At 36.6% G+C, this 144,179-nt stretch overlaps 3 protein-coding genes across 7 annotated transcripts in view; 2 read left to right on the top strand and 1 right to left on the bottom strand.

The window, feature by feature from the left end:
* Positions 1-5,617, top strand: part of SLC35F1 (solute carrier family 35 member F1) — a 222,983-nt gene extending 217,366 nt beyond the window's left edge. Inside the window, exon 8 of the mRNA XM_070952931.1 lies at positions 5,393-5,617. Coding sequence (XP_070809032.1) covers positions 5,393-5,617 — 225 coding nt within the window. The remainder of the gene's footprint in view (positions 1-5,392) is intronic.
* Positions 5,618-31,397: 25,780 nt separating this feature from the next.
* On the bottom strand, positions 31,398-143,279 carry CEP85L (centrosomal protein 85 like). 3 transcript variants are annotated; one of them, XM_070932772.1, is made up of 14 exons: positions 143,085-143,279; positions 122,796-122,925; positions 117,122-117,283; positions 93,111-93,901; positions 59,924-60,045; positions 51,094-51,211; positions 49,385-49,558; positions 46,943-47,095; positions 45,312-45,466; positions 43,381-43,498; positions 42,423-42,473; positions 35,353-35,460; positions 34,627-34,840; positions 31,398-33,504 (listed from the first exon to the last, which is right to left on the bottom strand). In XM_070932772.1, the coding sequence occupies exons 2-14, from the start codon at positions 122,911-122,913 to the stop codon at positions 33,344-33,346; spliced, it is 2,445 nt and encodes an 814-aa protein (XP_070788873.1). In that variant the 5' UTR covers positions 122,914-122,925; positions 143,085-143,279; the 3' UTR covers positions 31,398-33,343. The 3 variants fall into 3 exon arrangements, with proteins under 3 accessions (XP_070788873.1, XP_070788874.1, XP_070788875.1); XM_070932773.1 differs by lacking the exon at positions 122,796-122,925; XM_070932774.1 differs by lacking the exons at positions 122,796-122,925; positions 143,085-143,279 and adding an exon at positions 135,058-135,175.
* On the top strand, positions 80,007-92,028 carry PLN (phospholamban). 3 transcript variants are annotated; one of them, XR_011599763.1, is made up of 3 exons: positions 80,023-80,102; positions 88,065-88,245; positions 89,232-91,271. XR_011599763.1 is itself a non-coding variant. In XM_070932771.1 (2 exons), exon 2 carries the CDS (start codon positions 83,834-83,836, stop codon positions 83,990-83,992), a length of 159 nt encoding a protein of 52 aa, XP_070788872.1. In that variant the 5' UTR covers positions 80,007-80,102; positions 83,724-83,833; the 3' UTR covers positions 83,993-85,592. The 3 variants fall into 3 exon arrangements, 1 of the variants encoding a protein (XP_070788872.1); XM_070932771.1 differs by lacking the exons at positions 88,065-88,245; positions 89,232-91,271 and adding an exon at positions 83,724-85,592 and having other exon boundaries at positions 80,007-80,102; XR_011599762.1 differs by having other exon boundaries at positions 88,065-92,028.
* Positions 143,280-144,179: the final 900 nt, after the last annotated feature.

Below are 144,179 nucleotides of genomic sequence, written 5' to 3'. Positions count from 1 at the left end.
GAGGGAACGTGACTGCAGTATTGTTCTGCTGGAGGCCAAGTTTGAAAAGCTATGCAGTGCTTCAGTTCTGAAGGGGAAAAAATATTTCAGGAATGGCCATTTAGCTCCTGTCTGGAACTCCTTAAAGCAGCTGCAGCACTTCCTGGATTTATAGCATCAGTGGTGGGATTCAAAAATTTTTTTACTACTGGTTCTGTGGGCATAGCTTGGTGGGTGTGGCTTGGTGGGCATGGCAGGGGAAGGATACTGTAAAATCTCCATTCCCTCCCCACTCCAGGAGAAGGATACTGCAAAATCCCCATTTCCTCCCTATCAGCTGGGACTCGGGAGGCAGAGAACAGATGGGGGTGGGGCCAGTCAGAGGTGGTATTTACTGGTTCTCTGAACTACTCAAAATTTCCACTACCGGTTCTCCAGAACTGGTCAGAATTTGCTGAATACCACCTCTGTACAGCACGACCCCAGAAAAAGATATTGGGTTCAAAGGGTTATCAAGAGGCATTGTGTGCCTGCTCTCTTGCATGTCCTTCAGAGCATTTTTACCATCAGTTTCAACATGCTACAGGCAACCTCCCTTTAGCAACTGCCTCATTTAGTAACTGTTTGCAGTTACAATGGAGATTTAAAAAGTAACTTTGTGATCAATCCTCACATTCATGCCCTTCGCAGGTCTGTAAAGTAAAGGAAATCTGAAGTAGGATGTAAGCACAGTTGTTTCACTTAGCAACCACTTTGCTTAATGACCAAATTGCTGGTCCCAATTGTAGTTTGCTAAATGAGGATTACCTGTAGTGGTTTAAATACAATCCCAGATCCTTTTGGATGTGGATACTATTAATTAACAATAACTCCTAACAAAGAAGAGAAAAAAAGTGTCCTTACATTAATCCTTAGCCCCCAAGTGCTTATTGGTTGCACCCCTGTGCCTTATATATAAGTAAATTGAACCCATACACACCCTGGATCTTAAAAGGTTGATCTGTGGGTGCTTAAAGAAAATCTCATCATGCAAAAGTGTGCAAAGTTTTGGAAACAGCAGTTTTCTTATGGTAAATCTAAAACATGGTCAAAATATAAATCCATGAAATTAGCTCAATGTATTTTTAAAAAAAAAAATGATTTAGATGACTGCCCCTCACAATAGTGACTGCCCAGCTTACAAACTTTTAAAAACAATACAAAAAATTCCAGACACTCTACAAGGGAAGTAGCTTCCTTTTTAGTCAAGTCCCAATGTGTCATATTTCAGACCTGCATCCATCTGGCTTGGAATGTGCATTGAAGTATCATCCCTGAATAAACCTGTCAAATGAACTCACAAGCCCTTGCCAACTGAGGTATTCTGAAACTAAAATTTATAAACATTAGGAGAGCCATCTGTTATGTTTAAATTCAGTGGTTTCTAAGGTGAACTACAGATTTTACATCAAAACCATTGTATAAAGCCATTGTTTTCACCCAAGCCTCAAAGGAAAACTTTATGTGTTGAGTTTCCAGAAGCCTGGCAGCAAGAGGGATTTGGATTCTCTGAGGAACAAAATGTCAGAATTCTCATAGAAACTGGCAGTAAACTCCAGTGTTGTGTGAAAGTTTGGCAGCCCTTCTGAATTGTCAATTTTTCTACAGAAATATAACCTAAAAAGTTATCTCCACACAAGTCCTAGAACTAGAAAATGAGAACCCAATTTAAAAAATGAGTCTTAATTCTTATTCACTTTTTTTTTTTTTTGAGGAGAATAATCCAAAGCTACATATTTGTATGTGGCAAAAGTATGTGAATCTCTCAAATTATCAGTTCATTTAAGGAGAAATTGGAGTCAAGGGTTTCAATCAATGGGATGATAATCAAGTGTGAGTGTGGGAGGTTCTCCCTTATTTAAAGAACAGAATTCTGGGTATTCACTATCAAAGTCTGGTCTTCACAATACAAGTATGTGGAACTGTGTCATGAATTGAGGGAGATTTCTGAGAATTTCCAAAAAAACAATTATTGATCCTTACCAGACTGGAAAAGGTTACAAAACTATTTCCAAAGAGTTGGACTCCACCAATCCATTGTCAGGCAGATTGTGTACAAATGAGGCAATTCAGCACCACTGTTAGCCTCTTGGCTAACCAAGAATATACCAAGAGCAAGACATATTTTGGGAAGTATCAAAGGACCCCAAGGTAACATCTAAGGCAGTGGTTCTCAACCTGTGGTCTGCAAACTCCGGGGGGTGGGTGGGTGGCGCGATGTCATCACAGGGGGTCTGTGAAGGCTTGAAGAAATGTTATGATTTAAATCTTGAGTTAAGTTCTGGGGGCCCATGGCCATGGTCTGTGGCCACAAAAGCTATTTAAAGGGGCTCCATGATGAAGAAAAACTTCAGAACCACTGGTCTAAGGAACTAAATGACTCTCTTGCATTGGTGAATATCAGTAATCATGAAATCACAATCAGGAGAACATAGAAAAACAACAACAGTATGCTTGGCAGGGTTGCAAGGAGAAAGCTACTAAAAAGAGCATTGCTTCCTATCTACAGTTTGTGAAAGACCATGTAGATAAGCCAGAATACTATTGGAATAATGTTTTGTGGACGGATGGATCCAAAGTAGAACTTTTTGGCCTGGCTGAAAAATGTTATTTAGTGAAATTGAAGTGCAGGTTTTAACCTATAAAGTTCTTTATGACTCGGCACGGGCTTACTGCTAGCAGATGACTATCCCAAAATAATTGCCTTGAGAATCCATGCGACCCACATTATGTTGGGAAGCCACAGGAGCTTCTTCTGTACAAACACAGCTTTGAGTTGACTGGGAAGTACATCAGGAAACATATTTGTAGCATACCTTTCCCCAATGTACTAAAGATTCTGGCTTGGGAATTTTAATAGTCCTCACACCCAGGGAGGTCACCAGCCTAGAGAAGACAGTTGTAAGAGAGCTGAAGGTATATGCTTCCTTCCAGTTTTTGTCAAGTAACTCCCTGCTTCCCCATTTAGATTCCCAGCAACATTTCCAGCAGTGGTAGCAGAAGTAGTAACATGTGCTTTATCATTTAAAACCCATTATCAGGATTAATAATCATGGGGCCTTGTTTGTCCCAGATCTCTCTTATAGCTCATTACCATTACTAGATCTTTATTGGGCAAAACCAGAGCAACAAACAGCAACCACTGGTTGTTCATTCACCCAATAACACGGTTCATCATGAAAATCTCCAGTGTATAAGTGAATGCCGGTGGATAGTTACTGCTATGAATGAGTATCTGGCCTCTCTGTATTTGAAGGCAGGAAGCCAAGCTCAACACAACAGAAATGTGGTATCTGTAGAGAGATGATGGTCAGTCCATTATGCAAGTGAAGTCAGGGATAACAAGCAGGGAGTCAAGAACAAAAAACCCAGATGATCCCATAAGGTGAAGTCATGGTTGCTAGCAAATTGAATTCCAAATTATGTATTTATGTACTAATTAGGCAGTTACTCCCAGCCTTAGAATATCCTTGACCTTTACCAGACATAGTTCTTCAAGCTCAGGTACTGGCAGTGCTGAGGTTCCCTTGCCATTCCCATTATTTGCAAAGTCTATTCAGTGGAAATTCACAATGAGGAGAGAAAAGACTATCTGGAGTTCTGGTGACTTGGAAGTTCTTAAACACAGGGTTGGGATCGCTATTGTTAGAGATCACAATACTGGGCTTGCTTTCCATTTTGCAGAATTTCAGTTGTGATCAGGATGCCCAGAATTATTCAAATCACTTGGTATGATGCATAACAGAAGAAAGCTGCACAAAACAGATCTTATCTGCATGAATTCAGTGCCAGGTGAAAGCTGTCCTTCAGCACTGTTGATGTTTGACATTATATTTTTAGCTGCCAAAGCAATAGGGTGGCTGTACTAAATTACCTGGTGCGATGTGACAAGAAGGGAAAATGAGATATTGCAAGAGAAAAACAATTAATTGGCCTGCCCACTAGACAGCCTTTCTCTGTCATGCTTTGAACTTTCCTCGGTAGGGTTTCTTCTCTTCTGAAGTGAGCCAATTACAGTCTTAACTGTGGAAAACTCCAGCAGGTGGAGATGTCATCAGAGCTTACAGCCGGTGTATCGTGTTGCATCTGTGCATGTGTACATTTTAAGATAATTTAACCATCTGTCAACCTATCAGATGTATGTGTGTGCATATTCATACATACATATACCCAGACATGGTTTATACAAAGACAAGTCCTGTGGCCGTATCAAACAATGAAAGGTAAATGCCAGGTAGCTGTATTTGAATTAATATGCAATGACTATAGGAAATATTCTGAATGTTGTAATTTGCTGGAAATCATTTCTCGAAAACCAAGTCTGCATTTTTTCTCAAAATGTCTTCTTTCTGAACAGGTTTTCCATTCTTCTTCAAATATGCTACTGAATCAGTACATAATATATTGATTTTCAAAGTGAAGACTAGGTTTGTGGTGGGCTATTGTCCCTTTCCAATGGACAAATTGACTCAAATGACCTTTTGCGGGCAATTTTGTATGTTCTCAAGAAAAATTGCATATTGAGAATCATTCACTTAGTCATTTCTTAATTATTCAGAGGCGCTAAGGATCTTTTCTATTTAATTTGGAACAGCTTAGTTTCTTCTGAGAGGATCTTTCAACTGACACTTCAATAATACTTTTTAGCCTGAGGCTGTTGATTTTGTTTTCATCTTGACATTTATTATATTTAATTAGTTGTTCTTGGAGGTAGCAAGATAACAAGCACACCCACAACATATATGCATACAGAGACTTGTGTTGTAGAGCTTTTATACTGCCTCATTAAAATTAATGGATGGATGGATGGATGGATGGATGGATGGATGGAAGGAAGGAAGGAAGGAAGGAAGGAAGGAAGGAAGGAAGGAAGGGAGATTTCTGACACTTCCTTCCAGCTTCTCACAAGCAAAGTCAATGAGGAAGCCAGCAGGAAGTTAGAAAGAGGCCCACCCATGGTCATTCTGTTTTTCTATTTAGGTAAGAACATTTCTGAAACAATGATCCAACTGGGCATGATTTATCTAGTCTTTCCACAAAATTATTATGATTCTTTTGTGTTTTAGTTACCTTTGAGTCCTTTGTGTTTTAGTCGCTGGATTTTTACTTCTGCAATTGAAGTTCTGAAGATTTTATCTGAAGGCATAACATTTCTTTCTTAGAAAATGGTAGTGATCATTGACTGAAAGCAGTAAAAGCCAAATTAATTTACTGCTGATTTAGGTAATTTATTTTTGGCACTGAATTTTAATTCAATTTGATACAGAACAACTTTATACAGGAAAAAAAATTCTTGCATGCAACTCTTGAGTACAACGCATTTACTGCATTCTTTTTTTTTTTTTTTTTTACTAATTTTATTCTTTCCATTTAGTTTTCAGGACTTTATCTGCTGTCATTCTTCACAATCCTTGTTGGCCTTTTGCTGTACTCCTCTACATCCACATACATTGCCCAAGACCCACGGGTGTACAAGCAGTTCCGAAATCCTTCAGGACCTGTTGTAGACTTGCCAGCCACTGGGCAGCTAGAACCTTCAGTAACATACACCAGCCTCGGCCAAGAAACGGAAGAAGAATCTCATGTCCGTGTTGCCTAAACTCAGGCCTTGCCACCCTTGGTGGAGTTTGTATCACCATTATCTCTGTATCATTCATAGAGAAAGGTATTTTCCGGATGCAGTGACTCTAGTCAGCTGCAAGGTAGCAAATCGGGAAGGTTTATTAAAAACCATCATCACCATTAAAATCTTTCCAAGAATGCTTGACTAGGAGCTGTAAATTCACAATCCTTCACTTGCAGCAGTGCTTTTCAGTCTAGAAATCTTAACTAAGGTTTTCTTAAGGAGACGTTATGAAATGGCAGGGGAACTTTCCGGAAGGACAGTTTGCCTACCTCAAAGCCTCCATTTGAAATGGAACCCATCTGTAGTTATAGAGGGCACTTTTTAGTTTACATGAGGCAAACAGACTTGGCCATAGCCTTATCTGAACCGAAAATCCATTCTACAATATGCCGTGAGACCCTTCACAATGTGCTGGAGAAATACAAAAGTAGATTCTGAAGGGAGGGGGGGAGGAGAAAGGGAAAAATCACAAGGAAACTGGTAGGCAGGTATCTCCCAGTGTCACTTTGCTAACCTGTATACGTGTAATTTAGAATACTGAACCACAGTACAATATTAAGGCTTCTGAAGAGAATCAATATGATTTAAAATTGCTCTGATTCTTGGCAGAAATGCCATTCAAGTCAAAAGATGCTATGCATTCTTAAATGTATTTTGCCCAAAGATAGAGGTGAAATCCAATTTTTTTCCCTACCGGTTCTGTGGGTGTGGCTTGGTGGGCGTGGCAGGGGAAGGATACTGCAAAATCTCCATTCCCTCCCCTCCTGGGTGAAGGATATTGCAAAATCTCCATTCCCACCCCACTCTGGGGCCAGCCAGAGGTGGTATTTGCCGGTTCTCTGAACACTCAAAATTTCCACGACCGGTTCTCCAGAACCTGCTGGATTTTACCCCTGCCCAAAGACTGATTTCTTGGGAACACCATATCTAACAAATAGGATGAACTTTGTAAGATAATTCTTCATTAAGCTATATTTTTCCTGACCAAACGGTGATCAAAATGACACTGGTAGAGTATTTTCCACTGTTATTTTTTTTTTTTCCATTCAGAAAATAAATGAAGTCCTGAGAAATATTTTTGCAGTTTTGTCTAGATGGGCTTTAAAAAGAACTTCAGTGCAGGTGATGTTGATAGGGAAAAGGGATGAAGTGGGAATTGAATACCACATGAGAATTGGACCAGTTGACTGGATGGGTGAGCTTCAGTTTTTTACAACCTCTAGAACTCCCACCAGTCCTTTTGCTGTGCTCTTTCCAAAACAAAAAACAACCCTCACCACCCCCCACCTTTACCTGAAGAAAAGGATTCGGAACAATGTCAAATGCTCCAATCAAGGGGTAAATTCCAGTTGGGGATCTGGGAATTGACTACAAGTCCCCAAATCCTTGTCAGGAAAATTTACTCTGCATACCAGTTTCCACCAACAATGGATACTCTTCCTCAGTGACAGTGATAATTTCTGGAACATGGATGCCAAATTTGCATTCAGGTTCCAGGTAGCCAGCAAAAAAAAAAGAGAGAGAGAGAGAGAGAGTGCTGTCCATCTTTAAAAAAAAGCTTGGCTCTGCTGCTCCTTATTTCCTCTTTTTGAAGAGAAAGAGGCAGGCTTTCAATAGGACCTGTTTAGCGTAAGTTTGAGTGAAGACTTGAAAACTTGAATATTTTCAGGATGAATGTGGATTTGTTCACCAGTTGCTAATGGAAAGGGATTAGAAACATGGGAAGCAAGAAAAGCTGGTAAATAACACTTAATGCAACAAGGGAAATGTCTAGCAGAGCCAAATATACATAGATACTACCAATTTTTGTCCAGTTGATGTACACAGAATCTATACCCTAGTGCCATTGTGTTCATTCAGCTACCTTAGCTACCTGGTTGCCCATTCTCTGAAGCCTTTCTCAGCCTGGGCCCTCCTGATGTGATGGGCAGAATTCTCTCACCTCTAGCCATGCTGCCTAGGAATTTCACTCCAATGCCTCTTGAAGGGCTGAGGTTGGTGAAGATGGCTCGGAAAAAGTTCTGGGAAGCCATGGATGGACAGCTACCAGTATCCATCTCTATTCTAAGAATAGGTTGAAAAGAAACTTTTTAACCTTTTTTTAAAATATGTGCATAATAGTATAGTAGTCAAACACTGACTTTTGAAATATTTTTTACAGTAACACTGTGGGCAGCTGAGATTTGCTGATAACATAATTACATTTCCACTTTCAGTGTCTTAACCTTACAGATACCAATAAGTTCCTTTCTCTTCGCAAATTTAGTTGCTGTTAAGAAAAAGAAATTGAATATTTTTGTAGACATTCTGTCCAAGAGAGGAACACAGGAATAGCTGACCTATGCTGCTCTCATTCACAATCTGATGCTGGCTAGGTGTGAATTGTTTAGAACTCAGTATATTCAAAGTCTTTATGCTTATTCCATATTTTTTGGGAGGGGGAGATCTACATGACTGATGTTTCTTCTGAATCTTGGTCCATTGTTTTTACTTTGAATCAATAATCCATTCCTGGTTCCAGATTCAATAACTGCTTAGATCCTTAGTCTTCTAGTACAGATTTGCACATTCCTTTCCTTAACAAAAGTCTTATGATTGTCACTGCTCAGAGACACATGCATTATGCTTCAAACTGGTTAATTAAAATATAGCTTCATTTCCTGGTTAGGAAAAGCATGCAACTGGTTTTTCCTCTGTCTGCAAAATTAATTTATCAACTCGGTAGTAGCTTTGTTTCCCTCAAGAATATTGGCCAAAGTCATTCTTTTATCATTACGTATTCAGAAATGTAATCATCTGAATGAAGTTGGTGACTCAACAGTTCTCAAGGTGCCACTACTTCCCAACTACCGTGTTTTCCCAAAAATAAGACCCTGTCTTATATTTTTTTGAACCCTGAAATAAGCGCTTGGCCTTATTGCCATGCACTCAAAAGCCCGATTGGGCTTATTATCAGGGGATGTCTTATTTGGGGGGAAACAGGGTACCATAGAACCGACCTCACTTGGGCAGGATTCAGTTTACATAACGGGCCTTGGCTTAAGAACTATGGCTACAGTTCTTATAAAGAAAAAGAGGCATAATACTATATTATAGTGCTATAAGCAATACTAGAACCATCTCCTGTCTTTTAACATCAGAACAAAGATACTCCCGTGATTTATGAGTCTTGAAGCTGAACCAGAAACAAAATGCAGATTTCTTTAGAGCCTCTAGTAGTCCTTGAAAGAAAATCGGGATAGCTGTTTGTTTCAATGATAGGAAAGCCTTTTGAAATAGGTTGTTAGAATGGAAGAATCAAATAACTTCTTTTAAAGCTTACTCTTTCTGCACAGTTGATCACAGTAATCTACTAGGGCTGCGCACTTTTGAAAAATGAATCAGAACAAGTATTTTGGTTCTCCTATGGCCGTGATGGCGAACCTATCGCACGCGTGCCACAGGTGGCACGCGGAGCCATATCGGTGGGCATGCGAGCGTTACAACAGTTGAGCTCCAGCATGCGCAAGCTGATTTTCAGGCCTTTCGGGCCCACCGGAAGTCAGGAAACTGGCTGTTTCCTGCCTCCAAAGGGCCTCCAGGGAGTTGGGGAAGGCCCGTTTTTCACTCTCACCAGGCTCCTAGAAAGGCTCTGGAGCCTGGGGAGGGCGAAAAACGGGCCTACTGGGCCCATCATGCCATTGCATGCCAAAAGCGGTGGGAGCATGGGGGGGGCTTGCGCGTGCATGCACGGGGATTACACACACATGCGTGGGGGGCAGGGTGCATTGAATTATGAGTGTGGGCATATGTGCGCACAGCCCTCCCCCCGCTCCCATTTTCGGCACATGACAGCAAAAAGGTTTGCCATCACTGTCCTATGGTATGAATACAGCCTCTCGATGCTCTTCATTAGAGCAAACCTGATTGGCTGGTTTCAGGTTTCTGAATTATCTTGGGAAAAAGATACATCTGCTTCTTTTTAGATGCACTAATTTAATTATTTGATTCATTAAAATCAGCAGGATCTTTTTTTTAGACTAACTCAGAAGCCTGAGAAAACATGTTTGTTTTAATAAGTGGCAAAGAGCTGTTGTGTTTGCAAGAAGTCCGAAGCATTTTTTCCTAATAATATTTGAAGCACTCTCAGTTTTATAAAAAATATTATTTTACCTACCTCAGAAGAAAAAAGAACAAACAGATGAGACTACAGAGGTACTGAATATTTCCTCAGTGAGCTGAATTTGCCAAGGAACCTCTTTCTTACATTCTTAGTACCGAAAGCTTGCAGTATACAGTACAGTAGTTCAAAGTAAGCTACTGCATTTTTATGTGTGAAAATTACATTCACGAAGTCCATTCTTTTAAAAATTTATCTTCATAATTCCTGTGAGAGCTGTATGTTATGGCACCACCATCATGCATTGTTCCATTCTAGAATTCCAATATGCATACTTACAGTATCTTCGGCAGTACAAAACTAGGGATTTGCACAACTTGAAAATATGTTTTCTTTCAAACTCAAAACAAATCGTTGTCTTCAGGTAGTTCTACTGAACCATTTTGCATTAGCACTGAACAAGAAGGAAAAAAAATCTGAAACATATGGTTCTTCTGACTTTCAGCCCAAATAAAATCCAAACAAATCCCATAGTGATTTTTTTTACAGGGCAAAGAGAATCAGAGAGGTATACATTGCGTTCCGTCTTCCATTATCCTCCATGTAGCCAATGGGCTACACAGCACTCTCTTTCTCCTTCCTATCTCTCTTCAGCCCACAGCTAATATCTTGCCCTCCTCCCAATATTCCCAGTATTTTTCCTTCCCCCTCCAGCTACCTCCAACGTTTGCATACGCTACTGCCAGAGAAATCCCTCAGTCTTGACTTTTTCCTATTAAATTCTCCAATCAATTCTGTCCAGAGGAACCATGTTCAGTCCATACCCAGAATAAAACTGTCCCATTTTTTTCTCTATGTTGACCAAAATACATGATATTTTGAAATACATGATATGATCCCAGCATAAACCATGTGAAATAAAGTACTTCATGTGCAAAACAGTATGCACAGGGAGCATTTTATACACTCCTCTTTGCAATCAAATGCCTTCAGTTATACTCTAGCATCAACTCCCCAATAACATGACCAATGGTGAGAGATTATGGGAACTGTTCAACACATCTAAAGGTAAGTTTGCTCACACTGATTCACTTATTTTATCGTTCACGTGGCCCCCATTGGTTTTCTGTGCAACGAAGAATCCAATTGTGAACTGTCTTGGCAGCTTTTCTCAACCCAGCTGCTCTCCAAATATAAAACTAGAAATTCCATGATCTGACCAATTTGGTTGGGAATCCTGGGAGCTACATTCTCAGTATATCTGGGAGATGCCAGGTTGGGTCATTCTGAGGTAACTGGGTGGAAGCAATAGCCGTTTGCTTAACCAATGCTACCAAGTGGCCTTTTTCCCCCTGTTTCGTTTGGCATACAAATCAAATTATTAAGACTATTTTGTAAATTATTCGGTGACAAAGATTCTGTACTACTTTTTACAACTGTCTTTCACAAGTTGGGTGACATATACTGCTGTGCAGAGGAGAGAGGTGAAATTAGAAATCTCAGCTATAAAATAGTTGTGCAAAATTGCCATTTCTTTTAGAATCAGAATGTTACTGCCAGGTGATCGTTTATATATTGTATTTAGAGCACATGTTATTCCTGACGGGGTACATGAGTTCCAGGCACTGCTTAAATATCACCAATATAATAACTTCATTGTGGCTTAAATATTGGCTTGACTCATTATATCAAGGCTCTCTTGATAAATGTAGGCTTTAATTCTGAATATGCTTGGATGTATCTAAAGAACAGGGTTTAAGTGTGTTCAGGGGCCTTAACTGTTTTCTCAGGTTTCAAAAATCAGAAGTCATCTGATGAGCATTGCCATCTCCCAGTCCTTTTTGCTACCTTTTATACCAATTAAATACCTTTCTCTGAGTCTGTGGTCCCATCCTTGATCTTAATGACTTTTTGAAGAATTTATGCCTTTATTTTCTTGCTTAAGCATTTGTCTTTCATAACTTTTGAGGACTTTTATTTATAGTATTTATTTTGTAAGCCAAATGTTGTCGTAGGTTCTCTTTTAAAAAAATAGCTCATTCTTATGACACTAATTTGTAGATTACTTTCTGTAGAAGCAACCTGGATGAGAGGCATCACTCAGTTCCCTCAAAAGTGTTCTTACTGAAATAGAGCATTGCAAGGTGCAATCTTTCAAAGGTTGGATAACCACCATTGACAGCTTCATCTCCCCCCCCAAAAAAAACCATTTAAAATTATTCTTTTGCATGGGACAAGGAGAATAGACAAGGGAGGTGGAAGACTGGAATGTTTAAGAATGGAAGCTGCCTTATATTAAATCATTATTGCTCCATTGAACCCAAACAATGTTTTTTTTCTGGTTGGCAGCAAATCTCGGGCAGAGGTCTGCCAGTCCACTGAGCTCCTCTATCTGCAGACAATGGAGTTTGACCTCCCTGCCTTCTGCTTAGAAGTCACACAATCTGCTCTTGGGCAGTAGGCTTTTCTAATTCTTCTACAATTGAACAATGTTGTTAAACATATTTATTGCCTAAAATGAAATGCCAAGATAAATTGATTGATGCATAATGAAAAGCAAGGTGCATCTGAGTGAGTTATTGTCTGAACAGCTGATGTCTTGCCATTTTAAGAATTTTGGGGAGGGGGCATCAGCAAAGCTCTTTTGGTTCAGCAAGTAGCTACCCTATCAGTGTAGCCATTGACTTCTTTGGAAAGTGGATGGACCAGTTCCTGGAGGTGAAAAGGTATTCAGCTATCCTGACTGTGCTGATATAGTTCAGTAATTGAATGGAAACTGTAGCAACAGTTTGGTTTGTCTTCGACTTGAGAACTCAAGAATACAATCAGCAACCAAGACAGACCAATCAATTGATGTTTTACATCACTGTGTCAAATGAAGATGCTTCCGTACATAGTTTTAGATATTGCTAACTTGTGCCATTAACATTTCAACCAGTGTGTCGTATTTTCTCTTTTTTAAAATGACATTAGTATTCTCAAGCTAGCTATAAATATCAATTTTACCCCATGGGTAGGATTTTAATTGTTAAATGCCATAATAAAAGCACACTAATTTTGACACTTACAAATGGAAGTAAGAACCAAAAACAAGGAATGTCCACAATATTCACTAAGAACGAATTATCTTCTGTTTTGATATTTGCATGCTCCAACATGGACTGGCTGTGGCAATGTAATGCCTGTATAATGTTTTCAAATAAAAGAAAAGATAATCCTTTATATAAGCCAAGATTGTTTTTGTTCAGAATTAAAATCAAGTGAACATTCTCCATCCCAAGCTCATTTGCTTCTGGGGTTTATAATGTATAAGGTATGTTTATAATGTATAAGGTCACAGTTTTTCTTTAGGTGGCCTAGACATTTGTCACACTGTTAGACTTTCCTAGGACCAAGATTCCATATTAACCCAGAAGCAATGTACATTCATGTCGATGTTGGACATTTAATTATTATGTGTTATTTAATTCTTTCTGAACTTTCCTTACACTTAAAAAAAAATCTTTGCAACAACGTTAATATTTTCCTTTCGCTTTACTGGAATGTCTTCAGAGATTAAATATAGAGATACCCAACCTGTAATCAATTAATATATCCATGTTTTATCTTTTTGCCTGACCTTTGCAAATACATTTTTTTTTCAATTCTAATCCCCTATAAAATTATGGAAATTGAAACTGAAAAACAGTTGTCATTTAAAAAACAAGCAAACATTGGGTTGTATCCAATGGTGGCAGGGTAATTAATGGAAAGTCTTAAAAAAAGTCATCACCCTGTTTTTACAGCCATCTCCATCTATTACAACCTTTCCCAGTTTCTGGGAACCTTCACTGAATGCTTTGGGAAAGGTTCAGGGACGTTGTGGGGAAAGGCATTGTCAGACATTGGATAGTTCAACATGGACAAAAACACTTTCCAGTGATAGTGTGTCAGGATGAGAGAAGACAAAGTAAGAATCGATCTCATTTAAAAAAAAAAATATTTGAGAAGAAAGCAAAGACAACATCCAGTTAGCTGAATTACATTTACAATCTGTGTAAAATTTTATTCACCTGTACGTATATTATGCTTCTTTTCTTACCTATTACAATTTATTAAAGAGCTGTTACTCTCTTTATTTTCTGTCATGTAAGACCAAAAAAAAAACAAAAAAAACCCACAGTCACCGGAGTCTAGTATGACTTGAAAGAGTCGTCACAAGAGATGGATGGGCAGATGGATAGGATATTTAAAGTGCCAATGAAGTCACATCTAGATTTAATCTTGCATAGAGCAGACACATTCAAAGCAGTGGAACTTACATTAATCAACACAAACCAGGCAATGGGTACTTGTTTTCATCCCTCCTATCTTTTAACAGCATATGAAACAATTGTTTTTTGTGCAAGGTCAAAGCAGAGCTTGCAAAAACATCTCCCTCTTGAAAATGCAATGAGTGTTCCCAAAATCTGAAAACAGTGTAGAAAAAAAAATATCTTGCATTATTATACTGCGTTAGCATCACACCCTCAAATTTCACTAACAATGTTAGTTTGTAGCAGTTTGTGATACGATGCCTCAGAGTTGTTCTATCATAGTTGGTACTTGCCTATCATTGAAAAGAGAACATATGAAAATTTTGAACTACAAAAAGTCCCCTTAATTTTAGTAGCATTTCTAATTCATGGGAAGTCTGACAGGAATAATTTAAACCTTGGAGTATATGATTCAGTGATTTGAAAATCTTTGTGTTCAGGACTTACTAAGCCTCATCATTAGCAATTTCCATTGAATTGGAAAGGAGAGATGGACTACTGAATAATGTAATAATGATACTAATTCCTTTTCTGTCACTAAACTGGTATGGTTCTACTCATGGCAGTCAGCTAGCTGGAGTATACTTTACAAAGAATGAAACCTAAGTAGAATACTTTCAGTCAAGCTATTTCATATTTACAACTATTTTTATCACTATTGTATTTCATATATATCCATTGCTATGGCTGAGTGAATTTATTACAGATGAAATTTATTTTTCTTTTCACATAGAGTTCTATAAATAAAGGTGTTTTATTGAACACTGCCAAATGGATTTGAAACTCTTGATATAACATTGCTGAAAAACCATAGCTCTTCACTCCCTCCAATTATCACTTTCTTGGACATGCCTCTATCCCATATTGGTTGTCCCACGGTAGCTAGTGCTAAGATGGAGAAATTTTCTTACAAGAAACTCCCACTCAGTCCCTGTCAGGTTTTTTTTTTATTCCCCCTTCTATTTATAGCTCTTCAACTAATCCTGCTGCTAATTCTCTAACCAACAGACGCTCTAAAGGACATTCCCTTGTCCCTAGATAAAGTAAGACTCAACAGCAACTGCTTGTTATGAATAGTTAATTTTATTATTTACAAGGAACCCAGTTCTACTTTATGTCTTGCATTAAAACAATAACTACCCAGGTTTATAAGTAGATTTACACAGACACAAGTTTAACAGTAACCTTTGAACTCATTAGACTGCAATTATCTGTTTCACCCATCCCAACAGATTACTTACAGGAACAGGACATTGTCCCTACCTATACACTGCCCTTCTCACTGTCATGCCTATCTTAGGAAGCATGTAAGAATTCTAGCTTGTAAATAGGGGTGCAAAGATACACTTTTTCATCCAAGACATGGTGACATCTTGCCTTTGACTGGGACAACCAAGTTGGCTTTTGCATTGCTCTTTTAGCATGCCTTGTGTCTAACCAAACTTGAAAGGTCTGTGAATTGACTAAATTTAATATCTATGCTGACATCCACATCCAAAAGATCATGAGAGTTATTATTGACTGCCACAGACCCACCTAGTGTTTCCAGACAGTTGACTGGCCACTCTCAACTTATTCAGCTGGATAGTTTAGCTTCATCGGGCCTTTTCAAGGACACATCAATATCCATAACCAGTCAAGTTAGTCCACCTTGACCCAACCATATTCTCAGAAAAGACAAAGTCAACCAAGTAATGAGGAGAGTAATGAGGAGATAAAAGAACAAGACAAGACTGGAAATGAGAAACAAGCCTGACATCCATCTACCAGGACTAAAAGCCATGGTAAGTGATTGCACCTAAATCCTTGCTTGAGCTTGGCTTGGGAGCTTGATATTCGGTAACCACTTCGCTTAGAGTTCAACTTTGGCAGCCACTCTACCCTGCAGCTTGATGGAGGATCATCCAAGCAGAGGCTGCACAAGTAACTCCACAGAGAGGAAAGGACTCCATGCCACTTGAACCAGGAGAGTTTAAAGAGGCAGAGAAAGGTAGAGTAAACCAAAAGTCTGGTTACTGGTTAAGTCCCGCGGTGGCGGTTGACACCCCCAGGCTTATGGTCATGGGGGATTTTAACCTGCCATCCGTCGGTGAGGCGTCTGAGGTGGCTCGGGAGTTCATGGCTTCCATGACGGCCATGGACCTGACCCAGTTAGTTCATGGCCCTACTCACACGGGGGGAAACACGCTAGACCTGGTTTTTGTCTCTGGTCAGTGGTTGAGTGATCTTGAGATAGGGGATATAGTGATCAAGCCCTTGTCATGGTCAGATCACTCCCTCCTTCGCTTTGACCTTCGAACTGCCGCACCCCGCCGCAGGGAGGTGGAACCATTGAGGTGGTACCGCCCCAGGCGCCTGATGGATCCTGATAGGTTCCAGACGGAGCTTGGGCCATTTCCTGAGGCTCTGGCACACGGCTCGACTGAGGAGCTGGTGGCCGCCTGGGATAGGGCGGCCGCTGGAGCTTTGGATCGGGTCGTGCCTTTGCGGCCTCTGACCCGGCGTCGATCTCGCCTGGCTCCTTGGTTCACCGAGGAGCTGAGGGAGATGAAGCGCCAGAAAAGACGCCTGGAGAGTGGTTGGAGGGCCAGCCATTCTGAATCTGACCAAACACTGGTAAGGTCTCATATTAAGACCTACCTGGTGGCGATAAAAGTGGCGACGTATAACTATTTTGCCACTCTTATTGCATCATCAGATAATCGCCCGGCCACCCTGTTTAGGGTGACCCGCTCCCTGCTCCACCAGGAAGCGCGGGCGGACCCCTTGGAGAGTAGAGCCGAGGATTTTGTACAGTATCTGTATGACAAAATCGCTCAGATTCGGGAACATCTGGACTTGACTGGGTAGATTCAGCGGGGAGGACAGAGGCAGGTCTTGTGAGTATTATCTGGGAAGAGTTTGATTCTGTGACGCCCGAAGACGTGGACAGGATACTGGGCAGACTGAGCACAGCCACATGTTTACTGGATCCGTGTCCCTCTTGGTTGGTGCTGGCCTCTCGGGAGGTTACACGAGGCTGGCTCCAGGGGATTATAAATGCTTCCTTGAGTGAGGGTGTCTTCCCTGCCACCTTGAAAGAGGCAGTGGTGAGGCCTCTCCTCAAGAAACCTTCCCTGGACCCGGCAGTGTTGGCAAATTATCGTCCAGTCTCCAACCTTCGCTTCGTTGCGAAGGTTGTTGAGAGTGTGGTAGCGCGACAGCTCCCCCAGTACCTGGATGAATCGTCGTATCTGGATCCGTTCCAGTCGGGCTTCAGGCCTGGGTACAGCACGGAAACGGCATTGGTCGCGTTGGTTGATGATCTCTGGAGGGCTCGGGACAGGGGCTGTTCCTCTGTCCTGGTCCTATTAGACCTCTCAGCGGCTTTTGATACCATCGACCATGGTATCATGCTGCACCGGCTAGAGGAGTTAGGGGTGGGGGGCACCGTCCTATGGTGGTTCTCCTCCTTTCTCTCTGACCGGTCGCAGTCTGTGTTGACAGGGGGGCAGAGGTCGACCCCGAGGCCCCTTGTATGTGGGGTGCCACAAGGGTCGGTCCTCTTGCCCCTTCTGTTCAACATTTATGTGAAGCCACTGGGTGAGATCATCCATGGTTTCGGGGTGAAGTACCACCAGTACGCTGATGATACTCAGCTGTACATCTCCACCCCGGACCACCCCAATGATGCCCTTGAAGTGATGTCCCGGTGCCTGGAGACCGTGCGGATCTGGATGGGGAGAAACAGACTCAGGCTCAACCCATCCAAGACCGAGTGGCTGTGGTTTCCGACATCCCGATATAGTCAGTTGGTGCCATCACTGACTATTGGGGGCGAGTCACTGGCCCCCACGGAGAGGGTTTGCAACTTGGGTGTCCTCCTGGACTCACGGCTGTCTTTAGAAGAGCACATGACGGCCGTGGCCAGGGGGACTTTTTATCAGGTTCGCCTGATTCGCCAGTTGCGTCCCTTTCTGGATCGGGACTCGTTAAATACGGTCACTCATGCTCTCGTTACTTCCCACTTGGACTACTGCAATGCTCTCTACATGGGGCTCCCCTTGAGGAGCACCCGGAGGCTCCAGCTGGTCCAGAATGCGGCCGCGCGGGTGGTTATGGGAGCGACGTGGCGCTCCCATGTGACCCCCCTCCTGCGCGAGCTGCACTGGCTCCCGGTGGTCTTCCGGGTGCGCTTCAAGGTTTTGGTTACCACCTTTAGAGTGCTCCATGGCATCGGACCGGGGTATCTACGAGACCGCCTTCTGCTACCAATAGCCTCTCACCGACCAGTACGCTCCCATAGACAGGGCTCCTCAGGGTGCCGTCGGCCAAACAGTGTCAACTGGCGGCCCCCAGGGGGAGAGCCTTCTCTGTGGGGGCACCTACCGTCTGGAACGAGCTCCCCCCAGAGATACGGAAGATCCCGGACCTGCGCACGTTTCGCCGTGCTCTCAAAACTTTTCTATTTCAGCAAGCTGGCCTGGCCTAACTCCCATCTTTTAAATTTTTTAAATTTTTTAATTTGTGATTTTATAAATTGGGTGTTTTAATCTGTGTTTCGGCCGAAATATTTAATAATTTTAAGGGATTTTTTAATATTTGTATTATCTGTATTTTATCTTGGCTGTTCACCGCCCTGAGTCCTATAGAAATTTGATTAATAAATAAATAAATAAATAAGTCAGTTCATTATAATTGGGAATATAAGGTTAACTTTCTACAGCCAAGACACGTCTTATATTGGGGAAAGTATGAGATGCAATCATAAAAAAATGGGTAAAGTTTTCACCCAATGTCTTGTACAAAAGAACCCCACACTAACTAGGAATCAAATGAATGGACTCATAAAATTGTTACTTTTGTGCATGAAATTATTAAGAGAAGGGTTGGTGATCCAAAACACCTTCTAGGTGTTTGACTAGCACAGTCAATAGTTGTTTTAATTCACTCATGTAACTTTTGGCATTAAATAAATTGTTAGGAGCTGAAATGGGTCATAGATAACCTGATGGACTCAATATCTGTTTTATGTCTCAGAGGTTGCTGAAGTTTGTCTATATTCATTAAAAACAGAGAGAAGGAAAGACAACTTGCAAAATAGGGTGACAACAATTCTGATGAATTGCCCTTTCCCCAATGTTCAATATTCAATTAAGTATATACAGAAAATCTTTCAAGGAAGAAAAATGTTTTTTCTTCTACACCCAGAAGCATTTCCACTTTGTTCAGAACAGAGTAAGTGCACAATGTATAGTTTGAACCTCCTAGTAGGAGGAATATCACTATATAAACGTGCACCCAGTCCAACTATTGCCAAAATAGTAGAGTTATGAGAATGCCTGAAAATATGAAAGTTTACCTTGCATTACTTAATTCACTCTGAGGAAATAGTTTTGGCTTTTGACTGCAATTCAGACATGATAACTCTACTAAATATTGCAAAGAAATGGCAGCATTTTTAATTGGGGCTTATGGTCAATGAAATAGAAAAGACTCAAGGTGGATTGATTTTGTATATGGTTAACTGCAACAAGACTATTGTGTGCTCAACAAAGGAAGAAGAATGAAATTCCCACAGGGGAAGAATGGATTGTGAAAATGTCAGAACTAGCCAAGGTGGAAACGCTGTAGTAAACTCAGCATGACTAAAACGATTTATCCTTTTTGTTAGCTATATACTTCTATAATATAGCTGTCTTCTTTTCTAAAAATATTTTTCTCCTTAGGAAAATAATTTATACATATTTCATACTGAGAAAACATTTTATTTCTGTCAATTCTTTGCAGGAAGTTATAATTGCACTCGTAGAACTAACAAAAGAACATTTAATTGTTTAAGGAAATCGATTTGCATCAGAAACGGTCTCTGTTCCCTCTGGATTACATATCTGTCTAAGACTGCATTGTGCTCCATTTTCTTAAAATTGAGCTTATTAGCATAGGGCAGGCCCATCAATAGAAATGAAAATACCATGCAATGTGGGGGGGGGGCTTTTTTGTTTTTAATTTGAGATTATTCAAGCACAACATTTATCTCTTAAGAAACTTGTCAATAGAATTAAGGGTTGTCCCATAGCCATTACTACTTTTAGTAGATATTCAGACAAATATTATACAGACCTTTCCTTGATCAAAGGAATAACAACACCACTCTAAATGACAGTTAAATTATTGCCCTGAAAACTCTTAAATGCAATGCTGAATTTTTAAATTTGATTTATTACAATTGATTAAGAATAATTAATTCCATTATGAGGCAGTTTATTTATTTTTATTTGAAAAAAGAAATATTGCCACAGCAGCTGATGGAAGTACATGTCACGAAATCAATTCTTGATTGCTATTCAAATATAGCAACATTGATGTAATGATAACTAAAAGCTGGCTTGTCTGACTTTTACAAATCTTCCTGTGAAAGAGAAATTTACATTCTGGAAACTAGCTGTCAAACTACAATAGCATTACAATAACTGGAATTCATATTCAGATAGTCCTTGCTTAGTAACCACAATTAGGGTCAGCAATTCTGTCACTAAGTGCCAGGGTTCCTAAGCAGAAAAAGCATGTGATCATGATGGTCACATCTCTTTCATCACATTTGGTCATTAAGTGAATCAATGGCAACTTTAAGATGTGTGGACTTCAACTCTCAAAAGTCAGTATCCACACATCTTAAAGTTGCCAAGGTAGAGAGTGGTTGAGGAAGGAAGACATGTCAGGGCACAGTAGTTGTTCCTATAATTAGAGCTTCATTCTACATAGCTGTTAATTAGTGAGGGATTTTGTGCAGGGAGAACAGACCAGCCTTGGAGTTTTGCTCAACAAAATGAAGTGATTACACAGGCATAGGAATCTAGAAACAGCTGACAAAGCAGCCTCCTGATCCCATTTCTAAAAAAAAGATGCATCTGCTTTTCTAAGGGAAAGAAAAGGGCTCCACAAACATGTTGCAAAGTACCTGTTTGGGAGGAGCTGCGCAGCCCTGATAATGCGTGTGCTGAAGAAGGAGTTCCGATTTTTCTAGTACCAACTTGACAAGTTATACGGGTGAGAATTTGCATATTGGTGCTTTCAGTTCATTCTTATTTGGCAGAATTTGCTTGGTAAAGTGATCAACTAGAGAAAGATTCTGTACAACATATCTAATCCAACTAGAATTCACGCCAAGGATATAAAGTCTGCATGGACTAGTTGTTTTAAGCAAGATTTTCAAAAATGGTTTTATTTTGCCTTCTTCCTAGGGTTGATTGGCCCAAAGTCACCCAATTGGCTTTATACCTAAGGCAGGACTAGCATTCAAGAGTTTCCCTGTTTCTAACCTGACAACTTAAACTTCTATATGAACCTGGCTCTTCTGTAACGTATACAGGTAGTCCTCAATTTATGACAACAATTGAGTCCAAAATTTCTTTGGCTAAATGAGACATTTGTTAAGTGAATTTTGCCCCATTTTATGACCTTTCTTGCCACAGTTATTAAGTGAATCACTGTAGTTATTAGTAACATAGTCAAGTAAATCTAGCTTCCTCGTTGACTTTGCTTGTCAGAAGGTTATAAAAAGTGATCGCGTGACCTCAGGACATTTCAACCATCATAAATATGAGTCAGTTGCCAAGCATTTGAATTTTGAGCATGTGCAACACCTGTAAAAGTGAAAAAAGGTCATAAGTCACTTTTTTCAAGGCCATTGTAACTTTGAACGTCACTAAATAAACTGTTTTACGTCAAGGACTACCTGTATACCCAACAAATAAAGGACTTCTAGGAGAAAGCTTTATTGAAACACCCACTGAAGATACCCACTGATCTTTGTGATATCTGAAAGATAAAGTTGTAACAAAAACATGTGCAAATGAAAAGCTGTGACGTCATTGCTTATAAGACAAAGACAGTAGAAGTAGCAGAGTTTCATATTTATAGAGCTTTCCTCATCTTAGGAAAAGATTCAGAGAGCTGTTGTGATCACAGGTGGTGGTAAATGGAATTCATAGTTGGGGTTCTGTTGTTTAAGACGCCTTACATAATTCATATCATATAAAGGCATGTCACTATTTGCCTTATCCTTATGTAAATGGAAATCCATTTTTTTTCCTGAGAATCCATTAGATAAGCCACCGTGATGAGCCGTGTTGCACATGTTGCTCAAAAGGTGTTTTTAATCCCTGCACTTTCATCTGAAGCTAAAATCTGAAGGTGTTTCTCTCTTCTTTTAATCTCTATTAAACTGTTCAGATACTAATTATCAATAATGTACCTAAGGGTTGTGCAGCAGTAAAAGGCTTGGAAAAGGTAGTGAGGAAAAAAAAAATCTATTAAATCTGCAGAGGACATGCAATTATCTAACAGTTTAAGAAGATGAAAATAAAATTCAGAAAGGTTGTAGAAGGTTAATAAATTTGTCACCGCATAATAAAGCAATATGGAACAGAGATAAATATCAATATTGTTAATTTAGCTAATCAAAGGCAAAGGCATAACAAGACAGACAGTGCATCTGAGGAATATTTTAAGGTTGTGGTTGATCTTAAATTGAATGTAAATCAGCAGTGCAAAAGAAACTGCAAAAAAGGGAGATATGATTTTTAGCACAGTTCTAGGCTCTCACATCACAGGAAATAATTGGAATATTATTCCAGTGCATGTCTGTACTGCTCAGCTCAGAGCTTGAATATTGTGACTATGTACCCAGTCAGCAGGCTTTAAGGATTCGGATCGTTGGAACAAGTTCAAGGGAAGGAACCAACAGTGATCAGAAGACCGAAAATCAGGTCCTACAAGAAGTGTGGGAATTGAGCATGTACAGCCATGACAAGACAAGATTAAAGACTGATAAAATCCACACTTCAACAATAATAATAATAATAAAAACTACAGAAAACTTTGGCTTCTTCTTTGTCATTCCAAAGAATTGGATTCAGCATCAGTAAAATGATAGCACATTTTATGAATAAGAGAAATAGGAGCATATGTTGTGTAGAGTCCCTTAGTGAAATAGTAATGATGCCTTGAGGACTATTTCACATAATATTGATCTTTCATTAATTGCTTATATGTGGTGAAAATTAATGAACATGATTGTTTCCACTAATGGTCAATATTTATTAATTGGACTATTAGTGTCCCAAAGGTGCTTTTTCAACAGGCAAGTGGATTTTGTTTTTCCTTGTAGACCTTTTGCTTCTCATCCAAGAAGCTTCTTCAGAACTTCAGCAAAATGTCTTCAAGGGAAAACAAAGAAAGTCCAGCTGTCTTTTTAAAAAAAATCAACCATGATCTGGATGATCAAGAATTTCCATAGACATTGGACTACTGTATTAGTGATTTTTCTGTGACCACAACACTGCCACCATTATAGATCAAAGTGTATCATTTTTAATCCACTGTATTTAAGTAATATGAACACAAATATAACATTTTATATGAATTCACCGTTATTTTTATATTTTCAGAGAACATTTATGACTGGTTAAAAAGTGCTAAGGATGAAATGAACATGCATCCAGAGGAGCTGCATTCTCAATTTAAGCTTGTAGTGCAATAAAACAAGAAAGTCAGTAAGTGAGTTAATATGGCTCAGAAATTAAGGTATACTAAATAAATGAGGTGTGACTAGCACAGAACAGGTGTGAAGAATTAATATTTCTTCTATCAGACACATTTCTATAAAAGATGTAGATTTGTGACTGGAGGCTTTTAGGACTGGAGTGATAACACGATAAAATCTAGCCCTTCTCATATTTTAAATGGCAGCATGTTTTGTGGAATAGAGCATTTTTTAAAATGAGGTACAGATCGGAAATATTCAAAACTTCATCCACACAATTGTTCCTGTTATTCAAACAGCCTCCTATGCATTATACTGTGTACTGCAGAGTGTCTCAACCTTGGCAACTTTAAGATGTATGGACTTCAACAGTTGACTGGGGAATTTTGGGAGTTGAAGTCTACACTCTTAAAGTTGCCAAGGTTGAGAAACACTGACACAGAAGAATTTAAAGAGGAGGAATATGCAAAAATGAGCTTTTTTTCTGTGTGCACAGCAATCCATTGAGGGAGAAGGAATAATTGGATTCTGACAATTATTTCGAAGATATACTCTACCTCTCAGACTAGTTTTTAAACTTTTTTTAAAAAAACTATCCCTTGGCTATTGATTTCAGTGGGAATATAATTTTGTATCCTCAATCTTTCAGACTGTCAATTGCTTCTGTCCGAAATGTTTAATTATCTCCAACTATGGAGAGCAGGCAGTGTTTCCCTACCTACACAATTTAATTAATAATATACTACAATTCTGCTGGACTAACTCTAATAGGTTTTTACATAAATATTGTAACATATTTCACATTCTCACTTATATACACCCACTCTCTAAAAATCCTTTCAAACAAATTTCACTGCAGCAGTATCAATTAGTGTATGTTTTAGTGACATCTTCTGGATGAAATTATTGTTGAACAGAACTGCTGGAGGGTTTTTCTTAGTCTCCTACAGTTTTAGTTTCTTTGGCCCTCATATAAAAGCTTGGGTGTAAATGGACTGAGCTGCCTTGGAAAGTTTTACTAGTATGCTAGTAAATTTGGATTAGTAAACTAATCAAGTAAAAGCCTTAGTCAAACATTCAATTTTATAATTTGGTAAATGCAAACAGTCCGTTACAATTTGGTCAGTAAAAGCCTAATTTGTTCTGACCCCTGGACAGATTCCTTGTCCCAAAAAACTTCTCTTTATTATCTCCTGTGAATTTAATAGCATTCACACACTTAATCAGTGATTGCTTGCTATCTTTGAAAAGCTAGAAAGCAGATTGCAAACCTGTATTTAATATCCTGTCTAGTTTCATTGTCAGAAGTTGAGGATTTCTCATTAACACTGACAGTAAGTTTAGCATAGTACCAAAATATATATTGCCCTATCAAAACCCCTTGCTTAAATGTTTAAATATCACACTCAAAGGACGTTTAAATGTGACACTCAAAACCAACTTTTTAAAGTTATGACTGACAGAAGTAGAGATTTAATTTATTCTATTCTCACATATTATTTTCCATTCTGGAAAAAAAAAATAGCTGAAAGCAAGAAATATTTTCAGAATTGCATGGAAGGTAACAGTATAGTTTTCACCATGGTGCTATATATTTGGAAACTAGTGTTTCAAAATTCAAATCATTTTTATTTTTTCAGTGGCTATTTTCAAAAAATCCCTTGGACTACAAGGCGATCAAACAGCTCAGTCCTAGAGGAGATCAACCCTGACTGCTCTTTAGAAGGCCTGATCCTGAAGATGAAACTCAAATACTTTGGCCACCTAATGAGAAGGAAGGACTCACTGGAAAAGAGCCTAATACTGGGAAAGATTGAGGGCAAAAGAAAAGGGGACGGCAGAGAATGAAGTGGCTGGATGGAGTCACTGAAGCAGTAGGCATGAGCTTAAATGGCCTCCAGAGGATGGTAGAGGACAGGAAGGCCTGGAGGAACATTGTCCATGGAGTCGCAATGGGTTGGACACACAACATTTTTTTAAAAAATGGACAGTGTTATTGTTTCAGGGGATATGTTTCCTTCTCCAGTCATGCAATTTGTTTTATAGTTTTAACTTAATTCTTGATTTTGTTACCATTAATCATTCAGAACTGTAAATTTCTTTGAGCAATTTTAATAGAGAAGCAAGTAAGATATTTTTAAAATATGCAAGGGCTACAGTCAAAAGTCTACTAAACTGTTTAAATTGTTTAAAATTGGCCAATGAGACAGAGAGATTGCATACAAAAAAACCCCTACATTTGGAAGTGTCAAAAGTCAAGGCATTTTAGAGCTCTGAGTAATAGATTTAATTTAACTCTCAGTTTTATTCTTTTACTCTTTCATTGTGAAGATAGATTCTTGCTCTATTTGCCAATAATACCTTTGATTGGTTTATTTTTCATAGACTAGAAATTCAACTCTATGAGATGTACTCTAACAATCTGGTCCAAAGTAGCTAAAGTAAATTACTAAAGTAAATCAATATTGAATAAAGATGCATACTACTGTGCATTTTTTCTTTAGAAGCATCTTTTTTGGCCTCTAGAAACAGTGAAACTGAGCTCTGTATAAAGCTATTGTTGTAGGCTTTTTACATTGTTTTTATGTTTGTTTTGTGTGTGGTTTTTTTAATGTAATTTTAATTGCTGTGACCTGTTGAGAGTATATTTGAAATGAGCAGTGTAGCACTGATGATACATGAGCATAACAACATGGTATCTGTTACTGCCTCTGCTGCTGCATTTTGGAAAAGTTGTAGCTTTCTGATGGTCTTCAAGGACAGCCCCACAGAGTTCACCGAATAGTTTAGTCACAAGGTGACTATGGCACATTAGCCATCTGAAGGGCCTCCTGGTTGAGGAACAGTGCAGTCGGTGTGCAAGGTTGTCGTACAGCAACAGCTGCAAGTGAAGCAGAGCCCACAGATGCCAATTTAAAGGGGAAGTGCAATTCCATTCAAAACATTGAAAATGTCTCTAACCTGGGGGAGGGGGGAGGGAGGAAAAGCCATAGCCAATGAGGATTGAGCCAAAGCCTGTTCTTCCTCATCCAGACCGAAACCGCCTCCAACCCAACACCAACTGGAAACTACCATTGAGGAAGGGGGCAAATTACTACAACAGCCCCCACCTCTAAACCCTTCAGACAGTCCATAAAGAGGGAATGGGACAACTTGCCATAGCCAGCTTGCTACGGAAAACTCACTGCGGTCAACTTGCCACAGGCAACTCACTATGGACAACTCACCATAGCCAAGACACTGCAAGACAACTCATTGTGGAACAATTTAACAATTCTATTTAATTATTTAAAATAAGTAAAAATTATTTTAGTTTTTGCCATTCACATTTCATTTTGCCCCTCCTTTTGCATCCTTTATTTTATGATTCTATTCCACCCTTTCTTTGATATTGGTGTAACTCTTGTCCTTCAGTGAGTTGCCCTGTGGTGAGATGGCCGTGGTGAGTTGTCCTGCAGCGAGTTGGCCATGGTGAATTATCAGACCCCCATGTAGATATTGTGCTGAATAGTATGAAAAGCTGCTAAGAGATTAAGGAGTACTAGGATAGGATGCAACAACCCCGTAGTGATTCCATCAAAGATTGTAGACATGTGTGACCCCAGCACTGTCTCCATACTAAGTTCCAAAGGTTAGATTACAGATTAACAGAGTTGGGAGGGACCTTGTAGGTCATCTTGTCCAATCCCCTGCCCAAGCAGGAGACCCTACACCATTTCTGACAAACGGCAGTCCAATCTCTTCTTGAAAGCCTCCGGTGATGAAGCTCCCACAACTTCCGAAGGCAAGCTGTTCCATTGGTTGATTGTTCTCACTGTCAGAAAATTTCTTCTTATTTCTAGGTTGAATCTCTCCTTGATCAGTTTCCATCCATTATTCCTGGTCTGGCCTTCAGGTGCCTTGGAAAATAGCTTGACCCCTTCCTCTCTGTGGCTGCCCCTCAAATATTGAAGCACTGCTATCATGTCTCTCCTGGTCCTTCTCTTCACTAGACTAGCTACACCCATTTCCTGTAACCGTTCTTCATATGTTTTAGTCTCCAGTACCCTAATCATCCTGGCTGCTCTTCTCTGCACTTTTTCTAGAGTCTCAACATCTTTTTTATAATGTGGTGACCAAAACTGGATGCAGTATTCTAGGTGTGATCTTACTAAGGCTTTATAGAGTGGTATTAGTACCAGTGAAAGGGAATTTATGTCTTTCTTAGCTAGTTATATCACAGTATTCTCTAATGAGGCAACCCCAACATGAATTTATTTTGATCCATGGTCCAATTCACAGAGGACCCAGTATTTCTTGCTGGATAACTTCTAGTGAGCAGTTCTATTTAATAATAATAATGGCAAAAGAACATACTGCTTGGATATGCACATATACTATGCTGATACATTACGACATCCTACGTACTTGGGGAAAAATGAATATGAAGGCCAACACCAGCTAAAGAACTGACAACTGTGACTTCACATTGTGGTGAACAGATAAAAATAATTACATTTGTACGCCACCTGACTGTATTTCATTTTAGTTTTCATGTCCATTGACAATATTGTTTTGTGCTATCAGCAAAGATGATATACAACATTTACCCCAATGATACCATATTATTTAAAACTAGAAACAAACAAAATGTCCAGCTTTTGTAACAAAATTTATTTTTCTTCCTCAGATACAAATTCAAACATCAAACAAACAGATTGAGTGGAAAAATACTAGTATAATCAACAATGAAAATTTTATCATTTAATAAATAGAACTTTGGCATTCAAAATTCTAGCTGTAAATGCTACTTTAAAAAAAGTTACAAAAAGAGGGTAGGCAAGAATGACAGGCCTAGAGATGAGCCAGCCAGTGGCTCTTTAAAAATAAAAACAGCAACAACACTGAATGCATTTCGATTTAAGTCATGACAACTCTATGTACACATGAGGTATTCTGAGCGGCTCAAAAACTGAACCCAACATTGAAGAACTATCAGCATTAGAAAACTGATCCAGTTTAAGTCTGCTGTGCTTTGAAGGAGAGCCCTCTTTTCCCTTGCCTTGCCACTGCCTTAACAACGATATACCTAATATATACAAAAGGACACTGACTGAATTGCCTGCATATTCTTCACCATATACAGAATAGCTGGTAAAAACAGACCAGATTAAGTTACAAAGGTAAAAAATATTTCTATTTACGAAAGGTTTCTCACACTTTTACAAGCTAAGAAGTCTCAAAAATCAGAGGAAACAAAGTGCAAATTTTGATACTTTCATAGCTATTAAAATGTTACTTTTAAGCCATGAACAAAAATAAGAGGCACAGAGTTACGAAGAGATGGAAATAATACTCCAGTGACTGTTGGTTTATTGACTGATTCACCTAATTTTTAATATCCATTGTCTTTTTACAGAATAGTAGCTTTGCCTTCAATTTTGTTTGAAATCCAAATCTAGAATATGATGTCAAATCTCTTTTATGTTTAGAGTTATTTTTAAATATACATAGATTTACAGAAGCATTGTTGAATAATAAATTTGGGGGTTAGGTGAATTTAGCCCCAGTTTAAGTTTTAGGCAGAGTAAAACTGATGCACACCTCATCTTGCATTTATCTTTTATCCTTTTATTCTCGAATTCTGGAATCTAACAAGATATTATTTTTCACAATTTTTCCAAAAGGGGGTGGGATGGGAATAAATAACTAAAAAACTAATTTGTAGAGTAATAAAAAAGTTAAAAAATAATTTTGGATCATTTATATTACTTTTTAAAAAAATATTTATATCCAGGGTGACTGATTATGGCAAACCTACTAAAAATGATCTACTGTGCTCATAACTTACATTCCAAAAACTTAAACATTTAACACCTAACTCTACCCTTATATAATGATGAAGTATTACTGATCTGGGCATTACTGTCAGAGCTAAGTCAATTTTCCAAATAGGATCACTGACCCTGCTTTACAAAAAATCAAATCAAATTAAGTTTATACTACAGTACTAAATTTGAATACTGTACATACAAATGACATATAAATAACTGCATTAGTCATGTATGAAAGTAACTTTCTGAATTCCTTTTTAGGATACATTCTTAAATTATACTAATTACTATAGAATGCCATCTACACATCTGTAAAAATGCAACCTTAACATATGAAATATGTAATTTTTGCCTTCATCTTTGCTGACAAACCTATCTACATTTTATTTATTAGTAATACTTTTTCAACTCTTTGAATGATCTCCTATATCTGGGGGGGAAAGGTTGTCATGACTAAATCAACTTAGTAATACCATTGAGAACCATTTTTTTCTAAAAAGCTATTGTTAGTTAACCATTTTAATAACATGTGTTGAATGAGGCCACACACATATTCAATGAAAAAACTCATGCATGCAGAACTCAAGCTACTAAATAGCCATTGTAAACGGGTAAATTCTTCAGATTCCAAAACTGCTAAATTATTACTAATAAAATAATAGTGTATTTATGGCTCATTTGATTTTGTCCTTCTGTCTTTGGTTACCATCTTTGATTGTTTTCATTTCACTAAGACACATTAAACTAATTACCAGGACATATGGAGCCTTTATTGGAAAAACAAATCTCTTTCTATATACTACGTAACCTACAGACAAGCAGTTGCAGATGCCTTCTCCCTGTTATTTAGCATCTGAGGATAAATCTAGGTCCCTCCCTGTTTAAAGCAGGAACAAATACCTGAGTGCTTTTCACTCAGCAATCTCTATCAAATGCTTGAATAGGTTTGTGATTCACAGCATACTCTTTTTTTTACTGGCCAGTTTGATAGGCCAAATGTCAGAACTTCATTTTAGTTGTTCCAATGAACGGGTAAGAAGAAAAGAGGGTCGTACTAATAGCCCTAATTCCCAACACTCGTGTGTTTGCTGGTAGTGTAAAGGCCACACAGATATACAGCCTCAGGTCTTCTCTAAAACACTAGAGATCCTTATCAACACACATCCATTAGGAGTCTCCTCTATTTGACCAATGAATTGCAGTCACTGAAAGTTGTTGACAACAGAAATGTAGTTGAAATGCATGCTACACCTTCGTATTTTCACTGGATATGAGTGGAAGGATGGTGTGAACACCAAAGCAAGTCCCCCAAAGTGCGGTAGAGCAGTGGCTTTATTTTTAACAAATTGCCTAATCAAGTTTTAGCTATGTATTTATGAGAATACATATATGAACGTTACACTAAAATAATTATATTATTATTGTTAAAACAAATTACTCATTTATTTTCACCAACGTCTTAATTACAAGTGTTTTTTTTTAAACTTGGCAGCTTTAAGATATGTGGACAGCATGCTGGCTGGACAATTCTAGGAATTGAAGTCCAGGTTAAAGTTGCCAGGATTGAAAAACACTGCTCTACAGCATAATAGGAGGCATTTCTTGCAACACAATTCTTATTTCAAGAGCAAAGATAACAACTTTTTAAAAATACAAATTGTAAAATAATTTGTCAAACCTTTTTTTTAAAATAGGTTCATAAACATGCATAGAGTATGATGTTAAACTACATTAGTTAAACAAATATCTGGGCAAGGATCAAAAGTATCAGGTATCTGGGATAATCTCTCAAAAATTAGTTCTTCCTTGAGTGCTATATGATTGTCTATTCAAAGTAAAAGTGGTGGTATGACCTCATGATGTTATAAAGCAGACAAATAGGATGGTTGTTAAAGGAAAGAAGTTAAACAATCCAAGCTAACTAATTAATTAAAATCTGTTATTTGCAGCCCATGCAAATATGAAATTTCTTGACAATTTTTGTCAAAAATCTACTTCCACAAACAGCTCTTATCTTTTTTGTGAAATATTATTATTTCTTAATAATAATATAATGCTGCAGTTCAAAATTGTTTGCAAGATACAGAGTCAAGTAGAATATAAAATGAGAACATTTAGAATCACAAAATGACATTTGTGCTTCTTAATAGCACAGTGTAGTAAGAAAGTCAGGCTTGCACTCATTGTTCATTGGTGAGAAAGTGAATCAGGTTCTGATCATTCACCCCTTCATCTGCATAGATATGAATTTAAAGTTACAATTATGAATACTGCTCAATTTTATTTCTAGTAATACTCTTGGGATTGTGATCTTAATATTTTAAATTCAGGCCTCAATCAGCAGGATTAAGGATCTTTATCCTTTACTAGCTGCTTCTATGTAATATGTACAGATTTGTATTAAAACAACTGAGCATCAGTTAAATTCAATATTAACATAAATTTCCACAGATAGTATAGTCATCAGAGTAGGAATAAGCTCCTATTAAAATAAATATAACTTTAAAAAGGCCAATTTTTTAAACTGCATCATATACAAATAAAATGTAAATTTGAATGACACAAAATGTGAAAATATCAATCTAAAATCATGGTTTAAAAACTGTTTAAGGAAAAATATTAATATAAGAAATTGAGAATAGTAATCCATTCCTTGCTCTTTAAGCATCAACTTTTGGCAAGACAGAAGTTATGAGCCTCATGGCATCTATGAGCATCGTGCGCTGTATTTAGTTAGTTTTAGCCTTCTTTTTTCAAAGATGTTTTTTGTAGATTGTAGAATAGATTGTCAGAATAAAGTAGTATCAAGCTTGTCTTGACAAACGGCATATAAATTTTAACACAGCAAAATATATAAACCTGGATTACAAAGTGGCATACCTTTAATTCAGGCATTTTAACACTGCATCTATGAAGGTTGGCACTGCTGATTTCATCTAAGTCCTCTTCTGGCAATAGGAGCAACTTAAGCATATTTGCCTGAATAGTCAAGAACTCTGTTTTCACATAAGGTTTTTATGCCAGTTGTGATATAATTTTGGAGCAATTATATTAATTATTCATCAAGATCTGCTGTTTTAGATTGCCAGAAGAAATCAGGTTTCTTTAAGGCTTTTTATTTTTCTGTGTGCTGGAATTCAAACATTCACATTCAACGGACACTACTTTGCCTAAATTTCAAACGAAGAGTAAATATATATTGTTATAAAGATATTACACTTAAATGATTTTGATTTTTTTTAAAAAATCTTTTATCAAAACCATTTTTGCCCAACCTGATTAACGCAAAAGAGCTTAATAGTTGGTGACAAAATTCTAAGTCTGAATCCCTTCCTTCTCTGAAATGTGAATGTTTTTTCATCTTTTTTTCCCCTTTGCATTACACAAGAACTGCAGAATAAAACAATAATCAAACTGGGAATGCAACCTTTAAAGAGCTTATAATTTTTACCTATAATTTTTTGTGTGGCTCAAACCATTGGTACTCCCTGCATTCAAAAAAATCTTTGTTATGACTCTGTATCTTCGTCCACAGTTCTAATACCTGATATTCAAATAACCAAGCATGTCCAACTGCTTTTGTCATGAAAATTCTCGGGCCTGATCTTCTACCCTAAAGTCTGCTGAACCACTATCATAGTGCCCTCTTCTGGCAATTCCATTTTTACTCCAGAAAACATTGTATTTTCTTTTATCAGCGTATCAAAAGAAATAAAAACCATTTTCAAAAGAACAACATTATTCACAGCTTTGACCTACATTCAGTAGTTTTAAAGAAATTAGATTTTTTTTCTTGCAGCACAAAATCTCTTCGAAAGAAGAGCGTGTTATCTGCATGAACTATGCATGAAACCTTTTCACCTGGCACAGCATTTGCTTTCCAGTATTGTTTGTAACAGAAACATGAGGAACTAAAACCAGAGCAGCATTTAATAACTTAGTTGCTAGTGTGAGGCCAAGATGTCATCACTGTGTAATGCAATTTTCTCCCATGTCCTGAGCATAGCAGTCTGAAATTATAGTCCTCAGTTCATCAATATCTTTCCGTAACTGACAAACCTCTGAGAGCTTCTTTGAGAGACTTTCTGTGCTATGGTGCTTCTCATCTTCAGAGGAAGAGTTCATAGCTGTTAAAGAAGAACGAGGGCTAGAAGTTAAACAAGTCACCAGTTCAAAACATACAATTATAAATGACCTAATTCTGCTGGGCTACAGAAAGAATATGTGAATGTTTTACTTTCTTGACAAAATGTGTATTGCTATGATCACTTTAAAATTAGAGATATTATAGAGAAGAAAGTCAGCTTCTTGGTTTTATATTTTCTGCCTACTAAAAATTGAAGGTGGACAGAAGGATGAGTTCTTAGGGAAGCAATTTTGATCAAACTGTATTCTCTGGTGGAGGATTTATTTGTTTTTATTTTCTGCCAGAATTAGAAGTTAACTTGAGAAAAATTGATAATAATACCCAATTCAGGCAGTCACCAGAACAGATGAAATCCAAGCCAGTAAAAAGAAATGAGGCCCTAATAAAGTTTATTTTGGGGGGAATTGGAGTGTTCTACTTACTCAACTGAAATTACTAGAACTTCTTGCTCCTTAGGCTTTTTAAAGGGAATTAAAATGAGAGCATGATACTCTGAGGTAAAAATCTAGCAGTGGCACCACAGGCTGTCTGTTTCAAAGAACCAATTTTCAGCATGACTTCATGCTGAAATGTGTTATTTAAAAAAAAAAAAAAAACCCCAGATACAAATGGAACTTATTGCATGGCTGCTTGGAGACCACAAAGATCATACAAACTATGCTGTGGAAAAGCTGCAGGGAGCCCAATATTATAAGAAGATTAAATTTAATTCTCAAAGTTAACTGAACATTTTTGAATTACAATCGTGGAAAATAAGCCTGTCATACAGTATATATGTATATAGATATACAGTAATCTGTTTTTCCAATTCTAGGTGACTTGTATTTATTACCATGTTTCCCTGAAAATAAGACCCTGTCTTATATTTTTTTGAACCCTGAAATAAGCGCTTGGACTTATTGCCATGTGCTCAAACGTCCAATTGGGCTTATTATGAGGGGATGTCTTATTTTGGGGGAAACAGGGTAGTATTTTACCTAAGTGAGAAATGTACATCAATCTGGAGCCTCCTACTCCTCTCTTACTAACATTCCTAGATTTTCCTTTCCCAGGTCTACTCATGCCAAAAGGAACAGTAGGCATCTCTATCCGCATTACTTACATTGGATTCCAAGCAGCAATGACAGGTTAGGTTCTTTGCCCTGAGCTCTGTGAGTAAGAATACTGCAAAGTGCTTTCAAGTCAAACAGACAGTGAGACATCTCTATGAACAACTGATCTGCCACAGGTAATTTTTCGGCTACCGGTTGTCTGGACTGCTCCATCTGATGAATCTGTTCTCTTAAACTTGCATTTTCTTCCATAAATCTTTGGTTCTTCATTAAAACAAGATGAAAATAAAAATACAAAAAATATTTCATTCACTTGGCTTATTTCAGAAAAAAATCTAATTGAATATAGGCATTAAGTAAATGAATTTGCTTATATTTTTTTTTGAAAAAAAAAAATCTGCATTCAGGGGCATGAATCAGATGCTTGGCATCTGATAAGAAAACTGTGGGGAAATGGAAAGCCAGAGTGGTGGACATCAAATGTTGACATGTTTTGATAGAACAAATATCCACATTGTTAAATATTAGGCGTAACATTTTGTTTGCTTCAAATAGCAAATCAATCTGTCACCACTAGCTATTGGTCCATCAGAGACCTTCCCAATTACAGTAAGATGTTTATCAGTGTATCTGGTTCCTGTCTAGTACTTATGTTTTCAAAAAAGCTCTCATACTTAACTGCAAGTTGGGAAATTTTATTTTACAATTCACTCACAATATATGAAAAAGAAGGCAGATAGGTAAATTTGATTCAGAGGATAATCTGAGAAACTTACTTCAAGAAGTACCTCCTTTAACTGCTGTACACTCTTATCCTTTTCTTCAAGTTCATTTTTTTGTTTCTGAATTGTCAGATTTCCTTCCAAAAGCTTTTCTTGCATAGACTAGGGGGTAAATGGAAAAATTATCTTTACTTATGTTGTATGAATAAATCAATAAATCAATAATTCAAATTTTTCAGCACTGTGTTTTCCTTGTTGATTAGTAATTGATAGTGAAAGTACTCAGAGTTCCGGTTTACTGGCATAAATGAAAAAGCCGCTTATGATTCTCTCTTCCATGAAACAATTCTATTGCAGGAATGGGGACTTTTCAGATTTAGCCTTTGCTCAACAATGAACTTTACTATCAAGGAGGAGGACAATATCCCTTCTTAGGTTCTCCTTCTTAAAGGAAAAACAAACAGAACTCAGCAACTGCACCATGATGCATTTCAGAGTTTCTCTGCTAACTAACATGGCACTTCTTTTGTGTCTACCGATGTTTTCTTTTGCCCACCAAAATCTAACATTTGATTACATTATAGCTATAAAAACATTCTGAGAAAAAAAAAACACAAAAAGTAATCTAAGATCCTCAAAGAGGATCACTCTTTGAATTTGCTATTGCTAAGTAATTATGAGTCAGTCTAATGAAATGGTTGACCTGATGGGGAAGCCTTAAGGTACTGGGCAAATCAGAAAATTGGCACCTTGGTGATTTTGATATAATCCTTTGATGTAACCTTCAATGCAAAAGGTAAAAATAAAAGTATCCAATAATCCAGTATTTCAATGCCTGACTGAGCTGCAGGCTGTATGTTTTTCTGAAGTCTTTCTGAAGAGCAACATTTTCAGAATCTTTTAAAAGCAAATTTAGGACTCTTATAAGACTTATCTTGATCTCTGGGCAGGTGTTACTAAATGATGGACTGAGCTACGCCCGTAACATCTGACTTTTATATATATATGTATGTATATATATATGTATGTATCTCTGCAGCCATCTCAAGATTACCAGATCCCCTAAAACGGGCATTTTAATCTATCACTTTCAGGTTATAAAGGACTGGAGGGAGAAGAGAGACATTCCTTGGACAGCAGTTTGATGATTATACTATAAGAATAGATTAAGAAAGTATTTCTCCACTGGATCAGTGTATGTTATCTACTTGCCGGTTCTGGTGAATTAAAAGGCCCTTCTTAGTCTGATCTTGACAGGAAGAGATTTAGAGGAATTCAGCATTAAGCTTGCCAAAGAATCCATCTCCCCTTATAGGGAAAGACAAAAGTGTTTAGAGAAGATATTTATCCCCTGGTGCTTCAGAGGCTGTTAGCTAACAAAACTGCCAATTCCACTGATTTCATGTTTACTCATCATTTGTCTGCTCTCTAGTTTCTGAGACCACTCATTGCTTAGGATAGGAAAATATATCTGCTGATAGACCAAAAGGAGCACTTTACTGTGCTGAACTGTTTCACATATCCAAAAAGTGCTGAATCCTAAGGAATGCAATGATACAACAGTTGATTTTCTTTAGATCACATCCTTATTTTGAAGTGGAGGTGGACCTTGCTCAAAGTGCAGCTTTATAATCCCCATCTGTACTTCAACTATATATAGCTTACACTTCACTATTCCAACATATAACCATCAGGCAACAAGACATGGAGCCTATGAGAATAAGCATATAGCTTCTATAGCCCCCGGAATATGATGCCAAATCATCAGAAATAAAAGAAATTAAAGAAATAAAGATACCATATCTTGACCATCTTCAAGCTTCTACTCCCCCAGTCTTTATTTTAAATAAAGAACAATAAATAAAGATAATATTTAAAAAATGAACTGTATTTTATTCAAAATAAATATAAAGCAGCAGTGGAATTCCTTCACTCTAATGTTGGAGTTAGCAGAACTATAACCTCCTTTGGTCTCTGGCAAAAAATCAAAATAAAAAATCATTCATCAGTTACCTCCTCTTAAAAGCTATGTGAACATTTTGGTGTTGCTGTCTCCTAACTCTTTGTTGCAATGGGAATAATTATGTTTGCAATGCTGGTGCTTTCTTTGGTTAATAGCTTGATGGTTCAACATGCTAACTTTACCTTCATGCTCAACAGCAATATTTTGTATCAACAATTACTACGTCTCAGCAGAACCGTCATTTTCAATGTGGAAAAGGCAACATGCAGGAAGAAGATGACCATATAAGGTCAGAACCCTGCAGGTCACTGGCAAATTAATTTGGGGGCAGGAGAGAGAGCTTAATGCTTACTTCTGCATTGTACAAAACAGCAAACGGATCAGAGCCATGCACAAAACAACTGTAGATATACAAAGTTGTTCATCACAAATAATAAATTCTGGATGAGTAACTGATTTTATTTATTTGTATATATAAGTTTGCCCAACTCAACACTGGGAACTGTACAGATTAAAAATAGAGATAATGTTTCAAAACACGTGCTAACATTTAAGATTCTGTTACCCCTTACAACAATAAAGTAGCATAGCTGGAATCTTTTGGAAACTGGTACCTTTTTCTAACCTGGCCTACCTGAATCTTATAAGCTTTTCCAGCCTTTTTTAAAATCACACCTTATCCTAAAGAAGCTCAAGAAAAGGTTACGTTTCTTCCTCACCCTTATTTCAATCTCTAGATGTTACAACTGCTTGTTCATGTCCATCTTTGAGAGGTCTTGAATAGTTTCATCTCTAAATTCTTTTATAGAAATTGACATAGTTAAAACTGAAACAGACATTGCATCTCAGATGGCTAGATCTATCCCAGAGCTTCAGGACAAAAATCAGGTTTTCAGACATTGTTTAAAGACTTGCAGGTTAAGGACAGTCCAATCCTCTGGTAGGATGCTATTCCAGGCACCATAACAGAGAAAGTATACTTCCTATGTCCTATCAAATGACATTGTTTAATATATGAGACTCAAAGTGTGCCAACTCGATAGAATAGATTGGACAGTCATTACAAGAGCCAGAATGTCTCTCAGATAAGACATCCCCTATATCATGAAGGGCTTTGTAAGTGATAAGCAGCGCCCTCAAGTTGCATGTGAAAACTCACTAGAAGTCATTTAGGCTCATATAACAGAGTTGTTACATAGGCATACTCATAACTGCTCCTGTTGTTATATGCAGTGGTGGGTTCCAACCAATGTTACTACGGGTTCTCTTCATGCACGCACTTTGTGCACGATTGCCGCAAGCACGTTGGGTTTCTGGCCAGCTGAGGTGCAGCAATCTACTCTGCCGCACCTATCAGCTGGGCTAAAAACCAAGAAATAAAGGTAGGAATAAAGCGGGGGCGGGCGGGACGGCCCAGCTCCCAGTCACAGAGAACCGGTTCGGTGACGTCACATCATCACCTCTACCGGTTCGGCCGAACTGGGCCAAACAGGGAGCAACTCACCATTGATGCGAACCTAGCTTTAGCTTCTAAGCGAGTTTCAAAGGCAGTCCCATATGAAGTGCTTTGAATAATCAACACATGAGCGACCTTGAGAAGGGACTCCCAGTCCAGGAAAGAGTGGAATTGGTACAAAAAATGGATCTGTATAATGTTCTGATCATAGATGCCACCTGCTTTTTCAGCAGGAGTACTGGATAAAGGAGGATTCCCAAATTGTGCACCAGTTTTGTTAAGGGAACTAGTCCATTCAGAGCCAAATATGGAGAATCACCAGCAGTGGAAAAATCAGTACCCATATCTAGTCAGTCTTGTCACTTTTAAGCCTGATCCTATGTATCCGGACCTGAAACCCTTCCAATCATTGGGACAAGACTTTAACGGCATCACTTGGTTGACCAGGGGTCAAAATATACACTGCATGTCATCAACATACTGATGATACCTGATGCCATGTTGACGGATGACCTCAGCTAGCAATTCCATGTAGATGTTAAAACTGCAGAGGCAAGAACATAGAGGAGCTTTGGACTGGACCTCTACCCACCTGTCAGCAGTTGAAACTGGCCATGGAGAAACAAGATTTATCCGTTTTATTTATCAACTGTAGATACATAGAATTGTAGATAAGAAAGTCCAGCTGTACTGTGAATGAAAGAAGGCTAAACTCCTTTCCACCTGGCATATTGTCTTAATACAAATTTGCAACAGCCTTGTCGAACAGAGCTAACCCTTTTCCCTGTATGTTTAGTGCATTATTATCATCTCTGAAAAATATGATTATTGGATTTGGGGGAAAGATCCTCATCTGTCCAGACTGTACATCTGACAAAAGATAAAATTAGTTGCAAAATATAATGACTAGGAATTTAAAACAGAATTCTACTGCACTGCAACTAAAATTGCTGATCAACAAACTCTGTTCCAAACATTCTATTTTTTAACAATAACCAGTATGAATTTCATATAAATATAACCATTAAGTAGAATTTTTTAATGTTTTGTCTTCCTTTAGTAAAGATTTGATAAAGCTTCACACTACTGAATACTTCGGAACAGAAGCCCAACTGCCAGGTCCATAGCTATTTCATATCATAGATCTTTTCTGGCTTTGAAAGCATCAAATTTTTGGCATCCATCCTTGTTCCTCTCCCCTTTACTATGTATGAATTGCTTATCATTCCCTCATAGCTGAACAACAAATAGCCTGGATTGCACAAGGATTGTCAAGTACAGCCAACATTTTTTCTCATCCCTGCATAGTGCCCTGCAACAAGGCAGAGTCTGAACTGGTGGGAATCTCAACAGCCCAGCTTTCAATACTCTTCAAAAAGAGAAAGAAAAATGAAATATATCTACCTCCTAAAAGGAGTTAGATATAAAATCGTTCCTAATTTATTTATTTATCAAAGTTATATGGCTACCCATCTCACAAGAAGTGATTCTGGGAGGACTACAGAAAAAAAGGAAAGTTATAAAAATAAATAGTATATCAAACACAGTTATATTCAAAACAGAAACAAACATCTATGAGTTGATCAGCAAGACAGCTACATCAAGATCTCAATGTTACTAGTACTTTTGCTGGTATTCCAGGACCACATTTTACATTTGTTTAAAACCTCTGCTTACTTTATTTGCTCTAAGTCACCCTTTCCCAACTTGGCAGTCTCTAGATGCCAAGTTCCTGTGAACATCAACCCCATTTTTTTTAATTTTGTGGGCCAAATTTTTATATATTCAGTTTTAAATTGTTTTTAAATTTTGTAAATTTATATGTGTTTTAATATGGCTGTAAACAGCCCTGAGTCCTTTGGGAGAAGGGCGGTATAGAAATCTAATAAATCTAAATCTAAATCTAACTCCAGAATGATAAAAAAAAAAATATCATGCTGGCTGGGAATTCTGTTGAGTACACACATCTCAATAATAACAAATCTGAAAAATGCTCTAAACTTATTTATATTCGGCTGACCCTATTCTTCATAAATACTTATCCTCCGGTGAAGAATAGGCACTGGATTCATAAGTTTCTGCTGTGAGAGAATTTCAACACTATGTTGTAGATTTTTTAACTACAGTTTCCAGTTAAATAAAGCTAACTGGAGTTTAAAATTAACTTCAGTTAAACTTATATCCAAGTTATCAAACTGAAATCCATTCACAATTCTGTTAAAACATAATATGGAACTAAAATTGAAAGAAATGACAATGGAAGTATACAAGAAGTTAGATGAAGTAAGACCTATTAGCTCAGGTAAGGCTAATTCTCTGCTTAATATTATGACATACAGCTAGAAATCATAGTCAAACCGTATAAAATCTTAGTAAAATAAAAAAAAAATCTCAAAGTCTCTAATATTATTATTATCAACATGTCAATCAATACTCAGGTTTTAGTGGCAGAGGAGCGTCTTCAATTTGCATTCGAGTCATCAGTTTCAACCATTTTAATACTATTGTCATAAATTCATGACGCTCCTACATGACAATTCTATACATGTAACAGTTGATCAGTTAAAAAAATTCACTGGTGCTAGATAAGTTGTGGTCATTTTTCATTTTATAGAATGTATGACCACTGCTAATAAGCTAAGTAGTCCAATTTTTGACAGCAAGTAAACAATGTCCCATATTCAAAAATGATCAATTCTCATAAACCTCTTTTGCCAGATAAAACCTCTTTATGATCAGAGTTATTTTTCCTATTTGTGAATATACCCAAGGATGTCTGCTAAAGTAATTTTTTTCTTTTTAAAAAATTTATAAATTTTATTAAAACACAAATTTGACATTTACACAACATACGACATATAAATAGCTTATCCTTTTTAAGCATTGTTTCATAGTGGTCTCCCATCTGTTACTTTATTCTTCTTCCCCTATTTCTTAGTCTATTACTCCTTCTTTTTCCCCTCCTTCTCCTTTTCTTCTCTTTTATTTGTGAATATACCCAAGGATGTCTGCTAAAGTAATTTTTTTTTCAAAAAAACAAACTACTTGGTTTTATGTTCTTGTTTCTTTTTAAAGAACAAACTAACATATATTTTTGTACAAGGCAAGCTAAAGGCATGAAAATGCAGAGAAAACTGTGGGGAAACTAATGTGGAAATACCAGTAAAGATATACTGTTAAGGTATTAGTTATAACTGTATTTCTTTTGCCATTATGTGGGAGGTTTTTACTACTGAAAATGAACAGAGTAAAACTGGCAACTATCTCCCTGCCCTCTTCCAGCAAAAACTCTATCCCCAGTATCATAAGGCATTCTAGGCAAGTCAGCTTGTCATAAATCAGCAGCCAGGTGCATACCAACTTAGTCGATAAATTCCAGCCTCACTTCACTGACACAACAGAAGTCCTGCTGATGGGGGAAATAACTGGTCTGTAAGGATAAGGTTTCCCTTTTCTATTTAAGCTGCCCAGGTTATAGCATTTATTTCTTTGTATGATTTATTTTTAGACTTTCGGTTATAGATATTTCAAAGCAGCTTATGAATAAATAGAAAGCTAAATGACTGAAGCAATATAAATGATTAAATATTAGTAACTAAAGTAATGCAAGTTTATGAAGTGCATTCACAGCTTCCTTTTATGATGATAATGATTTTTTTTGATGCAGACGGTAAACATGAAACTGTGAAAATCACATTGCTTTACCTGTATCTCTAAAGATATCTCGGTGATCCGATTTTGTTGATTGTCTATGACCTGTTGAGGAAAAGAAGATAATAACATTCTTATTTATGTTTCTGGTTTCCTTTATCTTTTTTGAAGGACATACACTTCTAAAAGATATTGCAACATCAGGTTTGGAATTAACAACAGAGAGAGATTGATGGGGAGCTTAGAAGTGCTAATATTCTGAAGGGCATTTACAGGAGGATGGGATGAAAGTGATACTAGCCTTTAAAAAGGGACCCAGGGGAGTTCCAGTAATATATGCAACCGGAAAATTGGTAGAAATGACAACCAGAAAAGAACAACTAAAGAACGTAGTTGAATAAAATCAGCATGGATTTCACGAGGTAACCAACCATTTGGAGTTTTTGAGAATACTAATAGTCATGTTGTTACTTTGCTGCCATTCCTGACCTTTAAGAAATCTTCTACAAAATTCCTATTCAACAGCTTTTCAGGAAACTTTTCCGGTGGTCATGGGAGAAAAAGGACCTATCCATTATGAATTGCTATGAATTGCTAAAGCCAGAAGGCAAAGAGTAAGAATCCGTGGGCAATTTTATTCATGGACGGAATGCTGGATGAAGATGGGGCCTGGCTTGATCCCAGTGAGATATTTTTAAGTTCTTAGGAAACTATATCTATAAATATTTAGATAGTAATGTTGGAATAAAATATCTTCCATTCAATATTATATAAATACATAAATGCTAACAGCAGTCAGTTACTGCTCCAGTCAGTAACTGGAGGCTTGCATTGATTTGCCTCCACTCTCAATCTCTGTCTCTCTATCTGGGCGTACAGTAATCCTGAATAAAAGCACTTGCTGGTACTTCTTTTCTTGTTAATGGTAACAGAGAGGAAAAGCTAATATGAGAGCAATATGGGTTCAAAACTGAATCCACTTGATATTTAGACAACCATTTAATGTACTGACCTTATTAGCCTTCTCATTTTTTTCTGTGAGGCTTTCATTTTCACTCTGAAGCTGTTTTGCATCCAACATAGGAAGACGGACACCATCTTCCAGGCATTTTTCTACTTTCTGTTGCAAGCTGTGGTTTACATTAGTAAGCAAAACAAACAGGTAGACAAGTCAGGGCAAAAATTTCAAAGACAAGAAAAATTACATGGATAACTCACAGTTTCCCATATCGGTTAAATATTATAACCCCGCAAAAGCCTTGTCCATGTAATACCCCTATGGCATGCAAATGTTCCAGAGCAGGTGAGCATCTAACTTTTACCTATTATCATGTTTCAAAGATAAAAATATTATCACAATGAAAATTGTGGTTTAAAATAGAAACAAGACTCTGCTTCAAATATGTATAGACTTTCAGGAGAACACAAAGCCAGCACGGTGGATTATACTCTCACAAACACAAGAGGTACCAAATGTAAGATGGAAACAATGCACTCAGAGATTTGGCTAACTATCCTTAAATATCTAACCTTTCATCATCTGAACAAGATGTTTGTTTGTTGTTCCTATATTTTAGGAACACAGGGTCATGAACTCAAGTGGCCCATACTTTAGGATATTCAAATTGAAATACTAAGATAACTTTTTGTTACTATCTGCATTGGAGAATTTTTTCTTTTAATTTCTGTAACAGTTTTTCAAAAAATCTTATAAAACAAGGGATTCCAATTGCCTAATTTTAAAATCCACTTGCAACTGTTTCCAAATGGCATTGAAATGATACCACCAAATCTGGCAGTTCACAAAAGTTCTTCCAGCCTTTAAAGATGTCACATATTGTTAGTTTTGTTGCCAGAAGCTAAAATTGCTAATCTTTTAGATCCTGTGAGTTTCTTTCAGGAAACAGCAACACAAACATATAACTTTCCAGGCTGACTTTATCTTCTATAGAGATTATGTACAGAAGTGAAATTAGAAGAAATTCTTGATCGGTTCAGTGGCATTTTTCAGACTCTTCCTAATATTTTCTGCTAATTTTTAAAATGTTAGACAGAGATAAATATTTTCATGCTGCCAAGAGCCAAACTGTCCCTCCAACATCATCAGCATACTAGGTAAAACAAGGGGGAGGGGGACTTCACAAAGGAGAAACAAATCCCATGAAGCCCTTGCTCATTAGGGAAAAAAATCTTCATTTTTTTACAATTTTTCTCTAGGAAGCTTATCACTTTTAGTTTTTTTCTCTATAGAGAAAATGGCCCCACTTCACTGCACAATTTTTTTCTTGTCCAGAGAGAAGTATGTTCCCTTTTTTTTTTGCACAAAGAGAAGCTGAGTCTTTATGCTGAAATAAAGAACTGCTTTGCTTCATTGAAAATAGGGAACAAACTTTCAGTCATCTCTATAGAGAAAAGCAGCCCTTACTTCCTAGAGAAGAAATCTGGGAACAGTTCTCTTCCTGGGTTTGATCCTTTCATCTATTGGGTGAAAGTTTCCATTTTCTGCAGGACAGATCTTTTTATGATTGCTACACCACTATGTGTGAACACTGAAGTTTTGCCAGCTATACTAAGCTGGAAAATTAGCATAAGATAGCCACACCTCCTGTCATTGATGGAGGATGTCTTATAAAACATTAAAAAGTTAGAAAATCAACTTTAAACCATGAGCCAGTCATGAACAATCATTTAACTAATGAATTAAATAATTCATTTGACGGAGCTTTTCCACCCCTTCCTCCCTAAAATCACAAAGATTCATATGCACTGAGTATCTTTTGCAAATGTGGCTTCCCTACCTTCTGTGTGACATAGCAAAGCAATTCATACTAAAGCAAAGTTTATTTCTACCAACTGCACTACAATTGAGTCAGCATGCCACTAGACGGAAATACCTTATATGCAGCAACACACTCAGAAGATAATCAACTATGTTGCCCATACCTTTGCACTGCAACTATCAATTCTTTTTCTTTCTTCTTCTGGCACACAAGCTGCAATTCTTTTTCTTTACATTGTGTCTCAGATGCTTCCAATTCCTTTTCAAGCTTAACCATACCAGCTTTCAGTTGTTTATATTTTTCTTCAAGACCCAGTAGCTGTAAAACAGGAAGGTTGTTTTTTTAAAAAAAACTATGCAGAGCTAAGCTTGCCACAAGAGTCAATTTGGCATAGTGCTTAAGGGCACCAGACAAAAATCAAAGAGACTGTGAGTTCTAATCCTTCCTTAGACATGTCTTGGTCATTTGTGGACTGTAGCTCTCTCTCAGCCCTAGGAAGAAGCCAAGAGCCAATCACTTCCCCAAAAAGGTTGCCAAAAAAATCTGGAGGACTTGGAGGAGGGAAGGTGGGGAGGGAGGGAGGGAGGGAGAGAAGGAAGATTTTCCCATAGACTTGCAAGAATAGAATCTGTTCTCTTGGGACTATTCAAAAGAGAAATGCAAAGCAAAAGAAAATAGTTTGCAGAGGCTATCAAAGTAAAGGAACACAGCCATACACTGACTTTTAATATTGTCCAGAAATTGTCATTTTTACAAATAACAAAGATCTCAAGGGATAATGTAGAATTGCTGAAGCTTCATGAATGAGAAGCAAAATGTGTTAAAGAAATATATAGAAATAAAATTATTATTATTATTATTATTATTATTATTATTATTATTATTATTATTATTATTATTAAAAATCAGAAAGTCCAGTTGCATCTTTCGGACAAGGAATAATATATACAACTACCAATATTTCAGAATCTTTTTGAAGTTTCCAAAATTCAACATAATTCTTTTTCATTTCTTCTTTTATGAGGCATTTATAGATCCAACCAAAAGTTTGTCTGGGCTCTATACTATTATTAAATAACAAAAATAAAATGTTTCAGGTTTGCTGTTTTTTCTAATATAATCCTTAAAGCACTGTATTCCAATTTAAAAGTTTTTTCCATTATAAGGATAGGGGCAAGCCTAATTTTTAACAATTTTTATAATGTAAATTTATAATGTACAAAAATAATTCTTATTTTGTATTACATTGATAGATTATGTTGTGCTTTTCTGGAAAATTAATTCTGTAATTATGATAACCTCATACCAAATTGACGATTATCATCGTTTTTCAAAATTATTTTTTCCTTAAACACAGATGCATATGCATGTGTGCACACATACCCATTCCCCCCCCCCACACACACACTCACACATACAAACTGATGTACCTCTCAATTTAAAATCTTAAGGGCTAAACAAAAATTTAAGACAAGCTATTTTTATTTGTGCATTAAGATTTTCTCTTCTCTTTCTTCCTTCTGCAGAAACTCTCACATAACTTCTGGAAAGCAGAACCGGGAGGCTGCAGGGGAGACTAGGAACTGATGCTGCAACATCAGTTGGGCTGTTGCACTGTTGGATTTATTGTCTGTGTATTCAATAATTCTGAACACAGTCGATAGTTAAAGGGATTTCTGTTAGAAGTGTGGAAACCGTATAGAGTACACTGTGGGCAGGTAGGAACCACTAAAATGTATATTTGGCAAAACCTCTGAAAGGGCTGCTTTTAAAGCAAAACAACGCATCGATTACCTCTTTACTTTGCTTCTCAATATCATCCAGTGTTGGCAAATCAGCTAGGTATTTTTCAAGTGTTTCGATTCGCCTCTGTTTCTCTTTATTTTGTTCCAATTCTTTCTGGCATTTCTTTTTCAGGCTACTTATGTACCTGTCTCGGGTTTTGAGCTAGAAAAAAAGGTAAGATTAGATGTTATCTAATGTGAAGTAAGAAACCAATAAAAAAAGAATAGGTTTCAAGCTCAATCACCTTTTTTCAGCATTATCTATTTATATTTATATATTACTATACATGTAACCTTTAACTAGTCAAAACAGTGCATCATAGGACAACAATATTTGAACCAAGGTACTTCAAATGGGCTATCTTACAGAATATGTCCAAAATCTGGAGGCTAGGTCTTCCATGGGATTGAAATTTGGCAAATTTATATACTATAAAACATTTTATGACATAAAAATTATCATAAAACAGTTTATGACATAGTACTTAATGTCATAAAAGATTTCATGTGCTGATATTTGACTGTTCAATGTGGGCTATTTTCAAGGCAGATACATTTCTGAATCTACCTCAACATTTTCCCGTAAAGGCAGTGTACTATAAGTTCTGACATTGTTGAAGGCATTAAAGAATCTGGCAAGGAAATATTTCTGAAACGGTAAATCCAATGGGTCAAGGATTCTTTAGTATTTTAATAAAAATATCAGTGAAAATATAAACAGGACATAATATAATGTTGATATTTTTTTCAAAGACTGCATATTTTTGCTTAGTGTAATATTTTCATAATTAAACATGTCTACAAGATTTACCTGCATGTCTATTCGAACTATGTCTTGTATTATTAATACCAGCACTCTAGAGACCAATTAAATTCTGCTTCCTGAAATTACCTGCCTTAACAGGAAAAAAAGCCCCTTCAAAGTAGCGTAATTTTTATTCCTGCTGGTACACTATGTCTAAAATGTAAAGAATCTGCATAAAATAGCTTTAATGCTTAATTTTTTTCTGAATGATGTATTCATTTCAAGTAAGTACAAAAATTTTTACAAACATAAAATATACTTATATTTAATATCTACTGCCACCCATTACATACCTTGTTTTATTATTTGTTAAGTTCACTAATCACATTAAAAATGAACAATTACATACCACTTGTATTAGTTTTGATGATCATAAAAACTAGTAGAGATTACTAGTTAAAAAAAGCATTAAAAGAGCAAAGATAAACTAGAAAAAGAATACCCAAATGTCATGCTAACAGGAGTGATCGGCAAGCCAGTGGGAAAATATGATGGGTTTTATCAAAGGTCATTTTACAATTTTATTTATGTATTCAATTTGTGGAACTGCTCACATCACCAATGTGACTGTGTGGCTCACAACAGTATCAAAAGTGAAACAAAACTTTTTTTTTTTACTTTATATCCTTTTATACTTTATAACCTTGGATTATTTTTATCTACTGTATATTGAAAAAAAAAATCATATATATTAAACAGTTTTGTGTTTTAATGTTTTTATTGATAGCTTTATATGTTTCTATGTTTGTACTGATTTCTTTCAGGATAGAAACATATAAAGCTATCAATAAAACATTAAAATACAAAACTGTTTAATGCTAAAGGCCATAGGCTGCACAATTTGATTCATAAGGTTAGACAATACTATTTTTCATATTTTTATCAATTTTCATAATTAGCTGAAGCTTAGCAAATATCGTCTTCATTTTCACACTGTGCAAAGCTGTACAGAATTTTGCCTAAATATATGATTTTATTGGGACTAATATAACTTCTCTTTAAGTATTTCTTTCTCTTGTGGCTATAATCTGAAACAAAACAAAATCTGAGTGCAACTTTAATAAAAAACATAAAAAACAACGGTGAAACTGAACTAACTATGCACACTAGGACAGGAGTCCCTAACCTCCCAGGCTGTGGACTGGCACCAGTCTGCGGCATGCCAGAAATAGGGCTACACATATGAGCAAAGCCCCATCAGCATAAGCATGGGATGCAGCCAGCATGCAAAACCACACACCCCTCTGGTCCACAGAAAAGCCTCTCTCCATGGTCCCTGGTGGCCAAAAGGGGCGCTGCACTAGGGTATAACATGAAGTAAAATTTTATCCTACAAGAGAATGAATTGGATATAGTCATTTCAACTTAACTGGCACTTACATCAATGAAACCTTGTCACAAGCAATTAGTCCAGATGATTTCAATGAAACTAATATTCAATTATCTTTATCTGAAAATATAGGGGCACTATAAAGCAATCTAAAAGAAATGTTTCTCTCAATTATATGAAACTGGAAAATTATCCTAGTGAATGATCTAAAGATTCAGCAAATAAATTTGCAGCCTGTAATGCAGCATATACCACTAAGCAATGTATGTTTGTATTGTAGTGATCAAATGATTCAATAAAATCAATATGAGGCTCACCTTCTCTTCCATTTTCTTTTTATCTTCATTGGATTTGTTTACTATTTCTTTCAAAAACTCACTGAGTTGCACCTCCTTATTTTGTACTGATGCAAGTTTAACTTGCTCCCTTTCACATTGGGTTAAAGATCTGTCTGCAAATTGAGCTGCCATTGATGGTTTCTCATATTGAGGCTGGTTTAAGAAAAGAACAAGAAAAAGATTAGAAAAAAGGATTCCTTGAAGAAACTCTTATTAACTACCACACAGCTGAAGGAAGGCTCTTCGAAAAGGTTCTCTTATTGAAATTTTTGACTCAGATGCCTGCTGGCAAGATAGGGATGGTTGTAAGGTTCCAGGAGTTGACAGATGAGTCTTCTTTCTTCCTGAATTGGATCTTGGGGGTACTCTGGAGTCGGGAGCAGGGATACTGGTTTCCTTGCAGCCCATAGCTTCCTTTGTGCCTCTTTACTCAGCAAAGTGGCAGACAGTTCTGCAGGTCAGCCAAGGAGGAGGGAAGGAGTGATTTCTAACCCTCCCTGCCTGAGCAAAATCACTGAGAAAGCCAGCAGGAATTTGGAAATTATTCCTGTTCCTTTGCCTGTCTATGGTCCGTTTCTTTGTTTAGGTAAGGAAATATCTATGAAAGGATGACCGAATGAGTCATAGGCTTTCTAGTGTACAAAAGCATGTGGGAAAAATCACCTTTATGATCCAAAGTCTGTATTTTAAAGTCATACTACTACTCAAACCTCTAACAATACAATAATAAATAATATTTTTTATATATATATATATATATATATATATATATTTGTTTTCTGTAGGTCTTTGGTTATTCGGGTTTTCTCCCGCGTAAAATTGGAAGTGTCTTGGTGACGTTTCGACGAAGTCTCATTCGTCATCTTCAGGCTGGTGTTTTCAGCTTCGTGCTTCTAGGAGCAATGTGTGATCGCAGCTGTTTCTTCCCTTTAACTGCCAGTGGGGGTGTGAACTGAAGATGTGGCACAACCACGAACGTGAAGCCAAACAACAGCAATGCAGTTCACCAGCTCAAATCCCCCTGCAACTCAGACTAACCTGAGCACAAGCAAGCCCCCACCTAAACAGAACACACCCCCATCCAATCAGAGCACAGCCAAACCCCCATCCAATCAGAGCACAGCCAAACCCCCACCCAATCAGAACACACCTCCACCCAATCAGAACACAGCCAAGCTCCCACCCAATCAGTTCACACCCCCACATCTAATATATATATTAGCCCACAAATATATATATTAGCCTATATATATTAGCCCACAAAAAGCCCAGAAACTTGTGAATGAGATTTCACAGAACTAGGGCTGTGGAACAACCTAGCTTACGTAGGTGGAACCTGGCTAGAAACAATATGCATATATACATACATACATACATACATACATACATACATACATACATATATATATATATATGATGTTTAAATGTCAAAGCATTTAAATGTAATATGTGCCAATTTGAAACCAGTGTAAGGAAATAATAACACATATAATGAACTGATTTCAAACAATGTTCAAATGCAAAAGTGCTCCTTTACACTATGCATCAAATTTCTTTCATACTTCAAAATGTGGAAAGTGGGATGTTTCATTATAATGTTAATATAAACTTGTCCTTAAGGATGTTGAATTATTTAGGATTTTCATTAGACTAATAGTAACAAATACAGTTCAAGAACCTCATCTTACCTGGAAATTATTCATGTATGATTCTTCACAATGTACAATGTGCCCTAATCTTGCTTGTTGAGCTCGTAGTTCATTCTCTCTTATTTTCTGATACAGAAGGTTAATTTGCTGGTTTTGCCTGGAAATTATAAGAAAGGAAAAAGTCAAGTCACTTGAGTCTTATTTTCAACTTCAATTTTCATCCTCTCCTACATTTGAGATGGAATTAGCATTTTATTATCTCAAACATAATTTTGGAATTTGTACTGACTGTCTATATTAATATTAATGAGGTGATCAACATTTTATTCCTGTCCCTGTGATTTTCGTTGAGCATATAAAACTCTGATGTCTAGGAAAACCTTCTGATTCATTTCAGTGGATTCACAGCTCTTTCTGCACTTAAAAAATAAAAAAGGATTCTTCTTCTTTTGTTGATCTGAATGGGGGAAAGGTCCCTTATGTAAATGGCGTTCTTAATGGGAAATGCAGAATGTACGTTATCTCAGAACAGAAAATGTTTCTCCAACATACATCAATGAATAATGAATATTTATTTTCCATCTCCAGAAATCTGCAAGTGGTATGTAAAATTTAACTTCTACATATTTTACTTGTGCTATAACAATGTATTTTCATTACACTTACATATTTGGAATCATGAGTACATTCTAATTTCCATGGATTTTCATACCAAGATAACAACCTTTTGATTATTTCATACTGTAGCTTGTAATTCACCTGACTTAATGTGTACCCTTCAAAGTGCAATTGAAAGAACTCAGTTCTTGTACTTCTATGGCTTGTATGGTTGGGAATTCCGTTCCCAGTTGTTGCTTCCCCCAGGAAAATCTTGGCTTCTTATTTTCCTTTCTTCATATTACATAATTTATGTCTCCCACCCCAAGCTAACTATCTTTCTCAAACTGTTTCTTTTTGGCAGCATACATCTACTAAATGCATCTTAACTACAGATATTCAGACAGTTACTAGACGACAGGCAAGATTAAAAAAAAAAAACTAACTTTTTATTGCCACCAAGTGATCATTAAAGAGTTGACTTATTTATTTTTATTTTTATTTTCTTTAACTTCAATCAGTTGTTGATACAATGTGAAAGGAAAAAAAGATATTGCAAGAAGTAGCCAAATTGTTCTGCATAACAACTGGAGGAAGCTTTACTTATACTAAAAAGTCTCCTCCAACCAGTATGCCCGGTATTCCTGGAGCTGGAATTTTAGCAAAGAAAGCAACACAATGACCACCTTAGAATGTTGTGCATTCAAGCTCTTTGGACAGCAGACCAGCACAGACCTAATCCAAGTTACAAAACATTGTGGTGGCAGCAAGATTTAGGGTGGCACAATTTCCTGCTGGCTGTGGGCAAAAGCAGCTGAATGTCTTACTAGGGATGACTTGTTATACTCAAGTAATTTTAAAAAAACATGGAACAATGTTAATATTTTCTTAGTTTTAAGCAATTAGCTAGGACAACTTTAATTTTCATGACTTGAACCTTAAAAAGAGAATGCAAAAGATGATGGCTATTCAAAAAGTGTATCAAAACAAACTCTACAGGAATATCTTCAATTCTGTACATAATCCTCTAAGTCTCTGGAGTTGTCTGACAATAAAAGTCTCATGACTTGTGCATTTCATTGTTGATAATGTTATATGATGGCTATAATCCTTTGGTACCTCAACAGCTGTTACTAGTAATCCACTATGTAACTCCATGTTGATAAGGCTTTACTAAAAGAAAAAAAAAATGTAGCATGCACTTCGCACTATGATCCCAGAAATCTACTCAGCCTTTGACAACTGAAATAATAGGACAACAGTGCTGGTCTAGAAATAATACTAGCAGTGTTTTAGAGTGTTTAAATTTAACTTGTTAAATGTTCTCAAGTTTCTGTTATGGAGAAATCCAAATTCACATACCAAAATGAAATGGTTTGCTCTCAAAATCAATCATGGCTTCTTTTTAAAAAGTTAGTTTACTTTAGTTAAGATGTTTAAATCCTTTTTTTTTTTTTTTTTTAAAAAAAGATCACTTAATTCCATTATTTCCTTCAAAGGTACTTCTAATTTCCTTGCTGAAAGCCCCTATTCATTTGATCACATTTTGCAAAGTAAGTTGCATCTATCACACAGTAAAATATCAATCATTTTGATATTTGATAAATTGCACTTATCAGAGAATAAAATATCAATCACAATCATTTGTTCCCAGTGATAAAGTAAGCTGCACATACAAGTCAAACTCCTGTAAACGTTGATTAATTGTGATTCATTAATTAGACAGGCTACAGGTGTCCGTCTTCTTTCTTTAGTGGATAGAAACAGAAGCAACAACTCTGTAACTACCAAAGAGAAGCAGAAAGATCCAAACAATTGGTATCCTTTCCACTGAATCCAGTAAAAAGACATTAACATGGATAGTTGCAGAGGTGATGATTGCATGCCGTTCCAGGAGGATATGTCTGGGGAGTGCTATCCTAGAATCTGAAGATCCTTCTTTACAAAGCATCCAGAATCATATAATCATAAAGTTGTACCTGGGCATTTAAGCTAGTGAGCCCACCTCCCATCTTGGAGCAAGAATTCAAATTAAAGCATCCATGACAGATGGCTATCCAGCTTCTGCTTGATCATACCATATTTAGTGAACAAAGAACCTGTTAGTCCCATTGCCAAATTGTTCTGAGTACTAGGAAACCTTTTCTAATAATTAATATTTACTTTCCTGTAATTTCAATCTATTATTTCATGTCCTGCACTAGGGAGCAATGGAGAACATGTCTTGCTCTGCAATGAAATACTATTCATACATCTTTTTCCTCATCCTGGAATGCCGCATCCACAATAATCCACTATATTCTCCAAGCAACACACCTCAAAATAGCACTACTACCTTCCTAATGACAAGAAGACTGTTTCGTAATTCATGGATTTTATTATTATGTAAGTCTGTTTATTTATTGCATTTCTATCTCACCAGTCAGGATACATACTCTTGGCAATTTTATTATGCAAAGTGTAGTGTTTATTCCATTAAAGATCTACTTTTGTATGTTACAGATATATTTCTCCTAATATATATGCCACTCACCGGCACATTTTTTTATTATTAAGGCAACCACTACTGGAAGGAAATTTATTAGGCCTGTATAGACAACTGCCAATTTGGTAATGCTGATGATCTCTTACAGAATACCGAGCATATTTCTTGACTGAACTTTTATGAGCTGGTCACTCTTCTCCCATCTTTTCTCTAAATAGCTCTTGTTTTTGTGAATAAAGCCAAACATCAAATTTTTAAGATTAGTGAACAAATCTTGTAATATCAATCTATAGCAACCTTAAATAAATATCAGAGTACCACATGCTGTTTCTCCATTACACAATTAGGCTGATGTAGTAGTGATGATATGCAAAGTTCTGTTTACAGCAACAGGCATTCCATAAACAGAAGTGAGCTAATGTACCTATGGCTACTTGGAATACTTTGTGCACAGGATTGTGCTACATGAAGATGAATAGCACACACCGTGTGCACACACATAGAAAATATACTGATGGCTGTCTGTTCAGCTGGTATTGCATTCTATGATTCATTACAGGTTATTCTTCTTTATCACTTCCATGTTTTCCCTTTCACACGAAATTGTATCTTATTGGAAATGTATAAATCTTTCCTTGAGAAGCCAGGAAAATATCTCATGCTGATAGTTATTTTCTTTGTACAACTCCTCCATTATTATATTGGAACACAGAGGCCACTTTGTTCTCCCTCTTTTCCTCCTGTTAATTATAAATGCTGATTCAATTTATTTCTAATGGGTTTAATAAAACCTGAAATTGGTTATTTCAAAAACCAGTCCCTAATTCTTCTTTATTTTCTCCTCTACATATACAGTATTTTAAACACACTGCATATAATTTATTTGGCAGCCGGTGGCAAATAAACAGGTGATAACAGGCAATAGGTATTTAGTTATACATTTACTCTTCACACGCATATTTACTTATAGATGCTGATTGAAATTGTATTGATTCTGTCTCTCTTTCAACAGATGTAACTTAAATATGGACAAACTTGAAATATTGGGGGGGCTCCTTCTTATTTTATATACAGCTGTCAAATTCAGAATAATGTGTTCAATTGTTATACAGTATGAACTAATTTCTCTCTATACTCTACATTCAGAAAACTAAACAGTTAATTCAGGTTCAATAATATTTTCAGCTACTAAATTTGATTCCATACCTGCACTATCTTCTTTAAAAGTTCAGTAACCAATTCGTTATTTTGAAGTCAAATGTAATTGTATTCAGATATATTTTATATAATTTTGTTTGCTGTTGTTGCTATGGTATAACACGGGTAAATAAATACCAGCTTCATGTTTAAATGAGAAAGGTTTCAACTTGGCAAGATTTCAGAAGTGATTTGCCATTGCCTGTTTCCTAGAGCTGAGACAGAATGACTGGACCAATATCACCCAGTTGGCTTTGTGCCTCACAATCTTCTGGTTTCTATCCTTGTGCCTTAATTACTCCATCAAACTGTATCTCTTATTGCCTTTGCTTTAGTGAAATTGTTGTCATATTTGACCAAACATAAGATAAGAATAGAAAATATTTATTTTAATTTATTCTGGATATTAATTCTTGTCTTCTCAAATGAAAAATATCATATATATATTTCATTGATATAAATCTCTGGTGAAGCCAGATTTAGAGTAGTGGAAGAAGTCCAACTATGTGTGAGTGGATATCCACTCATGCAATGGAACTTTCCCTTGCTCTCTTTCAATTTGATGCCAATTCTCTGGTGCATAACTGAGAAATCACGGGGTTTTCAAGAAGGCGAGAGGATATGTTATGCTATCAGATGTTGTACAATTGTTACACGCCTTTGCTACCAATGATGCTTAGTTTTATTACTCGGCTCTGAAAAGCATATTTCAAAACTCAAAACAAGATAATAATCTTCAGCCATCCCACAAATGTCTTCAGAATTATTTTCATTCCGTTAAAAAAGGATTACTTTTAAGTAAGCGTGCCTAGGTTTTCAGCAATAAAAGAACAAAGGGTTGAAGCACTGTTTCTACAAGCCTGATAGAGGTTTATAAAATGAATAGCTCTATAACACTAATAGAGAGCATTCCCCCTCCATTATAGCATTAGTACTTGGCATTAGTACTTGGAATTAAAACTGAAGCTGATTAACGGTAACATTCCTTCCAAAAGGGCATAGCTTGGTGGAATCCTAAGAAATTACATTAGCTGCTTGTTAGATGGCTTTTAGAAAGAACAAGTGGGACTCTGTAACCCATGTTGGAATGCATCCCCAATATATCTTAGGCAGAAAAAAAAAGAGCAATCATATAAAACAGCACAACTGTGCAAAATTGAATTTAAGTTTCTGAATATTTAAAAATACATTCAAACAGCATGCAGTTCAACAGAGTATGAGACAACTGGATTCACACAAACAATGGATTTGCTAGAGGAATTCTATGGTAGAATTTAATTGTATTAAATTTAAGACCAATTCTTTGATAGGTCTCAATTATGCGTCAAGCAATATCAATATGGCTTTGTTCTGCCACTGATCAAGTCAAAGCAAATACAACTCTACAAGGAACAGAAACCATGTATTGAATCAACAGACTCACAATGTTAACCATATTTATATTAATGATGATTAATGATCATCCTATTTCTATTATTATGATGATTAGCAGCTGCTTCAGAATTTCAAGTATTATTCTATTATGTGGAATGATACTTACTCCTCCAAATCTTAACCTTTGAGTTTACCTTTTCTAAAAAAGCCTTTTGAACACCACTCTGTTGTTTAACTGAGAACACAGCAAACGCTATTATTTTCAGGGACTTATGTCATGTGTCTAGCATTTGGAATTAATTCACACTACCATTACAGATAATCCTTGCCAATAAACAGTGCTAGTATTAGCACGAACACTTCAGTAGAAATGTGTAGTATGCCATGGCCAATCAAGGTCAAAACAATTGAAAGTAGTATAAAGAAGTAGTTGCATAGTGTAGCTTATCTTCAAGAGAGCCAAGCCAAGGCACAAATGTAATACTATGCAAAACCATGTAAGAACATAGTACTCCCTCTAGTGTTAAAATATAGTGTTTAATAATTACTAAATAATGAAAATAATGAGACAATATAAAAAATAAAGCAAAACTAAATCATATCGCAGTTAGGCAAAACAGAATAGGAACATTCTCATGCCTTTACACCTTTATTACAGTCATCTAATGTTGGTGCTTTATAAACAATTTCAATTAAACTGTCAACATTTCTTAACGAATTCTTTTTAAAGAGTTATGAACCCTTTTTATCTTTCAATCAATCCAGAAGTAATGCTGAGAATGAGAATGTATACAGTGGGGCAAAAAAGTATTTAGTCAGCCACCAATTGTGCAAGTTCTCCCACTTAAAAAGATGAGAAAATGAGACAACAAATCCAGACAATCACATTGTCTGATTTGGAAAGAATTTATTTGCAAATTATGGTGGAAAATAAGTATTTGGTCACCTACAAACAAGCAAGATTTCTGGCTCTCACAGACCTGTAACTTCTTCTTTAAGAGGCTCCTCTGTCCTCCACTCATTACCTGTATTAATGGCACCTGTTTGAACTTGTTATCAGTATAAAAGACACCTGTCCACAACCTCAAACAGTCACACTCCAAACTCCACTATGGTGAAGACCAAAGAGCTGTCAAAGGACATCAGAAACAAAATTGTAGACCTGCACCAGGCTGGGAAGACTGAATCTGCAATAAGCAAGCAGCTTGGTGTGAAGAAATCAACTGTGGGAGCAATAATTAGAAAATGGAAGACATACAAGACCACTGATAATCTCCCTCGATCTGGGGCTCCACACAAGATCTCACCCTGTGAGGTCAAAATGATCACAAGAACGGTGAGCAAAAATCCCAGAACCACACGGGGGGACCTAGTGAATGACCTGCAGAGAGCTGGGACCAACGTACCAAAGGCTACCATCAGTAACACACTACACCACCAGGGGCTCAGATCCTGCAGTGCCAGACGTGTCCCCCTGCTTAAGCCAGTACATGTCCAGGCCCGTCTGAAGTTTGCTAGAGAGCATTTGGATGATCCAGAAGAGGATTGGGAGAATGTCATATGGTCAGATGAAACCAAAATAGAACTGTTTGGTAGAAACACAACTTGTCGTGTTTGGAGGAGAGAAAATGCTGAGTTGCATCCAAAGAACACCATACCTACTGTGAAGCATGGGGGTGGCAACATCATGCTTTGGGGCTGTTTCTCTGCAAAGGGACCAGGATGACTGATCCGTGTACAGGAAAGAATGAATGGGGCCATCTATCGTGAGATTTTGAGTGCAAACCTCCTTCCATCAGCAAGGGCATTGAAGATGAAACATGGCTGGGTCTTTCAGCATGATAATGATTCCAAACACACCGCCCGGGCAACGAAGGAGTGGCTTCGTAAGAAGCATTTCAAGGTCCTGGAGTGGCCTAGCCAGTCTCCAGATCTCAACCCCATAGAAAACCTTTGGAGGGAGTTGAAAGTCCGTGTTGCCCAGTGACAGCCCCAAAATATCACTGCTCTATCTAGAGATCTGCATGGAAGAATGGGCCAACATACCAGCAACAGTGTGTGCCAACCTTGTGAAGACTTACAGAAAACGTTTGACCTCTGTCATTGCCAACAAAGGATATATAACAAAGTATTGAGATGAACTTTTGATATTGACCAAATACTTATTTTTTTATCATAATTTGCAAATAAATTCTTTCCAAATCAGACAATGTGATTGTCTGGATTTGTTTTCTTATTTTGTCTCTCATAGTTGAGGTCTACCTATGATGTCAATTACAGGCCTCTCTCATCTTTTTAAGTGGGAGAACTTGCACAATTGGTGGCTGACTAAATAGTTTTTTGCCCCACTGTATTTCCTTATGGGCAACCAAGCGGTTATCTTGTATCAAGGCAATGCCAATCACAGCCCAAAACTTATGTAAGGGTATACCTTTGCCATAATGATTTCAGTATGGAAGTCACTTTTTTTAACATACTTAATCATATGCATTTGTTATTATTATGTGCTTTTCTTTTCTTCACGGAAGTATGAAGTGTTGAAAATCAAAGAATATCCTGGTACACCAAAAGGAAGTTTGCTGGACCAATAAAAATGTGAAGTAAGAAAAGACTACACAGGGTCCCATCAATAAATATGGATATAGACTATCATACTTCATCAAATGCTGTACATAAAGCTTCAGAAACAACATATTGACAAATGCTTATTGGTTTAAACTGAAATAGACCAATTCCATAGTACTGTTCAATTTTAATTGCATCTTGATTAACAATAATACTTTTATATATCAGTGTAGTTTAATACAAAGCTTTGTGATGCTTTGACAAAGGTCACCAGAGATCAAATATTCAGCATTAGAGTAAATTTATTTTATTAATTTTTTATTATTTTTTATGCCACCCATCTTTCCTATAAGGACTACAAAGTATAAAAACAAGTAGAAAAATAATTAAAATATTACAACTATACAAATTAAAAACTTAAAAGTAAAAAATTGTGCATACATTATATACACAAGATAATATACAACTACCACTATATTGCTATATAAAGGTACAGAGTTATACACCAGAAACTAAATGTGTTTCTATTACCTAAAACAGAGCCCACTACTCAAAGCCCAGAGCCTACTACTCAAAGATGACAAAATAAGGGACTGCCTTGCTTTGCAAGGCAAATCTGAAGCAAATTGAGGGTACAATAGATATACTTACCTATCAATCACAATTTCTTTTTGCCTTAACAGCCCTTCTTTAATTTTCATCAGGGACTCCCAATTATTATAGTCCTGAAAGTTTGTAGCTGGATAACTTTGATGATATGATCCACCCAGAACCTGCACAAAAATATGTATAAAAATAATATTAATAAATCAGAAAATGAGAAAAGTCTACCTTCCTATCATATTTATTGATTGATTTATATGCTGCCCTTCTCCGGAGACTCAGGGCGGCTTACAAGGCATTAAGCAATAGCCTTCATACTTTTGTATATTTTATACAAAGTCAGATTATTGCCCCCACAAACCGGGTCCTCATTTTACCTACCTTAGAAAGGATGGAAGGCTGAGTCAACCTTGAGCCTGGTAAGAATTGAATTCGCAGTAATTGCAGGCAGCTGGAAGCTAAATACTACCTTTAACAGTAGCATTAGTCTGCTGCGCCACTCAGGCTCCTATGTTTATACATTTATAACATTTATCAAGGTGCTTAACCATTAATAAATAGCCAATAGCCAATATACCATATTTTTCAGAGTATAAGACGCACCGGAGTATAAGACGCAGCTTAGTTTTTGGGGAGGAAAATAGGAAAAAAAAAGATCTGCCTACCAGGTATTCATCTGGCTTGCATCCTTTGTCTGGTCAGCTTCAGCACATTAGTTTGCTGGTTTTTTATCCCCTGCCTGGGGATAAAAAACAGCTTCTAAGGCACAGCTGAGAGGAAGCAGCAATGAGAAAAGCAGGCAAAGCACCGGGGGGGGGGGATCACTTCATTCGGCTAGCGCCTAGTTAGGGCTGAAAAAAAGCTTTGAAAAAGCTACATTCGGAGTATAAGATGCACCCACATTTTTAGCCTCTTTTAGTGGGGGGAAAAGGTGCGTCTTATATGGTACTTCATGAATATATTTGGAAAGTACAAGATCCATGTTCTTTCTCTAAGATATACCTGAAATGTATATGAACTGTTTCTCATTTTATGGAAGCTCTAATCTGCAATATTTCTGTCTAATGTTTTCTTGCTTTACATTTTTATAGAAGTGAAAAAGCTAACTGAAGTTTTAACACATTTTTTTTATTTATTTTCTGCATTTTCATCATCATGGGATTCATTGGTTATGCTTTGGAGATATGAATATTTCACACTGAGAAGCTGTGCCACTGACAGTTTGTGCAGCATTTCAATGACGCTTATACATAATACAACTATATAAATGAAAAATTTATTCTTTAATTTTTCTTTACAATAATGTATGAAAGTTAGCTCTATGTAGGGCTCATGAGGGGTTTCAAAAATTAGCCAGATCTCAAAGAAAGCTAAGCAGTTGGATTGTTTAGTGCATATAAGGCAGACTGCCAATAAATCCCAGGATTGTAGGCTACACGGGAAGTTGAAAAATTTCCAAAGGCAGGCAATGGTAAACCAACTTTGTATTATTGCCAAAAATGTACACAGATATGTCTGCATAACCAGTAGTTAAGCTTGACAGAGGAAGTTTTTTTTCCTACTGAGCAAGGGGATTAGATCTGATGATTAAATGCTACTTCCTACTCTACAATTTTCTTCTGAATATCAGTATGACATTTTAAAAGAAACATATTTTCATCTCAGTAAAAATGTATGAGAGCCTGTTTGGTGTAGTGGTTAAAGCCATTAGGCTAGAAGCTGGGAGACAGTGAGTCTATCCTGCCTTGGGCATAAAGCCAACTGTGTGACTTTGGGCCGATCCCTCTCTTTCTCAGCCCTAGGAGACGACAATGGCAAACCACTTCCAAAAATATTGCTATAAAAGGGCAAGAAAAAAAAAGATATGTATGCCTGGGAGAATATAGATAGTCCTCAGCTTACAACTGGTCATTTAGTGACAATTCAAATTTACAATAGACCCTGAAAAAGAGATTTATGATATAGTTTTGAAGTTCTGACGTCCAGCTGCCCCCCAAGGTCACATGACAATATTTTAGACCCTTGGTAACTGGTCAGCATTTACAGTGTCTTGTGGTCATATGACTGCGATTAATAATGTTTTTGCTGAGGCTCAATTATAGTTGTAACTCAAGGACTACCTGTACTGTTCTGCAACCAGAAGAATGTTTTCTAGATCACCTCTACTCCTATAGTACTGGCTCCTATCTTAAAGCTCCCTATGAGTTTTGTTTTGTTGCAGCATGTAAGGCATATGCAGGATATATATTATATATCCTTTTTCTTAAACTTTATGGATTCCAGAGTTGAGAAATTTAAGACACTATATTTTTATTAATATATCAGTATAAGCTAATTTATTTGTCTAATTGTAATTTATTTCTAAATGGTCAATTTCAACTGTTTTTTCTACTTAAATTCAACTTTTAAATAATTTACTCATAAAAGAAATGCTGATTCAATCAGGTGAATCTAGGCAGTTTACAGTACACTATTTTACCAATGCTATTAATGTAACTTTTTTGACCTACACGTATTCAGAACAGATGAACTTTTGATTCTATAGGGTACATAGTACTGAATTTTCACTGCAAATTCTGAATCAGAAAAAAAATTCTGCATGACTAAAAGACAGATTATGTGATATTTCTAAATATTAAAGGTAGCATCCTAAAAGAGTCAATAAGTCAATTTAATTAATCAGTAGATTACTAAGATTGGAGGAATCCAAAAGATGAAGAATAAACTATTTAAAAACTATAGCTGAATTGCTTCTGAAGCCCAGTACAACAGTTTTGTAATAAGCCATGTTTTACTTTCAGTATATACCAGGTAGTACTGTATATTCTATAGACCAGGGGTGAAATGCTCCCGGTTCGGACCGGATCGCCTGATCCGATAGCGATGGCAGTGGGTGATTCAGAGAACCGGTAGCAAAAATCCCTGCGTGCGCCCCCCCATGCTCAGCTGAGCCGCGCAATCATCAGAGGCTGGTTTTTTTACTTTTAAAAGCATTTTTTCTACAATCACTTTGGCTGAAAAAATGCTTTTAAAAGTAAAAAAAAAAAATGATGATTGTGCGGCTCAGCTGGGATCGTCAGAGGCTTTTAAAAGCATTTTTTCTACAACCTCTTCAGCCGAGGAGGTTGTAGAAAAAATGCTTTTAAAAGTAAAAAAAAAAAAAAAGTTGCCCATGCCCACCCAGTCACATTACACACACACCCCACCAAGCCACGCCCACAGAACTGGTAGTAACAAATTTTACACTTCACCACTGCTATAGACCAATAAAATAAAAATGAGCTTGGCTTTGGCTTCTACATTTTAGTACTGTAAACATTATGAAGAATAAATTGTAAAGCAAAAAATACAATATTTAGAACATACAATATGAATATACTGGTTAAACTAAAGAACTTTGTGCGCTTAAAATTTCCTAAAATCTCAACTGTTGGACTTTGTATTTGGAAAAGATTATTTTAATACAAAACATACAAATCTTTTTATGTGCAAATGGTCCATAGTTTTTTCCTCCAAAAATTATACTAATGGGCTCTGCATATATATAATTTATAATATTTCAGACAGTACCCATGCTCACTACTATATAACGTGATAATGTGACAGAAGACCTTATCAATCCAGATGACAACCTAAGAGAAATGCAGAAACCTTATATTCTGAATTCAGTGTATCAAATCAAATCACATATGACCAACTATCCGCAGCTTCTGAGTAACAATTTAGTGCCGATTCATTTAGCAATTTTACATCCAGGCAGGAAATATTTCATGGAGCTTAAATGACCTATTTTACCTGCTTTTTCTCTCTGGTTACTATATTAATATTTAACACGAGGAAAAACATTTCTCCTCTCATATGTAATGTTCTAATTCATCTCTTCTTTTGTAACACGTTTGCAATCAACACACTTCATTGAGAGAAATACTTACAAAGAGTTTACATACTCATGGACCAGTTACAAAATTTTAAGACAGAAAATACCTAATACGTTAACAAATTCTTTGACGATCTACTCTAAAGTTAGTCACACATTTTCAGAAAGTTTCAACTTATATTCTGGCCAATGTTATGGACAACACTTTTAGGTGGCACTTCAGATGACGTTCAGAGCAAGTGTGTCTGGAATTTTCCAGAGATAACAGAAGGTCTCTCCTAAGTATAGAAACACTTGTTTTAATAAGTGTTTATATTATCTTCTCATTACAATGAAATTCACTAAAGATCATTACACTCCTTCACCTTCTTTGAAGTTCCTAGAGCCCTATTAATTTTTATAGGCCTATCCATTTTTAAATTCTGAAATAAAAAATATAATAACATTATTCCTGAGCCCCAGTTTATTACTATATGATTGAATGAAACTATACATTTAAGAAGTTAAAACAATGCCAAATATTTCGGCTGAATAGCTGATAACATCAGAATTTTTTAATATAACTGTGGCTAATATTCATTGGTACCTTAACTGGTTCTATGTAACTAACTATGAAATGATGTACCCTAAGCTACTAAAAATTAAATACTTTTTCCAAAGATGTATCAAATGATTCAGGAAATGGGTTTACTAAAGATGAAGACTGCTTCCATCATTTGTAGGACACACTGCATAAAAGAAGAATCTTTCCATTTCAATTAACTATCAATCTGGAATAGCCAGGAAAACTTAACTGACTACTAAAGCCAAGTCAAATATAGATTCTATCTTATGAAGAGGTATAGTCCACCGACAGGTAGCAAAACAAGCCTTTCACAAGGGAAAGAAGCTACCTTGTCCTATTTATCATCTAGAAAAGTAGCCAACTTCTGACAGGATCTATACTTGCTGAAAGTGCAATTAGTCCATTAAGAAAAATGAAAATGTATAGTGAGAAAAAGGTAGAATTTAAGCTTTTGTTTCATTCCAGAAAATTGATCTCTGTAACTTGATACTGTAAGGATGTTTGATAGGCCACTTTCAAAAATCAGCAGCTTGATAAAAATCATCTGAGGAAAACATATATCTATCATCTTCATAAAAATTCTAAATGATAATCACTGGAATTTGACTCCATGAATAAAAATTCATGGAAAGATAATTGTGAATATAAGAAAATACAATATATGTTTAGTTCCAAGAACCTTTAAGAGCAGATAAGGACATGCTATCCATATATCTTCTAAAGCTAATTGACTGTACTGCTATTCTCCCATGTGGTTTTATTTTTAAACCTGAATATAAATGTTTTGGCTTTAATGTATGAATGTTTTCCTATAAATAGGCAATGTATATTTTAGAGCAAAAAAAGGGAAGAAAATAATCAAAGGTAAAGTGAAAAAAGTAAGCTATCAAAATAATACAGGATATTAATTAACATTCATTCCTCAATATGCTGTCTTATTGCCAAAACGTGCATTCATAAGAAAAGGGAATAATACAATATTGATTTTACAGAGTATTTTCAGTACAAGTCATACTAATGGGATTGTTGAGATGGAAAAATGGAGACCAGAGTGCTACTATAGTTCCTTCAATTATTTGAGCAAAGGCAGGACATAAATTGAACAAATGAATTTGTGCATTACTAAAGTAAGATCTCCCACAAAAATCACTGAAACCAGCTGAACTGTGCCATGAACATACAATAGGTTTATGATTTATGTGCATCTCCACAGGACAGCTATTAACCAGTGGGAAAAAAACTGCATATCATAGTGTTGCAGTTCAGGGATGATGATGATGATGATGATGATGATGATGATGATGATGATGATGATGATGAAGATGATTTACGTTTATTATGGCCATCCACTCCAAAACTCTTAAGTCTGGGTGGCTTACAATATATCAAAATATGTAACTGAAACAATTAAAAACATAACAACAACTGTAGCCCAAACAAAGAAACAGCTGTTACAGTCAAAAACATGTCAGGTTCTCCACAAATAGACTAACCCCAAGTCTGGGAACTGAGCCAGATCTTAAGGGACTTTCCAGAACCCTAAGAGAGTGGCACCATCTATAGAGGAATGCTCTTTCAGAGGAAAGGGATGCAACACAGAAGGCACTCTTCCTTGGTCCCATGAAAAGACATTTGAATGAAGGGACCTTGAGGGTATCCAATTTGCCATACATAGCAAGTGGGTAGAAAGCATTGAGGACCCATAAATAACCAGGGTGTATGTCATGAAGGGTTTTATAGGTGATCATCATTTATAGGTGGTAAAGTCCTTAGAGATGCTGAATCCTATATTCTCTTTGACATAAACCACACTACATGTTCCTTGCCATCACTCAGTATAACAACATCTATGAGGATATTAATTCCTCTCCCTCTCAGCATTTCTTTGGCGTATGCAGTGCCCAAAATTCTGCCATGACTTATGTTTTAAATGTTCTCTGGATGCAAGTTAAGAAAAGCTAATGGTAAACTCTAGACAGTGTATACTAATTAATCAGAATGTATGATGCTGAGAATGAACAGCTAAGATTTGAAAGTGATTATTCTTAATTGTTTCTGTAAATTCCAGTTAAGTTGTTCAAAGCTGGAATGTTCCCTTGTATAAAACACAGCTGAAAAATCATTACTAAGGCAACAAATATAATCTCTGGCCTCTAGTCAGTAATTGCTGCTAAAATGGAAATAATCCAGCTCCAGAATTATTAGTTACTGAACAGTACCTCAATTGGCATCACAGCCTTTTATCTCTCCTTCATATGTCTTTGCCTCTGTGTTCATCCAGCACTCAAAACATGTCAAAGAACACAACTAATCTCATTGTTTCCTGGAACAGTTTATCAGGAAAACACTCAACACAGCTCCAAAGTTACAAGTCTCTTGGCACATTTTTTTTTTGCCAGACATGTAACATTTTCTGATGCAAGATGGTAGACAAGATGAAAGAGGAATTCACGCTGTAAAAATCTTATTTTATTACTTGAGCTTTCATTCAACAAGCCTTCCAAACTGACTACAGGGCAAAGTAGTAGTGTTACTGCTAAAATGCTAAAAATTCTTGTGTAAACTGGATCTATATTTATAATTATCAAATACATGACGAATTTACTATGGTTAGAATTTTATAACTCTGAGAACAAACACAAGTTAATTTATATTTTCTGCATATGGGTGTTCTGCATGATCAGGAATCTAAACGGTGATCTGCACATTGAGATGCCGACCGCTAGAAAAAAGTAGGTTTAATAGGAGGGGGGGGGAGAAAAGAGAGACAGTTGTTCTAATGGTTAAGGCGCCAAGCTGGAAACCAGAAGTTGGGTTTTTTTTTTTTTTTTTTTTTGAGTTCTAGTGCTGCATTGCCCATCTTTTGTGTTAATTAACTGGAACCTATAAAATGATCAAAATATGACAACACTGAAAATACTAAGAATGGAACCAGAAATCAGTAGCCACAATATCAACAGTTTCAGGCATGATGTCTGCCTCTATAAATAGATTATGTCCAAAATATGTTATTGGATATAATCTATAATCTATCTAACATAACAAAATATGTTATATAAAAAATGTGGAACAAATTTTTACCTGACAAGATAAAGATGGTACTGAAAGTGCATTTTCAAATTAACAGGTCAACATTAAAGTGGAAAAGGATATGTTTCTAGATATATTGAAAACAAAAACTCCCCGTAAAAAATTGACTAACATTTTAAAAATAAAAAATCAAATGAACTGGTAAATTAAAAAAAAATAATCTGGGTATCTTTTTCTTATTGGATTTACAAAACAGACTTATTAAAGACCCCAAAGAATCTTGTGTGATAGCATAAAGAAAAAATGAAGAGAAATCAAATACTGCAAAATATTTGAACTAAAAATTAAAACTACTGGAAGTAAAAAGAAAGAAATATACAGTTAGTTTATTTGTGCAAGGTTAAAACAGATGCAACATGTTACTTCGGGGAATCTTGTATGAACTTTTGACTGATGCCAGGATTGAAAAGACAATGTTTTATGGATTAAGCATCCTTTGACAGGCAGGCCCTATAATTACAAAACAATATTTTCTGATGATCTTTTTTTTTTAATTCTTGGCCTACTGATTCTCCAAAGTTAGGCACCCAATTCTTCATTCCATTCCATAGTTTGGAATAGTATCAATACTACTTTTTATTCTACTTCTCTTTATAAAATTTAATTATTGGTTTCCATTGAAGCACTGAATCTCTTAAGGATCCTAAAACCGCAGATAACTGGAAGTCTGCTAGCAGATATGGTTTGTACTATTTACGGTAAGTAATATATGATCACTCATATTCACATATCCTAATGTTTTTAAAACCAATTGATTTAAAGCAATGATCCCTTATTTAATGTAAAAGTCCCAATAAAGTACCTTTTCGTTACTTTCAAATTATGGTTGTTCCACTGTGTAAGCTTCTTATGTGATTTGGGATCAAAATAAAATGATTTATTATTAATGAAATAAATAAAATATGAAACATGCTTAGCAGCTTTCAAGGATCTCTATTTACTACATGTGGAATTTAAATATTTCCAAGATTTATTCTCTAAATAGGCCCAAAGATGGAAATATCATTAAAAACCTCTCCCCCCACCTTCTTAAAATATACATTAATCTCATGGTACTATTAATTTTTTTAACATTAAATTTACCCCAAAGACTTAAATAAAATTTTCCACCATCACGTTATATCTACTAAAATTGAATTTCTACATTTGCTTAGTTTGAATTCAGCATATTGTGATATATTTCAAGATATAAAATCCGATATTTTATTAACGTTTACAAACAATAAATTCCAATCACTTAAAATAATCTATAGCCAAATATATTTCAAAGGCAACAAATTAAATTTGTTCATGCAATCTTATTAAATTTAAATTTAATAAGACTGCATGATGACAATGTATAATTTACCAAGGATAGCCATCATATCATCAGCATGTGTGAAGAATTGATATTCAGTGTTGGTTGCTACCATACCTTAACTATGTAGCAATTATCTAATGGAAGAACCAATAGTTCTTCCTACTAAACTGCATACCAAGGAAAAGTCATTCTTTTCAGGTGCCACAATATAATTTGATAGGTTGAAAGACAATCCTATTTGTAATATTTCTAATCACTACATAACCTAATAAATAAAAGATTGTGCACATTCAAATATGACAGTCACACACAATATTTCATATTCTTTCAAACCTGGTCAAGAGTACAGAAGAGAAAAACATTTAAAGGAGAATTAATAGCATTTTCATGTTCTGTGTTAACATTCTAAATTTGGTCTTATTTGCTATTATTCAAACAAACATTTTGGTTGTGTTCCCAGTGAATACTTTCCTTTTTCTAAAAAAAAAAAATGCTTTTTAAAAAAAGGAAAACCATTTTTAACACATGGGTGTCATCAAAAGGGCAAAGAAAAAAATGGCATAGTATTAAAAATCATCTATCTAAAGGTCCAGTTGCAAGTAAAGCTTTAAAATTACCACTGATTTTGAAAAATGATTACATGCAGTAGTTCATCTTTAGGACAATTTTTAATTTACATAGATTAGCTCTTTCTGCATTCATTAATGTCAAAAACATATTTCCTACTATATTGTATGTAACTATCATCGGAGCAAATCAAAACATACAAAAGGGGCGTTGGTCCTACCTGAGACGCACCTTCTCGTTGGGTGGAGACAGCAGCCAGGATGGGGTGTGGTCATCTGTTAGGCCGATAGACTGAGCCCATCAAATTTGCTAAGTCCCGCCCTTGTTACCGGGCAAAGCCAGCTTTTGGCGAGGACAAGAAGACAGGCTCGGCGTGTGGGACACCAAGAACAGGTTAAGGAAACAAGACAGGTAAGAAACCAAAACAAAGGGCCAGACTGGCGAAAGAGAGGGAGGGTCTGGCTGCTGTCTCCACCCAACGAGAAGGTGCGTCTCAGGTAGGACCAACGCCCCTTCTCCATTGTGGGTGGAGACAGCAGCCAGGATGGGACATGCCAAAGATCCACGTCCCTACGGTTGGGTGGGACCAGTCTGGTCCGAAGTCCCCTCCCCAGAGACAACTCGCTGTAATACTCTACGGCCAAAGGCGGCATCTGCTGAAGCAAATTTGTCAATTTTATAGTGTTGAATGAATGGAGAAGGCAATGTCCACGTAGCCGCTCTGCATATTTCGAGTAATGAGGCCTGAGTAGCCCAGGCTGCCGATGTCGCAGCACTGCGGGTAGAATGCGCCGTCAATCGAGATGGTCTCGGGAGAGATCGTAACTCGTATGCTTTGGATATCGTCTGCCGGATCCAACGGCCAATGGTCGAGGAAGACACCTTGGAGCCCAAGGATACCGGTAGGAAAGAGATAAAGAGGGCCTCCGATTTACGGAAAACCGCCGTCCGCTTAATATAGATCCGCAGGGCCCGTCGGACATCCAAAGAGTGCCACCGCCGTTCAAGTCCATGGTTCGGATGAGGACAAAAGTTGGGCAGGATGAGTTCCTGCATGCGATGGAAGGTGGTGTTAACTTTAGGTACAAAGGTTGGGTCCAAACGGAGAACCACACGGTCGGTATGGAACACACAGAGGTCCTCCCGGATTGAAAGAGCGGCCAACTCAGAAATGCGTCGGGCCGAGGTGATTGCAACCAAAAAGGCGACCTTGCACGTCAAAAGGCGAAGGCTAGTCGTGCGCAAAGGCTCGTATGGAGCTGACGTAAGGGAATTTAGAACAACCGAAAGGTCCCAAGTTGGATATCTGTGCAACACAGGAGGGGAAAGGTTTGTAGCCCCTCGCAGAAATCGGCGGATTAAAGGGTGTTGTGACCAGGAGGATAAAGACCCAACAGTAAGGACCGATGAGATTGCCGCCACTTGTCTCCGCAATGTGTTGGGGGACAGTCCGTTGCGAAGACCTTCCCTTAAGAAAACGAGAACATTAACGATGGAGGCCTGGAGAGGGTGAACCGCCGCTCGATCACACCAGGCACAGAACGACTTCCAAGTGGCCGAATAAATTCGGTCCGTAGACGGCCTTCTCGACGCCTGAATAATAGAAATCACGTCTGGAGGAACATTGACCTCCCGAAGTGCCTGCCGCTCAATCGCCAAGCGGTCAGACGGAGCCACTGTAAGTCTGGATGTGTCAAGGTCCCTTGGGTTAAAGCGTCCTGCGGTTGAGGAAGTTGCCAAGGTTGGTCTATCGACAAAGATACGAGGTCCGCAAACCAAGGTCTGCGTGGCCAATGCGGGGCCACCAGAATGATCTCCGCCTGTTCCATCAGCAACTTGCGAACTACCCGGGGAAGCAGAGGAACCGGAGGAAAGGCATATAGGAGCCCTGGGGGCCACGGGCAGCGGAGAGCATCGACGGTCTCTGCCTGAGCTGACGGGAACCGTGAGATGAATCGCGGCAGCTGTGCATTGTCCGATGTGGCAAAAAGATCGACCACCGGCATCCCGAAACGCGACGTGATCTGTTGGAAGAGGCGAGGGTTGAGACGCCACTCCGCATGGTCCAGCCGTTGACGACTGAGCCAGTCGGCTTGCAGATTGGTGACACCGGAGATGTGTTCTGCCCGCAACGAAGCCAGATGGATCTCCGACTAGAGGCCCAACCGTAACGCTTCCGACATTAGAGAGAGAGACCGTGTGCCCCCCTGACGGTTGACATGGGCCTTCGCGGTGATATTGTCCGTGAGGACCAGAACGTGGGAGTTGGACACAAGATGATGAAAGGTCCGAAGTGCCAGGTAGATCGCTCGCAGTTCCAACCAGTTGATGGAGCGACGGGATTCGACGGAGGTCCAGACACCTTGAGCCAGTTGACCCCGACAATGAGCACCCCAACCCTGGAGACTGGCGTCCGTTGTAACCACCACTCTCTGTGGATCAAAGAAAAAACAACCTCGGGAAAGTGCTGGAGACCGCCACCACCTTAAGGACCTAATTACCTTCCTAGGGACAGAAAACTTCAAAGGGGAGGTACCTCTACCCGCTCTCTGTAGAGGTAACAGGAACCACTGAAGTTCCCGCGAGTGTAACTGGGCCCAAGGAACTATTGAAATGGCGGAAATCATCTTGCCCAGGAGTTGGGACAAGAGCAGGGGAGAGGAAGATGGAGCTCGTTCAACTTTGGAGACGAGGGATCTCAAACTCTCCTGTCTCTCGTTCGAAAGGAAAACTCTCCCCGTAATGGAATCTATCCGAGCCCCCAAGTGAACCAGATTAGTAGAAGGGACTAACTGGCTTTTCGCCAAGTTAACTGAGAACCCGTGAGTAGCAAGGGCAAGGAGGGTGGATTGCAGGTCAGAGGCAGCTTGTTGAAGAGTAGGGGACAAAATCAGGATATCGTCCAGATAACATTGCAGACGAATAGACTTAGCCCTAAGGGAAGCTGCCAGGGCAGCCAGTATCTTGGTGAAGGTACGAGGAGCCGAGGAAAGGCCAAAGGGCATGGCCCTATACTGAAAATGGCGCCCCCCGTAACAGAATCTAAGGAACTTCCTATGGGAAGGGAGGATGGGGATGTGGAGATAGGCCTCCGTGAGGTCTATGGAAGAGAGGAGATCGCCCCTCCTGACACCGTCTAGAATTGATCTTAGTGAGTGCATCTTAAACTTCCGGTATAGGACATACCGGTTGAGTCGCTTAAGGTCCAGAATGGGTCTCCACCCCCCCGAGGATTTGGGAACGAGGAAGACACGGGAATAAAATCCCGTGCCCCATTCACGCAAGGGCACCGGCTGAATGGCCCTGATTGATAGAAGGTGCTGAACCGCCGAATCCATAAGGAACCGTTTCTGGATGTCATTAGAAAGGGGACAGCATACAAAAAACCTCGGAGGAGGGGAAAGAAATTCAATGGCCAACCCAGATCTTAAAGTGGCCAGGACCCATTTATCCGAAGTCGAGCCCTCCCAGACAGGGGCGAAAAGGGCCAATCTGCCCCCTATGGGAGGGTCCGGAATGCACTTAGCGACGGCGCCCGGAGAAACGACCCCCTCCCCCCCGAAAGGGCCGTTTGGGAGCAAAAGTCCTACCTCTGGGAGGTCTGTCCTGACCGGCCCGTTGTCTAGGTTGGAAATTCCCTTGTGATCTAGGGAGAGAAGGGGAGAAGAAAGATCCTTCATACGGGCGAGATTGGGGGCGAGGAGTGTACGGGCGGAACCTGGAATCCCCCCTGCGAAAGACAACTGGAAGGAATTTCTTCTTAACCTTCGTCTCTGAGAGGAAAGGATCCAGAGATTCCCCGAATAGCTTAGAGCCCGTGAAAGGAACAGACGCCAGGCGCCATTTATGCCTAGCGTCGGCTTGCCAGTGGCGTAACCAAACTAATCGACGCGCCGTAACCGAAGATGCTAGAGACTTGGCCGCAAAGCGAGCGGCGTTCAGAGTAGCGTCCGCCGAAAACTGTGTTGCAGCTATAATCTTGCTTAAATCCTGTCGTACTCGAACGTCCTCCGTAGGCAACGACTCCTGCAAATGTTGAAGCCATAAAAGAGTTGTACGATTAAAAAAGGAGGCAGTCGAAGCTGCTCGGATGGCCCATGAGGCACCTTGGTGGGCTCGTTGGAGCACGTGTTCAGCCCGGCGTTCCTCCGGACGAAGGCCTTCCTCAGGATCACCGGGAACCGCTGAGTGAGGTAAGAGGGCCGTCACGGGAGCGTCCACAGATGGAACCTGGAGAAGAGAATCTAGGTCCGGAGCAATACTGAAGTTTCGTCTATCCGCTGCCGTAGGTGCCGGAACAGAGCCCGGTGAAGACCACTGTTTCCTGATAACATCGAGAAACAAAGGGGGAGTAGAGATGGTATCTACAGTCCTAGCTGGCTCAGCAAAGAGAGGGCTTAAAGGTCCCTTAGATGTAGGAGCAGAAACCGGTAACGGTGAAGGGGAGCTAAGCTGGGCCGTAGCAATGGCCTTATGTAGTAGGGATTTGAACAAGGCCTGGGGAAAAATACCCGTAAAGGCCGGCTGTTCAGGAGGCAGATCATCATCCTCTGAGAGTTCCAGGTCATGAGGGTCATCAGCCGCATGAGAAGGGGATCTGCTGGCCGTAGAAGACACGGGAGAGTCAGGAGCAGTGATGGACAAAACATCATCCAGAGTCCCATCCCCTCGAGAGGGGGAAACCATTGAACGCACCGAAGCTGCTCTGCTAGTGGACTGAAAATGCGAGGCCAACGACTGTTGGACAGCTGCAGCAATCATCTGTTGTATTTGTTCTGTGGACGGGAAAGAGTGCTGTTGTGTCCCGGTTGGAATGGCTTCTCCAGCAGGTGGAGCTGGGGATGATTCCGGAGGAGGAACAGAGGTCGTAGGCGCAGACAAACCCCACAGATCAGTTGTTGCAATGACCGCCGGACAGTCCTGAAGGGAAAGACGATCCCCTTGAGATGCAGAATCGGCACCCGTAGGGGGATGGGTCGAGACTGAAGCAGTCTCCATGCCTACTGACTGAGCGCCACTGGCCTTGGCGCAAATCTTCTTCAGGACTCTGTCCCTGCGAGCCTCCGCACGAGAGGGTGCCTTGCTGAGAGTTTGAGAGGAGCCAGAAGGGTCTAGTCTGGAAGAAGATCCAGAGGGGACGTCTTTAGTAGCAGAAGAAACTCTCTGATGATGGTGGGAATCAGAATTCCTGGCCTTGTGGCAGTGCTTAGATTTATGGGAGGCCTTAGGCATGATGACAGTAAGGCGAACTGCCAGATGATTGTTGTAAATTAGGTACAAGAGTGCACAAACCAAGGGAAGGGGGCAGTAATAAATGTGGCCCAGCCCCAAATATCACACCAGGGAGCGCAGACACTCCACAAGTAATGGTTTGAAATAACCTGGACGAAACAGAGGTTGAAAAAGGCAGGGGGGGGGGCGCGAGACCCCACTCAAAAAATGTTTCCTCAGCCCAGGCACGAGCAGTCCACCAACCAAACGTAAAGGTGGTGGGGGCGCAAAGCTCCACCAGCAATAAGCACAGAAATTAAGGCCAGGCAAGTCAACAAATAACAGTAAAAATCCCTATGGCATCAGGGAATGGCGCACAGCTCCGTTCAGGCTCCTAATACCCGTTCGCGCCAAAAACCTTCCCAGCCGCTCAAGCGGCGCTGCGGGGAGAGGCGCCTAAGCCGATGGGCTCCACCAGCTGATTTGCGCCGTTAGAAGGGACTACAAGGCAGAATCGGCCACTAAGGGTGACAGTGGTCAAAGGGAAGGGCTGTAAACTTCCCTCAACGCCGTTGGGAGCGTTAAAACTCCACGAAGCAGCTGTCAAAGAGACAAACGGCGAGCAGGAAAAAAACGGAGCTTTTTAAAATCCAAAATGGCCGCCGGGAGGTTTGAAAAAGGGGGCGCGAAGCTCCACAGACAGCAGGAATGCCCCCAGGACCCAAAACGGCCAGCTGTGGTGGTAAAAGGGGAGCGCAATCACTCCACAATGCCCCCAGGGTCTTTTCCCCCCAAGGACTTCCCCCCCACGCAAGGAAAAGGGCGCAGAGGAATTCCACCCCCCCCCAGCAACCAGTAAGGTCAGTTACTGGGGAATAAGCTTACTGAAAGTTGAAATCGATGTCCAAAGGAGATCCAATAAACAGTCCGAGTCAAACCAGAGCAGTAATTAGTGAAAAGCAGAGAAATAGCAGCCAGGAAAAGGGAAAAGGGTTCAAGAGGATCAGTCCCACACGCCTGTCTAGGCTGACAGACTGAGCCAAAAGCTGGGTTTGCCCGGTAACAAGGGCGGGACTTAGCAAATTTGATGGGCTCAGTCTATCGGCCTAACAGATGACCACACCCCATCCTGGCTGCTGTCTCCACCCACAATGGAGAATTGCATTATACTCCACCTGTCTTGACTAACCGGCTGTGATAGATTTCTGTTGTCTCAGAAATATTGCTAGTCCTCAACTTACGATCATTCATCTAATAATGGTTTAAAGTTATTACAGCCTCAGAAAAAGTATTTTAAGATCCAGCTTCACACTTATGACCATTGGACCATTTTTGCAACTATGTGATTGTAATTTGGGTGAGGTGCTTGGCAACTGGCTCATATTTACAGCTGGTTGCCGCATCCTGCAGTCATGTTATTGTGTTTTGAGACCTTCCCAAGCTGGACTCTGACAAACTGTATCAATTGAGGAAGATGGATTCAGTTAACAACCACGAGATTTGCTTCACCAAGGTAAAAATTGTCATAAAATTGGGTTCAGTCACTCGCTTAATAACTGATCACATAGTAACCGAAAGTCCAGTCCCAATTTTGGTCGTAAATTGAGGACTACCTGTATTAGTAATCTTCTAAAATTAAGATGCCAATGATTAAATCTGCATGAAGAGTTGTAAGTCTTTTATAAACATAATTCGGTATAAGCAGTGAAACTTGAAATATAATTTAACATTTTTGCTGTTCTATTGTGTATGTCAGTTTCTAGATGTATAACCATGTACAATAAACATTTTGAATCAGTAAGTAATGCCAATGTATACTGTCAAGATCATGACTTTTTAAAAATTGCAACCTTCTAAGCATACATTTGGAGATGTTTGTAATATGTATACACTTGCGCACAATGTACTTCAACATATAGTGAATGTAAAATGCCAACTTGTGTATCAAATTCATAATGATTTTGTTTGTAAAATTTTACTAAAAATATAGAAGCCTTTCTCCCTAAATGTGATAATCCAGATAATCTAATCAAAAGAAAGAAAGAAAGAAAGAAAGAAAGAAAGAAAGAAAGAAAGAAAGAAAGAAAGAAAGAAAGAAAGAAAAAGAAAGGATATAGTGAATGTAAAATGCCAACTTGTGTATCAAATTCATAATGATGTTGTTTGAAAAATTTTACTAAAAATATAGAAGCCTTTCTCCCTAAATGTGATAATCCAGATAATCTAATCAAAAGAAAGAAAGAGAGAGAGAGAGAGAGAGAGAGAGAGAGAGAGAGAGAGAGAGAGAGAGAGAGAAAGAAAGAAAGAAAGAAAGAAAGAAAGAAAGAAAGAAAGAAAGAAAGAAAGAAAGAAAGAAAGAAAGAAAGAAAGAAAGAAAGAAAGAAAGCTCTAGTAGTAGATTCTTAATCCCTCTGGAGAAAGCCCAGATTATTTCCATTTAAGGTCATGTAAGCAGCAGCTGCATATTTTGTTTCTTGAAGCAAATTAAAAAACAAAACACCAAGCATGCTGTATTTAAGTGTGTTAATATTCCAAATCATTCAACATTTTTCTAATATTTCTCAGGAATTTTCTGTATCTGGTATAATTTCAAAGAGTATTTCTAAGTCTTTTCTCTTCCTTCCTCTACAAATATCCTGCACACCCAAGCACAAGCTTGCCTAAAATTTGCAAATATTAAATTCAAGGAAGAATGAATCAGATTTACTTTATTTAAAAAATTCTGCTTGGAGAAAGCATAACACTATATATGATTTATTTAAAGAGATTGGCTGACCAACTTGTTTTACAGATTATTACAAAAATTCCAAATCTATGAGAAAGAAAGCACCATGTTTTACAAGTTCTCCTGTAAACAGGAATAGAAACTTGTACAAGGATGGGATTAAAATGTCATATAAAACCCAATAATTGATGAAATGGGATTGGTCTAAGTCCGTGATGGCGAACCTATGGGACGCGTGCCACAGGTGACACGCAGAGCCATATTAGTGGGCACACCAGCTCAGCTCTGGGGCGCATGCACGCGCCGGCCAGCTGATTTTCGGGCCTTCTGGGCCCACCAGAAGTAGGGAAACAGGCTGTTTCCTGCCTCTGGAGGGCCTGGGGGCGGGGTGGGGAAGGCCCGTTTTTCTTTCTTACCTGGCTCCAGATCCTCTCTGTGTATCTGGAAAGGGCGAAAACAGCCTTTCCCACTCCCTTGGAGGCCCTACGGAGGATGAAAGGGCCCATTTCCCGACTCCCGGTGGGACAGGAAATGACTTTTTTCCTGTCCCCAGCCTCCAGACTCCTAGAGAGGCTCCTAGAGACTCCTAGAGAGGTTCTGGAGGCTGGGGACAGCAAAAAATGTCACTTCCTGTCCCACCGAGAGTCGGGAAATGGGCCCTTTCAGCCTCCATAGGGCCTCCAAGGGAGTGGGAAAGGCTGTTTTCGCCCTTCCCAGATACACAGAGAGGATCTGGAACCAGGTAAGAAAGAAAAACGGGCCTACCAGGCCATCATGTGCCAGGAGCGGGGGGGGGGTTGCCCACGTGATCTTCCCCCGCCCCCCCCCTCTCCTGGCACGCGATGGCAAAAAGGTTAGCCATCATTGGTCTAAGTAGTATTTTAGACATATGAAAATATACAGTACATGCCATGCATGTGTAGTTTACATATCAAGGACCCCAAGATCATAGAAGAATGATTTGCTTTATTGTTACAGGCAGGAACAAAGAAAGGAAACTCAGATTTTGGAGTAAGGTGACTGAATCAAGGCCATGAGATTTAAATCCTGATATAGTACTAAACCCTTCATAGTTCACAACTGCCAGTTTGCTTTTCAAATATGACATCTGAAAAAAAGAAAAGAAAACTGGTATTCTTGAGAGATCAGAAGAGATAAAAGGACAATTGGGATATTAAAGTCCTTCGGGAGTAGGGCGGTATATAAATCAAATAAACTAAACTAAACTAAACTAAACTAAAAGTTTTGAAAAGAGATATAAATCTACAGTATTAATTCTTATTGGAATTAAAAGAATTCAAGGATTTCTGGTCAGAAGAAAATTAACCAACAATGACATACACAGTAAATTACATTAGGTTTAACTCAAGATTTCTAATATACTGCTGCCAAGAGGTAAGAAGGTGAAATGTGCAGCATAACAGCATATATCCAACTCATTTGTAACGGAAGTCAACATACCCAATGCACCTACACTCCAACCCTCCCATAGCTGAGGCCCTCCAGATGAATTGGGAATATAACTTTCAAAATTCTTAAGCAGTAGCTAATTTAGGGAAATATTTATTTAACCCCACACTATTTTTACTTACTTGAATAAAAATAAAATAAAATGTATGCATATAGAATACTAGCCATGCATATTTTAAATTAATAAATATATACTAGATGAAACACAGGACACCTTTTCCAATAGCTTGGCTAACGTTAGTGAAATATCAATGCCATATATGTTAAACAAAAAAATACCTAATCTATCTTAAGAAGATTCTTTTTGAAAGGGCAAATTCCATTCTCTTAAAAGCCTGTGTACTTTCAACAATGACAAGAAACAATAACTGTTACTTAAAAGACCGCCATTTATATCACCCTGAAATGCTTATCTCAGCTAAAAGACAGGCCAAAATCACCTGTCACCTAAAGCTATATATCTTATATGGTTGCCAATGTTACAAATTCACCTGACAATATGATCTCTTGAACTGCTTAAGTAAGAAGTATACATAGTAACAAGACTGCATGTTCATTCAATGTCCAAATTATCTGGACTATAAATCCAAATGCTAATTTAAGCACACAATACCAAACTGTCATGTCCTTCCCCCACCAATGAACAAGTGTCCTTTCAGTAGACTTGAGGGTCTCCTGATTATAAAGCAGTATTGAAATATTTAAAATAATTTAAAAATGAACACTAGAGAACACTCTTCTTCAACATAACATTTTAAGAACAGCAGAAAGTTTCATTTCAAGCATCTGCAGTATACAGCTCTGTTAACTGAAAAATGATCTGAATACTAGCTTGTGTTGAGCTATCACATTTGGTTTGCAAAAATCTGGATGACCAATAAAAATTGGAGTTTGGGGTATATCTTTGATGTTATCTAGAGATCATCCATATTTCTGCAGTCTAAGTATGTTACCCCTAAGTATATGTAAATTGTACATCCAATTTCATGGGTTTTTTTTTTTACACCTAGTAGTTTTATGTGTGTATATACCTAAAGGTAAGTATTATCATTCAAGCTGAATGGAAGGAAATGAACAAACGCTATCTAAATATTATTAACAGAACTATCATTTGTTTGTTTGAATTTCTTGAATTATGGACATGCAATCTCACTTCTCTCTCTACTTTTTCCCTGTGAAATCAAATGCTAAACATCCTTGCCCTAAACAAGGCTAGCTCTGCAATCTCTCTGTTCTTGCAATCTGTTGTGTAACCAATCACTGGAGTTAAATTCCTGAATGACATCATGAGCCCAGCCTATGAAACTTGTTATTTTTTTCCTTCAGTGAACTTCAGTTGCTCCCATAAATCTGATGACAGAGAACGCCTTTTAGTTTCCCACAGCACATCTTCATATAATTCAGTAATCATCAGTCATTAAGGTAAGGGATTCTACTTTTATTATAATAAGAACTTTTCACTTTCCAATTAACGATCCTGAGTCCAGTAATAACTAGTCTATACCTTTGTTGAACATTACAATTTGATATAGAACTCAATTGTAAGATACCTTCTGTGTTTATTTTTGTTGTATAAAAGAAGCAAACATATCAAGCATTCTGTATGCATGTTAGAGCCAAAAAGAGGGAGAGAGGAGTGAGAGAAAGAAAAAGAGAAAAGAAGTGGGGAAGAAAGAAAGAAACCTAGTAAATGACATTAAATCTAATATTTCAGCTCTTTCTGCCAAAAAAACAAAACAAAAACTAGACTATAGCATTAGAATGCAGTACTGCAGGCTACTTCTGCTGACTGCTGGCTGACTGCAGTTTGGCAGTTCGAGTCTCACCAGCTCAAGATTGACTCAGCCTTCCATCTTTCCGAGATCGGTAAAAAATGAGGACTCAAATTGTTGGGGACAATATGTGATTCTGTAAACCGCTTAGAGAGGGCTGTAAAGCACTGTTACGCGGTATATAAGTCTAAGTGTTACTGCTATTTAGCATTCCTCTCCTCTCTAGTTTAACTTTTGTTAGACACATGAGCAGTTTCCCTTTACAACAATCATTTGTAGTATCCATATATCAGATCTGGTGTCAACAATGTGTTTTTGTGTATTTTTAAATTTACTACTGCCCAGCAAATGAATCATATATGTTTAAGGAGATACTGGATCCCAAAATCAAATCAGAGAAGTCCCAAAAAAATAAGATAGGGAAGACCTTAATGTTTAGCAGAAGTCCCTTTTTGGACAAACTGGCCCTAATACTATTGTTTTTGGAATAGAATGATGAATCTGATGTTAAATACACGGACGAAGAACTGTTGGCAAGCAGATCTAGTAGTCCTTTTCTGGATCCTAGTCAACAGTTCTGATCTTACAATTCCTGACTAAATTACTTAAATCTGTTATAAATACCTTGAATTTAGACTCTAATCTTGCGTAGGATAGTTGTCAAATAGATTCCAAATGACTGATATTAAATTATTTTATCATCTATTAAATTCCAAACTAACATCAAAGACTAAATAACAGGAACAAAAATGTGAAAAAATAATAAAATCTCTTGAAAATAGCAAAACCAAAATGCATTTTAGTAGGAAATACTCTTAAAATATCCAGATTTAATATAAAAAGCTTGTTTGCATTGTTATCCTTTTGATGTACTATTAATTAACAGTGCAATTCTTAGAATACTTACTTGAGATAAAATTCCATTATATTCTGTAAGGTTTACTCTTGTGTAAATAGCATAGAATGAAACAATGTTAGCAAAATTTAGAAGTTTATTTATGGAATAATATATTCTTAGAGAAAAGTTGCATTTTCACCAAATACAAATTCAGTTCCAGAAACCAAATAGACTGGAAAATTTACAAGTTTTGTACAATCAACATTTTTGGATCTTAGGATGTAACATGCCTAATCCTCCTTTAAAAACAAACCAAACCTGGTAAGGGTAATTCCATTATTTCTTTTGAGAAAACATCTACCAATGTGATTCTTGGATTGCAAAGGAGGCAAAATGTCACATTAAGTTATCTACTTTTCAATATCTTTAATTTCCTCTTAACATTCACCATTGATATTTCTTTTCACTTACTGCTTCTTTTCAACTTTCTTGACCCGCTTACTAAATGTTTAGTCTTCATTCCCACAGTTTTTTGGGCATTTCCTATTATTTATCTCTTAACAAATTATTCTTTATTTTGTTAAACTGTTAATTTCTACCTTTAATTAACAGTATAATGAAGTATTTTCTAAAAATGTATTTTACTTCAGATCCATCACTGACCACATAATTTAGATTCCCAACAATAGAGATAATGGGGAAAAAAAACGGCTACTTTATGGAAATTAATAACTGACACCTGCCAAAATTTCAAGCAGCAGGAGACTCATGACCTCTAATGGAAAAACAATCTCACGTATTCAGTTGTTTGTAAAAGTGGTTTTGACTCTAAAACTACAACGAAGTCCAGATAGTTTCTAAAACAAGCAAAGAAGACAGATAGACAGACATAAATTTTAACAAAACATAACATCTAAACAACACTGAAACTGTAACATTAAAAGACTACATTTAAATCAGGAAGAGAAAAAAAACCAAAGAAATTAAAAGACCATCATTGGGGTCCTGAAAACCAATAAAATACTTAGTATTGTTTCAGAACCTTCCAGAAACATAGCCAGCCAGCCTTTCACTGCATAATACATAAAACAAAGAAACTAATCCTATTCATTATCATTTTATTTTTTATTAATTGCTACTTACATGTATACTAGGCTTTATCTTATAATTATAGCATAGTTTGTTCGTTTTTTAAAAAGATCCTTCACAGTATAATTATGGATGGATTCACAATACTAATAAAGAACAACTCTAAAATACTTCCGAAGTCAAATACTTGTAAGCAAAGTGATAGCATTAAATCAAGTTAATGTCAGCTGATTGTTGAATATTGACATAAAATGAAGGCTAGTATATAAGGATTAATCATTAAGTCTTTTAGTTTTTCCTTTTCCATTTTTTAAATATTGAAATAGCAGCTGCTAATCTTGTCAGAAACAGAATTATATTATGTCAACAAGTAAACTGCTGATCCTTCCAAATAGCATGGAAAATTCCATAAAATAAATGTCATTACAATGTGAAATTCAACAGAGTGATATCTGTGATTTTACACAACATGTTAATAAAATAAATATTTCTACCATCTATTTAGAGGTATATCTGTCAAGTGTTAAGCTAACAAATGTGTTTGATCTGTAACTATTTAATTCATGATAGCCGGCTTGGAGCAGGATAAACATTTTAGAATAAATGTGTCCATATTTGGCCAGAAGAGTGATACCATTTTTACCGAGTCCCTTGAGAATAAGTATCAACCCTTGACAAATGTAAGCCAAAAAAAGAAACTGGACATAGTGTCAGGCAAATATTTTTGATGGCTAATAGACTATTGCCCTTAATCTCTCCAGAATCAAACAGGGCTGAAAATAATGTAGAGAGAAGCAGGGACTATGAAACATATTTATTATGCAAACCATTCCAGCAAAAATCATGATTCAAACTGAACACAACCCACCAACTACGTTTTTTTGGATTGGCAGGTGCTTGACAGGTTTTTTGTTTTTGTGGGCATCAGACAGAGAAGGCTTAATGAGTCCTTTGAGTCATCACCATACATGGTTGGTGGACTGAACTCAGCTCAGTGAGTCACAAATCACAACCGATATGTCAAACATCTACTGTATCTCAAGACTGCTTTCCTATGCAGGTTATTTTACACAATAGAACATTTTAGGAGTTTTAACCGGCAAGGCAAAAATTGTTCACAAATTCTGTGTATAGTTGTAGTCATCCAATTTATATACACCATGAAAGCACAAAAATATACTCACCACTATCTGCATTTAGAATACTGCTATACATGTTTTGTTTCTTATTACGACTTTGTTTCACTATACAATGTGTTGCATTGTGTCACCTTGAAATAATCTACACTTGCTGATTAAACCACTGTATGCTGTAATTCTAACTTCACTTTCCTACTTTCCCTAGCTCCACAAAGGTTCTTAAAACTTCTCAAACCGAAGATATTAAGCACTCTCCTTGAAAGTCTCTGCTTCTTAGAAATCCATTCTTTCTTAAATTTCTGCTTTCCTGTTGCCATGGAGAAGGTCCAGTACATAACTCGCTCTGCTCTGAGGAGAGCCTCAACTATTGAGGTGCATCCACAAACACGGCAAAGGCTTCAGGAGCTTTTTGTAAACTTCTGTCTTATCTTGATATGTTTGTTGCTAATATGCATCATTGTGATGCTTCTTTGAAGTCCAGTATTTTTGATTGATCTTCACTACCTTATGCAATGGGAAATGCACCAGAAGGAGAAAAGAACCAAACAAGAAACATCCAGCACAAGGAAATCTATGCCAGAAAGTCCAGCACTCGGTCTAAAAAATTTCTCACCACCTCCACTCTTACTCACTGTAACCATTAAAAGCACCTTGTACTGAACAGTGATTTGAAAATTACTATCACAAGACGATGCATGAGCTAATTTGCCTGCTTTATTTTTAAAGGAAGACTTCTGTGAATGTTGATCATTAGTGTTATGTGTAAAATGTCCAGCTATAAAAATTTAAATAGCAGCCTTGAAATTTTGGTTCCAGATTATTTGTTTGTTATTACTAATCAGCTATAAATGTTTACTTTCATGAATAAAGAGTGGGCTGAATGCACTATTATTAAATGCACAATTAAATCATTATATATTCTAGGAGATATGTGTAACTTGAGTACTTGGATTGTTAACTGAAGCATTTATTAATTTCTTTTCCCCTACATATTCATAATATAAACTTTGAAAAAACAATAAAGCATTGCATATTTATTGCCTGGTTCTACTGAAATGCAAATCTAAATATACCTTTAGACATCTATATATTGGTTTGCTTGTAACTTTCAACTAGTATCATAGGGCAACAATTTTTGAATCAATGTACCTGAAATGGGATAACTTAAAGAATACATCCAAAATCTGTGAAATTGAAATTTTGCAAGATAATGATGATCATTTCCAATGCTCCTTGCAAGCCTTCCTCCTGGTCAGCAGAAAGCCAGGAGTTGCTCCTGCTCCAACCTGCTTGTTTGCCTGGCTGTGGTCATTCTGTTTTTCTGATTAGTTAAGGAAATATCTCAAAAATGATCTCATGGATTGTCTAGTTTGATATATTTATAAATATTGAATATATTCTCTCCTGTAACACTAGTGATATCTCCCAGATAACTCATTATACAGTTGCTCTTCATTCATATAATTTAGCAAGAGGACTAGATGGTGAATTCTTGCAAGTTTAATCTTTTCATGTTTTTGTTCCACAAAGAATCAGTCACTGCCAAAATAAATCTGTACAACGGCTTTTTATTGGTTGCATTAGAAGTTCAACCTGTTGTCAGATTGCATATAACAAATAGCATTTGTATTTTTAGCACAGCTATGAAAGGTGAATATTTGAATCTGATTTCAAATTTTTCCCAAATATGACTTTGAGTGAACTAGGGATAAAATATATTTTGGTCTTGTGAAACCTCTTTTATAGAATGGTTCTTCTTATCACTTCTATGAAGTTTATAGACTCACTTTAACTATACATGTATGTGTATATATCACTATACCTAAAGTGGTGAGAAGCAAATGTTGAATGATTGATTACAATCTTAAAATAATTCCACTCATTGAGAATGTACTCTTCATAATATAATTATGTTACATATGAATTTATTTTCCCTACCGAGAAACAACCAGCTCTAAAGTTTCCTAAAATAAAATGAAGGCTAACTGTTTAACAAGATATTAGATTTTATTTTAATTTTCACTGCTTAATACATTTAAATGAGTTCAGTTATTTTTGTGCAACACTAAGGAGTATCCGACCATAAATAAAGCATGCCAAAATTAAATCTAAATATCATTGTTTTCAGATTATTATTGCCTATTTCAGGACCTTCTCTCACTTCTCCAATTTTGGATTCTGCAAAGCTGAACAAAGCTCCATTTAATATAAAAGAACAATTACATAAAGAACAATATCAATCAAATATTGTTATATAACAATATATCAGATATCAATACTGGTTTCAAGTGATTTCTGGAAATTGGGAAGTATCTACACAGAAAATCTGCTGGAGGCAGCATTTCCAAGGGAGACAAGGAAATGTGAGACTGATATCAACAGTGTTGTGGTATTGCTCACATGCCCCCAAAAGGCAGCAGCGTTTGTGTACAATTTCATTCTAATCATTCTAATAAAAGCTGCATGTGTCCATATGTTTACCTGAATTCTAAGATAAAAACAGATTATTAATTGTAAAAAACAGATTAATGTAAAAAACAAATTCATTTTATTCCCAATTCCCAACTGTTTCAGTTTTAAGACTTAATTTCAAACTTTTGCTCTCCATTTATCCAGTTACAGTATTTTGTTCTTGCATCTGAGCAGCAAAAATTTGAAAATGAATAGCCAGATAATTAACTAGTAACCTCTCCTTACTTTTTGATGAATACTTTTTTATTAAAAGAAAATTTTATGAAGATTTTTAAAAACTACAGGAAGACAGAAGAAAAAGTAGAGATTATAAAGTTAAAAAGTGAATAACAAAAAAGAAAAACATATCTAAAGAAATAACTTCTAATTTCTTTTCAGCAGGAATAGACATAGCATTGCCATCCTCACATACTGCATACCAGATTTCCATTCTTCCCTTAAAAACATTTTAATCAATAAATCCCAAAATCACCAGTTCATGTTTATCCAGTTTCAGCAACGTCTATAAAAGGTTTGCATTCATTTATAAAAATAGTTGTAAGTTTTCTTCTTAAGCAAACAAGACAATTTAGCCATTTCTGCAAATTCAGCCAACAATCCATCCTCCATTATTGGTGTTTCTGTAGTTTTCCATCTTTGTACATATAATAGCCTCACTGAAACCTTTTGAAGGTTCCATAAATAGTGCTCAGTTGCACCACATCACACTCACAGAAATGGTTACCCAAAGTCTATGTAAATCTTTCATAATTATAGCCGAAAAATGCAGTTTTTTATCATGGAAATCCAGGAAATTACAATTAAAAAAAAAAAGACATAATCATATAACTTCTGAGGAACCACAATGAGAATGGCTAATCAAAAAGATTATATTTTTTGAATTTGAACTTTTTTACTACTTTTGATTAAAAAGAAAAACACCCTATGCCAGGAGGTTAAAATACATGCTTACAACATTCTAATCGAAACCAAACAAAAATAAAAAATAGTTAATAGTGGTAGGATGATGCCCCATGTATCCAAGTTATACTACGTAATGTAAGAGACCTGGGAAAGAGATTACAAGACAAATCAAGCCAAAATTTATGGATTTTACAGCTCTAGAGCCTTCATCAAACTAAAATCATTGAATTTAGTCAGAAGTAAATCCTATTCTATCCAACAGCTAATTCAAAATAAATCCAAGAAAACTGTACTCTGTAACAGAATTATTATTATTATTATTATTATTATTATTATTATTATTATTATTATTATTATTATTATTATTATTTTCAGTTTGCCTTTGCAGGAGTTCAGAAGCAATTGTGTCAAGCTCCACATTTTTTTTACTATGAGGAAGTGGGCATGGGTATATCCTAAGCACTCTTCACACTGCAATTAAATATAGCTAGAATGACTCCTCCAGTTCCCCAAATGAGAAACTGGTCCTTCTTTTGGTAGAAAGTAATCCAATCTTTCCCTATGTCCCGTCTTAAAGATTCTAAGATCTTATGCCTCAGGTATCTAAGGGTCCATCTCACACTTCAGCCTGGGGCTTGAGGAAAGATTGGATTTGACTCACTGACTCTTTATTCAAATTCAGTTTAAATATGAGAATAGTAAAAAGATAAAGGATTCCCTACTCTGCTGGTCATTGCTGACTCTAGGTAATACCAGCCCCGTAATGGCCTCCAGATCAGAGAAGACAGGTGAGGCAAGATAGAAAAGAACATGGGTAGCTGATTATAATAAAAAATGTGCTCTGAAGAGTAATCTTTAATCCTATAAACTAGCTTTTTACATTAAATTCTTTTATAAACAATGTTAACAACATTTAGAACAAAAGTAGATAATTAATATTGCTGTTGTATCTTGAAGCAGATAATCAATATTAAATACAATTTATTAAACTGTGACATATGTTGGATGGGAGAAGGTTTTCTCTTGGTGTGAAAAAGTAATGCCAATATAGAATTTGCGGGAAATTGTTGCTTGTTAGATCACTGCCTATATTTTCTTTCAAGATGAGTTTGGGGAGGAGGCATTGGTATGGTACTCACATTATCTGTGGCTCACTATCATTTTTTTTCAGGTATTGGACAAAAAAACTCTTATGAGTCAAGGAATGCTCACACAAGAGTACTGCAACCCACACATATGTCAACTGTAACTCACTGTGACTGAACTGAACCTGCTTATAACAGCAATCAAGATTTCTAGTGCAAGCAAAATAAGTGCAAAGTTTGCCACAATGGATTTTGCTGCAAATAGAGGTCTCAACCTGTTACTCAATTTTCTACTTATTTTTTTGGTTCTTGTTCTTATGTTCATTCTTGTAAAGCTCATGTGAGGGTTTTTTTTAAAAAAGTCTTCATTTATGCCATCATGGTAACTTGAACCTTCAAACTGTATAAATATAAAGAACAAAATGAACAAGACAAAAAAAAAAGCCTAGACTTAACATTCTGCAGATCAGGGAAGCTTTCACTGAAATAAAAAAAATATATATTATTTTTACAACGGAACTGATCAGATCAACAGCACAATCTGAAGCCTGAAGTAGAAAAAAGGAAAAGCAAACATGAAATTCTCTACAGGAAGAAAATAATGGATGTGAACATGGAATCACCTGTGACTTTTATATTGGAGATAAGGGCAAATAACCATTGAGGAATTAGAAAAACTACATGAAGACAAATACTTATTCAGAGTAAATTTCCGCATGTTTGATGATGATACCTATACACGGGAATAAAAATGAGCATAATGAGACTTCGTTATGAACAATCATGCATAAGATTACACTGCTTATTATTGTTAATATTACAACAGGGCATTTATATTCTATTATAAAGTGCTATAATAGAGTATTATTGTAATAACATTTTTAGCAAACCATAGAATACTCTTTCCACTAAAATTGTATTAACCTTCCCATACTTTATGTACTTCTAAGCCTGCTTGTCTCTATTGTGGGGATTTATTCTGGGATGTCTGCCTCTCAAATTCACTACTGTTAGAAAGTTTCAGACTAAGTCCTATTCAATTACTCACTCCCTATGCCTTTCATGCAGATGAGAGGAATCTAAAAGACATTATAACATATGACTTTAAGGTTTTTTTATGTATTTATTTTTGTTGTGATGGCATTGCAAGTTATAACTTTGAGCAGACTGCAGAAACTAAGAATGCACAATTTCTTTGTAAGCAAAGTATTTCCATTTGCCATTTTTTCTCTTCTTATCTTTATTTCACACAGAAATGAAACACCCAGTGATTACAATTTTTGATGTCCTCTGCCAGCTTTCCACAATCAAAATCAATGGGAAACCCACAGGAACTTGGAAGTCAGTTACCTGAGGTCCTCGCTTTACAAACCTATGCAGTCCTAACTTAATGACCACATCTGGGACTGCTGGAACTGTCATCACTAAGTGACATGGTTATGTGACATCACACTTTACAACCGCATTGCTTAGGGATGGCAATTCTGATCCCAATTGTTGTCTAACCCAAGGATTACCTGTATCCGTGGAAGGTATGTGTGTGTGTGCCCATTTTAGGACAAGAGTCACTTTCAAAAACTTGAGAATTCTGGCAATATAATAAGTGTTACAAGACAAACTTAGTTTGATAACGTATCTTCAGAAAACAGCTACAAAATCTTTAAAACTTTTCAAAAATACAAATAATTATAACAAAAATTCCTGATAATCTAGAAACATAGTAGATTGTCTGAGTATAAACTTTTGGGAAATCTTTATACACATTTGAGTAACTCATCTATACTTTAGTTATTTTAAAATTTCAGATTTATTTTAGCAGACTATACTTCTTTCTCAACATAACTTAGGCCATTAGCCTTGGCTTCTGAAGTCTGGAATGTTGCCATTGAAAACACAAATATCTTGTTATATTGGAGAGGGGGCACTTATTTAAATATGACCTGGAATACAGTAAAATTTGACATTTTGAGGAATTTCAAGAACAACCAGCTCAGGTCTTCCCAAATTGCTGCATCTTGTTGAGATTTATAGGAAGGCTACAATTAGTAAAAAGAAAAAAAATCTACACACATTCAGGTAGTCCTCAACTTACAACCATTCGTTTAGTGACTATTTGAAGTTATGGTGGCACTGAAAAAAGTGACTTATGAAGAATTCTTACACTTACAACCATTGCAACATCCTCATGGTCATATGTGGGTATTTGGCAACTAACATGTATTTGTGACAGTTGAATTGTCCTAGAATCATGTGATCACCATTTGCAATGTTTCCAGCCAGCTTCTGACAAGCAAAATCAATGGGGGAAGCCAGATTTGCATAATGACCACCTGATTCATTTAATGACTGCAGTGATACACTTAACAACCACAGCAAAAAGGTCATAAAACGGGGTGTGATTCACTTAATAACTACCTTACTTAGCAATGGAAATGTTGAGCTCAATTGTAGTCATAAGTCAAAGTCTACCTGCATGAAAATGTCAGTACAAATACTTCAACAAATGCACTGGGTTATTGATACGTTATCATGTCATTTATTTTAATTTATCAACAGTGTCAAATTTTGCTGAATAATGAAAAAGAAGATAACATGTTCCATCTCTACAAATAATGTGTGACAATATTAATTTCCTCACTAACTCAGCAGCAGCAATATCACAGGGAAGAAAACTCAAATTATATGACTCGATTAGATTATGACTTCCTCTATTTCTCAGCATAAAATTATTTTCACAACACACAATAAAACATAGGCATATAAGTGAATCTTCACCATTATAGGATTTGTAAAGTTATTAAAGAAAAAAAATCTTATTAAAGCATTCTAAATGACAGAAAACCAAACGTTTCCCTCTTTTATTCTTTTAAATATATGATATTATTAACAGCTAGCAAAGGATCCAGATCATATTAGAATTATGACACCAAGGTAAATTACCTGTGTGTATCTTGTTGTTACAATTATTATTTTCATATCACTTATTGTTCTGTGTCACACTGGGAATGTTAAATGAAACTGTTACATAATTATTGTTCCTAATTATGACATACCTGACAAATCTGTAAAGTGGTCAACTCTTATAGTCATCAGGCTAAGAAACAACGAAGACTTTACTCTTAATTTTGCTTCTACGCTAAACTCACTAAAAGACTACCTAAAACATTACTTCTTCCCTTTAGCCTTATCCCTCTGCCATACGGAGAAAGAAAACAGCCTACCTTATAAGGTTCTACTAATTATTAAATACTGTGTTCTATGTCAAGTAAATAAAACTAAGTTTATAAATGCTGGCTACCTTATATTTTTTTAGATCATGTACATGGTACATCAATTTAAGTACTTCTTTCTTACTGGTAGGGCAGACACACTGCCAAGGCTCCACAGTGGTGTCTCTTCTCTCTCTCCTTTATAGCAGGGGTGTCAAACTCGCGGTGTCACGTTGTCATCACGTGACATTTCATGACTTTTTTCCCTTCGCAGAGCTGGGATGGGTGTGGTCTGCGTGTGAGGCATTTGGCCCGTGGGCCCCCAGTTTGACACCTCTGTTTTATAGCTTCTGCTACAATACAGAAAGAGCAGCTTCTAATTTCTCCCTGCAGGAACCACAGACATTCAATGCACAATTGATGCTAACCATGATGTTAATATTTACTGCCTCAGTAAATCCTATTATCACCCTGAAGAGATTTGGCTGACTGGAATGAAGTGAATCAAGGACTTAAGTTTAAGAAGCACTCTATTTAACACAGATATTTTGTTTTTCAATTTACCTGAACTGCAAAGGAACACTGATTCTTTTTGAATTACCCAGAGCTCTACATCAAATTATGTGGATGTCATCTTATCCACCAGCATCTTGATATATTAGATGTAATATGCAACCACGAGGTGACTGAGGTACGCTTGTTGAATCAGTGATGTCTAGCCACAAAATGTCAGTGTTTGCAATTCACAAGCTAAGCTAAATATATAGGTAAATGGGAGAAGATGGATATGTTTCTCTGTAACCAGTTACCTGAAACATTCACATTTTGCAAAACCAGTGAAACCCCTAAGAGTCTTTTTAGAATTGAGAAGCACTTAAATTGCAGCAATAAACAAACTAAAAAAGAAACACTTACCGTATGTTTGTTTAAATAAATAAATAGGACTTGGTAAGCTAGTTTGGTGTACTGGTTAAGGTACCAGGCTAGAAAGTAGGAGATCACTGAAATAAAATACATCATCATTATCACCACCACCACCGAGTTCTAGTCCTACTTGGACAAAAAGCCAGCTGAACATCCTTGGGCCAGTCAATCCCTCTAAGCTGTAAGAAGCAGGCAATGGCACTTCTGAAAAACTTTGCCTATAAAACTACAAGGACTAGACCAGTTGCCAGAAATCAATGCTGACTTGAAAGTATAAACAAACAAACAAAAGCTTCAGGTATGTTTCCTGATCTTGCACATGCCCCTCTGATATTTCTAGAAGCAGCCCATCATTTTCCAGGCATCTGTGTAAGCCTGAAAAAGTATGCTGCTGCCTTAAGGAGTGTTTACAATATTTTGGCATTTTCCCTCTTTCTTTGTATGGCCATATGTGGACATCAGATAAAAAGTGACCTGCAATGGTAATATAAGAACTCTCTGCTTTAATATGTGGGTTTTAAAGTAAAAGCAGTCCAGTTGCTTAAGTTTCTACAACTTTATTCCATTTCTTTTCAAATAAATCTTGTTAAAGGAAATGCTAGGAGAATCCTGCTTTGGGCTGAAGTGGGCTGCCAAGAGCTTAATATGATTATATTTGTATGACATCTGACACAAGTATGTAAGTTGCAGCATTTACGTGATAATAGTATCATGCATGTGTTATCACTGCCTCTCCGTGGATGCCTGCCCAAGCTACATATTCATTTTTAATCCTTCTTCCAATATTTGCATGTGGAGAAAGAGAAAAAAACTGAGATGAATTAAGTGAAATACGTTAGCACCATTTTATAACAACTGCTATCTCAACTGATTTCAATGAAAACCTTTATAATAAAACAGAATAGCAGATACAAGCTTATTCATTGAACAGAACGATGTCTGGTATTATTTTTCTCATAAACCACTGGGTGGCAGCAAAAACTGAAATTTGATTCTTACCTGCAGAGAGTGTTCACTTCCTGTTCTAAGTTCTTCAAGTTGCTGTAACTGCCAAGGAGATAAACCGTATGACTCCTCAGAAGGCCTGGATTCTGGAGGATTTGTACGAAATTGTTCTGTAAGCCACCTCTGAGTCCTTTCAGAAGATTGAATGGAAACCTGAGATGGGACTGCAGCCTGTGGTTCCAAAGTTATATATTCTTGATGAAAAGCTTCAGAGTTTAATGGAGCAGGCTTGCTTTCAGGTAAGGCACTATAGGTCATATCTAAGGCATGTCTCCTGCTTGAGACATCAGGAACCCCCCAATCTTCTTTGCTGCAACTTTCAAATTTGTATTTGCAGTTCAAACTAGAATTCTTTTTCTTCCCATTTTCTCTGTCCTCAGACTTTAATAGTTCCATACTACTGTACAAGCAATTTGACCCACTTGTTCTTAATTGTGGTGAAACAGTCTTGTCTCTTCCATTTGTATCCAAGTTGGTCCTGCATTCTGCTGAATAAACATCTCCATCCTGGTTACAACTAAGAGGTGTGCTGAGTTTAGACAACGATGACCACTTCCTTACAGGCCTCAAATCTTTCATATCAAGAGAGCTGTCCAACATGCCCTGATGCCTGCTTTGAGCAGATCTCAAAAGGCTTGTGCTCCACTTTGCAGAGTTGGACTTGAGAGGATCCCTATGTTTTGAAAGCGAAGTGTTGATATGAGATGGCATTACATGAGCAGTGGGAATTGAGACCAACGAGCGGCTGGGCTTAAACGAGGAAGTACCACTTGATGTGGAATGATCTGGGAAAAAAGATGTTCATCACGTGAGTTCTTGTGAAATAGCCAGTCTTAATGGGAATAATGCAAACAAATAGATTTAAATTACTTAAAATATACATTTAATATATCCATGAACATCGACAGATGTATTGGCAAGAGATGTTGCATTGTACCATGGCACAAATGACTTAAATGATCTATTAATGTTCTTTTGCATCATACAACAAAATTATGCAGGTGTTTTATTCAAGTCATTTTCATCATGGAATATAAGTCTGACATCACTATGACTTTTCAGAATATATGTTTAAGACTTTTTTCCTACAAAGATACATATGGACATTTGGCAACAACTGCTATGAATTCTACCTTATCACTAGCAAGCAACCATGCTGAAATACACTGTTGTCTCTGAATGGGCTCCTCCTACAGAGTTATACAGTACTAATCAAATGTTTACCAAGAAACTGCTTTCTCTTCTAACAAGCCAGTCTCAGACTAGGATTTTGTAATTAAAAAATAATTTGACTTGCTAAGGAAATAACTGCATATACTCAGAGAGAGAGAGAGGAAGGAAGGAGGGAGAGGGAGAGAGCTAAGTTTTTAATAATAATACCTGGGTGCAGTTCTCTGATTCTTTTTGCAAAAAGAGCTGAACTGAAGCAAATAGATTCTGTATATTGTTAATTTTGTATGAACACGGCCTATGAGAACTGATTTTTTATTTTATTTTATTGAATTCATCCTTTTACTTCCTGTTGAATATTCAATTTTTGGAGAATGATTATGGTTTTTCTCTTTAAAAGGAAGTATAAGGCTTACTGCATACAATCTACATAATTATAAAGTGTATTAATACTTAATTCCTTATAAGAAATCAATTTATTTTAGCAGGTCTTATAATTGATATATAAATACAAGAATAAGGCCTAACAAAATTTGTAGCAGAGATGTGGAAAAGAAAAACAATTATACACCCAAACTATGGAAATCAATTACATGCCAGGAAACAGAAATTATATCAATTGTTTTGTTGGTTGGTTGGTTTATGAAATTCGATAATGAGAAAGTAGAAAACTTTAAAAGAACACTGTTGTTTTTTATTAATGACTGCAGTTTGAGGTATCTTCTAAAAAATAAGTTTAAGTTACTAAATAGGAAGAAGTTGCACTTGATAAGTAGAACCTAAACATAAGGTGACATGTAAATGCTATTTTTCCTCTGTTTATGATATTCAACAATTAAAGGCTAATATCATTATAAGAAATGTTCAAATACACAAGACAATATAGATACGCAGTAAGTTGGAGCCAAAATGGTAAGGATGCTTCCAATGTTTGGTATGTTCCCTTTGTTGCAATGATCCCTACAACATCGTATGAATCTCCCCAATTCTCAGAAAGAGGCCTCTACGGGGAAGAGGAGGCTGCAGAAGAAAGGAGGGTGTGAAAAGATTCTATTGTGTTCATAAACCAGGAGGCCAACTCAAAGGCTATACCTGGAAAAACCCAGAATGTTGCAATGGCATGACAACTGTCTCAGTCCTCTCATTCTGGCTCCATTCTCAATCTGAAATATCAGAAGGCTTACAGAAAATCCCAATGTGCCAATGTCCCTAGACAAATAAGCAAGTTAAAATTAACATAGGTGAGGCAGAGGCAGCTCTCCCATGCCAAGCAACTGCTGCTTTGCATCAAAGTCTGCAGAGATGCAAAAATAAACAGCTAATCCTGGCATTAGAACCTCCTACGTTACACAGCTCAACCTCCCCCCACGCTGCTGCTCACGTTGCTGCTACACAGGAGGCTTGTTAAATTTGTACCATTTATTCTTATTATCACATTTCTGGTTTTCGGAAAGGAGAAACAAGTGAAACTTTCTTTCACATTATTGCAATTTTTCTAGAATAGTATTCAACTCTCGGGGTAAAGAATCAGCCACAAAAATCCTTGGAAATCACAGAGACATGATAGGTAGGGATCCCCAAAGATCAGGCTTGAATTTCATTACATATGACACCTCTCATAACTGCATTTCATGGATATATCTGTTAACCAATGTAGGCAAAGACATCGTTGATTATAAAATATTTAAACTAATTCAAGTACTGTATATTAAAATGTTATACTAAGTATACTCAGAAATACTTCTTAAATACCTGACTATAAACAATAGATTTCCGACATGGTGTTATACCATGAGGCTGGCAACAATGAAAATTTAAGCTCATATGTGGACATGCAATATTTCCTATAGGTTAAGATCCTTTTTTTCTTTTTCTTTTTTTGCCCTCATGGGCCTGAGACCCCTGATTTGAATTGATGATGTTGTTTGTTTTCAGGGTATGAAAAGGGAAGTGCAACAGTTTTCTCTTAAACAGCATACAAAGACTTCAAAGAGTTTGAAAACCAATAATCCCAAAAGACCAGCTCTTGGGCTCACTTTCTTTCAAGCCTAGTAGATATTTAAGCCAAATAACACTACTGAAATTCGGAATAGGTCTTAACCCTGGAAAAAAAATGAAATGAGTTTCCAACAATTCTTTTTGAGGGGAATTTACCAAGTACTGGTAGCCCACACTTGATGGTTAAGAACTTTCATTGCTAAACGATACGGCTGTAAAGGGCAAAATTATGTGACTACCCACTTAGCAATGGCAATTCCGGCAATCCCTGGTTACTGTTGTTAAGCAAATCATTGTGGGTCATTAAACAAGGACCTCAAGTGACTATGACTTCCTGCCAGCTTCTCCATTTACTTTGTTTGTTGGAGTCTGGAAGGGAAGGTCACAAATTAAGATCAGAGGGGCTTTGTGAAAGGTCAGCAACTAGCACCCTCATTTGGGTGTGCTTCTTCAGCAATGGGCGGTGGAAGAAGATGACAATGGGCAGCTGGAGCCAGTGGGGAACAGTAGAGATAGGGAGCAGCAGTGTTGGATGGCCAAAGGGGAAGAGATGGGGGGGGAGGAATAGGTGGGCAGTGGAATTTGAAGCATACCATTCTTTTCGGAGTATAAGACTCACTTCCCCCCCTCCTGAAGGAGGGTGGAAATGTTGGTGCGTCTTATATACCAAATACAGCCATTTTTGGCCTCCCGAAGCCCCACCCCATGTGTCCCATTTTTGTGAAAAACAAGCTCATTTTTCATAAAAACAGGGCACACAGAGGCTTTGGGAAGCCTGCAGAGTGCTCTTGTGGGCTGGGGAGGGCAAAAACGTTCCCGTTTTTGTGAAAAATGGGCCCGTTTTTGGCCTTCCAAACCCCCCACGTGTTGTGTTTTTGCCCTCCCCAGCCCCTGGAGCACTCTGCAGGACTCCCAAACCTTCTGCACGCTCCATTTTGTAAAAAATTGGGCACGCAGAGGGTTTGGGAGGCCTGCAGAGTGCTTCTGGGGGCCGGGGAGGGCAAAAACTTTTTTTTCTTGCTTACCTCTTCAAAATCTTGGTGCGTCTTATACACCAGTGTGTCTTATAGTACGAAAAATATGGTACTTGGCATTTATAAATGTAGGCAGGTTCCAACCACCCAGATCTTCACCACATGACTGTGAGGACATTGCAATGCCTGTAACTTTGTGGATCCACCATAACTACCACTCGGTCAGCATCATCATAACTTTGAACGGTCACTGAACAAATGATTGTTAAATGAGGATTATCTTTAATTTAAAATACCACTTACTGGAAGAAGAGCCATTATTTAATATTTTCCTGCTTATCCATTCTGAGCATTCCCATCCCAGCTGCATTACAGAGAACAGAAGATTAAATGACCAATATATGAATATTTAATCAGCTATACATTCACTAGGGCTTATACTCAGGTAACTGTGCAATGGGATTAAGTGAAAATAAACCTGTGAAGTCTCAGCAGATGGTAGAATTTGACATCAGTTTGTCTGTACTTAGAAAGACATGGGCAGGACATTATCAAGGAATACCAGAATTGTGGGCTACGTATGGAAGACAACAAAAATATCTTAGAGACTGACAGTAGCAGACTATTTCTGTACTACCATGAAGAAAACTACATGGACTTGTGAAGCAACTAGGAATCAAGCTCAAGGTTTTTACCAATGCTTAATAGCAACCACATTCAGTTTCCTGTGGATATTGTTAGAGGAACAGTCATGGTAGGTTCGCTCTGAATACAAACTAACTGCCTCCCCCCTTTTGCCTTCAACTGTTTCTTCTTTAAATGTGATTCAATGAAGAGGCAGCTTGCACTCTGATGGGTTCTGCACAATATTCAGCTCTTCCAAAGTTCCATGTTTTGAAGTCTCTATTGAGCTGCGGGTTCCACCAATTAAATAGAGTGAAAAGCAGGAGTTAAACTAATTAAACAGAGATGATAGTTTTCTACTGTATAACCAAGGAGTCATGATAACTGCTGGAACAGATATAATTTTACCAAATCATTTGCACTGTTTGAGTGTTCAGTTGCGATTTTTTAAATCCACAATTAAATGAATGTGTACAATGGCTGTTTTCACCATCAACAACACTGAAGAAAAGGTGCCAAAAGTATTTCTATTCAGGGAATTGTGTATCAACAACATGACTTAATGATATCTCTGTGGTTTTCTTTTTATTTAAAATAAATATTTAGTTACAGAATTTTATTTCACTATACAGTAATCGCTTAGAAGTTCCTGAAAGAAATGTCACTACAATGTTTCAAGTGTTACAGATTTTTCTTATTAATGAGGCTACAAAGGCAATGTGGCGGGGGGGAGGGGGCCTACAAAACAAGTTATTCAAGTCGATCCTTTCTTCTTCTTTCATATGATTTCTGTCTGCACCCAAAAGCATAATATTGTATTTTTCTAACCACTAGCCAGATGCAATATCTTAATGTTCTATTATAGGGCTATACTGAAAAAAATGTAAGTAGGTCTCTATTTTTCACTGAACAATCCAACAATAGGCTCAATTGCATTATGATGCAACTGATCTGCTGTGTTCCTGGCTAAAAAAGAGAGACTAACACAACATAAGTTGCCATAGTACTGCAAATACAAAGCCAAGATACATGCAGTTTGCTAGCAACCTACTTAATCGGTTAAACTGGCTTTTTGCACAGAAGCTGCCTTACCAGATCAAGTCATTGCCCCATCAAATTCACCATTCAGTTTTCAACAGACAGAAGCCTGATGCCATCAAGAAGCCCAACAATGAAGGCTATAGCCCTCCAGGACTAGAAATACATTATTTCCATTACCGAAAACGGAGAACCATTAAAAGCCTATAGGCAATGAATTTCTCCACTCACCTTTAAAATCAATAGCAATCATCACTGGGTATCAATTAGAGACCAATTCAAGACTTACCCCAGAGGATTAAATAAATGATAAATGGAGTTTTAAAAATATACACCAGGAACATCTCACATATAATCACTCTTGTAAATTTAATAAAAGTCATTGCAGAAACAATCCTAGAAATATAGTGTTACTATTTGTATTTTTTGAGATATCTCATTTATAGATAGTTCCTTCTATATTTGAAGGCAGATCTTCTAATGCTTTAGTTCTGCCTGTAGCACTGCAGGGAACTGTATGTACATTGATGCAATGCCTATGACTGCAGATTAATCAGGTTAATTAGAAAACAGAAACCTGAACAGGCTACCTAAAAACACTTTTTCTTTTTTGCCGTATTAAAAAAATAATTGCTTGGTGAAAGAAACTGATTTCTATTCTATTGAAAGTGAAATATCTCGAGGTAAAATCTTTTTTTGAATAGAATCCAAACATGCAGTATCATATGTTATAACAACATGATAATAAAGTACAAGACATTTATCACTTGCAGGTTATATATAGAAAATATGATTTCTCGCTAATGTATTTAAAGAAATTAGAATAATTTTTCTAACTAAGTGGTTCAAATATCGCCTTATCAAGACTTAAAAGAACAGACAGTTTTGCATTTTAAGGCAGGAAGTATAAATAGGATATACTGAGGCAGGAAATATAATATATCAATGCTCAAAATGTTACTTAGACTGTTGGAACAATATAACTTACATATTTTTCTATGCCTTTTTATAATAGAGATAGTCCTTAACTTACAACCATAATTGAGTCTGGCAATTATAATCATACGCTCTGAGTCATAAAGCAGGTCATCATGTTAAAGGAAAATTTTACAACTTTCTTTGCAGCAGATCATTAAGCAAATGTAGCAGTCATTAAGTGAACCTGGCCATTGTTAAGTGGACACCACAGTCATTAAGGAAACCCATTGTTAGCTATATGAGGTTTTTTTCCAGAAATCATAAGCAAACATTGGTTTCTGGGGAAAAATGTAAATCATAGTGATGTGACTATGGGACACGGCAAATGGCTATAAATGCACGCCAGTTGCCAAGCATCAAAAATGCAGTCATGTGACTGTGGTGGTGGGGGAATACATTGTAACTTCGAAACTAAGTCATAAATAGCTCTTATGGGGAAGGGTCTGTTGTAATATTGATTGGTTGCTAACTGAACAGTCATAAATCAAGGGCTTTCTGCATTCCTATAGCCTAAATGTACAACCTGAGACATCAGATACCCATTGGCATAAAAACCAATATTCTGGGGCCAGCAAAGATTCTAAAGGTCATTGAAACATAGAATCAAAGGACTGAAAGGGGTCTGGGAGGTCTTCTAATTCAACTCCAAGGGACAACCTGTTCCACTGAGTAATTGTTCTGTCAAGAAATGTCTCCTTAGCTCTGGGTTAGCTCTCTCTTTAATGAGGTTCTACCTATTACTTGTCCTGCCCTCAGATGCTTTGGAGAATAGGTCAATCCCCTCTTCTCTGTGACAGCATTTCAAGTACTGAAGACTGCTATCATATCGCCGCTAATCCTTTTCTTTTTTATGCTATACAAACCTAGTTCCCTTAACCTTGTATCATACAGTTTAGCCTCCAGACCCCTTATTATCTTTGTTGATCTTCTTTGCACTCTTTCTAGGGCCTCAGCATCTTTTTTTGTATTTTGACAACCAGAACTGGATGCAGTATTCCAAGTGTGGTCTCATGAGTGTAGTATAAAACTTCTCATGATCTTGACGCTATCCCTCTATTGATGCAGACTAGGACTGCATTGGGTTTTTTGACTGCTGAAGAACACTGCTGGCTCATACTTAAGAGGTGGTTCACTACAATACCAAGATCCTTCTCACAGTTACTCAACAATAGTAACTGTTGAGCCTGGTATTTCATATTCCAGGGGTCCCCAACCTGCGGGCCACCTTGGCTACTGGGCCGCATGAACGGCTGGCCAGTGCACGTCGTGCACACATCCCACTCATGCTAACGTTGCTGCGAGTGTCGCGGGAGCACTCATGGCCCCATTTGCATTGCAATTGCGGCCCTATTTGTGTAATGCTTGCAGCCCCATTTGCACTGTGCTCGCAGCCCTGTTTGTGCATGTGTTCTCAGCCTCGTTCACCCGTGCGCATGCACATGTGCCTGCCCCTCCCCCCCTCCAGGCCGTCAACCTAGAAAGGTTGGGTAACTCTGGCCTATTCTATACCTATGCATTTGATTTTTCCTGCCTAAGTGCAAGACCTTACTTTTCTCACCACTGAACTGCATCTTGTTGGGTAGTCCAACCATGTATTTCATAACCAGTAGTACCAAATGTTTATTATATGTAAATGTATATTCTTTTACTCTGCTATATAATTCACATACTCTAAAAACTGTAGAAAAGAACATGTAGTCATAAATCTCTTTACAGTGCAGCCTGTATTAATGTATAGGGTTACAGTTTCAACTACAACCAAATTCTAACAATCCCCACAATTAGATTTTGGTAACAATTATTTGAAATGCAAAATGTAATAATGGCTAAATTTTGAGATATATCTACAGTAGCTATTTAAGCAAAAGTAGCTTACAGAAAAGAGAACTGATAATAATTATCATGACCAATACAGGAAGGGTTCCCTCCCCACCCCATCTTTGATTTCCAAACTAAAAGAAAAACTGACTTGGAGTGGTACTTTTTCAATCAACATAAGATGCTCTCAATTCAAATCTGTAGAGGCTATCTTACTGTTAAGTTTCCTAACACATTCTCATTCTGTCTCCATTGACCTTCTCTCTTGCTATAAATCACAATTAATCCAAGACCTTGGGTCTTGTGGCTGGCTCGTCAGCAATATGGAATTCAGGTTGGCAAGCGTGCAGGTTCATTTAGTTTTATCCTTGATTTTTTCCCACTTACTACATCTTCTAATTTAAGTAAATGTAAAAAGGCCATATATAATAAAAATGTCTGGTCATCTGAAATGAAGGTCAAAGCTAAACAAAAGGATTTTATTTTTAATCCTACTCAATGTTATCTGCTCATCCATCTGCCAGTATTCCTCCACATAATTTAATATGAATGTACCCTTGTTTTGTTATCATAGTGTACTATATTTTCTTTTAAAACCACTATTTTGTCTCTGCTATTTGTATGGCTCTTATGGAAAAAATACAATTACAAATTTATTAATGACATGAATTATTGCAGATTTTCCCAATTTATTTAACCAGTCCCAATTTATTAAAGAGAAACTCAGAAAAGCAACTGTAATTCATATTAGACATTTTCACTTACCTATTCATACCAAGTGAGACTATTAAAAGAATGCACTTGTCATAGCTTCCAACAAGCTGCAGAGCAAATGGGGTCCCAATGGGGTGCTCCTTGCTAGAGATGGTTGACGGGATGAGAAGACCTCACTCCCATGCCTTCTGTCCCCTTGGTCTTGGTTCCTATATAACACTTTCTATTTTAATTGTTTTTATATTTATCTTTTTATCATTTATAAATTGCCTTATCGGTGAGATGGGCAGCATATAAATGTAATAAATAAATAAAATGGAGATAAAACAAGCAGGATTAATCCCCCTGCCTCCACTTAGAAACAAACAGGTCTTTTGTTCATCCATAATAGTCAGCTAGTGGAAATCCATTACTTATCAAATCTGAAGGGTTTTTCCTGTTTCTTTAAAAAAGGAAGGGGCACCTGATAGCTCTTTAATCCCATTTTCTTGTATGTCGTATCTTTTAAAATGCAAATTTGGAGGGTAAAACTGTTGTCCTACTGATTTTTATAAAATATTACAATAAATTACTTTTGGAGATGTATGCCTGAAAAGAAAAATTACAGTGGATCTAAAAAATCTATAAAACCCTTATTTTTCCCCTTAAAGAATTTCAGTTTGTTTTTCTATTGAATTGTACAGTGTACATGTTATATTAAAGGTGGAAATAATTCTGAAGTGATTTATCTCATTTTTTTAACATCTCAAAAATCTAGCATTTTAACCAGAGTATGTAGGCTTTTTATATCCACTATATCTACTTTGAATAAATAAAACAAAAAAATAAAAACCTATTTTAACTATATAAAGGATAATGAACATTTTTTTCAATATAAAATTCGGAATCAAGTATCATAAGAAATATTATGTACACAAAATACAATAAAGGTTCACAGTAGAAATCTTTCTTAATTAACAAACCTAGATATTGCATCTAATATCTTGACTTGTTCCAACTGCTGTTTCCATCAGATAATATTTGGACATAGCTGCAGATAAATTGGAAGCAACTGTTGTAAGTTCTAATTTCATTAGATGGCAAAAGGGCATTTAAAATTGTTCAGACTGAATTCATAAGATCTATTTTAAGAACATATGTGTTTCCGTTATCTTCTGTTCATTGGAACATAACTTGGTGTCTTCATCCTGCAACATTACTTTGAGGCATTCAGCAAGGATATATCTTGGTTTTTGTAATTTTCTTGTAATTTTCAATTTGATTTTCAAACCATGACTTATTAGATAGGTTTCAAATATTAAAGATGGGGTGGAAATTGATACCAAATGTTATATTTTTCTATATGCTGATGATATTACAGCTTAGTATGAGAGCTAAGTCATTACTAAAGCTTATTGAAGTGATACAACAATATGGTTTATATTCTGGCTATAGTTAGCTAATTTAAAGGAACTGAAATCCCCAGGACCAATGAAGTATACTCTAGAATTCTGAAAGAATTAGAGAATGTAGTTACACAGGCACAAACTGGAATCCTGGAGAACAGATGAATGTCGTAGAAGACTAGAAGAGAGCAAATTTAGGGAATACGGAGGGCTCTAGAAATTACAGACTTGCTAATCTGTTGCCTATAGTGGCAAGGTCTTTGTTGTTTAAATCATTAAGCAACATTTTTCTGAGCATCTGGTTAGGAATGTGATAATTAATAAGAACCACGATGGATTTGTCACATGTAAGTCATGCCAAACTAACCTTTTAACTATTCTTAGAATTATTAACTGAATAGGTTGGGGAAATGCTATAGAAATTCATTGAAGATTCTTATAATATCCCATTATAACATAAAATATGGTAAAACACTAAACCTGAAAGCATTATGAAGTGCAATGCCTTCAGCTGTGGCCTAAACCAGTGATGGAGAACCTTTTAGACACCAAGTGCCCAAACTGCGCACATGTGCATGCCCAAACTTAAAGGTGCATGCACGAACGCATGCATGCATGGACATGCACGGACATGCACAGACATGCACACATGCGCAGCAGAGACCCGAAGACCAGCTGGCAACACAGCAAGAGATAAGATCTTTTTCTTTCGTGAGCTTCTGTTTCGTCGTTTGCAGGGAAACAGAAGCTCACGAAAGAAACACCACAGAGATCTGATCTGGGGCGACAGCGCACATGCCAGCAGAGAAGGCTCTGTGTGCCACCTCTGGCACAGGTGCCATAGGTTTGCCATCATAGGCCTAGACCCTGAACTGTTCAACATTTCTTGATAAAGGGATTGAACAAATGATTATACAATATGCAGATTACTCAAACATTTTTCAACTTCCTAATCTCTAAACTTTATTGGTGATCTCCTATCCAAATGCTAAGCATGTTTAACTTTGCTTGCATGTTTTGAGATCAGTGTATGTAACATTCTGTCTCTTGATGATGCATTAATTGCTAAAAGTTGGATAGCAGATGACCTGAATTTAAGAGATATCAGAAGAAGGAAAATATACTAAAGATAACTTCCCTGAACCCTTTTCCACCTCAGTAACCCCCAAAAACCTTCTCCTGAAAGTCAGGGAATGCCATGAATAATAAGGCCTGAAAAGGTTTCTGAAGGGTTGTCAAAAATCAAGTAAAGATGAGAAGAAGTCTCTATTATCACTACCATGTACAACAATGGCTGACTGAAGAATTCTGGAAATTGAAGTCCATATACAGTGGACTTCAAAAGCATTATTTTAGCATACAAATTTTATGCTACTGAAAAGTAAAAAGAAATAAGCAACTTTCATTTCTAATGTTTATTTAAAAATTGGGAAAAATAAGTTCTTAAGACAGTGAAATGCTTCTAAACAATGGTGCTCACTGCCTAATAATTATTTTGGATTTCACCAATGATATATTTCTTCTTTAAAAACAGGCATTCTCTAAAACCATTTTTAATTCAGTGACATAAATATATGAGTATTCAGTAAACTAGAATGATTTAGTGTAGTTAAATTATTTAAACTCATTCTCCTCCCCCTCATCCTTAAAATGAAGCTATTTTGCACAGTGGAGTTTCCAATATCTTTTGTATCATCTAATTGTAATAGCAAATCCAGCCTCCAGCAAACCCACTAGGCTGAATTGTGACACTCAGCAAATGTACCTGCATACATACTCTTGCGCACTACACAGAGTGGTAAATGTTCAGAAGCTTGGGGAAACAGTATTTTTAATCATCATTCAAGTATATAACTTTTTTGCACAACAACAAAATAAATGTCCTGGATAAACTAAAACCAACTAAAGAATTTATTTAAGACTGAGTCCACACACTCATTAAAAGGTATAGTAGATTAGTAGAAGAACCCATAAACTGTTTAAACTGTTTTGTCGCTAAATATTTCAGATGATATAGCAGAACAGCAGAACATAGCAAAATATCCATGCCAGTAGAATACATCATAATATTTTCTTAATCCTTAGGGTCACTGAAGAAAATATGCTTAGAATTGCTTAATTTTGGCAAGTAACTGCAACACATACTCAAGAGACTATAAATTAAAATTTTGATTTTTAACACATGTATTGGAAGAACAAGAACTGTTATAGAGGATCTTTTTTCAAAATAAAAGTAATGTTTTCATGTGCTCTTTAAACAACAAAAGGAATATACCATGTGAAAATATCTAGATTTAATCTAGGGCTTCTTTTATAGGTAGACCTCGAGTTACAACCATTCATTTAGTGTCTATTTAGTGACTATTTAGTGACTATTTAGTTACGATGCCACTGAAAAAAGTGGCTTATGACTGGTCATCGCACTTATGACCATTAAAGCATCCCCAGTCATGTGATCAAAATTCAGTAAGCAGCATGCATTTAGAAAATTGCATCATCCTGGGGTCATGCAATCCCCATTTGTTACCTTTCCAGCCAGTTTCTGACAAGCTAAGTCAGCGGGGAAAGAAGGATTTGCTTAGTGGCAAAAAAAGGTCTTAAAATCAGGCATGACTCTCTTTAACAACCTTCTTGCTTAGCCTTGGTCTTGTGGTTCAGAGTCGAGGTCTACCTATAGTTCCTATAGTTAGACTAATGAAAATGAGGAGCAACAATTTATACCGATAGTTATTTTCAACTACATGCTGGTGAGGAGTTCAGCAAAGGAACAAACCACCAGCATCTTATGTGTGTTTGTAAAATGAAAATAAACATGATGAAACCATCATGTTTATTTTCATTTTACAAACACACATAATATATAATCACTGAAGGTTTAAATATTTATATATTCCAATCCTTATATAAATATATTGTAATAATCCAATTTCCATTTAAGCTATATTAGATTGCTATAAATATGATGTTTATAAATATGATACTGTAGTCCTTGACTTATGAATACAATTGAGCCCAAAATTTCTGTTGCTAAGCAAAGCAATTGTTATTGCATTGTGCCCCATTTTATTTTTGTGGTTAAGCAAATCAATACAGTTGTTAAGTGAATTATGCAGCTGTTAAGCAAACCTGGCATGACTGTGTTTGTCAGAAGCTCCCTAGGAAGGTTGCAAATACCAATTCCAGGATCCCAGAATGCTGCAACCCTTGTAAATACATGCCAATTGCCAAGTGTCCAAAGTTTGCTCATGTAACTATGGGGATGCTGCAACAGTCAGAAGTGTGACAACTGGTCATAAGTCACTTTTTTCAGTGACTTTTGAGCATTCATTAAAGAATGGTTGTAAGTCGAGGACTACTTGTACAAAAATATCAAAATTTATAAAAGGATAACTGCATCTTATTAAAAATACATTTTTTGCATTCAATTGAAATCTTTCAGTCTACAGGCCCTGTGCCTGTGGAGACCCAGTGGGGTAGGATGGGGGGAGGGGGATATCTCAGTGCATCAGGGAGGTCTTGGGCAATTGGAAGCACTAGGCTCCCCATGGTCTTCCCTACTCTGAGATACCTCATGTGCACTTAATGACTTGTGGATTCGATTAACAAATACATTGGGTAAAGGAGGGAGGGATATGTTAATTTAATGTGATCCAATTAATAAATCCTTGTGTTACGAATGTAATTGGCAGGCTCTATTACATTCGAAACTTGAGGATTACTGTATGTGATATTGATTGGTTACTTAGTTGTACTTGGAAATTTTAACATCATTTTAGAAGTTTTGTTTTAGACGTTACAATGAATTTTTTTATTGTTTGTTTGTTTTATAGTATCTATGCTGTAGTCTGAATGTAATGATTTTTTTGTAAGCTACCTGGCAACAAATAAATTCAATAAACAAACATTCAAGCATTCCATCTGCTAACTTGATACAGGTATTTAAAATTCCACAATGTACCTCTGAGCTCTGACAATGATTTCAGATTTTTGGTGGAATTTCTGAAACACACATATTGTTTCACTTAAGACTTAAATATTTCCAGTTGTAAATCATATTAATCACTATCCATACGGACAGCACAGCTCTTTTTCTCTAGGATTGGGGAGAACTGAATTGCACACATTTGAAACACTGAGAGGAAGAATTAAAAGCAGACTGTGAAAAATATAAGAATACAGTAGAGTAGGCAACTCCAGCACCTGCTTCATCCTTCTTATATTTGATAGATATTAACTCAGGAAGAGAACCAATTTGAAACATTAAGCCTAGTGACAGTTGAAGAGTTTTGTGACCAGTCATAGTAATGTATATCCTGGGAGAAAGCAGAAAGGGAAAACCCTTCCCCATGAACCATAATCCTTGGAGTCATAGTTTTAATTTTTACAAGATTTCTCTTACAGAATGAACAATACACAGCAAAATATGCAGGCACTGTTCTGTCCATATGCTTCTGAACAATCAGCATTCACACTGCTTTTTAAACAATGAATGATACCATAAGAATTGCTTTGCTTCCTATAATTTGATTAGTGCAGCATGGTATGGCTTCTATCTTGTGTTAGTTGATTATTATTACAGCTTCAGGGCCAACCTCTACTCTTTCTGCGACCTTATATTTTTTAAACAGTTTTCATGTAATTCTATTCCCTCTCCACATGTGGCATTAAGCTTCCTAAAGTACAAATAGTGAGATTGATAGCCAAACATTTTGCTAAAGAAACTTCAAGCTTTTAGATTTCTTCATTTTAAATTTGATATAGTTTATTGCTTTTTTCTTTTATTGCTTTTTATAGTAAATTTAAAACAATTAGTCCATTTTAATAATTTAAACAATACAGCCAAAAGACGAACAGAGGTAGATGCGAGCATTTACTCATTAGTACCTACATTACAATAACACAGTTAAAATCAGCCTCAAATGTAAGATCTAGCAAGAGCATTAAGCAAGCCTATAACGTATGCAGGAAAGCAACCAATGGCAAACCTTATGTCCATGGGAGGCATAGATTGACATAAAGCTGTTTCTGCATACCCAAGGGAGGCTTCAAGCGGTTAATAGCAACCACCCAGCAAACAGCAGGAAACAAGAGTTCCTGTGGTGTAGTAAAACTTTAAACGCAGAGTTTGGATCCACCTGGTAGCTCATAGATAGTAAGTGTCTCGCAATAGTCGGAGAAGGCATTTTATAGCCATGATTTCCTGTTGCTGGATTACTCAAGACTATCTGGACCCATTTTGGAAGATGCTTCTTTTATTCTGAAAACCAAACACCTATCAGTTCTGCTGATATAATTGTCTCCACAATTACAAACAAATTGGTAAACACAATGAGCTTCGGCGCTGATAGGTTGTGCTTCCTTAATTAGGGGCAGCGGTAGCCTCTGGGTTTGATGTAATATGTGAAGCTCATCCATACTAAATGCTGCTTCAATTAAACGTGTTTAAACGTTGAGTCGTCAGGTGTGCTAATTTTTTTATGGTAAAGCAATTTTCAGAACACTTATTATAATTTTGTTTTATCAATATTGTGTGCAAAAGTATAATTCAATTTATTAGGCATTTTGAATTACATGGATTTCAGTGACAGAATTAAACCAACAATGTGTCCAATTTAAGGTAGCTCATGAAATTTAATGATGTCTGAATTTGACCTGGATCCCAGAGCCTTTTTTTATGAGGAGAGGAAGACGGGGGATAAATGTTACAAATATGGAAAACAAATATTTTTATATCCATATTTTAAATTTAAATAAAAAATAAAGACTTTCAGTAGAAACAAATAGTTGTTAGGTAACATTTCTGATATCTATGCTTTTCAAAATCACAATGTTTCAATATCTAATTAGTCAACTATTAAAGTTTTTTTATATTGAAAAATATGTCTATATTTAAATTCAAAAGGTTGATATTCTTATAATTCTTTTTAATGCCAATTGCATAGCAATAGTTAAAAAAACCAATAGAAAAATGAGAGGCATATTTAACTCCAGTTCAATACAAAATGAGCAGGTTGGTCTACAAAACCATTTTTGATTTACAGCCAGTTCACTTTTCAACTAATTACAGTCTACTATTACAGAATCTTAGAGACTTTCAGTCTCCAACTTAAAAATCAATACAACATGCTGCCAAGACAGTTGCTTCCTCCAGTAAGTGTATTTGTTAAAATGGGGAAATGTAAGCTTTTTGCTTTTCTCCGTGGAATTCCACTATGTTGAAAGATATCTACATTTTCCACTTTTTTCTTTTCTCTTCCTTTCTAACATTAAATATTATTTTATTACACTCATATATTCCATTTTAGTTTGAGCACACAATGCTGCAAATGCATATTATTAATATTACTAGTTATTTATTTTAAATGAATCCTTTAAAGATAACTTAGCTTTTAATAGAGAGTCTGCTATTCCTATGTTCCTGCAACAACTACTTTGGGAACCCCTGAAACAAAAACTATCTTGAGAAACTAATGTTTTCCACAATTACTTTTCCTGGTTTACAAAGTGATCTGTACACCTTATTATATTTATTTTCAACTAATCCCCATCGAAGTTAGCCGATTTCCTACATTTTCATAGACACAAAATGTCTAAGAAGCAATGGTTTGGAACAAGATTGGACCTCTAAGAAGGACTCCTCCTTTTCACTGAAGCAACAGGGATCCAAGCAAATATTTTCTGATGGAAAAAGCGGGATTAGCTTTGTTGTGGTTGTTGTTGCTGCTGCTGCTTTTAGGCAGCAGCATTCCTTCCTCTATTTCTTCAGAGTCCCCCAACTTTGTAGACCATATTTCTGTATTCATAGGGATTTGTGAGGGGGATAGAGAATGAACGACAAAGGCTACCTACACTCATTGAGATTAAGTTCAAAACTTCTCTTCTGCCCAATTCTGAATCTAATTCAATTACAGTATCTTCAAAAACTCTGCAGGATTCTACCCACATTTCTTTTGTATGCAATGTAACATGGTAAAACAACAAGGCTTTTATCTTTGCATCTAAAATGATAAGGCCGAAGCAAGTAGATAATCTATAGGTACAATATATTACAATTAATTGTTGAATGCCCACTTACAGAACATTGTTGTTTATTATTTCAAAGCTACACTCTTCACACGGTCCTCTGCTTAATTTCTAAATTCAGAAGCTACAGAGATAAACCTACATGAAACTCAAACTTTCTCCCTTGGGATTTTAAAATCAGGCTCTGAGAGTAAAGTGTACATTCCATAAGGTGAAGGAATATCACAATACTAGTAACAGCAAGCAAGAAGGTTCTGCCACTAGAGGTTGCTAGGCCCTCTTTCTAAGCAGCATTTGTAACAGATCCATGGAGGATGAATGGATCTTCAAGCTGGTGACGTAACGGGGAATATCTTCCCATAAGTAGCTGGAACCAAGCTTTAAAGGATTTATATGTTGAAACAAGCATATGACTTAGAAATTAATATGAAGCTGATGTAATTGAAACAAGATAGGTCACACATGCTCCTCGGAGGAGATACCAGACAAAAGCCTAGACCCAGCATTATGAATCTGTTATAATTTCCAGGTTTATTTCAAAGGCATCCAGTTTAAAGTACATAACAATACAGGTAGTCTTTGACTCACTACCGTTCATTTAGTGACCAAAGTTATAACGGCACTGAAAAAAGTGACATGACAATTTTTCAAATTTAATACCACTCCAGCATCCCAGTGGTCACGAGATCAAAATTCAGACCCTTGGCAACTGTCCTGTATTTAGAAGGGTTGCAGTGTCCTGGGGTCATGTGATCACCTTCTGCCACCTTCTAACAAGCAAAATCAATGGGGAAGCCATATTCCTTCAACAACCACGTTACTAACTTAACAAATGCAGTGGTTTACTTCACTGTGGCAAGAAAGGTTGTAATACGGGGCAAAGCTCATTTAACAACTATCTTGCTTAGCAATAGAAATTTTGGGTTCGATTGTGGTTGTAAGTTGAGTACCTATGATTTATGTGAGAGGTAACTAGCACATTTAGAATCCAGTTCAGCCTTATCAAGGAGCAGTGAAGCTGATGTTCATCAAACATAACTGAAATTTGGCACTCATCACCCCTGCATTCACATGAGCCGTCCGGACTGTTGCAAGATTACGAAGTATCTCCAAACTATGAAAGTATTATTTTAGAGGAACTGCAACCTCAATACAAAAGGCAGAGCAGTATACTGCCAATCAGAAAGAGTGATCACTAAGAACCAAAGCCTCAGGCTTGTCTGGATTCAGTTTCAGTTTGTTTATGTTGCATCCGCACTACAATTTGGCCCAAGCAGGAGTGGATTATGGAGGCCTACACATCTGCCAAGAAAGGGAAAGAGAAGATCTGAGCGTCATTCAGTAAAGATGGCACTGGGGCTTGCATTTCTTGATAATTTCCCTGAACACCTTCATATAATTTTTGAAAAACATAGGAGTAGAATAAATCATGAGGCATTATGCAATCCAAAAACTTTGGGGGAAAAAGTGCCATCAGTAGTAACCTGTCATCCAGATAAAACCATGTTTGCAAAGCAAACTCCTTATATGCTGCTTTGCACAAAAAGACTGTCATGGACAACACATTTAGCTGATGGAGAAAAGACAGAACATTCATCTAATACAATATATATGATAATTCTCTATTTTTCAACCAAAAAAAATCCTTAAACTCTGAAGCATTGCTCATGGAACATCATATCATTCAAAGAAATGGAGCATATAACAATATTAGTTCATATTCTTTTCATAAAAATCAGTGTATCTGAATAAATATTATGACTTCTTTCTCTTATAATCACACTTTTTTTAAAAAAATCCTTGTCTTCCATCCACTATTATTTCTTTTTTAAAAAACTGAAATAGGTTCAGCTGAAAACTTGTTTCTTCAGCAGTTCAGATATAAGAAGAAAAGAAATAAAATGAAGCAGCCATTGAGCACAAGATTCTCATTCAACTGTTAACCATTGTTCACTGCTAAAGAAAAGCAATGCTATCAGCTCTATAGCTGTTTTTTTAAACCTCCTTCACCTCTTTTCATCGCATTGTACCGCTGAATTTTAAGGCCTAAGGTATTTTCAATATACTGTATTTAAGAGCATGAACACTGTTTTGCACTTCAGTTTATTTTCAAGCAACATAATATTTTTGAAAGAAAAAACGAATCTGTTTAGTTGAGGCATTTACCATAGTGCCCACAATTGCTTATCTTTTGGCAATTATTTTGATACTCCTTAGCATTTATTCTAGAACAAGAAATGCAAGTTAGAAAAGGGGAGGGAAGAGTCTTGACAAGTACAGGAAAAAAGATATTAAAATAGATATTAGTTGTTTGGCAAAAACAATCAGGAAACAGAAAAAGATTCTGAGGTTACTTTTGAAATGGGCAACACAAAACAGATTGAAATTTGTTAAAATCAAGCTACAAGCAGGATACTGGATAAATTATACTGTACCTTCCCATGCTCTCTTGAAAGATGCTATAATTGCAAAGTGTTGGGAAGCAAAATTTAATATACCTTACTACCATATATACTTTAAGGAAACTGAGGATACAGCACAGACTTTACACCCTCTTCTTCAATTAACCTAAGATAGTCTTAAAATTGATTAATGTCTTCCTGTTTAATAAGGCAATCCTTTACAGACAAGTATAAATTTTTCAATGTTTATTGGCATCTCAACAAATAATGTTGAAGTATTTTTATGGTAACTATTTTAAAAACTGATTTTATACCTTTAATAATTGTCAGCCTAAAATTCTGGAAAAAATGAATATCCATTAGAAGGGAAAGCCATTTAAATCTTCAACATTGCAGACTTATCAAAAATTTATAAATACCATGAAAATAGTTTCTAATCTTGTTTTTTTAAATTCATGAATGTTTAATAAAATCACGCCCAGTAAAGACAGAGGTAGTGTTACATAGTCTGACAAGACTAACTACAGCCCATGAAAGCTATAGGCGAATATTACTGCTGATAATCCAATTTTTGGTTAGAGTGTAGAACACTGAAAAACTAAAGGTGTAGGTGTGATTTCATAAGGAAATCACACCTACAGCTTAATTACTTTTTAAATTATACCATCTATAACAACAGCATTAATGTTTTTCATATACTCTAACTTGGGAGACAGGAGAAAAAGCTATAACCTAGACAAAGGCTTGACAGGAGAATCCTGAGTCGAAAAGAGGGATGGAGATGGAGAAAGTTTCTCAGAAAGGACCCTCCCTACTTTTCTGGAAAATAAAGGCAGTGGAAGAAATGCTTTAATGCTTACAAGATTGCATACTGAATCTGTATAATAAAGGTAATGTTAGTACTCATGGTTTCTTGACTGGATTATTTCAAAGGCCTGAGCCTCTGAGGCACAGAGACAGAAAGTCAACAGCACTGCTTACTTCACTAGGGGTAGAGATAGACAGCTGGAAACTTTCACCACAGAGGAGAGGCACAGTTTAAGAAGCAGATGATCATGAGGACCCTGTCTACTTTCCCCAGGTCCAATAGATTCAAACTCTTCCTAGATAATATGGCTAAACTACATCTCCAACACCTCTACAGGGTTAACTGGAATGAATTTGAGCAATTTTGTCCAACAGATAGTCTGCGAAATCTTCTGTGTGCCCGTTTAGGTGTACCTCTGAGTTTCCTCTACCTGAGAGGGCCACCAAGTGGCTATCCACAGAGAGTGAAGTGGCTTCACAAGGTGAAGTGGCTCTTTGCTGCCATTGCTGCTATAAAGTGGGTCTCAATACTAGCTTTAATCTGGGTTCAGGTGAACACACTTTGTTCTTAGTTGGCCTCAGGCATCACTTAATCTAGGTTTCATCGCCTTCAATTCTTTCATAAATCACAGACAGTATTAAGATAGAGCAGGTATAGACCAGGTTACTCTCATGCCCATGCTACATGCAATTTTTGTATATAGTTTTCTATGCCAAAATATCTTAAAGCACTTTATAATAAAAGCAAATATATATATAACAATGTTGTTGTTGTTAGTTGCGAAGTTGTGTTTGACCCATCGCGACCCCATGGACAACGTTCCTCCAGGCCTTCCTGTCCTCTACCATCCTCTGGAGTCCATTTAAGCTCACACCTACTGCTTCAGTGACTCCATCCAGCCAGATGTCATTCTCTGCTGTTCAGTTCTTCTTTTGCCCTCATTCTTTCCCAGCATTAGGCTCTTCTCCAGTGAGTCTTGTATTGTATATAACAATACATTAAAAAAGTGATACATGCAGTATAAATAGCAGACCCTGTATGTGCAGGAAAAATGCTAAGATGATGATATACATGCAATATAAAATAATAGAACATGCGTATGAAAGGTAAGGGAGAGAAGAGGGGAAAGCATTCTTTCAGTAACAAAGCAAAAACAACCATAACTAAAAATTAAAGAAACTTGTCAATCAATATGAGGATAAGCCAAGCCATCAAATATTATTTTGCAATAATGCTGACTTCACTCTTTTCCTGAAGACCACACCAACAAAGAACAAGATTAACTATATCAGAGCAGTCTGTATGGCCCCACTCCCATTACCCCATTAGCATAGCAGTCAGCAAATAATTCATTAAAAAGATGTCACTATCTAGTGATGTGGTAACTGGCAAAGCTGAGGACCAGATGCCAATAAATATTCAGTTTCTAAGTTACAACTGTACAATTGGTTTTCTATGAAAAATCTCCAGGAACGAAGACTGTACAGTAATGTTTGACAGTTTGTTTCTTAATTCTAAACTAAAACTGATTCAATACTTCTGGCTGATTTCCCATCATCATTAAATATTCATATAGTTTTCTTTTCTCAGCTTGTTAATAGAAGTTTTATAAAACATAACACATTTTTTCTCCTAAAACTTCATTAGGTTGAATATGCAACGTATTATGAATATGTTAAAGTCTTTGCCTCTTTTCTGTTCTTATTTATATGGACACAAGAATGCTTTGACTAAATAAAATGCATTTTATATAATTCACAAGGTATCTGTTTCCCTCTTTATTTTGCATTTAATTCTGTTAATTTGATTTTAATTACAAAATATTTTCAGCAGTACTCCTTTAGAAAGTTAAATAAATTTACACCATTAAAATTGTTAGTCATGCTATATTACACTGTTTTGCAAAACACTTATCAATATTATACTGAAATATTTCCTTAGATTATTTTAAAGGTAGCACTAGAATTGTGGAAACCTTTTGGGAAAAGTGTATTTTCTAAAACTAGCTAATAACACCACTTTTTTTGGAGTAGTACCATAAAATTATATATCAATGGAAAGATAATTTAATCAAGAATGTAATGCAATAACTTTTATGAAGGATTTGCTAATAGCAATTACAGTATAAAAAATAAAAGTGAAACATGTAGAAAAAATGAGATATACAAAAATTATCACGTCAGTTAATAGTTAGCTGGGTAACCTTTAGCATGAATTATGGCCTTACAACATCTTCCCATGGAGTGAACCAAGTCTTTTAGTTCTGCAGCTGTTATAATGTGAAACCAAGATTGAATGATTGCTTCTATTAACTCAGTTTTATTGCTGGATCGCTTCTGACTAACAAGTTTATATAATATAAGTTTATATATAAGTTTATAAATATAAGAGCCTTGGTAGTACAGGGGTTTAAGGTACCCTGTTATTAAAGCTGGTTATTAAGACCAGCTGCCTGCAATTACTGCAGGGTTCGAATCTCGCCAAGGCTCAAGGTTGACTCAGCCTTCCATCCTTTCTAAGGTAGGTGAAATGAGGACCCAGTTTGTGGGGGCAATAAGCTGACTTTGTATAAATATACAAAAGGATGAAGGCTATTGCTGAGCACATTGTAAGCCGCCCTGAGTCTTCGGAGAAGGGCGGCATATAAATCAAATTTAAAAAAAAAAAAAAAAGTTTTTTTAGTCGGCTCCATAGATTTTCAATTGGGTTGAAAATCTATGGAGCCCACTAAACATATACATATACATATACATATACATATACATATACATATACATATACATATACATATACATACTCAAATTAAATTTTTACAATGACTTTTTTTAAAATAGAAGGAAAACAAAAGCATGAATGCAATCCTATACTTTATTTATTTAAATCTAAACTTAAATTTAAAAAACAGAATGGATTTTAATTCCTAAGTAAACCATCCTTAAGATCATATTGCATCTTTTAGTCTTTAGACAGGTCACTTTAAGTCTTTGTATCTTTCTCTGCTTTTTAATTATTCAAACAACAATTATTCCTGATTTTCTACCAGGCATCCTTTGGTTTAAGCATAGCTACTGACCTTCCACACTATCAGAACAGGAAGTTCCAACACCTGTGTCCCCACTGTCAGAAGCTATGCTGTGTCTTCTGATATGGATACTTTGACGGCTGGCTGGACCTGCTGTGGCTTGCCACAGAGAATCAGTACCCGAAAACCATCCTGATGAAGAACATTCTGGGCCTGCATAGAAAAAAAAAAGTTTAAATATAAAATTAGCTCAAGATGAGTTAAACATAAATTCAGTTATATAGAAATTATTCATATATAAAATTAAAAGACAAGAACTCTATAGAAAACAGTTCTGTAGTTTACTTCTTTCACCCACCCACCCACCCCCAGAATAAGACATCCCCTGATAAGAAGTCCAATTGGGCTTTTGAGCACATGGCAATAAGGCCAAGCACCAGTGGTGAAATCCAATTTTTTTTACTGCTGGTTCTGTGAGTGTGGCTTGGTGGGCGTGGTGTGGCTTGGTGGGCGTGGCAGGGGAAGGATACTACAAAAACCCCATTCCCTCCCCACTCTTGGGGGAAGGATATTGCAAAATTTCCATTCCGACTTCCACTCTGGGGCCAGCCAGAGGTGGTATTTGCCAGTTCTCCGAACTACTCAAAATTTCCACTACCGGTTCTCCAAACTGCTCAAAATTTCCACCACTGGTTTTCCAGAACCTGTCAGAACCTGGATTTCACCCCTGCCAAGTGCTTATTTCAGGGTACAAAAAAATATAAGACCTTATTTTTGGGGAAACACCATGCGTGAACTTTTAATATGAATTAAAAAAAACCTCTTGTAGCTTGGAAGAAGACTATCAGCATTAACCCATTATTTTATATATATATATTTCTTCTGTTCAATGTGAATTTGCTTGGGATTTAGACTTGACTTTAAAATTCACTTTGCAAAATTTAAATTTCCTTTAACAGCATTTGAGAGGTAAGCAGGAAAGTTTAGGTTTTGGACACATGAAACATTACTCAGTGTTAGAAAAGTTTGATTCTTCCCCAAATTTTATTTGTTGAAATAATGGATAAATACAATTAATGTTGTATATGGTATTCATGTATGAAATCCCAATGCATTTATCTACCAAAGATTTCCATTTATATTAAACACAGAAAACCTCTGACCACAAAGCAGATTTCATAAATCATTATATTTAATGGAACAATTGTACAATATACAATCATAAGCAATCTAATTTGACAGTATACAGCACAAAATTATGATGGTTAGGGAAAAAATGTAAATTCTATGACCTCTGGCATCATTTATTACAAACAAGACATATTTCACTATTCGAGTAAGTCCAAAGTATATCAGATTTAAAAGAGCTTTAAAAAGAATAACTATGAAACAATTACCTAATGAGGAAAACTGCATTGTTCATAGTTATACAAAGATCATTTTATAACTAAGCAAAACCAAACAGAAACCATTCTTCTTTTATACAGTCATTCAGCCTCATTTAATTATGCAGTTGCCAAGATTTGAAAAAGCTGCCTTTTATTTGTAATTGTTCCATATTTTTCCACTGCTTTTACCGTTTTCTACACACAGAGAGAGAGAAAGAGGAACATACGAGCAACTTACACTTTGTGTTCTAAATACTTAGCCAGAATCTCTTCTACCTTCTGTAATTCATACTACCACCAGTTTTTAAATTGTTTCTCTTTCATCTTTATTTTTTGCACAACAGAAAGCAGAGAGCTGTAATTTTTTCCCAAATTGTTCTGTCGTCCATCCGTAAATCTATCCATCATATTGCTACAAAGCTCACTGATCTACCTGCCTTGTGTCTCTGGCTAGGAGAATTTTGTATCCTGCTACAAGTCTACATGGTTATAAGACAACGGCATTCAATGAAGAAGAAACTTAGGAAAGAAATGCTCTAACTAACCGGGCGGTTAAAATGGCAGTGGGAGATTTGTACCTTTAGAGTTGCATGGTTGATGTAAGCTCTCCCAGATAAACCAGATAGGAGACACCACTAGATGAGCTCACTCTACTTTATTGTAAGATTATATTAATATAATGTTAATATAATATATTAATTTAATATAAATATATTAAATATAAATTTTATATTTTATATATTTATTTAAATATAAATATATTTTATAATATATTAAATAGTAAATATAATATATTAATGTAATATAAAGACTATATTAATATAATGTGGGACGCGGTGGCTCAGTGGCTAAAATGCTGGGCTTGTTGATTGAAAGGTCGGCAGTTCATTGGTTCGAATCCCTAGTGCGTGTAACAGGGTGAGCTCCCATTACTTGTCCCAGCTTCTGCCAACCTAGCAATTCGAAAGCACATAAAAAATGCAAGTAGAAAAATAGGGATCACCTTGGTGGGAAGGTAACAGCATTCCATGTGCCTTTGGTGTTTAGTCATGCTGGCCACATGACCACGGAGACATCTTCGGACAGCGCTGGCTCTTCAGCTTTGAAATGGCCCCCTAGAGTCAGGAACGACTAGCACATATGTGCAAGGGGAACCTTTACCTTTACCTTATATTAATATAAAAGTGCAAGTCTGAAGGTACAAACCTCCTGCCACCACTTTTAACCACCCGATCAGTTAGAGCAGTTCCTTCCTAAGTTTCTTCCTCTGACCACTGAGCCAGTGGTCAGAGAGGGCTCCTCCCTCTCTTGGCTGATTGTTTCCTAGGAAACATTGTTTCCCGACTTCCCAAGGTCATCCACACATGCCATTAGATCTGCTTTCATCATTTTGATGATGGTGACTGATCTTGCGGATACTTTCAATATTGATAATTTATTTATTTATTTATTTATTTATTTATTTATTTATTTATTTATTTATTTATTTATTTATTTATTTGATTTTTATACCGCCCCCTCTCCCGAAGGACTCGGGGCGGTGAACAGCCAAAATTAAAAAACATACAATATAAACATTAAAATACGTTTAAAACAAAATTAAATCCAAAATGGCTCCCCAATTTAAAACGCCTTACCCATGCCCCTATAAATAAGACAAATTTAAAATTTTAAAATTTAAAATTTCCACATTTAAAAAGGGGGAAGATTTAGGCCAGGCCAGCTTGATAATTAATTGGATGAGTATTAATAAACTATGATTTAAAGGTAAATATACTGTGGTATGTGTGTGAGAGAGAGATCTTCTCATTTAAAATATATCAACTCTATTATAGAGCAAACTGCACTGAATATTAGATTAATATATAATACAGGTAGTCCTTGAGTTACGACCACAATTGAGGCCAAAATTCATGTTGCTAAGTGAAACATTTGTTAAGTGAGTTTTGCCCCATTTTACAACTATTCTTGCCGTAGTTGTTAAGGGAATCATTGCATTTGTTAAGCTAATAACATGGTTAAGTGAATCTGGTTTCCCCATTGACTTTTCTTTTCAGAAGGTCTCAAAAGCTGATCACATGACCCCAGGACATGCAACTGTCATAAATATGAACCAGTTGCTAAGCATCTGAATTTTGATCATGTGACCATGGGGATGCTGCAATGGTTGTTAAGTGTGAAAAACGGTCAAAAGTCACTTTTTTCATTCCATTGTAACTTTGAACAGTCATTAAATGAACTATTGTAAGACAAGGACTACCTGCATATTAATCTAAATGATTAATATACATCTGGATCTATGACTGCCACTAGAAATCTAAGGTGCTCAGACTACTATATCTGCTATGACCATATCTTCACAGAGGTATCCCTGCAACACTCTTTTCATGGTCCAATAATTTTCCAGCTGGATTATAAAAATATATTGCACATGGAGTCTCCTTTGAAAATTTTTCAGAAACTTCAATGAGTTCAAACCAGAGCCAACTTGTATCATCTGATACAATCATATATCAATGCTTTGCTATATGCACTGGTGGGCAGGACATTTTTCAAGGTCTAATTTGAAGTAGTATTACTCTATAAAACCTAAATAGCTTTCAGTCATGTAATCTGAAGAAGTGTTCCTTCTCATTTTCCTATTAGGACACTAAGATCTCCACTAGAGACTATTATCAAATTTCTCTCACATAATGAAAGGGCTTTTTCAATAATGATGTCCTGAAGGAAGTAATGTAGGGCATCCATATTATTTTTACAGTCAATTTAGGGAGTAATGACTTTAGTAAAACTTTATCTGCAATTCTGCCTTCTATTATTGAAGGGGCTTTCAGATCTCAATGACACTTATAACTGAAAGTATAGATTCCCAGTAAGGTTAAGCATGAAAGGCACATCATAGGTAAGGAATCAGAGTAAATATGATTCACTGAAAAAGAAAACAACAAGCCAACTCTAGGTTTCTGATAACAAATACCCTCCCCCCAAAAACCAACAATACATAAATTACAGGAAACTGAAATGCTTAACCTGAAAATAAAATATTATGTTATATAATAGTATATTATATCATATATATTCATATATGAATAATGGAGAAGTTGACCTTGGAAAGGAGGAATCAAATTAATAAAAGTTCTGGCAAGAAAATTCAAACTTTAGGGCAAATATCTTCTTTCAACAATCTAAATGAAACTACATGCAGACATCAACAGATTGGCAACATCAAAATCAAACTAATTATATACTCTCCAAACAAAAAAGGCAGTCTTCAACATATAACCATTCATTTAGCAAACGTTTAAAGTTACAATGGCACTGAATGACTGTTATGATTGATCTTTGGAATTTTCTTCCGGACCAACGCCTCTCGCAAACTTAGGGATGGAAATTTTGGTCTCAATTCCTGTTATAAGCATGTTGTATGTTTGTTCTTTTAATTAGCAAAATTAAGACCTAATGCTGATTGAAGCTCAATTCACAAACTCCTTTTTGAAAATTATAATTTATGCTAAGAAAAACAAAATCATCAGACCAACAAGGTACAACTTCAACCGTGGTCTATATGATTATGAAGTTACTATGAAGATTAGATTTAATGGATTAGGTTGGATAACTAGAGTAGCAGAGTAAATTGAGATTGAAGTTCATGACATCATTAAGATGATGCAAATAAAAATATCCCAAAATGCAAATAACAGAAGGTGAATTGGTGCTTGCTGATACAGCAGGAAACAAAAGGCGTAAAACACAGTGGAATTTAAATTAAAAGCTGAGTTCTGAAGAAGATTAAGAGACAAACAGATACATCTAAATAAATAATGCAAAGAAACTGAAGTTATCAACAAATGGAAGGAAAAGAGATTTATTTAGGATACTTACAGAATACAAGTCAAACATTTCTGCAAAGATGGACATGATTAAAGACAAAGAAGGCAAAGAACTGCTAGGGAAAAAAGAAGGTAGAAGATCTCTGTAATGTTAATTGGGCTCTAGAACGTATAACTGACAATAAAGCTGCAGAAGCTCTTTTAAACCAACCAAAGTTAAAACCTTTCAGGATGATATAGTCACAGCACTATTTATAATTTGTAGGCAGGTAGAAAAAGCAGTGGTTAAGGGCCTGGAAAAGAGCAATTCTTATTTTAATACCAAAAAAGGGCAGAAAGAATGCTCAGATTACTGAACAATTGCATTTATCCCTCAGGCTGATTAAGATAGTTCAAGGTTTGCAATCCAGAGTTTAACAATACCTGCAGCAAGAACTGCCAGATGTACAAGTCAGCATTTAAAGAGGTGGACACTTCGATTACCTTGTATGCTGTTACCTTATTTACCTTCTATGCAAAGAGAGCCAGTTTGATGTGGTGGCGAAGGCACCAGGCTAGAAATTGGAGATTGAGTTCTTTTCCTGCCTTGGGCACCAAGCCAGCTGGGTAATTTTGGACCAGTCATTCTCTTTCAGCCCTAGGAAGAAGGCAGCAGCAAACCATTTCCACAATTTTGCCAAGAAAACTTCCCACCTACATTACAACAACTATGAACAGTTTCACTATCTCTTCACCTTCTCTCATTTAGTCTTCTTAATAATAAATAATAAATAAATAAAAATAATAAATAATAAAACTCCTCATCCAATAACTCAACACATAACTACATGTAGTCCGCAACTTATGACCATAAATGAGCCCAGAATTATGGTTATAAGACCTGCCGATTGTTAAGCCTGATTTTACAAACTTTTTGTATCAGTCAGTAAGCAAATGAGGTAGCCATAAAGGGAACACTGTGGTTGTTAAGTGAATCCATTTTCCACAATGTGCATTTTTTGTACAAGTAAATGCTGGTTTCCAACAAAACCCACTGTAAATTGTGGTCACATGACTGCAGGATGTTGCAAACAGCCATAAATATGGGCCAGTTGCTATGTGCCCAAACTGTGACTAAATGACCACAAGAGTGATGGATGCAGCTATTAGAATTTTAAATTTGGGTCATAAATAACCATGGGGACTCCCATCTTAACTTTGAACAGTTGCTAACTGACTGGTCATAAGTCAAGGACTATCTGTATAGGCAAGACCGATAAACAACATATTTTCCATTTCAGGTGTCAGCAAAAGTTCAAGAGTTCTAAAATAATTGCATTAGTCAAAACTCATTTCATATCTAAACTCTTAACTGTAAGAAAATCAATGACACATCTTTTCCAGTACAGATGTCAGGAAGTCCAGAATAAACTCCCCCACATTATAACACTGATAAAATAAACCAACTTTATACTCCTCCCTTTTACATAAAACATCCTTGCTCTTTAGTCTATTTGAATTATTGTTATCCCTTGTCTCAAATTTCTTCAAAACTTTAAGAAGCCTCTTTTCTACATTATTCTAATAACAATCTTAAATTGGCATTGTATTTTATTTTATTTTATTTTATTTTATTTTATTTTATTTTATTTTATTTTATTTTATTTTATTTTATTTTATTTTATTTTATTTTATTTTATTTTATTTTATTTTATTTTATTATGTATAAATTTTAGAGCTTCAAGGAATTTTTTTGTATACCAGAGATAAATTCTTGTTCTGATTATTCTCTATAATCAAGTCAGATAAATTTTGTTCAAAATCTTTTACTATAACAGCATCTTCTAGTGTAACCATTTCTTCTGGAAATATGGTGCTCATAAAACACACAACATAGCTGACATTGTTAATTCCAGGTCCTGCTACCATTCTTCAACAATATCTCTGAATACTATTATAAGTTGTTTATGTCTCCAATATCAGAAATAAATTCTCCTTCCCACAAAAATGCATTTATTAATTTCAAAGTTTCAATATTCAAAATTTTAATATTCAAAATTAATATTCAATATTCCAATGTTTACTGATTCCTTAATCCATGTAATACTTTCTACAACCAATGTCTTACTTTTTGCTGTTTGTTATGAATTAAAGTTTATAAAGATACAATTTTATTTTCTTCTATTAAGACACTCAGCCTTGACATTTTGAGGGTATCTAACTTCTTTAAAGCAATTAATAGGCAAATACCAAAGGTGGTTAGCAAAGGAAGTGTGAACTTAGTGTCTTTCAAAGGCTTTGACTGTGGTGGTTGCAGCAAGAATGTCAAATTCCCTCATTCCGGTTCTCCCACTTTCTGGAGACCATTGCCTTGTAGTCTCCAAGTGACAAGCAGCCATATGGAGCACAATTTAGGCAATTTCACAATTTCTCTTTCTCTGGAGACTGTTAAAGGAATCCATTTACTCTTTGGCTCTTTGTTCTTGGCCACATTCATCAGCCCTTCAGTCATCTATATCTTTCCTGAAAATTCTCTACTCAACTTACCAGTATATTAAACAAATATTTCAATGTATACCTCACTATACTTCCAAATTTATTTCTCTAATTTCTCCTTGATATTTTCATTCAATATATGCTCCTAGTAGTCCAAGTATTTATGGGTGGCAAGTACAACTTAGTAACTGTAGGACTAGAACACTTCATGTATAAATAGAAAAGCACTGGAAAGATTATAAATAATCTTCTTTGGCATGTTTGAGGGCTATGGAATTGTTTTTTAGAAGATAATCCAACTACTAAATTGTCAAGGACTATATATTTTGTTTCTCCGATCATTTTAAGTAGATACTTTAGAATCTTTTACACTATAGACAGATAAGTAGGTAGGTAGGTAGATGGGTAGGTAGTAGGTAGAAAGGTAGATAGGGAGGTAGTAGGGAGGTAGACAGACAAACAATTAGATGGTGGGAGGGGGGAAAAGGGGGGGAGGGAGAGACTGACTTACTTTATACTGAGGTTATTCCAGCAACCCTTTCCCTGATAACATAATATCTAAGCAAAAGGTTATGCATCTTACTATATTCTGTCTGAACGAACCATGTGATTATAAACAATTAAAATTATTTAACAATTACACTACATGAGAAATTACTATTGTTTCTTTCTTTTCAGAGTCATAGGGCTCCATATTTATTTACAGAATTTACTTCTTCATCAGAGCCATCACAGTCTCTTCTTTTAGTATTTTTCTTTCTCTTTTACTCTGCCAACTGCTTCTCTTCTCACACACCTCTCTCCTTTTAATCTTCTGCTCCACCTTCCTTATAAAAAAAGTTTCCAGTTAACCAATTACTTGCTTTAGTAGAATGAAAGTTATCTATCATTTTATAATAAACATTTATGCTAAACATTTATCATAATCTTTTATGATAAAACAATTTTTCCTTGTAATATTTAGCATAGCCATTTAATATAACATTACAAATTCCAGGGGAAAAATGCCTTCACAAACAAAATATAGAAAATAATGAATTAAACAAACTGTTCAGTTTATGTAAATCAAATTTTATTTCCCTAAGATTCTTTCCAGAATCACTTTTCTTATTAAAATAATGTGCAGTTTCAGAGTAGAATTCTGTAGCACTATTAGTTGATTTCTTCTCTTTTTTTTCTCTTACTTTATTCTCACCAATCCATTGGTTTATTACAGAAACAGAAATCTGAGCTACAGATGTTTCTTATTTCTACTTTAGCTCATAAAAATAATTCATTAGTTCATTCTTGCTATGACAGCTCACCTCTCCATCTTCCTGCACTCTTCAGCCCAGTTTTTTATTATTTGATTATCAGCCACTCAAAATTTTGATTATTGCAGGGGGAAATTCTTGTAACTATTTTACCTGGGCTTAGACATTATCTGCGAGGTTCAAGGGAAACATGCATTTGGGTTACAAAAGGCAGAAAGAGGATGAAATAATGTAACTTATTTCAGAGAGGGGGGGGAGAGAAAGAGAACTGCTGCTTTATTATTATTTCTGCATCACATTACTGCCCATTCACAGTAAAACAGCAAGACCAGGACAAATGCATGTCACCTAACCTTTTATGTATTATTAAAGAGTAGAACAGGAAGAAGCCATTTTCCAGCAACCATTACACTGTGTAGTAATGTACACATGAAATAGTAGGTTATTAAACCGACATTAGAGCTAAATGTATACATCTTCTTCATGTAACCCATTACTTTAATAATGAAATAAACTTAAGTGACAGAGAGTAGGTTTATACACATTCTATAAGAGTAAGACTATTGCTGTTATAGACATAAAAACAGAGATGGGGGTAGTTTAAGTGTCCCCCCACAAGGCCTTATTTCTGATGACATGAATTCCGTTCATGGAAATGCAATTCAAATCCAGACAATTACTATATCTAATAGTTCATTTACAGCAAAAATCAGATTTGTAGTATTAGTGGAAAGAAGATCCCACTACAAAGGACACTTCAAAGAATAAAGTTATATTGTTAGAATAGAAGCAAGTTATAAGTGATGTAACCTCTCAGTTGCTAGTATTCCTTGTCTTATCATTATGTTATCCAATTATGATAAACCCAGAGACAGTTTTCCCTTTATTAAAGATGATCTTGCATATGCCCCATTATTTACTTGCATATCAAATTACATGAACCTTCAAACTCACAGAAATATCTAGATTGGCAGATATGAAAAAGAGGTTAAACTACAGGGTTTTTACTCAGAGAAGACTGGGCTGGATAAGATAGTCATGGGAACAGAGGATAAATTAATTTTAAAATGTTATAATTTTTTTATTAAATATAGAACTAGAGGAAGAACAAGTACTGTATTTTCCGGTGTATAAGACAGCTTTCTAACACATGAAAATCTTCTCAAAAGTCGGAGGTCGTCTTATATGCCGGGTGTCGTTCTTCTGTAACCAGGTAGACCAGCCCGAAAGGCTCTGACGAGCCAAGCTCTGACCATCCCAGCTGAGTTGCCTGCTAATCAGGCAACTCAGCTTGGATCGCCAGAGACATTTAAAAAAGTTTTTTCTTTTAAATGGCTCTGACTGACTGCTAATCGGTAGCAAAAATCCTCCCCTCCAGCTTGCTTACCTTAGCTGCTAGTTGCAACGCTTGCCTTGCTTCACTTGCCTGCAATCGATTATATCAGCAAGCAACTGAATCTCCCTGCCTGCAATCAAGCAGGTAGGGAGTTGAAGTCTACAAGTCTTAAAGTTGCCAAGGTTGGAAACCCCTGTTCTATTGGGTAAGCTCCCTTTGGGAGCTTTAAAAAAAATAGTTAATTGGGGTTCTTTTTAGTTGTTCTTTTTTTAGACCTAGCCATTTAAAGTTTAGGAAGTTTTAAATTTAGCTGCTTTTATATAAAAATAAAAATAAAATAAAATAAAATTTGTGCAGCTTTCTGAGATTTTGTGTGTTTCTGTAGTGTTTCACTCTAACTACACAAACACTCAAAATCTCACAAAGCTGTATGTGGAATTTTGTGTGTGTAAAGTGTGAAAGCTGGTTTTTGGGACTTTTTGTGGCTGTGTGAGGTTCCTCCTTGTTGCAGGGGCCATTTTGGGTCTAGCACAGCTGCTTTTACATTGTGGGTGAGCCAGTTGTGTTGTGTTGTGTGTGTGTATTTTTATTAATTTTATTTTATTTATTTATTTAATTTAATTTAATTTTTATTTGGTGTGAGTTGGAAGAGGGGTAGTCTTATATGGCGAGTATAGCCCAAACCCTATATTTTAACAGGAAAAGTCGGGGGTCGTCTTATATGCCCAGTCATCTTATACGCCGGAAAATACGGTAAAAGAAACAATGATAGCCTGGGCAAAAAATTTTGGATATTCAACCGAATTGGATAAATGACAACAATTATGGGAAAGAAATTATAAATTAACAATGTCCACTGCATACAAGGAAAATCAATACAAAACGTTTTATAGATGGCATATGCCCCCTGAGAAACTGGCAAAAATGTTTAAAGATAAATCAGCTAAATGTTGGAAATGCCACCAGTTACCAGGTTCATATTACCACATGTGGTGGACATGCCCTGAAGCAAAAAGCTACTGGAATAAAATTAAGTTATGGGTGGAAGAAATGATACAACAATGCATAGACTTAAAACCAGAACTATTTCTATTGGGTATCTTACCAGAGAAAATTAGTAAAAATAATGTGTATTTGATTATACATGTAATAACAGCAAGGATTGTTTATGCACAAAATTGGAAAGCAGAGAATATAACATTGTAGGGAGAAGTAATTTTAAAAAAATTAGATTGTGCAGAAATGAATAGATTAACTATGATGATAAAGGAAAGAGAAGATTCAGAATATTTTAAGATATGGAATAAATTTTACTATTGGTTAGAAAAGAGATATAAATAAGTTTTAAAAGAGATTGAGGAAAAAATAATTGTTGTAATTAGAATATTAAACTAATGGAAAACCTTTGTAATGGACTTGGTGAGATTGAAGATGGAAGAGATAGAGAAGAGAAGAAATTTTTGAAGATAACATCGAAGTGCCACATGGAAGAAATGAACTGTGTACTAAATGTTTGTCTTAAAAAATAAAAAAAACTTTATTAAAAAAAAAGAAATATCTAGCTTGGGGAGAAAAATAAAGGTAAACATTGGCATGAGCAATCTCTCTCTTAGCAAATTTAAGAATTCTGTCAGATTTATTTGGCCAATATCAACCACTAGTAATTATTACAAAGTTTTGGCAGTCCTTGTTTAAGGATAAACATGTGGTCCTGCTGACACTGCTGCATGCGTAGTCTTGGCTGTTGCAACATCTTCATGATGATGAGATCACAATTCTGGCACCTGGCAACTAACTCCCAAGTAGGATGGCTGCAGTGTCCAGCAATCACCATTCGTAACCTTCACTGCTAGCTTGTAACAAGCAGTCAAAGGAGGATGGAAATACGATCATATGACATCACGTTTAAAGACTGCTGAGTATTCACTTAACGACAGCACCCCCCAGAACTGCTGCCATAAGTCAGCGCAATCACATGAATTGTACTTTACAAATACCATACAGTTGCTGGTCCCAAATACCATAATTAAAAGAAGACTACCTGTATCTTTCTCGTCACTAGACCAGAAACCTGACACTACAGCGTTGATTTCTTCTTCTGATGAAAATGCAGAACCAAGATAAAAAAAATTTTTTAGGAAGGAAACCCCTTTTTCAGCCATGTTTGTGGGTGAACAGTATATTCTTTACTGAATAAAGCATTACAAATTTCATATCATCACAAAGTCCAAGGCATAGGCCTATGTTTTCTTCTTTAACTTAATAAAGAACTATCTCCCCTTCTGTTAAATGGACCACAGACTAGACGGCTTCATCATACTAATTCACTTTGTTCTCAGGCATCAAGTCAATAAAGTAAATATCGGTATATTTTAGCAGTTTCACTGATTTAACCTCTTCTGACAGGTTTAAGAATCTGATACAGCACTCTCTGCAGCACAGCGATTGAATGCAGGTAGTAATGTATGTGGAAGGACTGGATCACGTAGTGCAGTGTTAACGTTTATAGATGGAATTACCATTCCTAGACAGTTCTATAGCAGATTCCCATATTGAGTAGATGGATTTGTTTAGAGATTTGTACCAATGCAACAGATTGCTTTATCCACCAGTAGCTAAATAGGCTGGTTGGTTATCAGATCTGAAGTATAACTTAATTTTAGGAAAACAGGGTATGACCAGCTTTGTTCCAAATAACAATCTCAAGTTTGGGACAGTTTTAGATAGAATGATTTCTTGTGACCTCTGGAAATGCAAAGAAGGAATCCATTCACAAAACTATCTTATCTATACAAAACACATAGATTAACTCTTACTGATGATACCACCCACTACGGTATTTCCACGTGTAGAGTTGGAGGCAATCCAGGCTCAGGTATCGTATGATATGTACAGGAACCTCAACCTGTGCAAAAGAAACGCTTGGCGCATCGCTTTCAAACTGGAGAACTATGGTTCCCATGGATATTATAATGTTATTAACATGGGCTCTCATTTATTTGATTTTTCAGGCCACCAGCAATAACATTGGGATAGGTAGAAACAGTGGTGAAATGTAAAATTTGTTACTACCGGTTCTGTGGACGTGGCTTGGTGGTGTGGGGTAATGTGACTGGGTGGGCGTGGCCAACTTTTTTTTTTTTTTACTTTTAAAACCATTTTTTCTACAACCTCTTCTGACCAATGCATATTCTGCATGGGATAAAATCATTCTGAGCTTCCCAAATGTTGTTGCCTCATGTAACCATCATGTAAGAATTGTGGCAAACATCTTCCCGGGCATAACTAACAAACTAATTCCCCAATAAGTTTGCATTCACTACTTGTATTTTTTCTTTGTAATAGGGTTATAATTTTGTATCTATGTATTTTTACTGTTTGGCTGTTCACCGCCCTGAGTACTTCGGGAGTAGGGCGGTATATAAATTAAATAAATAATAATAATAATAAAAATAATAATAATTAACAGATTTTTCTAATCAGGCACAGTTGCAGACTTCACATGTATTAAATAAATCACATATGAGTTCATAAGTCACATCCATATTTTAACGTTTTCGCCAATTACAGTCCTTATACTGCAACTTTCTCAACATTTTCACAGCATTTATGTCTTCCTTTCCATCTCTTTTCATAGATGTTAACATTCATTGTATTCATTTCAATCTGACTCTTCAACATATCTCCATCACTCCCACACAAAACTCTAAAATACACTTTCCTGCATTCTCTTGATGAAGTTTCCTTCCAAATTACCATATTCTATCACTTTCATTTTTAATTCCACTCGCTTTACTGGAGGCTCTTTGCTAAACTCTCTTCACCTATTTCCAAAAGAAATATTTCTCCTATTACAATTGCTCTACATATTCTCTGCTTTCGTTAATCTTAAGATATTTTATCCTTTGACATTATTCAAATCTATCCTTCTATGTATCGTATTTTTCGGAGTATAAGACGCACCTTTTTCCCCCCTAAAAGGGGGTGAAAATTTAGGTGTGTCTTATACACTGAATGTAGCCCTGCCCACCCACTGGCCCCCACCCTTTGGCTTCTGCCTCGCAGCAGTTACCTCCTTGCAAGCAAACAGCAAGAAAAATCAGCTCCTTTCAGCTTCAGGATATCCTAATTAGCACAAGTTGATTCCAGACTCTCAGCTGATTTGCTCTCAAATGTTTTGTGCAGGGCTCTGCTACCTGCTACAAAGAGATAAATTGCTGGAGCAGATTTTTTTTTTCCTTGTGCTAATCAAGCTATGCTGAAAATGAAAATGAAAGCAAAGCAGGCTGTTTACTGCAACCAGGCAAAATTGCTCAGAGGCAGAGGGAGATTTCTTTTTCTTCTTTTCCTCACCAAAAAAGGTAGGTGAAAACAATGGGAAATTTAGGGCAAAAGAGGAGAGTTCAAGATTTTAAAACACAAAAGAAAGAAAGAAGAAAGAAAAAGGCAAAAATAAAAATGGGAAGGGAGAAAAAGAAATGAAAGAGAAAGATGTTATACATATTTAAATTGAAATATGAATAGTAGTAAGAAATAAATGGGAAATCATGATTGTAAAAATGAAATGAATATTTGTCTTTGTATTTTTGAAATCTAGACAATAATAAGTTTTTCTTTTTTTTCCCTTTTTTTAGAAATATGAATAAGTATAAATTGTAAGAATTGAAATACCTTTAATGTTATATGGTGGAGAAAGTAAAAAGGATTAAGTTGTAGCTTGGATAACAGCTAGAACATTTTTAAATTTAATTAGGTAAATTGTAACGATTGAAATATTTTTAATTATATATTGTGATGAAAATAAAAATGATTTAAGTTGTCATTTGGAGGATTATATGGGCAAAACTATTTGGGTTATTGGGAGAGTTTAAGATGTGAAAATGAGTAACATGAGGGGAAAGCTCTATTTAACTAGGGAATTGTAATAATTGAGATATTATTAATTGTATATTGTGTTGAAAGCAGAAATGGTTAAGTTGTGGTTTGGAGGAATATATGGGGGAAATTATTTGGTTTATTATTATTGGTAAATATAATTGATTTGTAAGAAATTGGATTGCCTGGAAATAATTGAAATATTCATGTTCATATTGATTAATATACAAAAAAGATAGTTATATAACTAATTGATTTATATTAAAATGTTGAATTTGTAATATTACATAATTAACCAATGTGAGGATGGATATAAAAATAGATGACAATGGGAAGGGGTATAATATAGTATAGAAGGGAAAAATTGAATTTGATTAAGATTAGAGATGAGGATGAAGGGTAATATTGGTTTTTTTAAAAAAATGAATGAGGAATAAATATGGCAAAAAAGAAATATAGAAATTGTAAATTTAATTGAAATGACTAAACACTGTTTAAATTTGTGAACTGGCTCAAATACTCTGTTGAAAGAAAATACATTGTATGTTTTTATGTGTGTTTGTCTAAAAAATAAAAAACTTTTTATAAAAAAAAAAAAGGTAGGTGCGTCTTATACTCCGAAAAATACAGTATGTCTATGTGTGCATGTATGTGCATGTGTTTGTATATAAAATACAATAACTTTTTGTCATCCTTGATTTTTGAGCAACAATTCTCTTTTATGTGTATTTTTTCCTACCAATAGCTTTTTCAACTTCATTGCAGAAAGCAACTTTTGCCCTGCCCTTACTTTTTCATAGTTCTCATTAGCCCAATGCCACACACATCTGCAGCACTTTGTAATCTAAATATTTTATTTTATTTCAAACAACTTCCACATCATCTTTTCTTACTCACACTTTCCATCATTCTTTTGGGAAATGAATGTATCTTGCTAAGATTTTTATTTTCAGCTACAATGAAGTTTCAGAAAAATGCCTCTTCGATTTAAAGAGTTTCTGACAAGCACTATTTTGCCTTCAAATTCAAACCACTCTATAGGTCCATCTGATATGCACATCCAATTTTCACTTATGCATGTATTGATTTAAAACTCATAGCCTCGGGAACAAAGAAAAATGTTGTAAAATTTCAGTTCATCTTTCTAACAATTTTCTCAATATTTAATTTCAAGTTCACAATAATACAACACTGGAACTATTTCAGTTACAATGGCTCTTCCAAACTTTTCCAATAAACTAGCCTTAAATAACATACAAGAAATAAAGACTTGTTCTTAGAAAAACAACTATAAAGTCTTTCTTACATCCAAGGGGGGGTTTTCCTGAGGGTTAGGCAGGGTTCGGGCGATCCTCTAGCCAAGGATTGCCGGCATTTAGAGAACCCCCAAATGCCACCCCTGGCTGGCCACGCCCATGCCCACCCCACCCCTCCCACCCTACCCCACCCCTCCCAGGAGTCTCCACATGGTCCATTCATCATTTTAGGTAAGTGCAGGGGCCGCGTGGAGGGTCTGTGAGGCCAAAAAACAGGCCTATCGGAGATTCTGGAAACAGGTCTGTTTTTGGCCTCCGGAGGGCTTCTGGAGCCCGGGGGAAGCTGTTTTTGCTCTCCAGGAGGCTCGACAGAAGCCTCCAGAGCCTGGGGAGGGTAAAAAATGCCCCCCCCGGCTGTGGTGCAGGCAGCCAACTAGGCCACGCTCACCATGGCCACGCCCATCCAGCAACGGGGCAGTGAACCCGTTACTAAAGGATCTGAAGTCCACCCCTGCTTGCATCTATATTCTGTCACGTATTTTATAAGCATATCAATGGATATCTCCTGTAGTACCTGCTAGGTTCCTTTTCCTTCTTATTCTAACTTTAAAAAAAGATTGGAATACGATAGAAAGCAAAGACTGAACTCAAGCATTTTCTTTTGCTTCCCAGATTGTTTCTGGTTCCTATCCCATAAGAGCCTTAGATATGTTAAAATGACAGGTGGTTGGATCCCTTCACTTCCCTTTGAAATGTCCACAGCTATCAAGCAAAAAATAAATGAAGCTTTCTAATTTATTTATTTGTTTGTTTGTTTGTTCAATTTATATGCCGCCTTTCTCCGAAGACTCAAGGCGGCTTACAATGCATTTAAAAACCATATATAAAACATTAAAAGTTAAACCATTAAAAACAATTAAAACCCATTCACACAATTCATAGCCGGATCTCTCTAGATTTAATTCTTACTTAACTGATATTTTATGACAAAATCATCCATACAATCTGTTTTAAATGTATATAACTATAAATTAAAATGAAAATAGTTTAAATGTAATGACTTTATAAGAAACCACCTTATGATTGATAATCCAGTATTTCTTAAATTGTGTCCCAAAGAATATCAGTATTCCCTAAACAATTTGGTATTGTTTCACGGGCACCTTCAAAAATACTAAAAATGTTACTATTTGTTCTTTCGACTTCATTTTCATGAAAGTGGAAATGTTATGTTGTATAATTTATGATTTTACTTCAATTTTTTTTAAAGAAGCAGTCATGTGTGTTCCACAAAAAAAAGAAAAGAAAAAGATTGATGTTCTGCAATTTAAATTTGAAAAACATTAATTCAGAACAAAAAAGGAGTACTAACAAAAACTCTTTGTAGATACAGAAAATGTAATCCATATTACCTACCCAATCGCCATGGTTCTGAGTGTAAAAGGAACTGCACATCTGTACATTATAAGAATGCTAGGAGGAAGAGTGTTATTATCACTGGTATGGGAAGTATGTCTTTTTATTATACTACATATAATCTACTTTATCTTAAAACAGAAAACAAATTCAAATACCTTCAGTATTACAGTCTTCTGATACCTTTTGAAGAACAGTCACTATTACTCCCATTTTACAACTAGGAACCTGAAGCTGCAAGATAGTGATTCTCTTAGGGCCACCATGCTCAGCCATAGACTTAACAGGGAATTGAACCCTATGCTCCAGGGTTCTGAAACAAAAATAACATTAAAAATGTGATGATCTCTTTTTTTGGTGCAAACTTAAATACTTTTTCTATTGGCATAAAACATTACCATTAAAAAAAGAAATTTTGCAACATTCAATCAAAGAGTTACATGAATAACAAAACTATTATTCACAAAAACTAATAAATTGTGTTTGCCTTAGCTTGACTTTTAAATGGAAAAGTCAAATCAGATCTAGCAGCACAGTTAGCAAAAAATTACTGAGTCCTCAAACTAGGGGAAAAATTAGTGTAAGAGAAATTCAACACAAAGTGTATATCCTTCATAAGCTACAGCATGTAAGGACATGGTGTGGGTGTGTGGGGGTGTATTCTATTTCATTTATATTTCACTTTTCTTTTCAGCCATTTCTAATCAATTTAGAGAGTCATTTAACATGAAAATGTGTATCTATTGTGGTAAAAATTTTCTCTCCAATTGTACTCTTTGTATGTTTTTTCTAGTTGAGCCACGCTTTTGAAAAGTATTTTCCACTGATGTGTTTCTCTGCAAAATACACTGCAAACTTCTAAAAAAGGGGAGCTCAGAGACTATTTTCATTATCATTAAAAGAAGCAGGATAAATCAATCAGGATATGAAAATCACTTAAAATAAGCTATAGTTGTTTCAGATCTTTTTCTGAATTTCTTTCAGTCCCCATCTCATGTGGAGCTAAAAGTTGTTGTAGACTTAGTATGGTCAATATGAGCATTTGGTAGCTAGCTCTAATTCTGTACTATTTGATCCAAAGGTTTTACTGGTCCCCAAGTCAGTGATAATCCACTTCCAAGAATCAACAAATTCTATAATTTCTTAACAATTCAATGAAATCTGAAATATAGTTTTCACTGTTATTACAGTTGATTTTAAAACTACCAAACAATCCTCCATAAAACAAGCTGGCAAGACAGTTTGTGAAAATAAAATGTATTAAAGCCTACATACAATTATGTAGAAGGAAATCACTGAATTTAACTTACTCTGCTCAAGAAGAAAATGTTAACGGGAAAAAAAATAGGAAGTGGTTGAACACAGAATATTAGCCTTTGATAAAAGTGAAGTAACGAAAGTGCTATTGAAATTTTTATGAGGCTGGTTTGTAGTAAAGGACACCACTGGAATTAAAGTATAAGCTCGTATGCTTACATGTTAGACTCCTGAACCTCAGGTTACAAACCAAAGATAGGATTCTAAAGTTATGTGGAAGACAGAACAGTTGACACTGGAGACAAGTGCAGAAGCAGCTTTCCTCCTATTATAGACTATTAGTAACAAATGGGTTTTCTTCAACAATGGGTATGAGACATCTGCTCCCCTATACAATAAATAAATGGATTCCCAAGCAATTAGAGATATTTCTTTTCTTTTTAAACTGGATTGCTAGCATATACAGAAGTGATACAAAGGGGAAGCATTTCAAATTGTATAGGTTGTATTTAATAAATAAGCTTGTTAAATCATGTCCAATCTGATACGATTTGGAGCCAGTATTAGATTCCAGGACCATAATCATGACAGTGACATGTTTTTGTTACTCCGTATTGCATAATAAATTTATTCATTACTGATTCATAACAGTACTGATTTTATTTTATAATATTTTTATAAAATATATTTATAATCTCTATTTTACATAATTCTTGCATTTAAGTGGCGAAAAAATTTTGACCTTGGATATTCAACTTCCTTTCTTACGGAAAGTAAATGAAAGAAAGTAATGAAGGTCGTAACTGAACATTAACAATGGTTAAATATGAGCTGATTTCTTATTCCCTCCTTTCTGGTAAGTTCTTAAAACATCATGTTCCATGTTAGATTGTCTATTTTGAGATTTATTTTCTTCTTTGTTTATAAATTATGCAATTTTACACCAGCATTCCAGATTTTGTTTCTGCTAAACTAGGTTCAAAACTAGACATATTTTGTGTGCATCTCTGCTGCACTGTAATCTAAACCTAATACTGAACACTCTACCAATAATAGTGCTACTATAAAGAATTAAAAACTCACTATCAATTTCTGTTCTTACAAGGACACATCAACATTCTTACAAGCCAGCATCACTACTGCATTCGTATCTGCATCATATCCTCATTCCCCGCATCCATTCCACCCCCATAAAACAAAGAGGGCTCTAGTTATACTATCCAGGTATCTTCATCTATAAAGTACATATTCAGCAGTTTTATGTTATAAATACAGTCATCCAATCCACAAAACCCCACAAAGCTCATAACAGATTGTGAACTCACCCTACTATTGAAATTTACATTATGACATTGTCAGTGAGGTTATCACTTTCATTACAAATTACCTGTTGCTAAGAAATGTTATTGTTCAAGAAGCAGCAATTATTAGATACTACTAAGGAACAGATTCAATTTATTATTTCAGTAGGAAACAGTGATTGATAAAAATGATAATATTTCTGGGAAATTTTGTGTCAAGGATATCTACTGGTGGCTAGCAGCTGTACTTATAACTCATAGCACTCCTCATGTTTGAAAAAAAGGCATGTTCCTCATCCCAATCATCTCATGTATTATGGCAGATTGACTCAAAGGAAGATTACTGAAGTGTTTTATATCTATTTTTTCCCTCAAATAAAAGCCTTTTAAAATCAATCACATATATTGCCTTTTATAAAGAGTCATTAACTCAAATATATCATTACTTGGATGATAAAAATGTGGATTGGCTTTCACTACAGGAATGAATAGCAAATTAATAATCTCAGCAAAAAAAACACAACCCTGTATTATGAAAGCTAAGAAAGATGACAAAAAATAATTTCACTGTGACGTTTCTCACTTGAGGCACAAATGACCAGGCTCAAAGTATATTTTGAACCTAGTTCTCTGAAAATGACACTGGTGCTCAGAAAGCTGGAAGGAAAGAGAAAAAGAAGACAACTAAAGGCAAAGCGAATGGACTCAGTTAAGTGGCAAGTGATTCATTGGAAGAGCTGAGGGATCAAGTTAGGGATAATGCGTGGATACAATAATTAATAATCAACAACAATAAAAAAATAATAGATATAATCCATCAAAAATCAACACTACTATATTATTATTGGAAGCAATTTTTGTACAAAGACCAGCTGAAATATTTTAAACAAATATACATTTCCCTCCCACAGACATATGTATTCATTATTTTCTATTCTTTGCTTAAATGATGCAGCAAGCTTTTACATAGATTGTCATGTTTTTCTCATTCAAGTTAAGGCTTTGTAAAAATTGCTTCAGATTAAAAACATTGTAGTATTCATATTTTTAAAAATGCCATTAAGCCACATTATTGTCAGACCTGGAACCTTTTGTTTCTTTCGTTGTTTGTTTCCCTGACATTTATATGGAATAATACATATGCAAATAAACATATAGTAGTTTTCCACTAAATGAAGTCAGACCATTCTCAAAAAAGCATGCTTTCCTGAAAACTATTTTCAATCTCTATTGGGACTATAATATTAATCAAAATAATTAAATTGATATATGGCCCATCAAAAGCAGAAATAGCACCCTCATTAAAAACAATCATGTTATTTATAAACAACATCTTATCTGCTGTATTGCTTCTCTGCACTCAAATAGCACAGAGTCTTTGGCTTCTAGAGAAAAGAAATAATTAAGGATTTTTAAAATAGCCCAAGCAGAGCGCAGTTGTGTCATTCATGGCTACTGATGTCATACGTAATTTGATAGTCACGCACCTCACACTACTATATCAGCCCTGCATGTTTAGTTGGGTAAAAAGAATATATTCTAAAATTTTCAAATGCTAGAAAAACAACAGAAGCAATTTCATCTTGAAAAGAGATCTGGGAATCTTGTTCAACACTACATTTATCATGTGAAAAAAAATCATCTGGAGTGAATTATGTAATGCTTCACACAGCTAATTCATATTGCTTCTCGGAGGATGGTCACATCTCTGAACAGTGAGATGTAAAATATAATGAAATAAAAACTGAGTACATGTATTTAGGCTCACAAGTACCAAATTATCAACCAGTCTTATCTTCACAGCTATGGTACTATCTCTTTCATAAAAGTTCAGAAATTTTCTTCAAAAACAATGAGGCATCCCAATTAAAAACTCAGCCAAAGGAGAAATTCAAAAAAGTGCATGCTACTATATTTCATGACTTTTTAAAATATTTGGATAATATATACCTCTGCCTAGCTTATCAGTGGATTCATATACTGTGCTCAGGGAGAAGATAGCACTTCATAAATATTTTTATTTTAACTAATAACAGCCTGCAAATAGAATCTGTGTTTGGACAGATCACCATTTGTAGAATCAAGACTACTTATTAAGCAATCTACAAATAAGATAAATTGGAATCAGTTAGGATTGATATTTCTGATTAGGTATGGTCAACACTTTAACAGATTTTTGGAGTGAACAGCCATAATAAAATCAATTAATAATAACATGTAACATTTTTCTTTACATAATTTTTACTGTCTCTGGTACTCACAAATATTTCTGAATCACAGCATAATGTAAAAAAGTTCATTTTTATACCATCATAGTTAAACTAATCTGATTGGTTGAAGCATTATAACAAACAGTAATTTGCACCAATCAAAGAGTAATACCAGTCAGTAATGATAGACTCAGCAAGTAGTCTCTTTTATATCTCAGCAATTAAAATTGTAAATATATTTTAGCAAACATCACACTGAATTTTTAGCTTTTACAATTAAAAACATCACTTCCTGTTAATTTTCCACTATCATTAACTTCAGTCAATCCACTTTATTTCTCATTTCAGTATTTTCTAAACAAAACAAAACAGGCAAACAATACTTAAATATAATACAGAGAGGATGTGCATTTTTGTAACACTGCATTTTTCATAAACCTCTGTACCTCAACATTATTTTCATAGAAAGATCTACTAATTGCACTTAAAACTTTTATTGATTGTCACCACTTAGATGGTTGATGAATAAAAACTATGATACTTGATCTAATCTTTCATTTCCTGTATCTCATTAAAAGTTTATAAAATTGAATATCACTAAAATATTAAAATATGACATAGTACTGTATAACTCTTAATTGCCAATTGTCAGACATGACTAGATTTGGAATATAGAAAGTTGATAGTGTCCAGATCATAGATGCTATAGTCCCATGTTTTTATGCTATATGTTCTGGCTTTGGTTTTCTATTTTCAATTCATTTATTTGGATCCAATATTTCTAAAATGCAAAACAGGCTTTCCTTTAAGGTGTAATTTTTCCTTACATATATAAATATAATATTAAGCAACATAAACTGCAAGAAATCAGTAATGTAAAATTAAATATGCCTGACAAATTATTTATTTACCTCTGTTTTTTTTTAAATCATGAGCTGGGTTTCTAAGTAAACTTTTTCAAACTTGTAAGAATATTAAAACCACAATAATAGATTTAAACAGCTTTAAGAAATCAAATAAAAATTATATCAGATGTATCATATACAGAAATAATTCCTAATTCAATTAAAGGGAAGGTGAATAGATAAATCTTCAGAGTCCATCCAATAGTACAGTAAAGGGTAAAGGTCAACTGAATAAAATTCTGCAAGTAGATGAATCAGATTGCCTTTGGGAGGCTTGCATAGTGCAGAGAAATTATAATGAATTCTAAAAAACTTATTTTTCACTTTAGAATGAGATAATATCTAGAACAACATAAGGAAGCATTTGTACCCAGCCATTTCATGATATAGAAAATCACAATGAGATTGATCCAAAGGATAAAATAGGTACAACAATATATTCTAATGCAGTTGTTTTCAACTTTTTGTATAAGTGCCACCAATCACTCTGTCAAAGATATTGAGTTCCGCCATGACAGAGGCAAAGGTTCACTTTTTCCAATGTTTACCAATATATGTTTTTAGGCATTCTGTGATTATTTTTATCATTTATAGTAAATTTAAAGATTTGATTAAACTTTTCATAATTTATTATGTTTTTCATCTGGACTACTTTTGTCCCAGCTATGACACACGATCACTGGAGTACCACTACACTAATGAACTGACAAGGAAAGTGTTGTTTAAATATATTATTGCATATAAACTTATAGTGAACCAGTCAAATTCTGCAGTTCATTTTTAAGATTATGATTCTTTTGTAACCCAAATGTAAATTAGTACATTTATCAATAAAACAAGTTTGATTGTTTCAGCATAAAGGGCTCTGGTTATTAATTAAAATATCAGAAAATGGAGGTAGTAAACAATTACATCTTTATGAGATATGATACTTATTCTCCTCTACAACAGCTGACCCTTTCAAGCAACACATTCTATTCCTCTAAAGTACAGAACAGTACAGTAATTCATATCAAAAGAATGACCAAATAACTCTTATTTATCCTAAAAGCTGTGCAGCAAAGTACAGCTTGTTCTCAACCAGGGCAATCTAACTGTTCCATAGCAGTATCAACTTAAGAGTTTGACAGCGGAAACAAAGCACAATATATTCAACACAATGTTATCTTGGATGGTTTAATAAGACAGATCACTGGCCTGTTTTGCTAACTTGAGATATTGATGTGTGAACCGGGCAGGGCATACTGGGTACCCGTCCAAATGCTATAACTATACTACCTCCTTATGACTGTATGACTGTAATTTTGTTGCTTGTATCCTTACAATTTATATTGATATTGTTTCCTGATTGCTTATTTGTACCCTATGACTATCATTAAGTGTTGTACCTGATGATACTTGACAAATGTATCTTTTCTTTTTATGTACACTGGGAGCGTATGCACCAAGACAAATTCCTTGTGTGTCCAATCACACTTGGCCAATAAAAAATTCTATTCTATTCTATTCTATTCTATTCTATTCTATTCTATTCTATTCTATTCTATTCTATTCCTATTTCTATTCTGAGGAGTAATTCACTCAGTCCCATAACAGGGATGGAGTTTTGTTTCAGTCTGCGGGATTTCAAGGTAAAGTCCTACCTGCTACCCAAGTTGGCCCTACTTTCTGAAACAAGGACATCTCTCTTTCTCTGTCTGGCCAGCTAAGCACCAAGAGTGGAGCATACTTCATTTATTCCTTTTTTTTTTAACGCCAAATCCTCTCTTGTCTTCAAACTCATCTCCGGGAGCTTCGGAAAAAGAGGTCAATTTGAGAAGGAGCCCGATGACTTGGCGTTGGCTGGCTGTCATTTCTCAAATCAAGCCCTGCTCTCCAATCCCAGATTTAAAGAGGATTGTGGAGAAAAGCTCTAAATAGAGCCCCGAGCGTTACTTCTACTATTGCTTTTTACAGCGTCAAGGGCTCCCCTCCCTCCCTCTCTCTCTCTCTCTCTCTCTCTCTCTCTCCCTTCCTTCCTTTCCTTCCTTCCTTCCTTCCTTCCTTCCTCTCCACCCGGGCTGGTTGCAATCCGCACGGCCGCGCAGATCGCCGTTGCCTCCACCGGGTGCCTAGACGCGGCTCTTCTTCCCCCTCTCCGCAACTCTCCCTTCGCCCCGCTCCTTCTCCAGAGCCCCGAGCCTGATGGCGACGGCGGCGGCGCGCGTTAGTAACGAACTCTTTCGCACCCGGGAACCAAGCAGGCAAACCCGGGAGGAGAGACTGGCAGGGCACGGTCCAAACCCGGGGCGAGCAAGCAAGGAGAGAGCGCAGCCCAGAATCCGGCGAGCGGCGAGTCTTCTTTCCAAACCCAATTCAGGGTCGCGCTCTCTCTCTCTCTCGCTCTCTCCAGTTTGCCCCACCGCCTCGCCTGCCGGGCACCGAGCGGGACCAGCTGCCGCCCCCCAAGCTGACGCCGCGTGCCCCGCCGCGCCACGCCACGCGCAAGTTGGCCCGTTTCCCCTCGCCTTACCTATCCGGTAGTCCCCGTTTTGCCCGATCTCGGAGAGAAGCCTCCCCCACATGGTGCTGGTGGTAACCGCCTCCGCTGCCGAGGGGAGAGTGAGAGGGGCGACGGCAAGGCGAAGCGGAGCGGGGTGTGGGGGGGGGGGTGCGCCTCTCGCCGCGCGACGCTGGAGGACGCGCGGCCTGGACGTTTGAGAGGAGGAGGCTGGTCACTGCTGGGCGTTTGCTCCTCCTGCGGCCGTAGTTGCCTTTCGCGCTTCGCAGCCCGCCTTCGGCCTGAGGCAAACTGCGGCCATGGTTGCTTTGCTCCGAGGCCAGCAGCAGCAGCAGCGAGGACAAAACTCCCTTTCTTTGGCTGCGGCTGCCCTGGCTGCGGCGCCGCTTCTCTGCTCTTTCCTCCGCCTCCCTCCCCCTCCGCCTTGCTTGGTGCCGGGCGGAGATAGAGGCGGGAACTCAGCAGATGCTGCTGCTCCCCCGAAGAGGAAGGAGAAGGAGCTGAGGCGGCGGGATGCGCGGAGAGACGGGTGGCGTGGCAGCCGAGTCACGCCGCCTCTTGTTCGCGAGCGGCGTGGGGGGGGGGGGTAACTGGAGAACCGGGGGGAAAAGAAGAAGAGAGGCGCTGCTGCGAAACGTTAAGGGCCGGTTGGCAATCCTGAATTGGAGAGGAATATGCCGACCGAAAGTGCCCCTTGACCGCTTGCAGAGAGGCCAAAGCCATTTAGCCCCTTCCGGCATTAGGGAAGAAATAATACTGAAACAAACAGTTGTTAAGGGAGATTTTCCGCAATAACTTTCCACCACACGAACAGTGTATCCAGTAATGGAATTGCTATTGAAAGAAGAAGCCTCCGTGGATGCTTTCTGCTTGATAAAGGGAGCTTTGTGAAATGCTAATCGTTTAATCACGTTAGAATAACTGCCCCAAAAAGTTGATGGAGAGTATTTCATTCAGGAGAACCGTTGAAGTCCTCCATGTGCTAGAACTATCTGTTTTATACCATCAAAGGATGTGGCTCAAGATAGAATCAATGAGATGTTGAAATTGAGAGTGGAAAACAGGGCCACCAATGGCTTCCCACTTAGAAAAGTTTCCACACAAGAT

This window comes from Pituophis catenifer, unplaced genomic scaffold, assembly GCF_029215685.1.
Source record: "Pituophis catenifer annectens isolate HBS135680 unplaced genomic scaffold, rPitCat1.0.hap2 SCAF_1, whole genome shotgun sequence".
Taxonomy (NCBI): domain Eukaryota; kingdom Metazoa; phylum Chordata; class Lepidosauria; order Squamata; family Colubridae; genus Pituophis; species Pituophis catenifer.
This window is presented reverse-complemented; position numbering and strand designations above follow the sequence as displayed.

Bases quoted from the DNA above. Each gene is read 5' to 3' on its own strand.
- CEP85L (XM_070932772.1), bottom strand. From the start codon at position 122,913: ATGACTGGTCCAAAATTACCCAGCTGGCTTGGTGCCCAAGGCAGGAAA. The intron at 60,046-93,110 runs GTAAGAATCAAA...ATTTTTGTGCAG, and splicing joins GAAGTGAACACTCTCTGCAG to GTTCTGGGTGGATCATATCA. The intron at 43,499-45,311 runs GTATGGGCAACA...TGTAAACCACAG, and splicing joins TTGATAGTTGCAGTGCAAAG to CTTGCAACAGAAAGTAGAAA.
- PLN (XM_070932771.1), top strand. From the start codon at position 83,834: ATGGAGAAGGTCCAGTACATAACTCGCTCTGCTCTGAGGAGAGCCTCA.